Below are 144179 nucleotides of genomic sequence, written 5' to 3' on the forward strand. Positions count from 1 at the left end.
AATTCCCTTCTGCAGCTGAAATCATGATCTCAATCTTACAGGTTTTCTTTCTCCCACACAGCAGGTTTGGAAATGGAATTCAGAATGCCTTTCTATACCGGTCTGTCTCTTTCTGTTACAATGACATTAAAGGCTTGAGCCAGATAGATAGTACTTGAAAGTCCTTTTTCAAAAGAATTCACATTAAAGAGTGCCTGTAAAAAAGTTACATCTGCTTACTACCCCCTGTGTATTACAAGCCACTAAAACGAAAAATATCACAGTGCTGAGAGGATTATCTTACAAGCAAGATTTTCCCGTTCCTTTGACACAAATGAGTCAAATCTTTTGACTTCAGCGGCATCATAGTGGTTGGAAAGGTCCTGAAATATGCGTGCGCCAAAAACTTAATTAAGTGCAGGATGATACAGGAGAATAAAACCAAACAAAAGCAAGAGCTGTTGCTTTGCTGCTCCTCTCAAAGCTACTGATCTCTAAAACTTCCAAAATCTGCATGGTCTGTTCCACCAGTGAACGCTCAATTACAGATGTATGGTCTTGCTTTGGACATATACATCATAAAATGTGATAGCATGCCTTATTCCCTGAAAGACAGGCAAGAAATGCTGGGAAGTGCAGCAGTGCAGCCGTGTAACATGGCATTGCCACTGCTGTCAGCAGGCAACCTGCTTTGCAGTGAGTTTGCAGAGCAAAACTCTTTTTTTGGAAAAGGAAAGGAAAAGGGCTTGCTGGGCTTGTTTTGTCTGAACCTTTCTTGATCTGCCTGTTGCTTGGTTTTATTCCTTCCTTTGACAGCAATTCCCCTAACTGACCAGCTGCCTATAGTAATTTGTTTTAATTTTATCTTTGTATAATGCAGTTTTATATAGATGGCAGTAATAGGCAGTAATTTAATGCATAATGAGATGTTTATGACAATACAGGGTTGAGAAAGACCAGACTGGTACAATTGCAGAGGCCTTGAGAATTGGAGGCACAACATGCAGTACAGCAGAAAGCAGTACACCATAGAGCAGTACGGGCATGAAATTATAAAAGCTGGCTTGGCATTGGAAAACCCACAGCTCCTCATCAATGTTCAGTTAGAGAAATGCAGATCAGGAGCTGGACAAACGTGTGTTTAAGTGTAGCAAAAAGGACAAAAAAGTAGCTTTTAGCATACATGAAACACCCTACATACAGTAAATTCAGCTATTACATGGAGCTGCAGACGAGTAAAAAATAAGGTGTGAATTTAAGTAGGTACTAGAACATCAGGGTGATAATATCCCCAACAAAGGACACCAGAAGCTGAAGATTTATAACGTCAAATCATCCAGCAGGCTGAAGATGCTGATTTTAAGATCCAAAGGAACAACAGAAGGGAGAGTGTAATCCCAAGAAAATGGATAAAAACTAGAAGGGTGTTTTAATTTTAATTCCATTATTCATATTATTAATAACACTTTTCCCCTTATTGAAGCATTTTAATTACATTACTATTCCTTCTTTTTTTTTTTCTGCAACAATTAGATTTGGATTAGCTAGACTCTTCATATTTAAATAAAAATTCTTGGCTTTACTTGTATGTAAGGTGTTTCCTTTTTGCCCAAAAATAAGACCTCAGCATAACAGAAGGGCGGAAAGATAATCATGAGGGCCTCTTCAAACTCAGCCTAGCAAGGGGCCCAAAGGCACTCTGCAAGATCCCTCCTGTTCTTTCTGAGGTATGCCACACATATTGCCAGCTGCAAACTGTATTAACAGGAAGATTGACTGTTATGTTGTGCGTGGTTATTTTCACATCACAGAGTTGAGGTCTGTCCCAGCAGTCAGATAGCTTTGCCATTTCCAGGTATTTCCCTTAAAATGGGATAGTGTTATTTTCCTTATCTGGGAAGTCAGGCAGGTGATGTCTCTCTCCATACTGGCTGTAAAGTGGTGATGTCTGTGTACATCACTCACTTGACCCTTGATCCCTGTTGAGCATATAATGAAGAATGAATGTAAATAGCGGTGATAGCATGCTTTGCTTATGCCCAGCAGATTTGGCATTAGCTATTCAGATCATAAAGCAAAGATCCTCCTGACCAGCTTGCGAGGAAATATGCCCCAGCTGTGACATGTTCTTCCCTTTACAGCAGCAAGCTTTGTTCTCCTTCTGCCTGATCTCTCTTTTAACAACTTCTGGGAAACAAAAAGCCTCTGTTAACTCTCCCTACACTCGCGCAAGCTTTTTCTTCCATGACCTAGGTGCTCTTGTCTAGCTGCAGGTTAGGTGGGAGTGCTGCCTGGAGGAGCAGACCTTAGCTCCCAGGCTTGCGCACTGCAGCAGACATCTGTGAGGCTTGTGTGGGAAGGGACCAAGAATCATTGCATGGTGGCACAGTTCTTCAGCCGTGTGCTAGGAAGGACAGCCAGCGAAATGCAGAGAAGTAGGTACAGCAAATGCTGCAGAAACGGTACCATGATCAACAAAACCTTTCCAGCTTCACTGGCAAGTTACAGTGTATTACAAACCCTGCTTTGCTCTGAGACCTTCTCCACTAGTCAGGTTGTTGTTTCATTCCCTAGCAAAGTTATTGCCAATTTTAGAAGTGTGCATTTAATGTGCAGCTAGGCCTGAGGCAATAGAGATGAAATGCTTGGTATCCATGCTTCCCCTTGAAGTTATTCACCTGAGCCATGACCATTTACACCAGCTAATGTTCTCACTCTTGTGTTTCACCCTTGTGTCTCACCCTTGTGTCTCACCCTGTATCTGTTACGGGCATTGACATTCACAGGGACCATGCATAGTACATACCACTAGCAGCAACCGGGAAGCTGTAATTTTCATAGCATCAAGTCCAGGATACTGGCACAAGTCAGCATTCAAGTGTTTGTGAACCACTTCTGCCTGCAAGCTTCCTTTTTAAAAACCAAGTTAGTCTTACTGTCTCAAACAGATCTATGCTACTGAAAAATGTAGTTCAGTCACACAGACAAGCAACCAGACTGCAACTACTGCTGTGTTTCTGATACACTGTTCCTGCTTTTGAGGCCAGACAGTGCTAACAAGAATTTGTTTACATTATCTACCCAGAAATTGCATAATCTCGCATGTTTGTTATCTACAGGAGGAAGTCACTATCTTCTGATGGATGAACCCTCACAAGTTTTTGTACAAACCATGATCTTTAATATCAACCTTATGACCTGGATGTCACTGAAGATGTCTGTTTTGATGATGCCAAGCAAAAAAACCCAAAACAAACCAAAGCAAAACCAAAAAAAAAAAACCAGCTCACACAGTGTCAACGAAACTTAACACAACATTTATTAAAATAGAATATTACAGACTATTACTGCCTGATGAAGAGGACTCAGTGGATGAAGCGCTCTACAGACAGATAGGAACAGCCTCACGCTCACAGGCCCTTGTCCTCATAGGGAACTTCAACCACCCTGATATCTGTTAGAGGGACGGTATAGCCCGGCACAAACAATCCAGGAGGTTCCTCGATTGTGTGGAAGACAACTTCCTTCTGCAAGTAATAGAAGAGCCAACAAGGAGAGGTGCCATGCTTGACCTCGTGCTCACCAACAGGGAAGGGCTGGTGGGAAATGTGACGCTCCAGGGCAGCCTTGGATGCAGCCATCACGAGATGGTCAAGTTCGAGATCCTCAGGACAGTGAGAAGAGTGCAGCAAGCTCACTGGCCTGGACTCAAGAGAGCAGATTTTGGCCTCTTCAGGAACCTGCTTAGGAAGGTTCCATGGGATAAAGCCCTAGAGAGCAGGGGGGCACAAGACTGTTGTCTGATATTCAAGGATCACCTGCTACAAGCTCAGGAGTGTTGCGTCCCAACTAGAAGGAAGTGCAGCAGGAGGGCCAGGAGATGGATGGATAAGGAGCTGCTGAGGAAACTTCAAGGGAAAAAAGAGGCTTATAAAAGGTGGAAGCAAGGACAGGAGGCCTGGGAAGAATACAGGGATCCTGTCCGGGAAGCTAGGGACCAGGTGAGGAAGGCTAAGGCCCAGATAGAATTGAACTTGGCTAGGGATGTTAAGGATAACAGGAAGGGATCCTATAGGTACACTGTGAATAACAGACAGACTAGGGACAACGTGGACCCTCTCTGGAAGCTATCGGGAGAACTGGCTAACCTGGATTTGGAGAAGGCTGAGGTTCTTAATGACTTCCTTGCCTCGGTCTTCACTGGCAAATGCTCTGACCACACCACCCAGGTCTCGGAAGGCAGATGCAGGAACTGTGAGAATGAAGACCTTAGGCCCACTGTAGGAGAGGATCTGGTCCAAGACCATTTTAAAAACCTGAACATGCACAAGTCCATGGGACCTGATAAAATCCATCCACAGGTCCTGAAGGAGCTGGCAAATGAAGTTGCTAAGCCACTGGCCATCATATTTAAAAAATCATGGCAGTGAGGTGAAGTTCCTGACAACTGAAAAAAAGGGAAATGTAGCCCCCATTTTCAAGAAGGGGAAAATGGGTGACCCAGGGAACTACAGACCAGTCAGTCTCACCTCTGTGCCTGGCAAAATCTTGGAGCAGATTCTCCTGGAAGGCATGCTAAGGCACATGAAAAACAACAAGGTGCTTGGCGACAGCCAGCATGGCTTCACTAAGGGGAAATCCTGCCTGACCAATTTGGTGGCCTTCTATGATGGGGCTACAAAACTGATGGACAGGGGTAGAGCAGTTGACGTCATCTACCTGGACTTGTGCAAAGCGTTTGACACTGTCCCGCACGATATCCTTAACTCTAAATTGGAGAGACATCAATTTGATGGGTGGACCACTCGGTGGATAAAGAACTGGCTGGATGGCCGCACGCAAAGAGTTGTGAATGGCTCCATGTCCAGCTGGAGACCAGTAACGAGTGGTGTCCCTCAGGGATGGGTGTTGGGACCGCTCTTGTTCAACATCTTTGTCGGTGACATGGACAGTGGGATTGAGTGCGCCCTCAACAAGTTTGCCGATGACACCAAGCTGTGTGGTTCGGTTGATATGCTGGAGGGAAGGGATGCCATCCAGAGGGACCTTGACATGCTTGTAAGGTCGGCTGATGCCAACCTTATGAAGTTTAACCATGCCAAGTGCAAGGTCCTACACCTGGGTCAGAGCAATCCCAGGCACAGCTACAGGTTGGGCAGAGAAGAGATTCAGAGCAGCCCTGCAGAGAAGGACTTGGGGGTGTTGGTCAATGAGAAAATGAATATGAGCCAGCTTTAGTGTGCGCTCAGAGCCCAGAAAGCCAACTGTATCCTGGGCTGCATCAAGAGGAGCGTGACCAGCAGGTCAAAGGAGGTGATCCTGCCCCTCTACCCTGCTCTCGTGAGACCTCACTTGGAGTATTGTGTGCAGTTCTGGTGTCCTCAACATAAAAAGGACATGGAACTGTTGGAACAAGTCCAGAGGAGGCCACGAGGATGATCAGGGGAGTGGAGCACCTCCCGTATGAAGAGAGGCTGAGAAAGTTGGGGCTGTTCAGCCTGGGGAAGAGATATAGGGATGCTGGGGATGAACTCTTCATTAGGGACTGTAGTGACAGGACAAGGGGTAATGGGTTCAAACTTAAACAGGGGAAGTTTAGATTGGATATAAGGAAGAAATTCTTTACTGTAAGGGTAGTGAGGCACTGGAATGGGTTGCCCAGGGAAATTGTGAATGATCCATTCCTGGCAGTGTTCAAGGCCAGGTTGGACAGAGCCTTGGGTGACATGGTTTAGTGTGAGGTGTCCCTGCTCATGGCAGGGATGTTGGAACTAGATGATCCTAAGGTTCTTTCTAACCCTAACTATTCTATGGTTCTATGATACTAAACACTCCTCAGTGCACTATTACCCCAGTGCACAGTTGCCTATAACGTACCAGACCTCCTTTAGCCAAATAAAAACAGAGCACTGTATATCTGGAAAATCTGGGGCTCCAAGCTTATGCTGGAGAATTTATCATTACATGGCATAAATTGGTGCCTCTTCCTTAGTTAGGGACAAAGCGGGTAAATGAGGAGAATGAGGACACAGAGACCCCCGGCCAGGGCATCTTTCTGAGACATTTGGCGGCTGACATCTACCTGTTCTGTGACTGTTAGTGTCACAACTGGTATCCACATTGGAATAAACTGTGAACTCTTTTTCTCCTTTTGCCCCAGAGCTGTGAAAAAGCAACTTATTCCTTATTTTTTGAGAGAAGGTTGAGTGAAAGGCAGTATGTTAAAAATGTCACTGGAAAGATCACGTGGGTTAAGTAGGAGTAGTGCAACAACCACCAAGGTATGAGCCCCTACCAACACCCTGGTGGCCAGGACTGCACTGATGAGTATAAAAAAGGTGTTGCCAGCAACACTGACCAGTTTGCGGAGAGCAGGTATACAGTCTTGGTTAATTTCTGTGCACAGTTCTTTAAGCAGCTTGGTTTATTTGCAAAGCACATCAACATTCCTCACAGTCCCAGACAGTGGCTTCTTAAATACTAGGCTTTAAATAATGAAAGCTGCAAAAGCCATTCAGTGGAAGTTTCCTCTCCCTTCTCCATGCACATACAATTCTTTCTTTACCATGTTATTTCTAGGCAAAGCTAATGCTACAAGATAAAGCAGGCTGTAGATAAACACATTTATAGAATTGAGGCCTGCACTTTCAAGTCCAGAGATTTCCCTGGTGGATCCTGTGCTTTGAATAAAATACAAAGCATTTCTAGGTATGACAGTGTAGTTGTCTATTTATCACCAACACTGCAGTGTAAAGCTGTTATCCAAACTGAGGCATGTGGAAACAAAAGAAAGCACGAAACACAACACATTTCTTATTTAGGTGGTGTGACGTTTTTTCTTCAGGTTTTGGATTTTTGGTTAGGACATCTCTGGTCATCAGTGTCAGAAATCCTCTGTGGGTGGTGTGGGTAAGGTAACAGTCCTTAATGTTTAACTCAGAAATCAGGGAATGCACTGAAGGAACTCATTGGTGGTACAACATTTCCTCTGCAAAGTCTATTTACAAAGCATTTACATTTGCGAACTCTGTAGCCCAGGGACTTTCCCAGAAGAGAAATTTCCTGGAAAGAGACAATGTGTTGTGGCACAGATTCCTGATATCTGGTTCTTCTGGTGTCACAGCTCAGATCCAAAATACCTCAAGAGTGTAAGCACCCAAGGACACGACTGCGTGACTCCAACACCGGTATTGTTAGAACCGAAGACTCATTTCACCACAGACTGTCATATTTTATTGTTCTCTGCAAGTGCTAAAAGACTTCATAGTGAAAAATCAAAAGCTCAATTGGGTCAGCTACTCTCAACCTTGCTGCTGAACTTGCTCTTCTGGAGGAATTCTGGTTTGACCTATCTACCCCAGAGTAAATGGAATTGTCACCTTGCCCTGTGGTTGATGAGCTGAGATTACCACACTGTGAACATCACAACTTTGATCTCGCAGGAGGATCAATTAGCTATGGACTCCAATAGCTAGAATAAATAGCTAACCTAAAGTTCTTTATTCAAATATACTAGTGCATTCAGACAATCTCTGCAGCAGTTCCCAGAGAAGTAACTACGTAAGACATGGTCTCGTAACTTCTTGTAATAGCGGTCTTAATTTCAACAACAGTAGAATCAGCTTTTAATTCCTAAGGGCTGAGAGTAATTATTGTTCCTAGTAAATGGTGACTGAAATTTGGTTATGTTGCTGCAGCATTTCAAGAGATGTCTGCTTAATAAGAAAAAATCCATCTGATTTCTCAAAGTGTTTATTTATTTATAGCCCTAAATTTTTTCCAAATCATTCAGAACTAACAAGAGGGGGACAAGCACTGAAGTTCATTCTGTTGTCCGCTTTAGCAGGGGGCTCCTGCCTCTGTGCGTACTTGGAACAGGCTCTTCCTACCCACCTGCACCCCAGTCCTGTTGTTCTGCACCAGCTTGGCTACCACTTTACAACCCACCAGCATTCAAGCCTGCAGCTACAGTCTCTGCAATATTTATCAGAGAGCTGACACGTTTCTGGTGATTTGTAAAGATGTTTGGAGCTTTAGTCCAGAAAACCTGACTCCAGCTGTCAGTGTCTTCCCAACACACCACTGACCCATCTCTGAGAGACAATAACACAAGATAAGTAATTTATTTTGGGGCTCTGAATTATACCACACTTACCCATGCTCTCAGTCTTTCTCCCAGCTCCCTCTCTCCTTTTTCCTCTTCAGGGTACTCTTTAATTCAAACCATGAGTTGTGCTTGGGTTACATACATGAAATGAGAAGCAAAAGCTATAGGGTGTTTGCACAGTACTGAGCCAAACACAGGCTTTTATCGCTGCTCTGCAGTCAAAGCTAGGCATTCTTAGACTTCAGGGGCCAGGCATCAGCCTGTTGCTATCAGATTTCCTACAGAAAATCTGAGGTGAGGCTGTGATTAGCAATGGGTGTAAACTTAGGCCAGAAGCAGGCAGAGCCCACGCCTTCCCTGTCACCACCACTCAAACACTGTCCCACGCTTTGCCTCTCAACCCACTTCCTCTGTCCTACCCCATCTCTCTGCCCTGGGTTCACTTTGCTCGTTCCTTTCCACACGCTGTGTAACACACAAAAGCCACCACTGAAGGAGGTGTTACGCTGTGTCACTCTGGCTTCCACAAGTGCCAGCCTCTTCTGATAAACTTGCTAGTAAAGCCTGGTCTTCAAAGCTGTTGCTGGCTCACTGAAACATATCATACTAGCACACTGCTTTTGCATCTTCTTCTCGATTCCCAGAAATTTAAAACCAGCAGCATCTTCCAAAAAGCATGATGTTTTTACAGGAGTACTAGTACTTATGGCAGGAGACAAGTCTCTGGGGAACAAGAGGAACACAGAAAAAACAAAATTCCCACTAGCATCCGGCCTTTGTAAAGTTTACTTAGAATAGATGACCTTTCCTAAGCTTTGGAAATTATTTTGTTTGACAGTGGATTGTTTAGCTGTAAGTGTTCATTTGGATTTCAAAGGCTTAGCAGATTTCCACAGAGCACATCTAGGCACTGTCACAGCTGCACCTTTGCTTTGATGTTGACTGAGTGACTCAAAGCACACACCTTTAACCAGATAAGCTGTTTCTGTGGAAGGAACCTGAGACCTTTTCTTGTCTTTGTGCATAACCCACATTCCTAAACTACTCCAATACTTGACCTTATTTATAAGCTTAATCTCAGCTCAGATCATGTTCCCCAAGGAAGGAATTAAAAATAGTGTCTTCTGTCCAAGTTGAGCCCTGACGTTGGCTTTGGCTTCCTGAAAGAGCTCTCAAAAACAAAAAAAATCCTGAAGGCAATGGTGTGCGATGATGCAACACACAACAAGATGATGCAAAAGACTGGATGCTTATGAAGAGAAACTGTTAAGATCCTTATCATGGTATACAGAGCAGAGACTAGGATGAACAAGCAATATACTGGCAGGCACACCATGTCACTGTGCAGGTAGAGATGAAGTGAGAAGGGCAGAGGAAGGTTAATTCACAACCCTGGTAATTCAGTTTGTCAAATGCTATTTCAGAAGACTTAAAATTTACTGAGCAGGCAACGTAGATTCATTAGCAACATGACAACAGAATTTATACTGCTCTCTGAGCAAATAAAAATCTGACAATGAGTAATGGAAAGTCAGTATTTAATAAATGACAACTACCATCCTCTGAACTATATAGGCATACAGTAGCTACTTACCACAGTAAGTCTGGAGGAGTGTGGCTGGTTAGCTACACTGAGAGTGATTCACCTCAATACCAGTTAACTACACTGAGAGTGATTCAATTCAATGTCCAAATCACCTCTGGAGTAAAAATAAAAATGTGCCCAGATGATCATTCATAGAATCATAGAACTATAGAATGTTTTGGTTTGGAAGGGACCATTAAAGGTTATACAGTTCCAACCCCCCTGCCATGGGCAGGGACATCTTCCAACAGTCCTGGTTGATCAGAGCCTTGTCCAACCTGGTTTTGAACACTTCCAGGGATGAGGCATCTACCACCCCTCTGGGGAACCTGCTCCAGTGTTTCAGCTCCTTCAATGTAAAAACTGCTTTCCTTATATCTAGTCTAAATCTATCCTCTTTTAGTTTAAAACCACTTCCCTGTTCTGTTGTTGCAAGCCTTAGTAAAATGTCATTCTAATCTTTATTGCAGCCCCTGTTTAGGTACTGGAAGGCTGCTATAAGGTCTCCCCAGAACCTTCTTTTCTCCAGGATGAACAAGCATAACTCTCTCAGCCTGTCCTTATAGGAAAGGTGCTCCAGCCCTCTGATCATCTTCACGTTCCAACTGTCCAATATCCTCACTCCAACAGGTCCACATCCTTTGTATGCTGGGGACTCCAGTACTGCAGGTGGGATTTCATCAGAGCAGAGGAGGGAATCACCACTCTCGACTTGCTGATCATGGTGCTTTTGATGCAGCACAGGGTACAGTTGTCTTTCTGGGCTGCAAGCACATACTGCCAGGTCATGTTGAGCTTCTCTTCAACCAACACCTCCAAGCCCTTCTCTTCAGGGCTGCCCTCTGGCCTTCATACACATTCTGCTACTCCTATCTCTTCCCCCATCAACAGAAAATGCCATCCACCAGATTATGACCAATGGCTCAGTATGGTCCATTGAACATTCTGCTGCTGATCTTTAGCACCTGCATGCATCATTCATTTAGTAATTATTCTGAACTCACATATATTAGAAATGCCTAAGAAAAAGATGCAGAAAAAACACCCGGTATTCCAACAGAACAGATAGATATGACAGTCCCAGAAGGGGACTTTACTAGCTGTGCCAAGATGCTCCTCCTGCAGTGGTGGCACAGACTAGTATTGAGTGTGCAAAATGTTACCCTGCAACTCACTTAAAAGAGCAGTTGTAGATCAACCATAGGAGAGAATAATGAAATACAGGAATCACCCAGTAGTAGTTGTTATAAATATTTATTATGAGGTGCTAAAATGATTGTTTTTTGATTTATGATACCAGAATATACTTCTTTGTCATTCAAGAATTCCACTTTATGAAAAGAAAAATAAAAAACCCTGAAAACATACCTTGTCACTGTAGCTGAAAAGAGAAGTATTTCAACTAAAAAAAATTTCTCTCTTCTTCCTTAAGTTTGTTTTTCTTGTTGTTTTTTTGTTTGTTTGTTTGGTTGTTTTTTTTTTTGTTTTTTTTTTTTTTTTTTTAAGGTAGGTTGGAAAAAACTGATAAATATGCAAGCAGTGAAAGAAGTGAGTTAACTCCACCTTCACTGTGCCTCTCTCCTCACAGCTGTAGTGGAAAATCTCGTCTCTATCCTCACCAATGGCCAAGAACACCTAGAAGGAATTATGACCTGGTTTGACTGCTTATGGAAAAGAGGGAGAGGTGTAGGAGCCCTTACTTCCATCCCGCCTTATGCTTCAAGAAAATACCAAGTGCCCTGTCAGCCCCAGGAGCATACAAAGTCCTCGCATGCTTCCTTCAGGCACTGCAGGAAGCTTACATGTTCAACTAGCCTTTGCTGCACTTCTCTGTATCCCTGCATTTGCAGAAGCTCTTTGAGCTCTTTGAGCTTCTGCAGCTGGGGCAAGCTATCAGTAAAGATATCAGCCTAAAAAGCAGGTCCCATTCTCTTCCCCAGACTCCAACAATGACATGTCCTGGTATGCAAGCTTATTCTCGATTTCCCTTTTTAATCTGATGTAAAGACGATGCAAAAAGACGACTAAACCAAGGTTGGATAATCTTCTAAAGTAAACTTAACTAGCTGGAAAAAAGAAATGGGTCAAGTTTCTCTTTAACAGATCGCTATTAAAAACACTTCAGAGAAGTATGAATATCTAAAATACAACAGGGAAAATGTATTGCAGAAATTATTTATTGCATGCCAACTCTTTGACTAGATATTTTAACACACATTGCAAAAATGTACCCAGTACAACCATAATTTAGAAGACTACAGAGAAAAAATGTATAATTTGAATTTCAAAACAAGGTGTTATGCATACATACGTGTATCATAAGGCAAATGAAAATAGTCTATCCATAAGCTGCACTCCTACAGCCTATATTAATACACACTGGAGAATGAGTATCTTCTATCACTAAACCTATACTTACAAAGGAACTCCCTTATCTTCCAGACACCCCTACAGAAATATAAGGTATTTCTATAAACAATACTTAAGTTTCTACAGTGGTAAGTAAGCTGTCACTCTGAAACTTATAATTCACAGGAATATGTCAAATATAACATTATCCTTAAGAAATAACTGAAGTTCCATATTATTATTGCCTGCCAATTACAACTAAAACACACATACACAAAAGCAAGCTGAGGAAGACATTCCAGTGCATTTTAATAGAACAAAGAATAAACCTGATGGGCCTTACCATATGACTGAAAGGGAAGATGCCAAATATAATCAATATAGTCAGTTACAGCATTTAATGTATTAGAAAGGGATCTAGTTCAAGGTGCTTTTTTGCTAGCAATGCTGAGTTTCTGAAAATGTAATCAAATGGTGTAGGAGTGTCTCAGCTTCAGACTAGACTACTTAATTTGAGGCACAGCTAGTATTACAGAACTGCCATAAAGCAGTACATGTTCCTGCAGAGCCTATTAGGGAAGAGGAATGCAAAAGTTTCAGAAAGTTTACAAGACTCACAAATAAATTGCTCTGAAAGAAAATTTAATAATTTTCTGAATTTTAAAGAAAAATTACTGGAGACAATATATACCCTAAGTAGTATTTTTGTTAATAATTAAGATGCACATATTTGTCTGTAATGATAGGTCTGATTTCTTTAAGAAGCCCCATAGTAAGTTTTCCTTCATAAAGTGATCTCTATTTGTATTGTAAATGCCCCCCAGATTGCAAGTAATTACAGCAATAATGAAAATTTGAAGAAAATATTGTATTTTTCCTGTAACATTTAAAGTATTTGAAGATGAATTTAATAAAATATAAACCATGATAACTACAGAAAATTCGAGTAATCACTTTTTAAATACTTCATATATAAAAATTATTGTCATGGTTATGTTTTAAAATAGCAAGAATAAATACTGAAAATATAGCAGCTTTCTGCCACTTCCATTAATACTGTTAATGACTATTTTACAAGTGCTTGATTGCAAAATAAAGGCAGATTATATACCATGCTTTTTCCAGTAGTGTAAGTTACAGCAGGATAAAGTTTGTTGTTTCTTAGCATGCTATCATGCCTAAATAATAAAATATATTACAGTTTGCCCAAAGAGTCACTATTAGCACGGACTAGAATTTGCACATTCACTTTCCCTCACAAAAAGACTCACTCACTTCACAGTTAAGGGATGCACCTCTCTTAAGAAGAGTACACAGGACTCATTTCCCAATACAGATATTTGTATATTTAAATGCCTGAAAGAACTACAAATTCAGTAGAAGCAGTAGATTTGACTAGAGATTTTTGCTATCTATACTTTTTACGAAATCCAACACTGACCCAATATTAAAGTATCTACTGTTTTCATTCCTACTTTTCAAAGTTCATTACAACTCACATGGATTCTTTTCACTGGTTTAAATCTTTGACATGAAAATATTCAAACACTTGCACTTAACTTCAGTGGGCTTTTTGGTGTCTCATGTTGGTTTTGGTGTTCACAAACGAATTGTGATGAAATGTAACTACACCCTAACTGCTCAATAATTCAAAAAGAGAAATAATAAATACAGGACGTGCCATTCCTTAGCTGCAAATAAACACAACTATATACTGACATAATATATATGCCCACATGTTTAGTTCCCTAAAGTACAGTTTGCAAGGCAGTTACATTTTAAATCACCTAATCTGGAACATCAAATACAATGCAAGAGCACTATTAGCCTACAGTATATTCACTGCTTAAACATACCAAAGCTAGTTTTAATTTTTTTTAGTCATCATCCTGTGAGGATTAGAGCTATAGTAGCAAAGAATTTGTCAAGGAGTTGCCACAGTCTGGCTGGGAATCATCACAGAATCATAGAAGGGTTTGGGTCAGAAGGGACCTTTAAAGATTATCTAGTTCCAACCATGGGCAGGGACATTTTCAACAAGATCAGGTTGCTCAGAGACCCATCAAGTTGCACACAGACCCCAGGTTCTGCATTATTTGTAATAGCAGTAACCAGACTAGTTTAAAAGTAGCCCAAGCACACAGCAAATGCTGTGCAGGCATATCCCTTATTTCTACAGTGTTCTTTTATAGTTTCTCTATTTCTTTGCTGGAAGTCTTCCTAATTTAACTCATAGGAACTCATAATTAATTTTCTAAACACACTTCAGATTAATTTGCCTAAAAATGGCATATAATTAGGGCAAGAGTAACTGTTCGTCAGCAATTATCAACTCCTTACTAAAACACCCAGCATCCAGGGAGCACATTACACCAGAAATCTCCAAGCACAATCCAGAGAACTCTTGAGAGACTTTCAGAGCTCAAAGCAGCCGTTGGTAACTCCATTACTCCACTGCAACATCAAAAAAAGGTCACTGGATTTCCACCTCAATAAGCTCAGCCTTTCTGTTAGCAACTGAAATCCCACTGCCATTAACTTACACAGTCAACTCCTTAAATTACCATATCCCAATGAAAACTGCACAGAGGGCTTACACCAAGGACTAGTTAGCTTTCATGTATAAAATCTGTATGAAGTTTCCACCGAAAATTCTGTTTGTAGCCATTCCACTGATTTCTGAGAAGGGAAAAAAAAGCCCCAAACAAACCAGGCCCAAGAAAGCCTGATGCAATTCTCTGAAGTCAGCAGGGGCTAGGTAAGGATACTTCACAAGAACTCAGAATAACAAACATTCCTTCTATAATTTTTCAATTAGCACTTACTTAGATCCCTTTGTAGTGACATTTTCAAGAGTTAAACAAAGAACCTGAAACTTTTTTCATCCAAAGGTTTTTTTTACAAATAAACTTTTTGGCAATTAAATGAGACACAAGTTTTAAAAATAGGAATATCAAGTCTAAGAACATTCATGTGGATGAAAGTCCATGAATATATACAATCCCCTTCATATAAGGCTGAATTCAGAATAGATCTAAATTAAATTAAATTAAATAGGTGCTAACATAAAGCTGCTAAAGAACAATCTGAATAAAAAGTCTTGTTTTCTTAACTACAAGTCCCTGATACCACCGTAAGCTTTTGATCAAGCTTTTACAGTATAAAAAATACCAAAACTAAGAAAGTGTCCTCTTACAGGTAATCTGGAAATTGTATGCCCTTGAATACATGTGGACGTGGCTGTCGTTCAGTGTATTCACCTAAAAAAGGAACTGACAATTACTTCATGTCTGCTAATTTATTAATATAAGTATTTCTATACAAATAGAGTATTTTTTCTCCTTCATAATAACAAATCTTTTAAAACAGGCAGAACAATATATTACACATACCACTACTGTTAGAACACATGATCTACTAAATCACAAGAGGTAGTTAGATCCCCATTAACAATTACTTCAGAAACAAAGACTACTTTTAAAAATCAGTAGAACACCTCATTCATAAAAAATTTCTTTTCACAAGAACTCATTCCTAACTCTTCTAGAGGGATGTCTGTTTTTTAACCATGATAAAGAACTTATAATAAAAACATGTTCTCTTTCAGTTTTCAACATAAATTTGCAAGAAGAATATAAGAAAATCCCCAAGTGGAAAAGACTTAAGACAAACTGCAATAATACAACATTTTAAATAAAGCAAATTTCCAAAGATATAATGAATTTGATCACATCTTTTACCTTATGATTACAGTTGAGAATTCTTTCAACTAACTACACTTTAAAAATATATCTACACCAAGGAAATTCATGTGAAGTTTTTTTACACTGTTAGTAATTGGCATTTTTGAATGGCATTCAAATGAATAAGCATTGTCCTTTTTGCAACAAGTTACTGCAAAATACAGGCACCTTAAAAACAGATACATAATGCAACCAGGGTATTTGGGACATTAAAAGTGTTCACCATTATCCGGTCATGCTATGTATTTCCCTTCTTTTAAGGGGATACGCTACAATTTGAAGCCGTGCCCGAGTTGTGTGCAAATTATAAAGTTTCAGCATTTAAATCAATTTTCACATTGTATTTCTTTTACAGTTACAAAAATGCTAGTGTGCCAAGATTTTCAACCATTACAACTGCAAAAATCTTAAATCAGATTTTTATCTTTGATAATGTATTCCTGCTATTGCACATATGCTCATATGACAGTGAAACTATGGTCAGTCGATTTCAAATATTTACATATGCTAAAATTATTTATCTGCATATAATGTTGGAAAAGAAAAAATACAGCCTTTCTTGACCAATACAGCTTGCTTCAAAATTTATGCCACCAAATTTCATAGAATCATAAAATACCAGGTTGGAAGGGACTGCAAGCATCATCTGGTCCCACCTTTCCCGGCAAAAGCACAGTCTAGACAAGGTCCCAGCATCCTGTCTGGCTAAATCTTTAAGGTGCCCCATGCCACGGAATCCACCACTTCCCTGGGGAGGTTACTCCAATGATTGTTCTCACTGTGAAATTTTTTTTTCTCCCCAAGAGTAACCTGTGCCCACTAACCCTCATCTTTTCCATGTGACTCCATGTAGAAAGGGAATCTCCATCTTCTTTGCAGCCATCCTTTAAATACTGGAACATGTAGTTTATGACTTTGTGAAGACAGCCTGCCATTCAATCTTTCTGCTTCAATCTTTCTCTTCTGATTCAATCATCAACATGGTCTGATACATGACCTGGAGGTGCTGATTGATGGCCGGCTGAACATGAGCTAGCTTGTGCCCAGGCAGCCAAGAAGGTCAACATCATCCTGGTCTGTATCAGCAATAGTGTGGCCAGCAGGAACAGGGCAGCAATCATCTCCCTGATCCAGCACTGATGAGGCTGTACCTCAAATCCTGTGTTCAGTTTTGGGCCCCTCACTACAAGAGAGACATTGAAGTGGTGGAGCAGGTCCAGAGAACAGCAACAGGGCTGGTGAAGGGTCTAGAGCACAAGTCTAATGCGGAGCAGCTGAGGGAACTGCGGGGTTTAGTCAGGAGAAGGCTCAGCTTCTCTACAGCTACCTGAAAGGAGGTTGTAGTGAGGTGGGGGTCAGTCTCTTCTCCCAAGTAACAAGCGGCAGGACAAGAGGAAATGATCTCAAGCTGCACCAGGGGAGGTTTAGATTGGGTATTAGGAAAAAATTCTTCACAGTGAGGGTAATCAGCCATTGGAACAGGCTTCCCAGGAAAGCTGAAGTGTTCAAAAACCATGTAGATGAGGCCCTCAGTGACATAGTATAGTGTGAGGCCCTCAGTGACATAGTATAGTGGAGGTCTTGGCAGTCCTGGGTAATGGTTGGACTTGATGATCTTGAAAGGTCTTTTCCAACCTAGTTGATTCTATGATTCTATGATTCAAAGACCACTGAAACCAAAAGAAGACTTAATTTCATTCAGTAGATTTTGGACTAGGCATTAAGTTATAATAGAAAAAATATAGAAAGTGTTTTTTATAGTAATTGACAAAACTGCACTTTGGATGCATTAAAATGCTCTCACAGCATCTGTTAAAATACAAAAAGATTCCTTCCCAAAAATCCTTTTCCTAAAACGTAAAATGTTAAAGCAAGTTGAGCCCCAGGTATATTTATGAAGTCTACACTCTATTAACTTAATTAATATTTTTCCCCTTTTGGTCATGACACAAAAGCCCACACTGATGACAACAATATCTACAATAGAAGAAGCATATTCTTGTCATATACAGGTGCATTTCCAAAATAGCTGTTCCTTCATATTCATTTTTTAAAGAAATATTATCTTCTCTGGTTCAGTGATATATCACAAATACAGTACTTTCCAAGCAATGAGCAGGGAATAGATTTCCACTGAATTTTTTTTAGCTTTGAGGAGTTTAGACATCATCAAATATTTTGCTCCGAGACATCGACAGGTATCTTCCACCAGGCTGGTACCTGCAGGATCAATTTTAAATATTAAAATTATCAAGGGAAATAGAAAAATAAAGACCCAAGAAATCATGTAACTCTCACTGAACTCTTATTCCTTCACTCTCAATGAATTACATGATCTGAAGCTCTACTGAATTACTGTTTCCATGAGAATCTCATAAGCAGTCATTAAAGTACATCTCATGTGATCAAAAAAAGCAGTGATATGAATACTTGGAGTCTTAAAGAACTTTGTTTCTTGATACAAAGAAAAGAAGTTGAATGTTTTTGTTGAACAGAACTTTTTCCTAAAAAAACAAACCAAACCAACAAACCCCCAAAACAAACAAAAAAAATCCCCTAAACCCCAACAAAACCTACAAAAAAACCCAGAACACCCCTCCCCCCCCAAAATTACCAAAACCCAAACAAAAGAAAAACCCAACCAACAGTAAAACTCCAAACAAACAAAACAACCAAACAACAGCACCCAAAAGTAGTTTGGGCGATTAACAGTACATCTCAGTGGGTATTTCTAGGAGAAACAGAGTTTCAAAGATAATGAGAACAAATAGCTGCACTCTTAGTGGGAGAAAAGCCTCACAAACTGTTGGTCAAATCTATTTTAAAAGCATTTTAAAAGCACATACAAGTCTCAGTGAAAGCACAATGTACTTCCTCTCCGCAGTACTTCCCAAAACCTGAATAGACTTTGTGCCAGAACCTAGTGTTCCTAACGCTCTTACTGTCCTTACTACCACAGGAGTTATAGTTTGGAAAAAAAAAAAATCAATGTTACTATAATGAGCTATTTTTAAGTGAATTGAAATGTCATATACAATTATTCTTGATTTATTGCCTCTATGAAATAAATGCAGGTTACTAAAAAAGAACTCAACCAAGCTCTGTGGCTCCAGATTTTCTTAAGAAAAAAAAGTTCAGAATGTTCCACTCTGCAAAATCCATATAGGTGCCAGAAGACTTCAGATACTGTACCTGAAAAGTATCTGCTCCAAAAGAATTATATATGTATATTCCTATTTTTGTAGACTATTACCCCTTTCACACTGTACAGAAATCAACAACTGACAAAAATGCTAGGCTAGATCTTCTTTGAATTCTTGTGCTTAAAAAGAACCAGCTTTTGAAATGTGGTGACACTGGACTAGACAAGTTGGTGGTTGATGTAAACTAACACTGGTGACATGATCTGAAAAACTGGCATTGTCATTCAATAGCGTGATTTTGGCATTTATTTTTGGACATTATAAATATGAGTCAACTGAAACCATTCATGATTTTATTAATTGGACTGAGCATGCTAGTTTTAGCTAAAAAATAATGTAAACTATAACTTTTATATAGGAATTTAAAATTATTTATCATTAAATGATTCTACATCATAACTACCTAGATAAAAAAGCACCCATAAAATGTATTATTTGTTTCTTAAATATGAGCAAAGCTTAGCAGTCAGGAAAAATACTCTATGGCATGACTAAGGAAATTTGCTGTTGCAGCCACCACCACTGAATCACAGAATTGTCTATTACAGACAGAGCTACACTATTCAGCTGGGGACTTTCTGTTCAATAATTTCAGATTTAATTTACTCCAGTCATTCCAAGATCTGATCCCCAGGTGTGTTACTGAAACTACTGGTTTTGTAATATTCAGTTTTCTTTCTTGCAGCCCTTTATGATGGTTTTTATACATGGAAATCAAATGAACTCTCTAAAGTCTTCTAGGAAATTAGAGAAAACCTTATATTGTGCAGGTCATTCTTCAGGTTTCTGGTTTTATATGTAGTATATGAATATACGCAGTATTTTTCAGATTATGCCAACATATAAAATTATATTTAACTCAAATTCTACTGAAACACTTCTAAAAAAAATGAAAAACTTTCAGGTTTCAACTGGTTTTAAAACAATTACCATATCATGGGGGAGAAGGAAGAAAGGAAAAGAGCTAGCTAAAGTGGTAATTTTTGTTCACAAAACCTACTAGGAAATGATTTGATATAGGTGTCACAAGTCAGAATACATTGAAAATAAGACTGAAGATTCCTCACCTTCCAGATTCCGATTCAAGCGGGTCATCATTAATTGAGTCTGCATTAAAATCCAAAGGTTCTGCATCCTGAAGAAGTTCTATTCTATCTCTTTCAGTCCTACCATTTGATCGGGTATACTTTGATAGAGCTGAATAGGTAAAAGGAAGGAAAGACACTCATTTGCTCCATGAACACCTTGGAGAATGTGAAGTCATCAAACTTCAAATACCAGAATAATAAATTGCTACTAAGTCATCCAAAGATTAGCTATGATGATTTAGAGTAGATTAGATATTAAACTAACCGACTACATGCTCAAATTCATTGTATTCAAATTCATTTTTGTATGCCCATGGAAACTACAATTATCATTTTGCCCCTCAAGTAAGATGAGATCTACTTCACAAAGAATGGGCTGATGCCAACCTTATGAAGTTTAACCATGCCAAGTGCAAGGTCCTGCACCTGGGTTGGAGCAATCCCAGGCACAGCTACAGGCTGGGCAGAGAAGAGATGCAGAGCAGCCCTGCAGAGAAGGACTTAGGAGTGTTGGTCGATGAGAAACTTAACATGAGTCGGCTTCAGTGTGTGCTCACAGCCCAGAAAGCCAACCGTATCCTGGGCTGCATCAAAAGCAGCATGACCAGCAGGTCAAAGGAGGTGATCCTGCCCCTCTACTCTGCTCTCATGAGACCTCACTTGGAGTATTGCGTACGGTTCTGGTGTCCTCAACATAAAACGGACATGGAACTGTTGGAACAAGCCCAGAGGAGGGCCACGAGGATGATCAGGGGACTGGAGCACCTCCTGTATGAAGAGAGGCTGAGAAAGTTGGGGCTGTTCAGCCTGGAGAAGAGAAGGCTGAGTGGAGACTTCATAGCAGCCTTCCAGTATCTGAAGCAGCCTATAAGGATGCTGGGGAGGGACTCTGCATTAGGGACTGTAGTGACAGGACAAAGGGTAATGGGTTCAAACTTAAACAGGGGAAGTTTAGATTGGATATAAGGAAGAAGTTCTTTACTGTAAAGGTGGTGAGGCACTGGAATGGGTTGCCCAGGGAGGTTGTGAATGCTCCATTCCTGGCAGTGTTCAAGGCCAGGCTGGACAGAGCTTTGAGTGACATGATTTAGTGTAGGGTGTCCCTGCCCATGGCAGGGGGGTTGGAACTAGATGATCTTAAGGTCTTTTCCAACCTTAACTATTCTATGATTTTATAAGAATGAGAAAAAAAAAAAAAGTTACATGCAAACTTTACTTTTAAATCAAACAGCTGAACAATCAACCATTCATCTTCCCAACCTCCCATTTTAATTAAGATGGCTGTAGGGTTTTTGTTTGTTTGTTTGTTTTTGTTTGTTTTTAAAGAGGCAATCTTATGAACTAATGAAATACAGTGGTTTTGCAGTTCACTCTGCCACTTTCATTAGGCCCTTATCTACAGCTCGTTTCAGCACTGAAATGCTACATATTCCTTTAGTTACACTAAAGTATAGAATATACTAACAATTTGATATAATCTCACAGTTAGGCTACCTCGAAAATATGAGTTTCCAACTCTGTAAAGAGGAGAAATCTACCAGAGTTGTCTCAAAAGCATGTTCAGAGCTTGCCTTCTCCTCCACCTTTTCCCTTCTTCTTTTTAAATTTCATTTCTTATTTCTCATTAACTTACAAAAGCACATAAAATACATTAAAAAAAAATTAAGACTGTGAGAAATAAACTGTTTGGAAGTATTGAGCATCCACAAAAAAGTTTTGTGCTAACAGACATTATTAAATGAACATGTTTACACTCATGTGATATGTTATTGATTTTACATTCATTGGCCATCTATCAGATAATTTAATTATTCCCATCTGAAGAGTTAATTCGCAACTACAAGAGGTAAATTTAATATTTAAAATTGCAAACTTCCAGATATGGCCTAAATATAATCTCTTTGTTGACAACTGCTACTCTCATTGCAGCCATTATACGTCCCATAAGAAGACCAAGTTGTTGAAACTAGCCAGAATCTCCAAACTCAACTAGAGGGAGTACAGAAGATGGGACGAAACACAGTACTCTTTTCAGGTGGCTTTAATGGGCAAGATGGCACTGTGCCAAAGAAAGGAATATATTAGCACATCAACTAAGACAAAAAGGAATGTATCTGAAGCTACTCACACAGCCAGCGTGGTGCAGGCAAGACATTAGAATAATAAACCAAATCAAACTCCCCACAAACCCCCATAAAGCTTACGCCTATTGACATTGGCCTCTGAGAAACTGGATTCTTTTTGGTCTGTGTGGACAACTCTGTTTCTAGTGGAATCATCTCTATTTCCATATCGCTCTTTCCACTCCTGGAAAAAAAGATAAAATAAGGAAATGCAAGTGGTGAGGAAAAAGCAACACAACAAAAGCCTACGGAGGATCAAGAAATATTCCAGATCTGCAATGTAGTGCTAATTGGTCAATTACATCAGACTACGAAAGCAACACTTTAAAAGTGTTCCTGTTCAGTATCTTTATACAGGGATAATTTTGGTATGTATTTTAAACTTGCTATATCCCTTCACTAAACCAGTTACTGTAATAGTTCTTTAGAAAAAAGGCTTGCAGAAAACAAACTACATATTAAATCTGCATTTAAAAATTCACTACACTGCTCCAAATTATGGTGGGAAGGTTGCTTTTTTTAAGTTCTACTTCCATCTAGTGGTAGAATGGAAAAATAAACAGAAGCAGATAGCACAAAAATATTTGGACAAGCCGTGTTTACTACGCTTGTTGTTCTGTTGAGTTTCCATTCAATCATGTTTTAGTATGAAAACATTTTAGTATCAAGTGTAATGAAAGAGTACAGAGTTTTATTAGGAAACAACTTCATGTCTCAACAGAAACATTTCCTCCAAAGCAACTTTTCCAGGAAATTGCTCCAATAACTTTCAGACTTATATTTAGATCCCAGATTATGGGCTGGTAGGAACTCTATACTCGAAGTTACTTGTGCTAATTTATGCCATGTTAGTTCTAAGCTGCAGAAGGATCAAACATTTAATCACGATCCAGTAAAAGATAACAGTCTCAAAAGCCCGAAGAGTTTCAAGAATTAAAGCACTACAGTATTTAATGTAAACTCAAAAAAACAGGTAACATCTGAAACTGAGTTTGCTGTTGAACCAAAATTGTTTCTTAATGTCAGATCATTTCAGTGTATACTAAATGTAGCATGCATTTGCTACTATTTTATTTAACAGTAAGTTCAAGTTCAAAAATTATGAGACGGGAGGAGGATCAGAAGAAAGGTCTGTCTGTCCTGGTTGTACTGGCTGTCATCCAGAATTAAAATACTCCTGAACTTGAAAAGCCAAGAGGTTTTAGTCCCAGTATTATCCTACCTTTCTACAGATAACATTTTTTCCCTTCCTTCAGTCAGTTAATTTTTTTACATGCATCTTTTGATTTATCTCTTCATGACTTTCTATACTAAATTCCAAATGTTATAAATAAACGGAAAACTAAAGCCATAGTTAACTGTCACTCCTTAAAATGAAGCTGCCTGAATTATTTTTATCCAGATTGACTGCCTTCACAGATTTTTCAATTCAGTATGCACTGAAAGTCTGATTTGAATGAAACATTCTGTTTGTTATTCAGTGATAAAAGTATTAATTTTGTCTTAAATGTAATTCTCTCCTCTGAAAACAAGCAAGCAAACAAAAATCTGTGTCAATTACTTTCCAAAGGGCATACAAAGCAACAGGTACGTTTGGGAGGAGTATACAGTCCCTATTTCAGTGAACATGATGACACTGCAACTGCAGTTATTTCAAGCAGAGCAGTATCAACATAAGAGACTGATAATAAACCATTTCAGATTATTCTGCATCCTAGAAATCAGGATCGGTTTTTATGCTTATTATACCTATTGGCATATACTGCTCTCACAGCACAGTGAGTAACAAAAGTGTTCAAGTAGTGTGACCAGAGTCTCTCTCTTATCCTTTAAAATTAAAATGTAAATTATTCCCCCCCATTCCTAGCCAAGACTACTCTCCAAGATTAAACTGATTCCATCAGTTGTTGGGGACTTACTTTTTTGTGAAATAGAACATGCTGAATTAAATAGCAATGGCAAATCCTATCAGATATTGCAGTATATTAATATTATAATTAGCTAAAACAATCTCATACCCTTCTTCTGTTTTCACCTTCTTCCTGCCTTTGACGTTTTCTTTTCTCTATATAAGAAAAAAAAAGGAACAGCTGAGCTCCATGCAAGAAAAATCATTACCAATATTTTTTAATGAACAGTGAAAGCTCTAAGTTAACTTGCTAAGATTCTTACTTATATAGAAATAAGTAGCTCATACAATTAAATGAAAACAAAAGACAAAGCTGCTTGTCTATCATTATGGAGTTTCCCATTAGAATTAATTAATCGTGGTGGTATCTTGGGTCAACGCATGACATGTGGATACTAGCTAACAAAACAAAAAAGTAGTTGGAAAAAGTATGATGTTAAGAACAAACTTGAGCATTATCAAATCGAAATCTTGCTGAAGTTCTATGAGGCCCAAAGCAGGACCCAAATAGTTTGTGTCTGTATCTGCTATTAAGCTGTAAATGTAACATCCCAGCATCAAAGAATAGTAACCTCTTGTTTAAGGGAAGGAGAGACATGCATGTCTCAAAAAAACCCAAAAAACAAAACCAAAACCAAACCTAAATCCACAAAGAAACCTACTGTAAGAAAATCTAGGAGTTTTTTGTAAACTGTGAAAGAAGAATAAAAGTATTTCACAATATAAAATTGTATCCAAAGATTTTAATTTCTAAACATAGCTTTAAACAACTTTCACAAAACACTTTCAATAAGAATTACATTAAAAAATAAAAAGCTTTCCAAACCAGCAGATAATTATAGCTCTACAGAACAACATGTTTTCTGTGATAAAACAGTTAGGTGAAACAGCAAAAAATTGTAAAGGAGACGACAGAGTTTGGGCAGATCAATTAACATACTACACAAAGCAAGATTAAAATGAGTTTGTGCAACATTTCAGGTAAGTTTCATGCAACAACATAGTGTACTTTGTAGGAATACTAGGATAGAGGACATAACTTACCTCTTCTGATTAGTTCTTTCCCTTCATCAATCAAATCAGAGGTCATTTCGTTATCCCCCATGAACTGTTGAAATCCCAAAAGATTCAAACAACGAGTTCCTAAACTGGTAAAGCAGGAGAAGCAATTTTGTTTGTTAACTTACAATGAATAGAGATATTACAATGCAAAATGTAAAACAAATTGCTCAGAAATTTATGGCCAATTCAAATAATAAAGCAATATAGAAGAAAAGACATTATTATACTGAGAAATCAGAAAACTCACAACAGTGACATGTTACTATATCCAATTGAAAGTGATGGAATACTCCTATTCAAATTGAGGAATAACACTGTCTATAGTCTTGAGAGTAGTGATTTAAGGTAAGACAATTGCTTGAAATGTTCTCAGATATAACAAAATTTATACCCATGATATCTTACTGACTTCTTTGCCAGAAGACAATTACTACAAAAATTCTGCCTATTAATATTTCTGCGGTTTAGAAACAGTAGTAACAGGAAAGCCACCTTCATCTCAGGTTTCACTCGAGAGAAACATGGCATATTCTTACACTGCAGAGATGCTGGCTGAATACACATTAGGCAGCAGTCAGATAAAAAGCTTGTTCCATTTTTTTTAACCTAGTCCTTGAGTTAGACGGCATTAAACTACTTTCACGTTTTCAACTTCACACTTGAGAATACAACTCAAGTTGTTGGTTTTGTTGTTGTTTTTCTCCAAACTGGTGCATCAATATCGTGTTCAAAGTTGGTTTCATTGCATATTAATGCTGAAAAGCTTTTTTTCCTATACTATCTGAACTTCAAGGCTGCTGCACTAAACAGCTTTCTTTGATAGATTTTACTTAGTGTTTTGCATGCATCTGAATTATTAGAGGGCAGTAAAGTCCTCATAAAGCAAGCTCCTCTCCTCAGTTTCTTCTCTTCCTTTTCACTATGGCATTCAAGACCCAGGGTCACAGACAACAAGTTACACAAATTATTTTCTTGTTGGCTTCACTGTTTTTTGGGGGGCTTTTTTGCTTGTTGGGTTTTTTTTTTCCTCCACCACCATTTTTGTACCCTAACCTAAAAGTAAGCATCGAAAAATAAGGACAGGATCCTTGTTGTCTTATTATCTATGGATGCACATAGTTTTTTATGGACAGATCAAGACATTTTACTACAGTTTACATGAGTCATGAAAAATTAAGGAAGCAAACATAAACGTTAGCTGGGCAAACCTAAAGTATCTCAACCATTACAGAGCTCAAAAGCAAACATTTTGAAATGTAAGGATAAAGCAAACATATAATGGTATTTTCTGTAACTACTCTTACAGCTGTCACGAAATTGTGTCTTAGGGAAACAAGATCAAATGACTTAAACCACTATATTTTCAAACTGAAGTCTGGTATGGATAAGAAAATCGTTGTACCAATTAGAAAGTTTATTAACTACAGTTTCAGCTAATGCTTCTTAGTATATTAGAAAACCTTGCTGAAAACAGTTTCTTCATGGTAATTTTAATCTCAAAAGCAGAATCTAAATGTCTGCAGGCTCCAAAGTTCGAACAGATCTGACCTCAAAATCTAGGAATGAAGTGTAACAGGGAAAAAGCCCCCACAACTCAGTTATGAGTTAATATAATAAATATTCTTTAAATGTGTACATTTCACGTAAATAAATAGCTAGGTATTGGTTTAGGTTTTGTAATTTTGTTATTATTTCATAACTGCTGGAAAAGGAGAAGAGAATATCTTACTGATCATTGAAACTAACATTATTAATGTAAAGAAACACAGAGGATGTCTTGCCTGAAGTATCACTTACCTATATCACTTACCTGAAGTATGTGGCAATACAGAGAATGACAACAAGCATTGGGTAATATATATAAAATCCATCTGCAATGAAGGACAGCACTCTCATGGATCCCATTATCTGCAAAAAAAATTCCAAGAACAAGCTATAATCAAGTATTTTCTACATATATCCATAAAGATTGTCCCATCTCACTGTTTTCAGTCCACAAGACACAAGCACACAATCCTTTACACTTACTGAAAATCAGTCAATATCATCATCACAGATCTGCTTCAGACACTTGACCCAGAATATGCAGATATAAAGGCTGCCTCTAGCAGTGCATCCACTTTGAGGTTTCCAAGATGCTTGATCTTGTTGTCTCACCTAATCCAGAATCAGTTCGAATCTGGTGGATCTTTTTTCATCTGCTGTGAAAGGAATCTCTGGGCAACACTAAGAATCCACTCGCTAACAATAAAGACTTGAGATGTAACCTGTTGTCCTGCAGAAACTGTGGTTCAGTTATCCCAAACTCACTGTTTTTTAGTGGCAAGTTAGGTTCGCTCCTACTCTACAAAAATACCCCATACGCTAAAACCAGAGGAAGCTAAAGCTCTGAAGAAGTGAAGAACAGTCTGAACTCTTCACAATAACACTTCCCTTTCTTAGGATAAAGAGACCTAAACAGAAAAATTGAACTATTGATGACTCCTAGCAATCACTGAACTATAAGTAAGTATATCTACCTGTGTAATAGTAATGAAAATATTTTAATATCTGAATCTTAATATAAGAAATATTTTAAAATATTATGCCTATTTTCCAAATCCTACAGATGGCTCAAACCCACATTTTCTGTACTTACAGATGTATAAGCAGTTGGCTGAGTGTTTTTGTGAGAGATTGTTGCATCCATGTGGGTCAAGCCCAAAAAGTTCAAGCATAATGGTGGAGTAAGACGGCAAAATAACCTGCACAAATACCAAGAAGCAACAGCATTTAAAACAATTTATTGGACTAATGATATTCACAAATCATAACTGGATATTTCACAGAATAATGATGTATAGATCATTAGGATTTATACCTATAACATTATAAATGAAAGAATATAAATTAAACTTTCATGGATACCTTCAAATGAGTATCTGACAGAAAATCTGGAAAATATATGCCACATACTCACATGCCACTGAAAAGGAGACTGTACGCATCTGTCTGATGATGTGAAGCTAAGTAATAATAGTTAAATACACGGATCCTGAAGACAGTAGAGTAAACACAGATACTTAAGAAAAAGATGGTAAGAAAACAGGCCATCTGGGAAAAAAAATAAAAAAGTCACTTGACTGTAGAACTCTACTAAAGGTTTTAATGCATTCAGCACATAGTCTGTGCAGGCAATGAGCTGATTGCAGTCTAATTTTTTATTTTGAGATGGGATAATAACACCAGCTCTCACCTGCTCTAAGAAACTTCAGGAGTTTTTTTCACCAATTTAAATTAAGAATTATACTTGTAACATCCTGCATTTCATATAATGACAACTGACCCTAGGAACATTAATTCTACTTCTTGTTATGTAAACGAAATTGCTGTAATTACCTTGACAATTACTATGACTAATTTGGCATTTCTTCCCACAAAAAGGGATAAAAATGAGTGTTTTTAATTCAACCTATTTTGTTAGTATACTGGAATTTTTCAGCTCAGTTCCTTTACTGATAAATTTGTACATGTGTATGCTAGCTACACCTGAGGCTGTATTTCTGGTCAGCAGCAAATTCCTGTTTAGGAAAGACAGGTCACACATGGCTGATTAAACACAAAGCTTCAAGTTAAATTTTCACAGATTACTTCCACACATGACATTCAGGCCAACTAGGTCACACCCTCATTCTGCATTGGAGAATTTTAAGAAAGTGGCAAAAGGCTGACTCACTCCACAGAAACAATGTTTGGTGTTACATGTTTTAGAGACCGTCTGAGAGTTGACGGATTATTTAGAGGCTTATTTTTAAATAAATCTGGTCCAATGTTGTGGTAACAAATTGCCTGAAAGATTTTTATTGAGTGATTATTTCAAACTTACCTCTATGTATATATAATTATATGTCTTTTCTGCCAGCTGTATGAAAACTGCAAACAGTGATAAAACCGGTTTTGTGCTGAAAAAGGTGCACTCTGACCACACAACAATGACAGAGAATGTGGCCAGAACAACAGCAAGCACCCTGTAAAACCACGGTCGTAGAAGGCATTCCCAGTACCACTCTGGAAAAAAACAACACACATACAAACCGGAAAGGGTTAATAAAAATTACACAACCAGAAACTGAACTCCTTCATAAAAAATGTTACGAACTTCTTGGACACATGCCTTTAAAATGAAGACCACAATCTACGGGTCACATACTTAATTTTAGGGGTCTTCCAAAGCCTAGAGATCGGCTCAGCCCTAAATAATCATACACAAAACAGGAGAAAATAGCGTGGAATCTGGGAGGCAAATTTTGCAAATGGACTGGGGAGAGTGGGGTGTGCAGAACAGAACTCTTCACGTTTGGCACAGATACTACAAGTGATCACTTCTTGTTTGCTCATCTGTTACTCTTTTGGAAACAAAGCTTAGGCTTTAAAACGATACTGTCCTACCTGGCAAATAACCCATTGCTACTGTACAACAAATTAGAAGTTAAAACATGACTGGAAAAAGGCACTTTCTGAAAAGATGAACAAGCAGCTACATCTCCTTATGTTCGCTACATGACAGACAGAGAATCTTTTTCTCTTTGCTTTACTGGAAGACTGGTGCGATCTCAGTAATATTCCACAAATGCAGAAGGTATCTGTGATCCAGTAATTTCAGTTGCTAACTTAATAATTTGTTTTCTTTCTTCTAAGGCTTCAAAGTTTGCTATTACAACATGCAACTGCTTTTAAGTTTATATGTTTACATATATATATGTATGCATATATATATAAATAATAATATTTATGTTGCAGAGAGGCTGCCTGGTCTAGTAAGTCCCACTGAGTATTACCCACTTCTAGTAGTCCATGTGGCTGCTAGAGATACAGATAGCAGTAGTCTGGAGAACATCAAGGACTACAGAGCCCTGGGAGAGGTGGTTAGGGGCTCTGGAGCTCAGATAGTCTTTTCATCAATTCTCCAGGATAAAGGGGAGGTCCTTAAAAAGGCTAGGCGGATTTAGCAGGTTAATAAACAGTTGGAACAGTGGTGCCATAGTCAGGGGTTTGGGTATGTAGAATATGGGACTCAATTTGAGAAGCCAAGTCTACTGGAGGCTGGTGGAGCTGGTCTGATGAAGGGGAAGAGCTGTTTTCGTAGGAGGCTTGCCAGGCTGGTCAAGAAAGCTTTAAACTAGATATGTTGAGGGAGGGGGGCATCATTCCATCCCAACAAACCCAGTCAGTTGCCACCACGTATAATAAATGCCCAGAGCAATGCAGAGATACTTCAACCGCTCCAGCCAATGATCTGGCTTCATTCAGAGCTCAGCTCAGATGCCTCTATACAAACACCTGTAGTATGGTGAACAAACAAGAGGAATTAGAGATGTGTGCACATCAATGAAGATATGGTATCACTGGTATTACAGAAACATGGTGGGATGGCTCCTACGACTGCAATGTTGAAAAGAAGGTTACAGGATCTTTAGAAAAGACAGGCCCAGCAGACAGGAAGGGGGAGTTGCTGTTTATGTTAGGGATAGACTGGAGAGTATGAAACTCTGTCTGGAGACAGGTGATCAGTTAACAGAGAGTTTGTGTGTAAGCGTCAGAGGAAGAACAGCTATGGGGGACATTGGTGTGGGTATCCATTACAGACCGCCTGATCAAGAGGAATCTGTGGATAAAGTGCTCTATAGACGGAAAGGAACAGCCTCACGCTCACAGGCCCTTGTCCTCATGGGGGACTTCAACCACCCTGACATCTGCTGGACGGACGGTACGGCACGACACAAAAATCCAGGAGGTTCCTTGATTGTGTGGAAGACAACTTCCTTCTGCAAGTAATAGAAGAGCCAACAAAGAGAGGTGCCATACTTGACCTCGTGCCCACCAACACGGAAGGGCTGGTGGGAAATGTGACGCTCCAGGGCAGCCTTGGATGCAGCCATCACGAGATGGTCAAGTTCGAGATCCTCAGGACAGTGAGAAGAGTGCAGCAAGCTCACTGGCCTGGACTCAAGAGAGCAGATTTTGGCCTCTTCAGGAACCTGCTTAGGAAGGTTCCATGGGATAAAGCCCTAGAGAGCAGGGGGGCACAAGACTGTTGTCTGATATTCAAGGATCACCTGCTACAAGCTCAGGAGTGTTGCGTCCCAACTAGAAGGAAGTGCAGCAGGAGGGCCAGGAGATGGATGGATAAGGAGCTGCTGAGGAAACTTCAAGGGAAAAAAGAGGCTTATAAAAGGTGGAAGCAAGGACAGGTGGCCTGGGAAGAATACAGGAATGTTGTTCGGGAAGCTAGGGACCAGGTTAGAAAGCTAAGGCTCAGTTAGAATTAAACGCAGTTAGGGATGTGAAAGATAACAGGAAGGGGGCTGGAACTAGATGATCTCAAGGTCCTTTCCAACCCTAACTATTCTATGATTCTATAAGGGATTCTATAGGTACACTGTGAATAACAAACAGACTAGGGACAACGTGGACCCTCTCTGGAAGCTATCGGGAGAACTGGCTAACCTGGATTTGGAGAAGGCTGAGGTTCTTAATGACTTCCTTGCCTCGGTCTTCACTGGCAAATGCTCTGACCACACCACCCAAGTCTCGGAAGGCAGATGCAGGGACTGTGAGAATGAAGACCTTAGGCCCACTGTAGGAGAGGATCTGGTCCAAGACCGTCTTAAGAACCTGAACATGCACAAGTCCATGGGACCAGATGAAATCCATCCACAGGTCCTGAAGGAGCTGGCAAATGAAGTTGCTAAGCCACTGGCCATCATATTTAAAAAATCATGGCAGTCAGGTGAAGTTCCTGACAACTGAAAAAAAGGGGAATGTAGCCCCCATTTTCAAGAAGGGGAAAATGGGTGACCCAGGGAACTACAGACCAGTCAGTCTCACCTCTGTGCCTGGCAAACTCTTGGAGCAGATTCTCCTGAAAGGCATGCTAAGGCATATGAAAAACAACAAGGTGCTTGGTGACAGTCAGCATGGCCTCGCTAAGGGGAAATCCTGCCTGACCAATTTGGTGGCCTTCTGTGATGGGGCTATGGAACTGACGGACAGGGGTAGAGCAGTTGTTGTCATCTACCTGGACCTGTACAAAGAGTTTTACACTGTCCCGCATGATATCCTTAACTCTAAATTGGAGAGACATCAATTTGATAGATGGGCCACTCGGTGGATAATGAACTGGCTGGATGGCAGTACGCAAACAGTTGTGGTGAATGGCTCCATGTCCAGCTGGAGACCAGTAACGAGTGGTGTCCCTCAGGGATCGGTGTTGGGACCGCTCTTGTTCAACATCTTTGTCGGTGACATGGACAGTGGGATTGAGTGTGTCCTCAGCAAGTTTGCTGATGACACCAAGCTGTGTGGTGCGGTTTTTATGCTGGAGGGAAGGGATGCCATCCAGAGGGACCTTGACGTGCTTCTGAGGTGGGCTGATGCCAGCCTTATGAAGTTTAACCATGTCAAATGCAAGGTCCTACACCTGGGTCAGAGCAATCCCAAGCACAGCTATGGGCTGGGAGAAGAAGAGATTCAGAGCAGCCCTGTGGAGAAGGACTTGGGGGTGTTGGTCGATGAGAAAATGAACATGAGCTGGCTTTAGTGTGCGCTCAGAGCCCAGAAAGCCAACCGTATCCTGGGCTGCATCAAAAGCAGCATGACCAGCAGCTAGAAGGAGGTGATTCTGCCCCTCTACTCTGCTCTCATGAGACCTCACTTGGAGTATTGCATACGGTTCTGGTGTCCTCAACATAAAATGGACATGGAACTGTTGGAATAAGTCCAGAGGAGGGCCACGAGGATGATCAGGGGACTGGAGCACCTCCTGTATGAAGAGAGGCTGAGAAAGTTGGGGCTGTTCAGCCTAGAGAAGAGAAGGCTGCGTGGAGACTTTGTAGCAGCCTTCCAGTATCTGAAGCAACCTATAAGGATGCTGGGGAGGGACTGTTCATTAGGGACTGTAGTGATAGGTCAAGGGGTAACGGGTTAAAACTTAAACAGGGGAAGTTTAGATTGGATATAAGCAGGAAGTTCTTTACTGTGAGGGTGGTGAGGCACTGGAATGGGTTGCCCAAGGAAATTGTGAATGCTCCATCCCTGGCGGTGTTCAAGGCCAGGTTGGACAGAGCCTTGGGTGGCATGGTTTAGTGTGAGGTGTCCCTGCCTATGGCAGGGGCATTGGAACTTGATGATCTTAAGGTCCTTTCCAACCCTAACTATTCTATGATTCTATGATCAGTAACTGATGTCTATTCCATTAGAGAAACACATTAAGATGCACATTTGTCTCCCTCTACTGTAATTGAACCTTTTAAATAAAAAAGAAATAGATTCTTCTTATGGAACAGTACCAGTTACTCCTTTGTGTATTCAAAATCTGCATTACAGCACTTACCAACAGTTGGTGTGTAGAAATACTGAAGGATTTTATTCTCTGGTTCCTGGGAATGAAAGGTATGAACAAACTGCCGAGTTGCACTGGTTTCATTTTTTGCCACGTCTTCTAGGTAAAACGCTTGTTCTAAAAGAATTTGCCATTGGACCTGTGTACGACGATGTCTCTGTACTGAATAGATTACCTACAATAAATTCCAATAAATTATGGTTACAACATACTTGTTTCAAGAAATGCGAGAAAAGCCTTGCAAAATCCCTTACAGATGTCTGTTTTGCAGGATTGCAAAGATTACTTCTGTATATTAACAAAAGAAGTAATTAATTCTCTAAATACATAAATCATAAGAGGACTACCTACATGATTCCTGTGTTTTGAAGTTCTTTTGTAGGCTTAAACTAACAATACTGTGTGTGCATTTAACATAGCAGAACAGACCAAACTGTTCTAACTTACTAACATGGAGACAGAAAGGAATGACAGAAAGGAATGTTCGGCTGATGCGTGAAGGAACATCACAGGACTGATAACAACTAAGGAGACAGTAAATAAGACCAAGGATGCTAGCCTTCAAGATAGCAGAGTGGCGTCCAAAGTGGAGCAAGACTGAAACAAAACAGAAGCAAGGTCATACCAAGTGCTCTACTCAGCAGTAGGACCTTGTGAGTGTGCACAAGCACTGAGGTCATTCAATAAACACAGTGAGGAAGACTATCAGTGAACACCAGAGACCCCCACCAAACAACAAAGACCATGCTTAATTAGGATGCAAATACTATAATTATTTCCTGGAAACTCTGTAAATATGCATGAATATGCTAAATATATAGCTGCTACTGGCAAGTAACGGGTGCACTCACCTTTGCAAAATGATTTGCATGGGAGCCCAGCACTGCAATAAAGAATGCCTGCTTTCTTAAACTGCAAATTGAGTCTTAGAGAGTTCCTCTAACTGACTTTTATGGTAACAATTCCATCACAATCCACCTGTAGCAATGACAGTCTAGTTTTTCCAACATACCATTTTATTTTCTGCATCTTAGTGAATATCAATCTTTTACTACAATTTCCTTTTTAGAATGCACTGTCAATCAATCATTACAAGGCTTACCCACAGTTAAAACAATGTCAAGATATAACGGAGTGAGAACATTTTTCATACATGCAGAAATTTGATCTGGACATCACTAGGGATATTAAAACTTCTGTGCTTTCTTTCACTGAGAAAAGTTTTTGTTAAGCTCAAAATCTCCTGTACTCAGCAATTCAGGTAAAGTGCATTGAAAATTTTTGTTTGACTAGTATTTATTCTCATTATGATAGCATAAGTGAGGCATTCTCTCATTTATTAATATACCTGCTTGTGAAGTTTGACCAAACTTTTTTCAGTTGGATAACTGTTCTGTCTTTCATCAAAATCTTCATAGTCATCCATATTCCTACCCATTCTTTCCTGGTACTCAGTAGGACACTGGAAAGACAAGTGAAAATTAACTGGAAGATAAAGGAATAGCAAGTGCTCTTTGTTAATTATGAATAAATGTTTGGTGCATTTCATGCAACCGAAAGGCTCACTTTAAGTGTAGATTTTTCTGTTTCAATACTGCATATGTCAAAATACATCAAAATAAAGCATTTTACAAAGAATTTAAATTCAAATTCCAGTCAGAAACTCACAAGATGCCAATTACAGATTTTATGTTAGGGGAAAAGAAAATACTGAACAACTGTTCACCAGGTGCAGGAACATCCCCTCCCAATTGAACAATTATGACTGAAGATGAGAAATTTGTTACCTTTTTCAGTATTGTATCAACACATTTTCTCAAAGGGTGGTTATACTTGATACTCTCACTTACTTTACGAACTTCCTGTTGAAGAAAAAAAATACGGATTTGTTTCATTTTGCTAAATAGATTAAAACATTTTACAGGATTAGATAAGAGTTCCAGTGCTTCCAATGGAAAAGATAACCATCAGAGCTTAAAAATAATAGAGCTTCCTAAAAGCCACAGCTTTACTAGACATCTAATAAAGATAACTGAAGTATTTATAAAGAATATATATATATAAACCTATGCCAGTGTGCAAACGATACTCTGGGAATGTATGGAGGACTAGTTTCTACGCATGAATGCTAAAAATGGAAAATACTTTCTTGTTTTAGTTGTAGTTAAAGAGGAGGAGTTTGTCTTGCCTAGTGTAGTTTCACTTTTACTACATTAAGGAGCTTGATGAATATCAGTTTACACTTCTTCATTTTATATCTTCCTTATATTATCTCCACATAGCTTACTTCTACGACCATTTGGCATTTATTAGTAATAAAAAGATGCTACCTAACAGCTAGAAAAGTTGTGTCAGAACTGGCTCTGGTAGTTTATCAGGCTTAGTGAGAAACAGATTTTATTCTTCATCCTATTGGCAATCTAGAGATATTGTTTTGATGGTTTCTTGTTGTTACAAACGAGCCTTTAAAAACCAAACCAAACCAACAACAACAAAATTCTAGAGTCTAGAGGACAGAAATAATCTGAAAGGCTTAGAGGTATTGTCAAATAGGATGATTAGGCAGACAAAAGAACTGTATTTGTTTAGTGTGCCAAAGGAGGCTAAATGGATATAGATAGTCCTTCCACATATAAAAAGCTGTTCTAACAGATGCCTCTCAGTAAATCTGGATTCCCTCTGCATCTCACAAGAGATCTCATCAGTCTATGGCAAAAGATTTTTCATTATGTAGTGGGATTATAAAAAACAAGCAAAATCCCTCAAGAATGTCTGTAAGAGTTAATCCTAACATATTCAGCCCTATCAAGTAGAGCACTGGACTGGAAAAAGCATAAAAAAAAATAAATTTGAAATATCATCCAGTACTACAGTTTCTTGCATTTTCATAATCCCTGATAAAGCAAAAAAACAAAAGCCTGAATTAAACTGGGTGAGAGCTAAAATCTTGTGATTTATTTGATGTAGCAGCAGTTCATACTATTAACAATCAAGTTCTCAGAGTCATCACCAACATTCTTAAAAATTTTTACATATTTTCACATAGTTCAGTGTTCCTGTGAAGGTTGAAAATGAAATATTGGCCAGAATTTCTAAGGTACAGTGCAATCTATAGTGCAATTGTTTCTAGACGGAAAGAAAAAGAAGTTGGGGAAAAAAAAGTGCCAAACATTGAAACAAGGTTTTATCATATATTAACAATACAATGTATTTTATGTTGTATATGACATAACCTCAGCATTTGTCAGTTACCATACCTGACTTAAAGGACAATCTAGCACAAGACAGCAGTTTAGTAAACGACCCTCTTTTCAGGGAAGTTTGCTTTCTCTCTGAGCCCAAATCAGGGACATCACCACAAGACTGACAGGTACAACCTTCAGACTGCAATCCATTCCTGCTCTTTCATATGGGCACTAAGGATGTCACAACAAAAAGTCTGAGGTTGATTAAAAAAGATTTCACAGCCCTGGCAAGAATGCTAAAAAACTGAGGAGCACAGGTAGTCTTTCCCGCAATTCTCCCACTAATGCGGGGGGGCTTGGGAAAAAAGAGGTGAGCCAATAATGTCAATACCTGGCTCCAGAACTGGTGCCTCCATCAAAATGCTGGGGTTTTAAGCCACAGAAGAGCCCTCAAGGCACAGAGTATGTTGTGTTTAATGGAAAAGAACAGATCAGAACATTTTCAGTTGGAAGGGTCCTACAATCATGTAGTCTAACTGCTTGACCACTTCAGGGCTGCCCAAGAGCTAAGCCTGTTACTAAGAGCACTCTCCAAATGCTTTTTAAACACTGACAGGCTTGGAACATAAACCACCTCTCTAGGAAGCCTGTTCTAGGGTCTGACCACCCTCTCAGTAAAGAAATGCTTCCTACTGTCCAGTTTGAACCTCCCCAGACACAGCTTTGAACCATTCCAATGTGTCCTGTTAGTGAATACCCAGAAGCAGAGATCAGTACCTCCCTCTGCAGGTTTTGGATGATAATCTTAATAATTTGCTTTAACTTTTGTTCAGCCCAGAAGCAGTTAGGCAGTTGGACTAGATGATCACTGTAGGTCTCTTCCAAATGAAATATTCTATTCTGTTCCATTCTATTCAAAGTGCTATCCTTGTAAACCAAGTTTTTCTTGTTCATTTTCTAGTAAGCTTTGGAGTTATGTGCCACCCAGATGTTTATAGAGATTTCTTCTATTACTAAAGAACGAAGATTCTGCTATTATTTTATGTTGATATATCACAGTTACCACCCTACCCTAAAACTCTTCAGTAGTATTATTTCCAAGCCATGGTACCACAGCAGTAGAACAGAGAACAGCTACTCATATGGGTTGTATTTCCATTCTATTCTTGAATTGCATTATATCCTATAGCTCACTCACAAATAATAATAAACATAGTCTCAAAAGAAACTGATCGAAAAAAACCAACATTCTATATATTCTTTTCTCAAACACACATAGCATGGTCATGCAAACTGAATTTGGAAACTCTTCTCAAGATTCCAGAAATATACAAAGAGGAGAACATAAAAGCAGATATACACAATTTGCATGAACATTAGTGAAACATATGTATACCACATTTTCAAGTCCACACTGGAACATTGTGCTGCAAGTGCCCAATACCAGGAAATTCAGAGATGATTAACAGCAGCCTTCACTTATTTTATAGTGAAAACTAGTTACTTACCTCCATAATATCCTCTAAATTCTCCTCTGCATCTGCTTTTTCAGTCATCAGTTTAGCAGCTTTGAAATAGGTCTTCATGAGCAGATAACCTCTCTTGGCCCCATTCCAGTGAGAACGGGGAATTTCCACCAAACCGTAACCCAAAAGCAACACAAGAAGAAACAGACCCCATGTGTTTGCAGCAGCTATCCCAATAGTCTGAAGTTGGTTCCTAAGGAAAAAAAAAATAGCAAAAACAAAACAAAAAAAACCCCAACAAAACTCAAACAACACCCCAAAAAATCAAAAACCAAACACCCAAACAGACAACACCCTCCTACCCCATCCTCAAGAAAGCAACCCTGAAGTATCCATGCACCAACAGGGCTTTCAAGTTTAAGGAACAGGCTTAGTATCATCAGTAATTCTTGCCTAGGGCAAGTCTGCTACTTGATCGTATTTAAAGCTGCCACAATTTTTCTGTATCTCCCATGTTTCTGCCTCCTTTGGAGGGAAAAAAAAAAAAATGTTTGTTCTCAAGGAGTACGTTCCTTTAGGAAGCAACATGAAATTAGCAAACTTACTGAAAGCAAGGTTGAAACACTATAATGGCAGTCACTATAGGCAACAGTCTCAGAGCCTAAGATTTGTATTCAGAAGAGGAAGTTAAAAGCAATGAGGCATTTCATAATGGTGTCTAGTACGGAAGACCATTAGCACTGTTATAAATACCAAGTATTTTATCTCCTTTAAATACAATCCACAGTAGACAGAAGCGCTACACAGGAAGTACTGACACAGGATTTTTGAAAGATGTTATTCTGAAACCACTGATGAAGTTCCTGCACTAACTTTGCAAATGCATTTGTAGGGAGAAAAAAAATCCCATTGCTAATGCAAGGGGCTCCTTTGCCACACATGCCAAAATCAGAAAACCAAAACATAGGTTTCTATAAATAGGCAAAAAATCCCTTTTCACAAAAAAAGCCAATCAAAATTCCCAACTGCTTAGCAAAAATCAGATCAACTAAAACTGTTTATTATAAAAACATCCATTTCATATATGGAAGAAATTACCTATGACAATTTCGTAAGAACCCATGCCAGTCCTTACAACATTATTCTTACCATTGTAAATTGAAGTTTGGGTTTACAGCCACATATATTAAAAATGCTCCAAAAATCAGCAAGTAAGTGCCATAATAGATTGCATTCTCAATCAATGCAGTTTTAATCTTTCCAGTAATGGAGAACCCTCCTGATCTAGCATATGACTGCATGAAAGGTAGCAGAATCCTAGGAGGAAAGCAAACAAAACCAAATTACATCAGTCAACGAAAAAGAAAAAAATAAAAAGAAGGAAAAACTCAAACAGTAACAGTGGCTGGATGCTGAGATAGGGGTGTTTAAGCTAAAGACTAGTTCAATGTTTTGTTCTAGATATACTAGTCTGACAGCAAACCTTAAACAAGCTGCAGATAAAAACAATACCGTTAGCTTTACTTTGAAAAATCTGTTAATTGAAAACTCACTACCAACCCTGATATTCTTGACTGAGCTACAAAAATAATAATTTGATGGTAGGTTGATCTGAAACCACACATCAGTCTAACCCAAAGGCACAGACAACCTGTCTGATGCAGCTATATCTATAGCTGTATAGAGTATGTCCAGTAAAACAAAATTATTTGTTTTTACAATTAGTATTGTAAACTACTCAAAAATCAACCAACTTACGAATGAGTTATTTTGCTGTCTGGTTGCCTAAACCCCATTTTTTTATGACAATCTATCCATAAACACCTCAGTATAAATTGCTCAGTTTCAACTATAAGAAGTGAACCAAGAGTAAATCGCTCCCACCTGAAAAAGTACGCTCAATTTAATACAGTAATTATTAGGGAAATTTCACTGCTAGCAAATAATACATGACTAGACAGGTCTGTGGAATAGTGATACGTATTCTTAAAAAGTATATTATAACTGTTAAAAAGCTGCATTTCGAAACTATACATATACTGTAGTCTTTGTCATGTTGTTTTGCTTTACTTACCATGTTAAAAACTGTGATGTCCAATACACAACACGCCAGAAAACTGGCATAATTCCATTAGGAATGTAACTCCATGGTTTGAAACATTTTTGCTTGCTGCAACAGTGTATAGAAACTTCTTGTTAGTTTTAGGGCCAATAGTATAAAATATATTTTCTATAAATTCCTCTATCTAGAAATGTCTTTGAAAATAGCATAGAAGTAATACACAACTATTTGACTACATAGTCAACCAACAACCATCTCAGAAGAAAATAAACTGAATCACTACTTCAAAGTGTTTACTGCTCTCCTCATCACACATATGTGGACAAGGCAGCTTTCTTAGAGAAAAAGGCCAGTAGCTCACAGTCTACAGAGATAAACAATTGAGCAATATAAGCTTATAATTTTTTCTTTTTGGGCAGTAAATGCTTTCTTCATGCAAAGAAAAACCAACTCCTTAAACAGAAGACTACTCAACTTTAGTTAGTGCAGCAGGTTCTTATGAAGTATCTAGGGCCCCCATTACCTAGCCCTACTACCAAGAGCATTAGCAAAAAAAAAAAAAAAAACCCACTGTATTAGTTATTTCTTAATTGGGCTTATATCAAACGTGATTTGTTAAGCCAATACTTTTCTGACAGGTAGTGCTTGCTTCAGAAGACCAAAAAAGCCACAAGAGCCTTTTCAGTGAAAAAAAAATAAAAGAGCAAAACCCAAAGTGCACCTCTACTCTCTAAGGCACTTCATTTTTATTCCCACACCTGCCTGGGTAATAAAGCAATGGTGAGTCAAGGATCAACACAGTCAATTTAATAGGATTACCTATTAGGAAATAATTGATGTTTTCCAGGGTTGAACTAGTTGAGCTTGAGCTGTGGGTTTTTAAGTACACAGCCTAAATAGTTTCAAAACTATCAAATTAGCATAGAATGATAGTGTGACTACAGGTTTCACCTAAAGTTTTAAGATCTGACAAGCATAAACACAATATCTGCTCAATTATTACTTACACTGATATTGCTATTTGAAGTACTCAAGTCACATACTGTAATACAACATCCACCAGCATGTTCTGAAACTATAAGTGAATAGAAATGCTATTGCATAGTTTTCAAATTGTTTATTTACCTATGCTTAATTTTTGTAAACTGCATAGTCTTAAATAAAGGGTACAAAGTTGCATCACTAAGTCTGGCATTTTACTATTCTTCCATGAATATACAACAACCAGATAGCCTCTGCTGTGGTGCAACAGAACTGGCAATACTTTGCATGGATGGATCAACTGACATCTCAAATGCTCTAATTTTCTTACAGATAACTACACCGCATACATCTACATCTACAACATATGGAAAGAGCCAATGGCAGCTAAAGAATGAGCAGACATCGAAAGAGCCCACATTGGCCTACATTCATCATGTCTTAGGGATTACTTCCTTCCTGCCAGAAGACAGCAAGCAGACTATCATTACTTTGGTAGAATGCAGTAAACTTCAGATAATTCTAATTACTATGTGTGTGCATATATATATATATATACCCACACAATTGTAATAAGCAATTAGATATACTGCTTACATAAAAGACAAGTCTACCAATTTCATTCATAAGGTGTAAAATTTTCATGTCTAAACTATTTAAGACTCTGGAGGAAAGAGAAGCATTCACCAACGCGTGTCCTCACAGATAAACCAAGACTGCTTGAAAGCTTAGTTCTATTGCTTTAACAACAAGATAGAAGAAATCTAGCAAGATTAAAAAAAAAAAAAAAAAAAAAAAAAAAAAAGGAATATTTAGGTAATCAGTTAGAACAACTGCATAATTCCACCAAGAGATGCAGATGCATTTTGCTTCACCTGTTCCCTCACCTTCTTGTATGATTACAACCTTCAGGTGTCATATCGCACAGATAACCCTTATTAGATTTAAAATCACAGTACACTCCTATCATTTAAAAGAAGAAAATCATAAAACACTTCTTGAAAAATTATCTAATGAAGAAAACATATAGCTCATACCTTGGAGCAAGAGAAACATAAGAGCCATTACTTTCTGCAGGGCTGGAATTAACAGCAAGTTTGCACCGATTATAAATAGTCTAAAAGACAATTAATTCTACATCAGTGATCAGAAATTTATAACATTTACTTAAAAATAATAAGACCCACTTTCAAAGACATTTTCTGTACTACATTTGGGGAAAATATACTAATAAACCCTCAAAACAACATGCAATCTGCAGAACAAGTAAGTAAAAACACTGGAAGTGTTTTTATGTTACCTAAAGAGATAACTTATTTTTTTAATAAACAAATAATGAAATTTTAAAACATCTGAAATAGAGATGTTATCCGATGAAATCAACAAAAAGTAACATTAGTTGTAAGCACAGGTGCTGTCATGCAAAAAGGTAACAACTATTTATTCTAGTAAGATACTATCTGGAAAATTTATTTGCTGTTTAAGAAATTATTAGTTTTAAAAATATCATACACATTTTACACAACTAAGCAGGAAATCTCTTACCGTACTGACATCCAGAGGCAGTATAAATACAATAAGAAAGCAGAGATACCAAGCCAGTAACGTTGCTATGATCACCAGCCTATGCTGCTTCTTGAAGTCTCCATATCGATGAAGTAGGAATAAGGCCAGAAAAAAGACAAATACTATCTCAAGGCCCAACGCTGCACCACTCATTATTGAGTGTTCACCACAGCTGCACAGCGCAGCTCACTTAAAAAGGCAGACCAGAACTGTAAGACCAAAAGACATTTAATTATATTAAAATCTCTGGAAGAAATTTATGCATAAAAGAGTTGTTTAACAGACATTTGTTAACCCGTAACTAGGCTTTTCTTACTTCACATGACAAGTGCTCTGATCAGATGAAGAACAAGATTTTTAGCAAGGTGTTCTAAAGTTCTCTGCAGAAATCAAAATATCATGTCATTCCAATTTTGTCATTTCTAGCAACATATTCATCTCATCTCTCATTCATCTACCTGACATACAATAGATCCAGAAGTCAAATCTCTGTCCTTAAATAAGATCATAAGGCTTAAGTCCAGTAATAAATAAATAAATACATACATACATCTTTTCTGATCTTTCTTTCTTTTTTTTTTTTTTTTTTTTTAGAAGAGATCAACTAATTTGGACAAAGGGTTACACATTTAAATTAAATGTTTCTGCAAAGCTAATGAGCAACTTTATTAATGGACCGTTCCTTAACCATGCATTTAAATCCTGTACTCAGACTTAAGAGAGCATAAAAGTACAGTACAGGACATGTTGCGTCTACTTGCGATGTACCTCTTTTAGGTTTCAAATTTCACGTGGTAAAAGGTAACATGCTAGCTAATTCACCTGCCTACTGGTGTTCTTCATAGAAACAAAGGTTTCAATTAATTTGTTACTAATCTGGCCACGATACATTGTCGGCTTCCTTATACTTCTGGGTTTAGTTACTCTGTGTCACATTCAGGATGGCTAGAAGCATCTACAAACTCCGTACCAGTGCTATTATGCAAAGTGCCAGTAAGCTGCACAAATCTATTAGAGAAAACTTCACTGACTTGTTACATTGTCAATTAAACTGCTTTTGACCTTTTTAATAAGCATCTTTTTACCACAGCACTTCACACATTATAAATAAATAAAACAGAAGTTTATTACTCTGGTCAGGCTGACTTGTTCTCCACTAGGATTACCATCACAGCTGGTTTGATTTAATGGCAATAGGATATGTTTTGCTATGGCTTCCCCACTGCTATATTTTCAGTGCTTTCACTATTCATTGGAACTTGACAGATTTTTGTAAAAAATGCTACTGCTAAAAGATTTCCTCAGTTGACTTTTAAATCCCTTCAGAATTTGTTTAAATAAACTTATTCTTTTACTAATCTCTCAGTATACTGCTTAAGCAGATCTGCTATGGATGAGGGCACTCAGCAGGGAGATGTGTCTTACTTCCACTACAAAATTCCAAAGTTTGTGACGCTAGTACTTCTTTTAGGACACATAGGACAATTTTTTTTTTTTTTTTCTCTCAAATTTTGCTACTTTCACATTTAATTTCAGAATAGTAAGAGCAGCTTGTTTACTCCATATAGGCTGCTATACACAAAGCACCCTAAATTCCAAAAATAGCTTGAGTTACCTTCCTGTTTCTTATCAAAGATGCACATCCTTTTTATCTTCTGTCTTTTATCTAACATGTTTATCAAATAAGCAGCATTTCTGCTAGGTCAAAGTACCCCCATGCTATCTGCCTGTTCCAAATTTTGGCTAAATCATTTATAAATCCAGGATAGCTAACCTATTTCTCAATAACATGTTCTAAGCAATTCCTTGTCTATTCTGTTGTACCACTGTTGCCTTCTCAGAAAGCAGTCTCTTGTATTTATAGTATCATAGCAAATTCCAACAAAAATGAATGGAAAAGAAATATTACATATCAACTTTATGAAGGCAGTGCTATCTGACATATGCAGGTGTGCATTATAGCCACACCTTATACTATGTAAACAAAAAAAATATACAGCATTGTCCTGGGTTCAGCAGTAGCAGTCATTTTTCTCCTTCTCAGTATCTGGTGCAGTGCTGTGTTTTTGACTTTCAGCCTGCCAACAACACTGATAACACCAATGTTTTCAGTTGTTGGTAAGTAATGTTTACTCCAACCAAGGACTGAGTCTCATGCTCTGCCAGTGAGGAGGGGAAGCCAGGAGGAAGCAGAGACAGGCCTCCTGACCCAAACTAGCCAAAGGGGTACTCCATACCACAGCACATCATGCCCAGTATAGAAACTGTGGGGATTTACTCGGAAGGCCGAGATCACTGCTCGGGTTGGGCTGGGTATTGGTAGGCAGGTGGTGAGCGGTTGTATTCTCTTCCCTTGTTATTTCCTTTATCATTATTATTATTGGTGGTAGCAGTAGTGGTTTTGTGTTATACCTTAGTTACTGGACTGTTCTTATCTCAACCTATGGGAGTTACATTCTTTCAATTCTCCTTCCCATTGCTTCAGGAGCAGGGGGAGGAAGAAATGGGGAAGTGAGCGAGCGGCTGTATGGTTCTGAGTTACTGGCTGCGCTTAAACCCAGCAAGCATACTCTCCATTAGTGACACCTATACAATTTTTTACTATAGTCACTCCTAAAAAGCTGCTATCAAAACAGAAGGTGAAAAGTTTTTGTGCAATATGTTATACTGTTACTACCATGAGGTAACTTACAAAAGGATCATAAAAAGATAATGAATATGCTAAAAAATAGAGATGAGAATTGAGTTCCACCAAAACTTAGCTCACTTTCAAAGGCAAAAGCAACTTTGCACATGTAAATTACATTTTTCTGTTCTTGACCTGGTTCCTATTTCAATGCCAAAATACAAAATGAAAGGTCTAATTTTTTTCCAGACTGCAACTGATGACAAATAAGAGTTGTTTTGAAATAATAAATACACATTTTCAAAATTACGTTACAAGATTTTTAGATAGAAACCACTTAAAACTAGTTCTCCACACACACAGCTTACATGGAAAATAATCCACAAGGTGATATACAGAATGCTTGAGAGGAGCTCTTATTGTGAACTAAATCCTGCCTAATGGGACAGACATATCTGGGACCCATGCTACTAGAATTAGACTGTAATATACGTTACTGCAGGCTATAAAGCCATGCCTTCCTGTAGCAAGCAGTATTTGCCTCTGAACTTGGTTGGTACCTCAAAGAAAGGTAAGTTCCTCTCCCGTAATTCTCTTCCTTTGTTTTATTTAGGCAGGCTTCTCACTATTTGCGCACGGCATCCTAGTATCAGCTGGCTAAAATTCCTGATCCCCTAAAGAATGTTCTCTTGAGAGCAACGAAGTACTTGAGAAGAGGTCTCCCATACTGCACAACCTTCCACTGCTTAGAACATGCTCCTATCAAGCAATGGCAAAAAGTTACGAAATTCCTCATTCAGAGGGGAAGAATATCGGCACACTGTTTCTGAAGAATAAGCAGCTACAGATTAATATGAGACCAAAAGCTGAAACACTGGCACTGAAGTGCAACTTAACCAATAAAAGACAAAACTCTTTTGTAGGCTTAGGATTTTCTTGGTTTGTTTCAGACACATACAAAATCAGAAAGTTTTTAATTGTATTAATGGAAGTTTGATTACCCCAATATAGGACATACATTTCAAAATTCTGACATTAAATCCTCTGGAGTCCAAACCCTGTCAATAACTCTTTGCAAGCTCAGTTCACACCTAATTGCCTTGGAGACTCCAAACTATCAACAATATTGAATTACCATGCCAACGTCAAGACTAACCACTCTCATAACCATCTACATTACAAATGAGCTAACTAATCTGCCTGGTACAGAAATACTCAAGTTAATAAATGAAGCAGCAGGAAATGAAAAAGCCACAATTTCTTAGAGCTTTCATATAGAGCATGAAATTTAACAACAAAGACATTTCTATATTATATTCTTAAAGAACAGCTAAACAGAGTAGAGCATATCTGTGAAGAAAGGACCCTGGTCTCACTAAAGTGGTCTCCAATACCCTGTTATCAGAAATCTGAGATCAGACTGTACCACAGTTTTATTCTTTTCAAACTTTGCAGGAAAGCATTTTACCACCAGATTGTTCATTTTGCAGACTAATTAATTGGTGCTTCAACCCTTCCCAGTCAGTCTAATATCACACTTTCTGCAGATTTCTCGTTGCTGCTCTGGATACTCTCCTCAGTTCACCCACTCCTACAATGAGCTGGAACCCAGGCAGCATACCAGCTAGTGCCTGAGAAGGCCTGAACTGAGGGTAAACATTGCTTCACATGACTTACTGAAATGTATCAATAGAAGTATAACCTGAGTGATACTTCCTTCATGTACTCAGCTTATTATGCCCTCCAAATTATTTCCCTCTAAGAAACACCACACTGTTCTGTATTCGGTATTTCTGTAGTTAATCAGAAAGACTAACTTAAGAGCACGCACAAAACTGTACTGATTTGTATCCTTTCCTCTCTTGCAGGCTTCTGAATCTTCAAGGCATTTTGGTTTCCACTACCACACTCAAAAAGGTCTGAAATTCCTTCAAGCTTTATGCCTTTTTAAGTTATCACAATCACGTTATTTCATTATGGAAACTCTTTGCAAATATCATGTGCAGTGTGCGCTCGAAGCCCAGAAAGCCAACTGTACCGTGGGCTGTATCAAAAGGAGCGTGACCAGCAGGTCGAAGGAGGTGATCCTGCCCCTCTACTCTGCTCTCATGAGACCCCACTTGGAGTATTGTGTACAGTTCTGGTGTCCTCAACCTAAAAAGGACTTGGAACTGTTGGAACAAGTCCAGAGGAGGGCCACAAGGATGATCAGGGGACTGGAGCACCTCCTCTATGAAGATAGGCTGAGAAAGTTGGGGCTGTTCAGCCTGGAGAAGAGAAGGTTGCTTGGAGACCTCATAGCAGCCTTCCAGTATCTGCAGGGGGCCTACAAGGATGCTGGGGAGGGACTATTCATCAGGGACTGTAGTGACAGGACAAGGGGTAACGGGTTCAAACTTAGACAGGGGAAGTTTAGACTGGATATAAGGAAGAAATTCTTTACTGTTAGGGTGGTGAGGCACTGGAATGGGTTGCCCAGGGAGGTTGTGAATGCTCCATCCTTGGTGGTGTTCAAGGCCAGGTTGGATGAGGCCTTGGGTGACATGGTTTAGTGTGGGGTGTCCCTGCCCCTGGCAGGGGGGTTGGAACTAGATGATCTTAAGGTCCTTTCCAACCCTAACTATTCTATGATTCTATAAACAGCAGTTGACAAGAGGCTGACCTTACTTACAACAGTAGCTGTTTCCACCATTCTTCCCCAACAAAAATATCCTGAGAAACAGAATAAAATGTCCTATTACAGACCAAATGTAAGACATCAACTGACCCTCTTATCTACAGTAGGCCTATCAGTGAAATAAGTTAGACTACTTCAAGAATTTGTCCTTAACAAACTGACACTGTCCTTCACTCAACTACTATATTCTAGATGCTTACAAATAGGTTTTTTTCCAGATTTTTTCTTCAGGAATTCAAGAGGAAGCAGACTAGCCTGACATTGCTAATTCTCCCTGTCCTTCAAAATTAGTAATAAAGACAGCCACACTGCTTTTGGTTCTCCTATCTTTGGTACCTCAGCTATTTCTAGAATACTACAGCCTTTTTTCATTGTTCTTGAAGTATCCTCAGGTAAACATCAGATTCAGAAAAGTTAGATTTTTAGAAAACCTGGATGTTTCAGTTGAAACACTTGAAGAACAAAGCAGATAGAGATCTCCTTGCCTTGCTCTGTATTTTAAACACCATAATTACATCTGAGGAAAAAAAAATAAAATCAAACTGCCATCAAGAAAGTTACCAAACTATGAGACATCAAAGACAATAATGGACAACATAGAGCCACAGCATACCAAAAAAACATCTGTGTGACTGCATCTCCTACCTCGAGTTCACAACTCAACAGCAAGTACAAAGTTCAACAATGACCTTTTTCTTTTCTGTCAGGCAATAACCTGATAGTGCCTACTGAGTTTTTTCTAGCACATTCACTTGGCAAAAGAAAAATAAGGTGCCACAATTTGTGATAGATTCTGAAGGTTCAGGACCTGGACAGGGTACTGAAGCCTGCCCTACTTTGCAAAACTATGCTGTTAAGAATTCTAGAGTAACGCTTCACTTTACAGACCTGATTAAACCTTTTAGACTGATAGAACTGCCCCAGACTAAAGAGTTCTTGACACTTGCATCTTTAAACAACAAAATGGGCTAACAACACGTTTTAAAAATCTTAAAGAGAGAAGAACAAGAGGTCAAGCAACAATAAAAATAATCCCTTCAGCAATTTTCATATCCAAGTCTGCTTTGTGTGTTGTTGGGGTTTCTTTTTTTTTTTGCCTGGTTTCAGGTTTTGAGAGGGGTGGGGTTGGTTTGGGTTTTGTTTTTTTTTCTACTTCCTTATTATGCACTGACTCTTGTGGCTTGGGGAAATAGTAAGCATTTATAAGCAGATAACGGAAAAAGAGCTGCTTAACCTCAGCACATTAAGGAAACTACCTAAAGAAAGAAAATAGCCATAAGCTGCCTGAGAAAACTGGCAAGTTCGCCGATGGCACTATTTGGGAGAAATTAATCAAGAAAGCATAATTTGCATAGCTTTGCTATTCTATGAAGCAAAAGTCAGCCTATGTACTGATTGACATTTTATTAGTACCTGTAATTTCAACTATATTGCAATGAAGATAAGGTTTTAAATCGACTTAAATTTTAATTGTGTATCAATAGCTAGTGAAACAAGAAAAAAAAAATCATAACATGCTGCACTGACTCCACTCAAAATAGCAGTAATCTCCAATTCAGAGGGACACCAGCTTCTCCACAGAAGCTGTACATAAAAGGGAAATGCTCAAACAAGAACCGTGGAGATTTTTGCGTTCAAAAGCAATCAGGGACCATTGGTACAAAACCATGCAAAGATTCTTTGTGTTACATGGCGTTGCCATGTCCTCTAATAAAGAATATTAACTACCACAGAGGCTGATGTTTTCCTAGAGGTCAGAGGAGTATTCTGGAAATAACACACTGAAGAAACCAACTTGCTTGGAGGAACTCAAATAGAATCAGATACAAAAGCTGTACAGTTGCTGTAAGAATCTGAAAAAAATAACAGAAATTGCTACCTGGGCTGCCAGAGTAACACAGATCAGGTGTCAGTAATGTGGTCAACCACATGACTGCAATCCTAACATTGCACTGAGGCAAATTCAGACTATTTGGTAATTCAGAGCTTTTAAAAAATTAATAGGATTTTATTCTTTTCAGCAAATTCTTCTTTCATCTTCTGATGTATTAACAGAAAAAAGTGAAAAGATTAACAAGAAAAAAGGGGCTGGTGAACAGGGTAACACAATAATCTTTTTTTTTTAACTCAAAAAAACCCCCACTGCTCTTTCATTTGACTATCCACATATATAACCCTTAAACAATTGTTCCATTACTTCAGTTAACACTGGAAACACCACATACTCTTTCTTAAGATTATATGAATGCTAATTTGAGCCATACTACTATCAATATCTGATTTGATAGTTGCATACAATGTGCCATGTATTCCATTACCATCTTCAGTTTTACAGGCAGCTCTCTCCATCGTTACGCAGTAAACATAGGAGAGCATCTACCAGCAAGTGGCTGACTAAGCGAGGAGCTGTAGGTGTGTTCAGAATTAGTTTTCCAACCCCATCAATTTCAAAACAAGCAGTTTGGAGAGAAGGAATGAAGAGCTCCTTAAGAAACCCTGACGTGAATCTGAAACGTGGTGTGAAAAGACCAGAATAAACTGACAGTCCCTCGGTATCAGGCCTTCACAGTGAAGACCTTCCAGAAGCACATGAAAACCTTTCACAGTAAAATGTCACTGTCAGCGAGATTCCGGTCTTACAAACCAGAAACAGCCAGTGCACACTACAGCCATTAAAGCCGATCACTGTGTGCCCACTGGCGTGTTAGGCGCAGAGAACTAAAGCCGACAGACACTTAACAACCATCAACATTCACGCTGTAAACCTACCTGCTCGAGGTCCCTAAAGGACGGAAGGAAAAAAAAAAAAATCGGGGACTAAGAGCAGAAAGAACAACACGCCGGTTCCTCCCGTCCCCATCGCAGGCTCCCGCAGTGTCCCCTCCCCGCCGGTGTCAAAGACACCGTGGGCGAGCAAAGGGTCTCCCCGCCCCAGACCCGGGTCATGCTCCCAGCCGTGGGGGAGACACGGCTGCCCCTCATCCTCCCCACAACGCCGCGCTCGGCCCCACACAGGCCCTCACCCCGCCGTGACTCGGCGCTGCAGCACCCACGGCCGCGCCGCTCCCTCACCACAGCCTCCCTGATCAGCAGAGGGTGTCCCGCGGGGCACCGCCGTTCTCCATCGCGGTTGCCACCGGTCTCGACGCGCGGGCTCAGATACAGAAAGCGACGGCCGCGCCCGGCAATTTTCGTGTCAGAGCAACCACGGCCACCGCCGCCGCCGCCGCCACATTTGCCCCTCGACACCCGACCGCCGTCCCTCAGCGGCGCTGACGTCGACATTCCCCCCCGCCCCCACCGCCCCGGCGACGGGCGCAAGGCACTGTGGGAACGGCCGTCCGCTGTGGCAGGGTGTGCGTGGGCGGGGGTGGGGTGGGGTGTCCGGCGGTGAACTACAACTCCCGGCAGCCTTTGCGGCGGACGGCAACCGGCTTCCGGCCGGCCCCAGGAGGCCCGCCCAATCGCGCGCGCGCGGGGTTATAACGGCGCGGCACGGCGCGGCGGAGCCTGGCACAGTGTAGCGTGGCGCTTGCGTCCGATCGTCAGCTCACGCCAACATGTTCAGGTGCCCCGGGTGCGTGCGGCCTCGGGCGATGGGGAGGGGGCGCTGTGGGGGAGCGGGTCTCGCTCTGCCCCCTGGTGCACGGGATGTGAGGGCTCGGGGGAGCCCGGGTTCGGGAGCGTTCTCTGGTCGCGGGGCATCGCGTTTCTCCCGAGCGGTCGTGGCGGGAGCTAATGCGTGGGTCCTGCGGTGCCTGGGTGTGAGCCGTTCATGGGGCCGTGGTTGCGGGTCTCCAGGAATGCCTCCCTCCTGCTGCTCCCGCCTCCGTGCAGCCTGCGGGGGCGGTGGCACTCTTGTTGTCCGTGCAGCGCTGGCGGGGTGGAGCAGCGCGGAGTATTCCCCGCTCCCCCTCCACGGTCCCTTCGTCCTTCCTCGAGTCTCCCCGGCTGCGCAGCGTTTCCGCAGCACGGTTTGTGGGAGAAGTGGGCAGCCGGGGGGCCGAGCCGTAGCGCATCTCCTCTACCGGCTTCTTTCACCAGCCCCCTGCTAGCTCGCGGACCCGACCCGGGAACAGGGTTTGCTTCATCCCTGGCTGGTTGGCGTGAGTGTGCCTGATGAGCGCACGGCTCAGCGGACCCAGCACTCGTAGTATTGGGGATGTGGGTACGGTGTGACCGTAAAATGCTTCTGTGCATACGCGGTGCCTTTAGAGCCTGTGGGTTTTGCTGTCTCTGTAGAAAACTCCTCAAGGAGATCCCATCTGCCAGCAGCAATGTGTCCACCAGCTTCTTGTGGGGTTTGGACTGCAACGCCAGCAGGACCTCGGAACTTCTGTCTGGCATGGGAGTGTCTGTCCTTAAGAAGGACAAGCTGGACGATAAAAACACTCTACAAGATGTGCTGGGGGCATCGTCCCGTTCTCAAAAACGGCAGAAGGTGAAGGAGAGGGACTTTGTCATTGTACGCCGGCCTCGTCTACCCCGCGATTCAGGTACCATTACCCCGGTATGCCAGGGCATGCCTCGGTATTCTTTTGGAGCTGAGCTGTAAGCAATGCAAAAGACCCTGCCAGAGAGCTACAGGGAAGATACAGCAAAGGGTGTAGGAAAGGGACTGGAAGAGAACGAGCAGGGCTGTAAGCTGAAGACCTGGGGCACTAAAAGGGGTTATAGGATACTGGGCTCCTTTCCCTGGTATTGAAAGGTTTTCAGTCTGCAGCAACTGCAGAATGCAAAAGAAAAAAAAACAGCTCTCTCAAGACCTGGCTAGACCATGATATGAACCATGTCCTTGGTTTAGCTGTAACCATTATTTTTCTCCTTCTTAGTATCTGGTGCAGTGCTGTGTTTGGGCTTTCGTCTGAGAACAATGCTGATAACACACTGAGGGTTTAGTCCTTGCTCAGTAGCACTTAGCCTGATTAAGGACTTTTCAATCTCTTGTGCTCTGCCAGTGAGGAGGGGCACAAGAAGTTGAGACAGGACACCTGACCCAAACTGGCCAAAGGGGTATTCCATACAGCACATCATGCCCAGTGTGTAAACTGGGGGGAGTTACCTGGAAGGCCCAGATTGCTGGTTGAGTCAGGCTGGGCATCGGTCTGCAGACGGTGAGCAATTGTGTTGTGCATCACTTGTGTTTATTGGTTTTTTTTTCATCTTTTTAGTTTTATATTCTCTCCACTTGTTATTTCCCTATCGTTGTTACTATTAGTAGTAGTAGATTTATATTTTAGTTACTGGACTGTTCTTACCTCAACCTGTGGGGTTTACATTCTTTCAGTTCTCCTCCCCATCCCACCCAGAGGGGGAGAAAACCGGGGGGGGATGTATGAGCAAGCATCTGCGTGGTTCTGAGTTACTGGCTGGGTTTAAACCATGACAGAATGCTGTCTGATGACCCTGCTTTTAAACAAGACAGATTCTGGTTCGTAGGCAGCTGTTCTTGAACCCACCAGTCAAAATGTAAATGGCAACACCTTCTGGAGCCCTGTATCTACTCGTGAGAAGTTGAGATTGCACCACGTCTTTTCAGATAATTCAGGGGGTGGTTGTTAGTGTGCATGATTTAAGGAGCAGTTTGCAGTACCTGCTTTTCCCCAGGTACCATGCAAAAGCGTAGCTTGCTTTGGGCTCCCTTCTGGGAGCCTGACATGCATAGAAAGGATGGGCATTTCAGAAGAGAATGGGGGGAAGAAGGACCATACAAGCCATAGAATACATAAGAAGTAACTGAGATGTCCTTATTTCCAAAATGAGTATATGAACAAAGATTATTGTAATTTTTTCCATGGAATTTGTCTTTCCATACCTTTAGTATGTATAGTAGGTTGATGTTATGGAAAGCTTTGCATTTGCCACTCGTGCCTAGGCAAATATCTTCCTACAACAAAGACATGAAAGGGGGATGAGTAGTGGGCTGATGTCTAATGGCTTAGAGATGCAGGGGTGCTTTCTGACAGTCTGGTCAGCAGGCACAAAAGAATAAGTTTTAACTAGAACACCTTTGCTCTTTCCCTGAAGGTGCTTCTTGGGATACACTTCCAGATGAATTGCTTTTGGCCATTTTTGCATATTTGCCCCTAAGTGACTTGATAAGAGTTTCCGTTGTTTGCAAGAGGTGGCATCGTCTTTCGTAAGTATTACTTCTCATCTTGTAGTACTAAGAAAACCTTTGCTTCCAAAGACTGTTAAATGATCTGGTTCCTACCTTGTTTATTCGTGTATAATTCAGTTTATGCTATATATGGATTATATGTATTTATAATCAAAAGATGGCTTGCATATTTCAACATTAGCAAGTTCTGTTAAATAGCTTTCTCAGTCTTTTGTGACACTGAAAATTTTCAGTAGTTGTACTCATAGTTCTGACCCTTTCTACCTCACTAACAAGTAGTATTCTGTGCCTTAGGTTTGATGAGTCTCTCTGGCAGACTCTTGATCTGTCTGATAAAATTTTGCTGCCAGGAGTGGTTGGACAGTTGCTGCCTGCAGGTGTTACTGTATTCCGCTGCCCACGATCTTCTATTGGGAGCCCATTGTTCAAAACAAGCAAGTAAGGCTTTTTCTGCATGTTCTGGATCCTTAAACATTGTCTCTAATATTCACAATTTCTCTGTATTTTTGGTTTTAAGGTCTCCACCAGAAATTGCATTTGTGCTGTCTCTGGAGTGTGAAAGAGCTGATCAGTAGTTAGATGTGTTGAAGTAAGAGGATCTGCATTCACCTGTCAGTTGTTTAAAACTGAGTTACTGTGATTTGTTTGAAAGTATCAAGCAACCATTGTTCAATGTAGTTTGTATCTTGTAGAACCAAGAATTGTTAGCATGTCCAGCATTTTTATATGGAACACTCAAAAAAATTATTTAACTCCAGCAGGATAGACTTTCAGGTGTTATGATGAATCCTGTAAATGTCTTAAAGTTAAGAAGTCTCCAGTTTTGGGTGGTAGCTTGACAGTAGGCACAGTGAGCTTAGTGATATGTTCAGTGTGCAGCTGAATACAAAAGTATGATTATTTTCTGCAGGCTTTGCACAGCTTTATTGTAGGGGATATATTTATGGTCTGGGGGATTTGTGGAGCAGGTTTTAATGCAATTTTTGTAACCTGCCTTTCTCCTTTTTCTGTCTTCATATATATATATATATTTATTTTTTTTTTAGACCTCTCAAACTTCAATGTATGGATTTGTCGAATTGTACAATGTCTGTTGCAAGTCTCCAGAGTATTCTTAGTCTGTGTGAAAAGCTGCAGAACCTCAGCTTGGAGGGGCTAGTGCTTTCTGATGACATCATCAAGTGAGTGATAAGTTTGGGAATATTCAGTTAAATGCCTCCCTTTCAGTGCTATCATTTTGTGCAGGCTAGCAAAAGAATGCAGTTGAGAGTTGTTCGTTGTGGGAGCCTTTTTAAATTGCCATATTTAGATATCTGACAGGGCTAGCTGGCAGGCTAGATGAGTTGCCTCTTTCCTGTCTGTCATCCAAGAGATGAAGTGAGGAGCAAATACACCTCTGGAAGAGTGTTTCTTGGTGTTGGGCTTCTTTTTCATTCCCCAAAGCAGGAGAAGCCTGCTCATCTCTCTAGGGTTTACGTGTCCATTGGCTGTTCCACAGCCAAGCTGTACAGCAGAGCTACTATCATTTCCCCATTTGTGTGCTCCCAGGAGAACTTTGTGTTTGGCATGCAGGTTCTTTTCTATTTTAAGGGGTCTCAGCAGCTCTCCCACCAGGTGCTCATTGTACTTCTGCACTGGTTCTCACTTTTCCATTGAACTTCACTCATGACTGTCTGAAAAATGACAGATTCTGTCAAGGAGATGAACTGTCGCTTGGTTAAACTGGAATGACACTAATGGGCATGCAGTTAACCTCCTGTTCAATCACAGCAGGTGATTCTGGAGGTGCCAGGGACCATAGCTCAGATGGTGGAGACTCTGGGTGTCCAGTTTTCTACTCTTGAGCTTTCTGAGGCCTTTCTTGCTCCAGAGAAGAAAACAAAAAGCAAACCCACAAAACATACCAACCAAACAGGCAAAAAACCCAAACATACAAAACCCAAACAGAACAAATTCCCAGAGCACAAATAAACCAATATAGTTTGGCTTTTGATGCCAGATAAAAAGTGCCCGAAAATGGGTACTAATTAGGGTTGGAATTTTATTGCCTTATCACCCAAGGCTCTGTCCAATCTGACCTTGAACACTGACAGGGATATGATCTAATGTGAGGTGATCCTGACCATGGCAGGGGATTGGAGCTAGATGATCTAAAGGTCCTTTCTAACCCAAACCATTCTATGATTCTGTGAAATCTAGGTACTGGATGTAAGGGATTTTCCAGGTTTTGCCAATTGCATGTCTGTTGTAACCTTGCAGACAAATGCATTCAGGGGGATGCTGTTTGGACATGTGTTTTGTTCTCAAATAATCTTCATCTTGCAAAGGGGTGGCTTCAGAATTGGATGATTACTTTGTCTTTTGTAGAGGTATAGTCATCTGTAATAAGCCATGGTGTGTGTTTAATGGCGTGCAATAGGAGACGGTGACAAGAAACTGTTTCCTTTCAAACTTAGCAGTTATAAATATGCAGACCTGTCAGGAATGTAAGGTAAATAGGCAAGTATCCCTCTCGAAGTTGTGCTGTGATGCAGCAACTAGAGTTGAGATCTTTAGTGACTCTCAGGTTGGTCAGGTTACTAAAGATGCAGTGCTGCATATTTAATGAATAATTCTGTGTCTGGGATTTTAGCCCTTAAAAATAATCACACTTCCTAACAGTGCAAGCAGTGTTCCAATATTAAAATTCTGTCACCTTTTTTCTTACCTACAGAAATATTGCCCAGAATCCCAGTTTGGTGCGACTAAATCTCTCTGGGTGCTCAGGGTTTGCTGCAGAACCCTTGGAGCTGATGTTGAGCAGCTGTTCTATGTAAGACAAAAATAGTTTTTGCTATTCCTGTTTACTGCTCTTCCTGAGAAAAAGGATTCTTTTTAATTCTTTCCATATGCATCCCAATTATACTTATCTTTAAGATCTTTTTCTTTTCTTTTTTTTTTTTTTTTCTATGAACTGGCTTCTCTTCCTAAATGCCTAGCAGTTGATTATTAGCTGAATAATCAGATAGCTTGTTTCCATCAAGCAATTTATTCTTTAATAGCACAGATGTACTTCAGCAGTTTTTCATTAATTTCTTTAATCGTACTTAAAGGAAGTGTAGTTGGTGGGTAAACCCCATTTATGTTCCTTTGATATCATGTAAATTCAATTTTCTTGACAAAAGCAGTACATGATCCTCACAAAGTGAAAGTGTGTTTTGAAGTTGAAAAGTGGAGTTGCAGAGCTCCCTTTGCAATCAGGATGCAGTGTGAATGGCAGAAAACATTGTGCTTTTCCATTCCTGCTCCTTCGGTAACCTTTCACTTTATGAAGCACTGTGCTCAGATTGACAGTGCCAGTGATTAAACCATCCACTGGCAGGAAATCGCCAAGCTAAGCCCCAGTCTGTCTGGGATTTATACCCTGATCTTTCTGCTGACTTCCTGTGAGATGCTGGACAATCTACTTAATTTTTGCTTCTGCAGAAGCACATTTTTAATCAAAGTCCAAGTGAGCGGGCAGACAAAACCTTAATCGTTCCCTGCCTCTCATGGGTAGATAATGCTTTCTATTGCTTGGATCATGAGCTCTTTAGAGAATAGCAGTCCATGCAGTGCACAGTGGATAGCAGATGGCAAACCTGATCTGAGAAATGCTAGTGGCAGTTTAACTGTTTCTTGGTTTTTTTCATTTACATAGAGACTGCAGCTACATATGCTGCTTCTGCTGTCCATGGTGTCTTTGTCCTCTGGTTACATCTACACCACCAGTACACAAAACAAATACTTTGTCTCAGCCCAAATGGTGACAGGCTATATAGGTAATCAAGCATGTAAAGAGAGTTAAGGTCACAATGTGGCTAATGCTTATATAAAAATGTGAAGTATTTTATGCTAATGAGGATTAACTGGTCATCTGACCAATGCTACTAATGGATAGCCTTCTTACCTCTCAATGTGAACATCTGTTCAGTAGTAACAGATTCAGGTGGCAAACTGAGAAGCAAGTTGAAAAGACAGTGTCTCCCCATGGTGGTCCCTGGAAAGAACCATTTTCTTGCTAAGATATTACTGAGTCATTCCAGCTGGAAGTAGCCTTGGGAAGTGATTTTAACCCCTTGCCCACAGCAGGGTCTAAATCCAGCACTGGCCAAGACTTTCTCTGGCTGGATCTTGAAAACCTCCAAAGACAGATTCCACAGCCTTGCTGGGCAACCTGCTGCAGTGCTTAATTATTATCATAGTAAAAGTTGTAGTCACAGGTACAGTGCAGTTGGTAGTAGGTGTGTTACGAGTTTTTGCCTTAAAAGTAACAACTGTAATAGTATCAGAACTCAGACATTGTGTCAGTCTATCTTCCAAATGACTCTTGTTCGTTTGTGTGTAGGTTGGATGAGCTGAACTTGTCCTGGTGTAACTTCACAGGCGCCCATGTCAAAGCAGCAGTCAATCATGTTACTTCAAAAGTAACCCAATTAAACTTGAGTGGATACAGACAGAATCTACAAATGCAAGGTAAATAGCAGCATGACAAACTCTTGTACCATTTTATAATATAAAGCAGAAGGCTTTATGTTTTCTTCTGGATGGCATCCTCCGTGAATACAGAAAAATCACGCACTAACACTGACTTTGTGCTCTGTGTAGCTTGAGGTACTTCCTGTCAGAGAATCTTACTCATGTCTCTGGCTTAGCTATGAGGGGTGGGATGATGTATCTTCTGAGTTTAAAAACAGTCAGATGAAAACTCGTTTTATCTTCAAGTGAAAGGTATAGCCGTTAATTCTGAAGTAAGGCGTGGAATCAGGATACACTGGATCCCATCTTCCACTGTGAATTAGCTTTCCAGATAATGTACTTGGAGTCTTAAAAATTCTGCTATTGTGGCTGCTGAAGACATCTTCCAAAAGGGAGCAGTCATAGTTACTACTGATATGATGGCCTAGCAGCTAATTTAGAAGGCAAATAATCTCAGGAATCAATATTAACTATTTACTTGATAGTAGTTCTAGGAGGAAAAGTTGGGTAAATTTGCAGGGTTGTATAAAATACAGAGAAATCTAGATCTTGGGAGAGAGCGCAACAAAATGGACAAAAGTATAGGTAAAAGGTGAAATGGATTAGGTGATAAAAAGAAATTAACTTTCTCAATGCACAAATATGGCAATAGGATGTTGGCTGACACGCAGGTAGGTAAACACAGGCAGGAATTTTTTTCTATATGCAAGAATTTCAGGTATCTCACCATTCCGATGTCTTAGTAGATTTCTAGAGCAATATCATTTGAATTATTCTCTTGCTAAGTTGCTGGCACAAGTGGCTTTTAGGACTTTTCTTCTGACTCAATGGGTCAGTTTTGGGACGATTTAAAAAAAGATGCCTGTACGGTATCTTGATAGGCGGACTGGATGCTGTAAGTCTTAACTGCATCTTTGTAACAAAAAGTTGTGTTTCAGCTGTGGGGCTCCAGTAAGAGAAGGTATAAATGAACATTTGTGGAAGTGAGTAGGCTGTATGAAGCATGTTCATCTTGTTAGTGAAAGATGGACTGACTCTGAGTGTCCCGTTTTCAGATGTTCAGACATTGGTGGAAAGATGTCCTTTACTTGCCCATTTAGATCTAAGGTAAGAAGGCCTTTGCAGCTTGTCCTTAAATCGTATGGTTCAGGGAATTGCCGATTCTATTGTAGTGCAGTAATTATATAGCAATAATGCATGATTGTCTAGGATTGCACAACCAGTAAATACTTTCTATGCTAAGCCTACAAAAGATTTATCTGACATGGCCTAATCTGAAGCAGGTAACTCACTTGAGCATTTCTTTCTTACCTCAGCATAAATGCTATGTACAGGATTTGTAAACTAATAAGTCATTGTAGCCAATAAGTAGAGTGGAAGAAAGCATTTAGGTGCATGTAGTTTATGAGTCTAGCATCCTAGAGAAGGTTTAGTTCAGCTGTAATATAAATTTGTTACTTGGCCATAGAACTGGGGGGGGGGGGGAAGGTGTATTTTGGTTTTGACCTAGTCAGTTAAAATATCTTGAAATCTTTTGTGCCTTTTTGTGCCTTTTTATGGCATGAGTTCTGCTGCAGAATATCTGCCTGCAGAGAAACTTCTGCTTCAGTGAAGATTGAATCACTCCCCCACAACACACACACTAGGTATGGGTTATTCATATTAAACAAAAAAAATACTTCAGTGGTAGAAAAAGAAGTTTATAGTCATAAAGTTTCTTAGCCTGAATTTTTGAAATGGCAGATTTACTGCTCCTTTATACTTAAACTTTCATGTGCTCTTGTTTACAGTGACAGCGTGATGTTAAACCCTGAGTGTTTCCAGTATTTCCATAAACTCAGCTGTCTACAACATCTGTGTCTTAGCCGATGTTACCAGATAACCCCTGCTGACTTAGTGTAAGTTATCTCTAAATGGCTTTGATTTACTACTCAGAGGATAAGTTAACTTAAACTTGCTTTATTTTAGGCTTAGAATTGCAAGCACTGTTTTGAAAAACTTACTGGTGTGAGGAATTGGGAATAAGGAACTGAGATAAAATAACCCAACTGCTACAGCACATACTTTTGAGAGTCCAGACTAGAACCAAAAGCATCTGCAATAGTCTTTCTGTGATGTGTACTCACCAAACTTGCTGTTCAGTGCATGCATCATGTCTTCCCTTAATGGCATTGTACTACTGGTACTCATTACTATGAGGTACAGCTACAGGTACCAGTCCTGCCAATGATCAGTATTGGTGTCAGTATTAGGCTTTCAGGTGCGCAGCAAGGAGAGTATAGCTCTTTGGAAAAGTTGTTGACAGTACTTGCTGACCAGACAAGCTGTTTACATTCCTTTGGTGGTTTCTGTGCCTGTGTCAGTTATTGGCTGCAACTGAAACACAGCTTAAATTTACTTGCTTGTGGGATTTAGGTTTTTTTTTTTGCCTTTTATTAGTATAGCAGCTGTCTATGTTAATCCTTTCAGGAAGGATGTCAATACTAAGGAAATGATCAACGCCAAGAAAAAGGTTGTGAGAGGAACAGGACTATCAAAAAGGGAAGCTGAAGAACCTTTTCTGTAGCAATGTGTGCTGTCATGGTGATAGCTTGTGTGTCTCTGTCTTTCGGTTTTGTCCAGTACTTGCTTATAGATACACATTTCATGTGATGATTGGGCAATCAAGAAGCCAGGGCTGGCTATTCACCAGAACACGATAAGAGACTGGAGACTGATAGTACGTAAGGGCTTGTGTCCTCTGAGCCACATTGTGAAATTTCATCTGGGGCAATTCCTTACACTTGTTCTAAAGTTCAGGGAAGTCAAAAGAGAGGAAACAGTTTGCTTTCAGTGTATGTGAGAGAGAGAGAGAGCAGCAAGAAGCAATTTATTCAGCCCATTTCCAGAATTACCCATGCAGAGAGGTAGTTTCAATTAAACATGTGCTTTTAAAAGTAGGAGAAGGAATTTAACTGAAGTAGTTACCAAATTCTGCAAAATTTGTAGAAGTACAGTTACCTAGTTTGGGTACAAACTGAAAAAAAAAAAAATCAGGTTCATTATTAATTTTTTTTTTTTTTTTTTTTTTTCCTTCTTTTCTAGGGAGCTTGGTGAAATTCCAACGTTAAAGACTCTTCAGGTATTTGGAATCGTGACTGATGGCTCCCTAGAGGTCCTCAAGGAATCTCTTCCTGACATAGAGATCAATTGTTCATACTTTACAAGTATTGCAAGGCCAACTGTTGATAGGAAAAGGAGCCATGAGATTTGGGGCATCAAATGCAAATTGGCACTGAAAAATTTTAGTAGCTTATGATCATGTACAATGCACTGGATGCAGTGAACATACTGTGTGTAGTGAAGCTCCTTAAGAACCAGAATGCTGGAGCACTTTCAGTGATAGTATTGTTATTGTAAAATGCATTCTGACTTGGTCTTGTGCCTTAATGTAGTTTCATAAATATTCTCACAGTATTTTTTTACTTAAAGCCTTTAGAAACCTGATAATGTGGGAGTGATTGTGGACTTCTTTTTTTTTTTTTTCTGTAACTGGGGATATTTTTTCAAAAGTACTGTGAAACAACTATTGTAATCAAACAGTGCCAGCCTATAGCGACTGTTGCATGTTCTGATGCAGCTTTTGGTGCTTTGAGGTGTTCTAAAGGTGCTTCTGGTTAACTCTACCAGTTCTACAGCTCATGAAATGGCTTGTAGGGGTGCTAGATGTTTTAATAAGGCTTATTAAGGAATTGTCTTCATCTGAGTTTGCAGACCTCAAAGTGAATTATGGTGTTAAACCTATTTAAATGCTTGGTTGAACAATATATGGAGAAAGATGAGAAGCTACCCACCGTTTGTGAGAGACAGTACTGAATTTGAATTTACCAAACTTGAAAACAGAAAATAGGAGAAAGGATGTTCACAGAAAAGCAGCTAAATAATGCAGAAGTGAAAAAGTAGCATAAAGGGGCCAATGAAGTTTTTCTTGAGCAGAGCATAAAGATAACACCTGTTATAATATTCTTGTTAGGAAAATACACTTCGAAAAACCCTTCAGAACAAGGATCTGTAAATGTAGATGCTGGTTATCAGGTCTTTCATTTGTTTTGTTTTCTGATACAGTAAGGTTCTGGAATATTGAAGCTTCTGTGACCTTGATCAAAATTCTATGAGCTTGATAAAGACTTGTAAAAAATATTCTCTTACTTCCCTTAAAGAATAAGATCTTTCAACTGCAACTTATAAACTGTCAGAAATCTTGCAGGAGGAGTACTCAAATGATTATAGATCTTGGACCAAAACCTCAGACTGCATTGAGTGCTGAAAGGGGTAGATGCTTTGGTGATATTAAGAAACATCAATTTATTATTTTTGTTTTTGGTAATAGCTTATGTTTGTAGTATCACTTCTTTTGTATCTGTAACACTAATTGGTACTGGCTAGTGTTGGGTTTTTTTCTAAAGTCCTATGAAAAGATGATTAATTGTCCAAAACCAAACTAAGAATATGGTCATGAACTTCTGTCTATGTCTATTATGATGGTCCTTGTGTATAAGCATGGAATGTTCCAGCAAATGTAAGTGTTAGTTGAGAAGTCCTGGGGTAAAACTTGCACCGTTTGTAAGACATGAAGATGCTGCTGTTGTTTCCATGAATGCAGCAATCAAGCAGATGGTATTTATTCATGGATATTTAAAGTGAGCCTGCAGCATTACTGTGGGGTTGTTGCATAGTTTATAGTGTTTCCCATCTCAATCTGAAGAATAAATACCTGGTAGTACAGAACAGATTCATTAGTGTGGGAAGATTGTATGAGTACTAGAATTTAATTTTCTATAGTACAGCAAATACACAATTATCTTTTTAATCTGCTCTGGTTTGGTTTTAACTAAGTTTTAACAGTTTCAGTGACACTTAGAATCACAGAATGGTTAGATCTGTAAGGCACCTTAAAATCATGTAGATCCAACACTCCTGCCATGAGCTTTACACTAGACCATGTTGTTGCTTAACTCACTACTGGGCTTGTGTCTGTCACAAAGCAGTTAATGGGCAATACCCTTGTGAAAACTGGAGAAGCAATGGGAGGTTGGATATTGGATACTGTGTTGCTTCACAGTTTGCAGCCTTAAGTTTATGCCTTAATTACTGCAAAAGTAAATCTCTGCAGCTCAGCACTAGTGTTAAGTTCTTCTTCCCATGTATCATGTAACTCCATGCAACTTGTTTTGCATTTAATAAAGATCTGCAGAATTGATACATTGTACAAAGTGACTGAAGGAAAATGTTCTTCCATCCATAACTTGCCACCAACTTTGTCATGGGTTAAAAATAGGGAAATTTGTTCAAAGAATGCCTGAACAATCATGGTTTAGAGGACAGGGCATTATCACCAGTATATTTTGAATTTAATAGGCTGTGCTTTAAAACCCTGTACAAAGCTGGGACGGTAGTATGGCCTTTATCTAGAAGGAACAGTCCTGAACTTGCTGGTTATTTTGAGTATGAGGTTCAGTGTTGCAAGCGGACAAAACATTTCTCTTGCAGGGCTATGGGTTATGATGGCAGCTGTAGCAAACACACAATGGAAGCTCTCTGGGTAAGGTACACCACAGCCCTTTTCCTAAGTGAAAAAAGTTATGCAGTAGCTGTAAGCAATGCTTACCAAAAGCTGCTACAGTGGTTCAGTTTGTGTTTTACTAAAGCATAAAGGCTTAGAAACCGTTATTTACAACTGCACAAGGAATGAGAAGAAGCTTAACACTTAAACACTTCTGAAAGTTGAAATAAGACACAGGACAACTTCATGCATCTATGATGTTTTATTTTTTATTACATAATGCATAAACACAACTTTTTTTAAAAAAAGCAAAGAATGACAGGTCTAGTTTAGCAGAACACATCGTGGACTGGCACTAAATGAAAAGACCATGTATCTGATTCTGCAGGTAGAGAAGGTGTAGAATTCACTGCCAGTCCAGGCAGATTAAATCAGTGTTAAACCAATACTCAGTCCTGTCACAGAATACTGTCTACCAGGTAAGGTTTCTGTACTGCAAATCCTTTGTAATAAAGGATCCTTAAAAAGGACTCTACAATTCTTTAATAAAAAAGGTAGCTGCTTACTATTTATCTATTATAGATCTCTGAATCATCATGGTTACTTAAATCAAGCATTCCACCAGTAAATGCTTCAACAGAAGTGCAATTAAACATAGCCAAAACCAGTAGAGGCCACTCATGAGTAGGTCAGGTTTGCATTTTGCTACGTAAATTAGGAGTCTGACTCTGGAATCTGTTACTAAGCCCTAAACAGATCATACTTTGAGTCTGCAGGGTCTGAAAACATTGTCTTTTAGTCTCAGCATTCATAACAAGGAATGACAGGCATCAGTAAGTCTGAACATATACACCTAGATCAGACAAATCAGTCTCCATTAATACATTAAAGCACACAAATGTCTCTAAACAAGGTCTCTGCCATGAATTTGTCTATGCAGGTATTTCAGTACACTTTCAATACCTAAACCTCTGATCTAACACACTGGTAAAAGTCCTAGAAAGTCATAAATTGGTCATAAAAGTCATTCATTTATGACTTTCAACACAATGGCATTGGAGGGGGGTGTTGAATCTTAACAGTATATTGACTAGTGTACTAGACAGAGGCACATAAACCATCCTTAAATGGTTACAGATGGATTAGGAATAACTGAAACACCCTAGTCTCTGTGTAGACAACTTTCTAAAAGATTACTCTTTTGCATCTTTACATTTAGACCAGTTTTGCAAATAATTTTAGGCATTAAGAGCTTTATTCTGATAGTTCCTGAACTTAAAAAGTTATGAAAGAGTTATTTGGCTACTTTGATTTTCCCCTTCTGGTCTGCAATTGTGATAATTCAAGCAGATAGTGTAAATAACTCAATCTGTAGCACACTTAAAAGGTGAAGTGTACACAAACAGTGATAGCTTACTCAAAAAGCTCCATCAATATCACATTTTCCTAAAATTGAATGTTCTGATCAAATCAATTTTCTTTAAATTCTGATTTAGAGTGAATACAAATGCTTAAAATAGTAGAAGGAAAAAAACAGTCTGTCCAATTTCGTTACCTATAGAGATCAGTTTACATTTTGTTCAGCAATAAATACTGGCCCCACTGGAGAACATTTCCATTAGCCCTGAGAACATCTGTTACAGAAGTCTCTTCATTCAAAAGTAGTTAGAAAACTCACTTTTGGAACTAGATTGGTAGTAGACAGGACAAATAGATTTGTTTCAAGTCATGTAGCAGAAGAGTTCCTGTGTAGGAATCTTCATTTTGTCAAATTCTGCCTCCCTTATCTATGCAATTATCAGCACAGACTTTCAAAGGCAGTCACAGTTCACAGTTTCTCTAAAACATTACCTAAAGTCACTTGTTCTTCTATTTGAGCTTTTTCACTATTGCCAACCTGCTTACCTATCTCATGATCAGAGGCATATAAAATTGAAATTAACTTGTTGCCAATTAAGTATCAGTAAAATTCTGCATAGGACTGGAAATTTAAAACTTTCTGGGGAACTTAAAAACACATACCTGGAAAACCAGGTACATACAGGTATGAGCTTGTGCTCCAACTACTAGCACCCAGCACATCTCATTCTTCTTCAATTATAAGGAAACTCGGAACTTAAAATTCCAAACCATTCAACTTAATAAGGCCAAATATCTTTTTTAATTATAGCCACCTACATACACTACTGAACACACTGTGACTGAATACCCACTGGCCAGCTAATCCATTCAGTGAAGGAGTATATCCTACTTCAAGATGTTTCTTATAGATTATGTATTTTTATGAAATGGCTTAATAAAGCCCTCAGGTTTTAGTTCCCTCTCTAGCCAAAAAGAGCTACCTTATTCAAGATGTGATTAAATCAGATTTTTACTTCTGATGTGAATCTATAAAGTAGAAAAAATATTGGAAGAGAAAAAAAAATAAATGTCACAAGTCGTAAGAAACTACAAAGTTGTAAAATTTTTGAAAAGTATACAAAAAGTCTGTACTTCCATTTCTATTACGTCAACATCAGGATTTACCAAAATCTATATATCCTTGCATCAAATTGCTAGATTGACAGTCAACTTTTCTATAAAAGCGTATGTATGAAGGTGTTTAGTTTCATCAGTCCCAGACTGTTACTAAAAAAATGTACATCTGGATACTTAATGCTACTGACTTAATACTTGAACCCATCTAACTGTGTTTAAAAGTATATTCTTTCATGTTTGCCTTACAAGTGACAAGGTCAGTTTTCACTGAGGTTAGTGGTGTGACTTCAGACACATTTCTTTCACACCAGATGCAAAAAGAGTTAAAAATCAGGCTAATGTTTCCCCAACCCAAAGGAATGAAAAGCATCTCAAACTTCCTCCAAATACTCTTGCATCCAGAAAGGCCAACTTCCAACATAATGCAGCATTATAATGTGCTGTCTATCCCCAGGAGTTCCCTCTCTGGATGCAAAGTTGTTTCAGCAGAAGACACTAGTGTCCTTCATTCTTCCAGCAGAACAGTGCACAGTGCATCCTCTGTATCAATCACTATTGAAGCTATCGCCCCATCATTGAACTCAAAAGATGTTCCTCCATCTATAACCATACATGCATCCCAACAGCGGGAACGGACACAGACCCTGCAAAAACACAAAAAATAAGTTTTCACGAAATATCTTAAAAAAATAGAATTAAGTATTTCACAGAAGCACTTATCTGAACAGTAAGACTGGTTCTTGGACACTCATGGGTCAGTAAATGCTTAACCATATGGGAATATACTTAAGAATTTATGATAGTATTAGCACCACAATCCCCGAACCTATCAATACTTTGTACAGACTTAGCAAAGAGTCCAGAGAGACTGCAGGACTTGTTCAAATGGAGACTATTGCTCCAAGAGGCTCAGGACAGCCTGTAACATAACACTTGATATTGTGAAAGCTGCAGTTTAGGTGTACATTTTAAATAAAGCTACTGATGATGCCATTTAATAGTTGTTTACTTAATCTTCTACCGGAAAGTTTCAACATTAGAATCATAAATTAATTGAAGTGGAACATGCAGTTTCAATGCTTAACATTCAAATAATTTTGGATATTAATATTGTCTATTTTTGTTACATGAATCATTCTCAAAGAGAAGGGAAAGTAATTTCAAACACAAATTGAAAGTCAGAATGCTTGGCAGGCAACACTATATATAGGCAACATCATAAACAGCATTTTACCATCAATATTAAAGAGTTTGACTACTATATCTTCAAGCTAATCGATCATAAGACAGCTCTTTCAGAGTTGGACAAGACAGAATAAAGCTACTCAGCATCTTCCTCTTATGTTTAAAAGGAAAATTAACCATTGCAATTTCTCCTTTTATATATGTAGAAAGCAAGTAAAGTAAAAAGTTCTCCAAGTTTGCTAGATAGGAACCAATAGTTATTATGCCAGAGCAGCTGCAAGAGTGCAATCTTATTATGTGGATGTGCTTGACTGTTTTTGACTTGGGCCTTGGTCTAGACAATGTTGTGATCTCCCAAATTTAATCAACAATTAGCCGGTAACTTACATTTTCAGGAAGACACCTCTTTCACAAATATGAAAAACTTGGAAGCACAGCCACAGTGTCAAAGCTTAATTGGCCTGTGCATCACTAAAACATAGCCTAGTCTGGGCACTGCAGAAGAACTTGGAGGCATGTTGTACTCCTCCATTTCACTCTGGGCAGCTACTATGTCAAAAAAGATAAAGAACAGCAATGGGGAGATGTGTAGTATCAAGAGCTGATGATCAACTATAACAGGCAGCAAATTCTATTTAAAAAATGAAAAATGGGAAGATATGCCTCACAGGTATTCAGACATAAGTTAAAATGACTAAATTACCAAATAATTTCATTTGGAAGGGCATACAGTCCATCGTTCCACTCAAAGCAGCCCTTACTTCAAAGACAGACTAGATGGCTTACGGCCTTGCCAAATCAAGTTTTGAGTATCTCCAAGGATGGTGATAGCACAATCTTTGGGCAACCTGTTCCACTGCTTGACAATTCTCACTCTGAAATATTTTTCCTTTTTTCTAAATCAGAATATTTCATCCTGTGAAATCATGGCTGTTGCTCCTATTTTGCTCTGAAAACAGTTTAACTCGGTCTCCTCTGTAACCATCAACTGGTAGCTGAAGTCAGCAACTGGATCCATTCCGCTTAGTCTGGTCTCTTCCAGGCCTCTCCTTTATAGATCATGTGTTTTGGCCCTTCATCATTTCACTGGCCCTTTCCTGAATTCACTGCAGCTTGTCAATGCCTGCATGTCATACTGAGGGAAGTGGGACTCTCCCAAAAGCGGGCACAGTGAGATTCTTTTATTCTGTAAGATTGTGCATGGATCGAGCATTAAAAAGGCATAACACAACCTGCCAACATTGTCTTCCTGTTGTTTTAAGAACAATACTCAAGCCCCTCAAAACACAACACAAATTGGATGTTGAAACACTTCAAGGGAAACTCCCAGGTTACTCCTACTTTGACAAATACACAGAATGAAGCCTTTTCAGTGATTGCTACAGCCAACACTTACTTTGAAGAGAAGCCGCGCTGCCGGCTACTTGAGAAAACTCTGTTTACAATGGGTTCTCGAATACTGAAAAACATCTTTGGTTCTTCTGGACTGTAGACCAGGGACTCATTGTAATCATTTGTTACTGTAAATAGAGAAATCATGCATTAGTTTTTCCTGAAAATATCAGTTATTCTCAGAGACGCACAATCCTCCAGGAAAGAGCAGCTTCCCTTACAAGACAGAATACTGAGTCCCAACAGATATTTAATAGCCTTCACCTGCAAATAAAATACTAATTTTGCAGAAAATTCTTTTTAATTCTATTTTATGACACTCAACAGCTCTCTTCAGGTGATTAAATATTACATATCTCTAATCTTAGAAGAGAAATTTTCCTGAAGATCAATATATATGAAAGTCTAAGTAAGTGCTTTCATATTGAGTCAGACATTTTCACCAGAGTTGCCTAAATAATGTTTGCAAGAAAAACTAAGATTGCAAGAGTACTAAATACCGAAAGCAGTATTAAGAGTACAAACAAAATTGACTAGTCAAAGTTAAAATACCTTAAAAAAATCTTGCCTTTTTCACTAACCTTTCTGTACTAGTTCTGTGTTCAATGGCATATTCAAACTTCCTTGCTCTTTTGCTGTTAAGCCAAAAGAAAGAGACCCAATTAGATATGCGTTTATCTTTATATAAATTTGGCGAGTAATGCCATACTGTTCACTCACCGATATTAAGGATCTCTTCAACAGCTTGTTGTGCTATCTTGTTAATATTATAGGACCTAGACAGAGAATCACAGGTCTTGTTTACTAAACAGTACAACTGGGGAGAAAAACAAAACAAAAAATCTTGCATAAAGAACTATATTCAACATCGGGAAGAAATAAAATAAATAAATAATAAAAAAAGCTTTAAATTGACTCTTGGCTTTAAATCTACCTGTAGCTTTGTAAACCTTAATAAACCGTTAAGTAACTCTTCAGGAAAGAGCAGCATGACACACATGATGTAGTAGTATTCTTACCAATAATCCTCCTGCCTTAAAACCCAAATAATTGCTGATTTAAGTCTGCATAAAAAAAAAACCACTGCATGACAGTTTTACAGACTTTGTGTGTTCTTATCCCTTCTATCCACCTTTTGCTAATTAATACCTTCTGTTAGTTCTTATTTATGGAACCCAACACTTCTTCACAAATATTATGCCTCTTTTTCTATATCCTAAGGCGTGGCCTTTAATCTCACAAGAATTTGTGTATAGAGAAAGGAACTGTCAGATCAAGCATTTTTGCATTTGCCACATTTGGATGCAAAGCAAGTCAGCATAAAACCTCAGTCTGGACTAAGTCTGAACTCCAACAAAAGTCTCCCTCCTGTGCCCAAACTCAACTGGGATTAGGTAATCACAGCCTCTGTATAGCATTACTGTGCACATCTCAGGTGCCCAGGTCTCAATACAGGTTAAAAATACTTCTGTCATGGCACTAAACCACTTCAGACTGCAACAGACAACCACTGTACATCTAATAGACTATAGAACTGCTGAGGGTGGTTGTCCAAGACTCTTTCTCTTACACTTACTGCTCACCTGCAAGCCTGAGCAGATGCTAGCAAGGAACTGAGATGCACAGTTTGACACTGTTCTCTCTCTCAACTAGATATCCTCTTATGCAAGTTTTGGCAGCTGAAGGAAGCACTTGGATATTTAGATGCATTTTAGCCTGAAGCCTAAAATCCCAGGAGACCCCTTAAAACGCTGGCTAAGGAAGATCACTCCACTGAGGCTTGGCCGCAGTTTAGAGACATCCAGCAGTATACACTGATTACAGTAGCGGAGACGGGCAACCCTGGAGTTTGGTCCCTGGTTCTGGCATTGCTCAGTAGGGAGTGTATGACCAAATGAAATGCAGAGCAGCATTGAACTAAGACCATACAGTCCCAAGGTACTGAACACTAGGAAAGTTACTCTAGCAGTCTGCCAATTTCATCCTTGGCAGCCTCCAGGACTATGTTATGTTGACTGAATACAAAATTCTGAATTACAATGAAGAGTAAAACCCAGTAACCATGGTTACAACATGACTATTCATTTTTGAATTTCATTAAAAGCTTCAGTTTTAGTTCATCTTAGCCTGCCACATAAATCCAAGATTTGTTGTACAACTTTAAACTCTAAGCACAGTCAGACTTCCAAATGAAAGAGGCTCTCACTGTACAGGTCTCTGACATCTCAAAACTAAATTGATTTAGACTTATAAGCAGTACCATAGCTTGTTTAATTTAGCCCTCTGATTAAGCTAGCACAGATCTGCTTAGATATGCTGTCTTTGTTTAAGGGGAAAACTTTGGCAAAGAGACTGTGCCATTTTAATTAAATTTCAAACAGGCAAGAGGCTTGGAAGGAGAATGGACAGCAGATGTGCCAAAGAACACTTAAATCTGTTTCCAACTACACTTTTTCCCATTCTTGTTAGAGGTTAGGTTTTTATAAGTTTTCCATGCTACTTCATCAAAGCATTTTAATTTTAGCCAACAAGAGCAGTCCAGAGATCCCCCCAATATGCTCTGTGAGCAAGAGCAGAATCTCTTTCCCTTGCCACCCCAGCCATTCATCTCAGAGGCATGCAACCTCTTCCACCAAAATTACACCTAAGGTAAACTTCTATCTCAATGCCTCAGCTGCTCACCCTTTCAACTCTTTCCATACGCACAAGTAAGGGCTGCTCTGCTCTTTTCATACGCCAGAAACAGCTTTGGACCATACCAGCAGTGAGAATATCTGGATATTGAATATAAGCACTGACTTAGTCATAGCTCAGGAGTCTCAGGATGGACAAAATGCTTAAACAAAATAGGTCCATCTAGCTTATCTGAAGTCATGTTTTATATCAAAGCAGCAACATGCACTTACCATGCTTTCGATCCTGTTCCAGTACACACATTAAGCCCCGAACTCTTCTGTTTTTCCCAAGGACCATCATCAACTGATATCTCATAATAGGACGCCCTATGAAGCGAGAATTTAAAACTGGGTTTGCAGGATTTAAAGTTCTCCCTGAATAAGACAGAACACACAGCCTTATCAGGGACATAAAAATTTAGAGCAGCTAGTTTCAAGTCTGGACAATTTCACAGTCTTTGCAGTGTTTCCCATTTGGCAGCCACTTTTGATTCACTGTTTTACAGCATTTTTTATAACAGACAAAAGTGATTTTCAGCATGAACAGTGGCAGTTTTTCTACAGCCAGTTTTCCTATTGAATTATATACCAAAACCTCTGTGGTTCGTCCGGGAATAGCTTCATATACAAGCAGGGTTTGCTAGACTTACAAATGAAACTACAAATACATTACCTTCCTCACGTAATTGTTGAACTACTGAAAACCTGTGTTTATGCTGTGATTTGGTCTCATAAAATTATACCAGGGAAAACTAAGAAGTAAGGTATTCCATCATCAGCAAGTAATAACATGGCTTCAAGCTGAATTCTTGATCACTTTAGTAATTAAAAATCCACTGTGATTCTTCACGAACAGTTTTAGTTGTACAACAGTCAGAAGGCTTACATTTCTCTCCAGGGCAAATTCTTCATAAAACTCAGATGTAGTAAGTCTTGGGGCATAATCATAATTCTGCAAGGTATTACTTATATTATCAGCAGATTTCTAATGTAAAGAGACCAGTCTCTCTGAACGCTTCAGAACATCCAGGACTATATCTATGAACTAAAGCTGTTGATGTTCGTAAGTGCCTAATTCAAACAGTATGATAGAGTCTTCAGATTAAGATACCATCTTAGAAAAACACTACATTCCCTGTGTTCAGCATGTCTGAGTTCCACCTTTCTTAGTAGAAGAGGGTAACTGAGCTGTTTTATATGGTGAATATTTAAGTCTGGATCAACTAGGAAATACACCTCCTGAATATTTGGTGTCACAGTTTAGATTCTTAGTAACCAAAGAGATTTTGTGTACTTGCTGTTGAGAACATGGGAAGATGAAAGAACTGGAAGCAAATTAAGAATGCAGGTGCACAGCTTAATTCAGTTTAAGATAATTTTTGCAAGCTGGGTATGAAACTTGTTTGTTTTTTTCCCCCTCCATTTCCTTCAGTTTCCTTGTTTTCTTAACTAACACGCAGAATAAGACCTTGGAAGAAGCACCTACAGTTATTTTGTCTTAATATATAGCAGACTCATGCCTTACAGAAAAGTTATCTGAGTGACATCATTATTTAGTCTTCAAGTGCAAGGTCCTCTTACTGAGGTTTGTTCTTACACACACTGTGTTCCTAAATGCTTCTTAAATATACTGGAACCAAAGAACACAATGTATCTGTGACACTCAGAAGAGGGTTATTACAAAGTGTTGGAAAGCAGCTTCATGTTCCTCTTTTACTGTGTGTTAAACTTTTAAAAACCTTGATAAAATGAGGTTTAACTTAGTAGAGCGCAAAGTTTCTATCTCTGAGACTAATTCCTTCTGCTTCTCTGAGGCTGCAGTCTAGATGGAAGATAAAGCACTCATGGAACATTTATATTGTTTCCAGCAGAAATCACAGTGTCCCACGCACTGCACAAACAAGATGATGTTACTCTAAACAACTTAAGTTGTTTTGGTTTTTAAAGATGCAGAATAAAGGGGAAAGAGGTAGAAGATACAAGTAAGTTTGGCCAAATCCTTACCAAGGATCATGTTTTAACTCCTTTCCTACAGAGCCATATTGTCCACAGCTTTCTTGTTACTGAGAGAAATGCACTGACCTTCAGGACAGAAAGGACAGCCAAAGGTATCCTGGATAATGCAGTACCAGGATTTGATACAAACTAATTTCTTAAAACAATGAAATAAGTGTTTTCCTACAATAACAGAGCTTCTCACAAAAGCAGGCTGATGCCTTTGGTCTAATGACAGAGAGGCAGGGAAAGGAGTACCTGGTCATATTAAAAACTATTTCTGCTTGGTCATGCTAAAAGCTTATGAAAAGATACTTAACAAGAGATGCATTAGGCAGTTTAAGGACAGATAATTGTATCTCCAATCCACTGTAAAGATAGTAAGTGAAAGCATTTGGTTTCCTAAGAACAAAGCAGGAAAGGAGTAAACCAATGAAGCAAATAGAATAAGGAAAGACGAAAGAATGGCCAGACAGCAAGGTAGAAAACCACAAATTAACCTCACCGCACTTACATCTCTGAAAATACACTTTGTAATCACCAACAATACATTTATGGACTAGAACTGAAATTTGACAGCAAAGACATCATTGGTTGTTCATTGCTATGTCATAAAAATAAATTAAGTCAACTGTGCCTTGCTGCAACAACAAATAATTAAACATACCTGGATGAAAGAGATTCTCCAATGAAGACTTCATTGAGGGCTCTCACTGGTAAAAGATGTGGACCAGAAATGTCAGATCCTGCAGATATAAAATGTAACAGTTTTGAATCATGGCTCTAAAATCCAAATATTCAAAACCAATTCACAACTCACTGAAGGACACATTCTGCTGTCTGTGCTTGTACTCTAGACATAGTGTTCCATCTTCTTCAAGGACTCAATTTTTCACCGATTTAGTCTGCAGCCCGTCCTTGTCCTTTACTGGAGACTACACATATTCAAAGCAAGGTCAACAAGGTGACAACACTTACATTTTGACATTACTTTCCTTGAAAACTCAGGGTAACCAGACAGACTGAAGTCTTCTGCCAGTGACTCAGCCTTGTTAAATTCGCTGACAATGACTCAACAGACATTTCTGATAAAGTTCAAGGATTGAGACTTTATACCACAGGGTAATTAAGGGGGATTAACAAATTGTTCATGTTGACAAAGGACATCTCAGTGAGAAAGTGCTAGACACAGGTTAAGGATAGAATCATGCATCTTCAATCCATAACAAAGAAAACTGTCAAAGGTGTCTGATGACTAAAGATTTACCCAGAGAGAAATTCTCACTTCTAATTATGACTTCTAATTTCTCATTTGCTTTCTGACAGTCTGTGACCAGCTTTTTCAATTGCAAGGTAACCTATCAAATGTAGCACGAGTTAGAATCATAGAAAGGGTTGGAAAGGACCTTAAGATCATCTAGTTCCAACCCCCCTGCCATAAGCAGGGACACCTCACACTAAACCATGCCACCCAAGGCCCCTCATCCAACCTGGGCTTGAACACCGCCAAGGATGGAGCATTCACAACCTCCCTGGGCAACCCATTCCAGTGCCTCACCACCCTCACAGTAAAGAATTTCTTCCTTATATCCAATCTAAACTTCCCCTGTTTAAGTTTTAACCCGTTACCCCTTGTCCTGTCACTACAGTCCCTGATGTCCATCCCCAGCATCCTTGTAGGCCCCCTTCAGATACTTGAAGGCTGCTATGAGGTCTCCACACAGTCAAGAGCATGTGTGCAGGTACACCGACACACTTTAAGTGTGGAGCAGCTAAATCCATGGTAAAATGTTCATGTGGTGTCTATAGTAACCCTAAGAGACAGCATTTAAAAAAAAAACCCTCAGGCATTCTTCCAGCAGATAATATTACATAAAAACATCTCTAAATTAACTATTAAGACTGAAAACTGGTTCTAAAAGTTTAGTCCAGAATAAGCTTATAGAAACAAAAATACTCCCTTCTAAAAATCCTTAAGCTGGATTTTCAGCTAATGAGAGCTGTCTCTGTCTCTCAAATAGAGCAATGAGACTTCAAATATTTCAACTCTTACAAATATTTATCTCCCATTCCAAGTTATCATAGCAAAATGATTATATCCTTGTCAGACTTTAACCTACTTTGATCCTGGAATCTTTCATTTATGTGAGCTCTGCTGTGTTGCTCTTGGCTTAGCTGTTGTTCATGTAAATCTACAGGGACTGGGTTAATACCAGTTCCTTCAAGATACAGTCGGATTCTTTGCCGCCATTGCCACCTTAGAGAGGAGAAGAAGTTGGTGTCAGTAGATGAAATAATTGTTACAACACTAGGATCAGAGTCCTCACTCTCAGAGCAGAGCACCTTAAAGTTAAATATACTCAAAGTCATATTCCAAGTTCTACAGCTTCCGCTACAATTTCTAGATTCAGGAAATTAATCATACTAAAATGCAAATATGCTACACTTACTAATTTGCTAGCTCGTGTTTTCGTATGTGTAAAATAAGAAGACACTGGCTAAAAGTAGTCTACAAACATTATACATAAGAACTCATCTTTTTAGACATGTGATCCTACTTTATGAGTTCACGACTGATGCAGTGATTTTGAGAACAACAAACTCTCAGAAATTTATGCAGCAATAAATGGTGTATTTTTACCATCTTCTGTTTGTTTTTGTAGATATCCAGAAAAGCAACTCTATCCACCCCTTCATACATAAGGGCCACAAGTATCCTCATATTTTAAGAATCTCTCCTAGCCTTGGAACTTCAGAGGAATTCAAATTAAGAAAGAGAATGATATAAAAGATACTCCTCCTTAACATACAACAACTCAGATTTTCTATTTCTTCTAGAGGAGGGCTCAATTTTTTCCTCTGACAATTTAGAGATTATATAAAACAAAATAGAACACTAGTTTTGATTAAGAAAGCAAATCACAAGGAAGTGTTATGAGCACATCTTTTCCCAGTTCACATGTTGACAGCTGGATGATCGTATACAGGTTTCCTGAAATTACAACAATGAAGACTTGTGCTTTATATGACTACTTATTTTTCTTCATTGCCATCCTGGTATTGCCTTATTCAACACATCCTTAGTATAACTACCCATCTGCCCTTAGATTCAAAGTATGGTTTTAGAAATTCAGGCAGACAGCTTGTGATGAGCATTATTATGCTAGCCTCCTTACAATACTCATACTAGAACATGACAAAACCCTTATAAAATTAGAAAATAGAACTACACTCCTATAATACCCATACTCTTGAGATCCTGTTACACAACTGACCATCAAAACAAAAAAAACATAGCTTGTCCTTCATAAATCTGTAACTCAGTAATGTTGGCGGTTTTATGTGACTACAAGGTAACTGCTTATACATATTGCTGCACTGACACCTCAAGGATAAGATGAAAGGACAATTCCCTTTTCCAATCTCTGCCATCTCACTGCCCTGACATAACTCTGAGCCATCAGAAGCTCTTCCAGACGGGCTAATCCTGTTACCCACGTATGTTGACGTTTCCTTAGGGCCAAATAAATCTGAGAACTGCCAAGTGAAACAGTCAGGTCCCTGCTCACAAACATCAGTTCCTGTTATTCTGGAAAAATAACCAGGGAGATCCTTTATGTTTCATTCTGGTGAGGTTTCAGCTCCATTATGAGTAACAACAGGAGTGTCAGTAACAAAAACATAAAATGGTATCCAACAAAACATTGGAAGTGCCTAGATTATCAAGGGAGGTTACCTGCATTACCAGGACCAGCTTCACCTATGCAGCTTAGCATGACAGAGTGTTAAAAGCCTCTGTTTTCTAAGTCTCTGAATATGCAAGTTGAAAGTACCTTTTCATTTAACAACACATACTGCAACTCCTTCAGTTATTTAAAATTGATCCTGATTACTGTATTCACCTAATTTCAGAATTTAGCTATGGCATAAATACAGTTACACTTCAAGATACAAATTAAATATGCTAGAAGTATAAACAAAACCCAACTGCAACACATTCCACATGAATTACTTACTTCTGTTTGATGGTTTGCAGTCATAAAAGTATTCTGGAATGTTAATATAACACAGAACAATGTCTCTTTAAATAGTTAATAAAAAATCTCTTCCTTAGTCTGTCCTTTAAAATTCAGGTTGTTTCTTAATTCAAGTGAGATTCTTCTAAGAATATCTTGTACTGAAAACATCAAGCTATCTTCAGCATAAAAAAAACCTTTGCCTTACACTTGATCTGTCAACAAAATTTAAGCCACTCTACCTTAATTACCAAAAACCCAAATACAACACTGCCCATTTCCCAAATATACAGGCTTCATTAGCTTCTATTAGTATGGCCCATCACTATATTACATATGCTTTCGAATCTTCAAGTGTGTAAACCAATATACCATTTACAAGAATGCAGTTCCTCATGTATGAATTTGCTAAGTCAGAAAAGAAAATCAATTACTGAAGGTCATGACAAAAGTCTTTGCTGTAATATCCAGTCAATTTTATCCTTTGTATTCCAATCTCACTCAAACACACACCCTCTTTTCAGCACAGTAAACATCTACACAAAATTTACAATTTGAGGCATAAAGATTTTACTAAGCATTATCTGCTCCTTAGGAATTCATAATCATTAAGTATTTTCCAATCATAATGTGTTTTGGAAAACCAAAGATCAGTGAATCCTACCTGAACTCACCACGATAAAGCTTCTGTAGTGCTTCAGGAAATGAGTGTGTGTATCTCACAGGCAAGCATAGGTGACCTTCCGATCTGGCAGCAAAAAAGGACAATGAAAATGATAGGGTATCTATTAAGGTTTGGTTCCTTTAAAAAACAAAATAGACATCTCTTTCTCTAACATAAAGCAAAGTTACACTTTGACCTTTTCAACCTATACTATTCTCACATAAATAGCACAGCAGCTTTCAGTCTCTTTCAGCTCCCAGGGTCTATGTGTGTGACACAGCATTATTCTCCCACATTTCCCCTGAAAAATAGCTGTTCAACTAGTAATCCTGCAGAAATAGGTAGGTACTAATATAGTTCCTATCATCATAGTTCTGGCAATGAATTCAAGCTTAATAAACCTTGCAAGTTAGGAAGAAACTTTCCTCCATTTACACACAAGTTAGTGACACAAGACAAGTAAGCAACATTCCTAAGATCAAAAAAATCTCACATCAAAGCCAGAAGACAAAATACTACTCCCCTTTCATGAGTGACACTTGATAACTTGCAGGCGCTTGTTATTTGAAACCTGCTATTCAGGCTTGACACTGTAAAAATATGTATCCACTGCATTTGAAAAGTTTTGGAAGAGGAAAAGAGTATGGAAGGAATGAAAATTTTTGTCCACCACTCTTATCTACTAAGGTTAAATTAATCAGCAACATCAAAAGCAGAAACCTAAATCTGAAAATTTCAGCAGACAGAAATTCAGTAAATTCCGAGTTTTACTTGTGTCCATTTGAAGATTATACCAACCAGGCAGTACTAATACACTGCATCCACCTGCCCAAATCAATCTTAATGGCTAGGTGGATGCAACTTGTGTGGAGTTTATAATAGGACAACTAAATGCCATTAACTGGCTGAAGAGACTGCATTCTTTGAGGTATGACATTGTTTACAAGAAGAAACCGAAACTAACTTTTTCATCTGAGGCCCTACTGGATTTCCAATAGAATCCACCTTCTCCATAAAGAAGTCAAGTTTCCCTGTGTTCAGGAACCACATTTGGTTTGTTTTGTTACATCCCTTTTCCTCTCTCTTTTCTATACTGCCACACCTAGCCTCAAATATCTGGTTAGTAATACAAGTTAACTAGGTGCAAGTGTTGTTACACTGCTGTGGGGAAACAAGTGTGGCAGTTTAACACAGTCATGCTTATTCAGTACTCCTTAATTTCCTCTCAGATGAGATGGAATAACTCATTGTGGAAACTTTTCTATTAAAACAGGTTCACTTGATATCTGCAATTCACTAGAACAGCTAATTATGCTGCCAAGTGCTACAAGCATGTCTCCATGCATCATAAAACAGATGCATGTTGTGCCTGATATTAAACAAAGCATCTTTTTCCCAAATGTGCTTTTACCTTTCAGGATCAGTATTTACTCCAATAACAGGTTTGGATTTATCAAAGACCTTACTTGCAGCCAACAACATTGTACCATCACCTACAGATAAAGCAAAACTAAAGTTAGTTTCACTTCACATTCTAGGATCACAAACAAAATAGTCTCGGGTGTACTGCAGTATTACCACTGTGTGCCTTTATCTCCACAATTGATCAGGTAAGCTGCACAAAAATAAAACAGAACACAAAACTACTGGTACTTTTTAAAGTAGAACAGTGACAACTGAATTCAAGATGGCAAATGCGACTGGAAAATGTACAACTTATTTAACAACTATACATGCCCATGCAGCTGAATCTGGGAGAAGCAAGTTTGAAAAGAGATCTATGGAAACTTTTGCATGTTTATCGGCTGGTAAGAGATTTAATAAATTTAGAAAGTATTGGTAATCAAAGACATGGAACACAGGAAACAATACCAAATTTTACTGTGAATCACATAAAACCAAGGACTTAGTTCTATCTCAGTTGTTCTTCTAGAAAGCACAATTTAAAGGTCTTATTTTAACCCAAACAGGCATCCTTGGAAAAGAAGTCTTGGATAAAACTGTGAAGTAGAAATCTTTAAGTGTTACTAGCTTCTGCAGATACTGCTATTCTTTCCTGTCTATAAACACAAGGACAACTAACCTGAATTAGTTTTTGCACCAAGATGCAAGCTCTGAAGACTGCTTGTTTCACAACCATGACAAATGTTGCCACAGTCACATTGGCACTTTAATCTCCATCTTAGAAGAGTTCTTTGAAATATACAGGAGTGTATTAGGATGCTTCAGGAATGCACACATACCCTTTTCTACCTGTTCTGCATGGTAACCAGTAGCTAAGGGCAAAGTGGATCCAGTGGGGAGGAGAAAAAGGCAGAGCAGTGATCAACTCTAACTGCCACAAAAGATTGAACATTATGTCAGAGCCCAGCAACACACTGGGCATTTTTTCCAGTAATTCGCAAAAATAACACTGAATGAACTACTGCAAAACAACATTAAAAATAAACAGGTTAGTAGCTCTGTTGGTTCACTGAAAAAGCTCTAATCAGGCTGCTCAGTCGTTGCATACCTCTACCACCCAACTAGATACTCCAGCCACTGGAATTAAGTGTGAAAGCAAGAAAGACAGTTTGAGCCAAGAGAAGGAAAAGGTAGTATGTCAGTCTCCACAAACCAAAGAGTAGGGTTATAATCAGATGACAGCAAGTATTTTAACCTCTTTGGTTGAAAACTATAGTAAATCACACAAGTTTATATCGTTATACACAAAACAAACATTTCCAAAGTGGTGATGTGCTGGGATTCACTTCCTAGTGCTACAATTTTACACCCTACAGTTAGAGAGGATGGTCACAACCATCAATTTTGTCACATTTCCTGACAATTAGATAAGCAATTAGATTTCAAAATGTGCATATCTCAGATGCTTCACACACTGCAAAATGTTTTTGGAAAATGTATCTGTGAAAAGAGATTACATATGTTATGTATACTGAAATGAATGCTTTCCTTTCATAAAGTCATACCTCCTGCTGATATAACCGCATCTGCCCACCGAACTGTCTCTTCATTATATTCTCGACGTTTAACAAGGCGAACTTCTATCCTCTCGTTCCTGCAAAGTGCAGAAAAAGTCTGAGTCCTTCCTTTTGTTATTTTACACAATCCATGGATAGCTGCAACATGTCTGAAATTCTCACTCTTACCGTAAACTGTTTACAAGATGCTCCACATTTTTTGTATGAATGCGATGCCGCTCCAGCAGACCAGCATAGTTAGAACCCTTCAAGGCAAGCTGTAAGACACAAATTGGTTTTGTAGACCTTAATCACTACAGTAAGTGCTCTTGAGTAGAAGCAATAAAAAGCATGTATTTCATCTCAGCAGAGACGTGTTTTGTAAGCATTCTATTAATTACATTTCTACATACATACCAGCCAGCTTACATTGATTAGTTCATTAAATGAGTTACATGGCCACAGCAGCCAAGAATCACAGACCTTGTATAACTGTGTAGAGCTATTAAAAACAAGTATGCTATTACACCACTTCAGACACTTTGCTTTCCCTGAATCTGGTAAGTAAAATCTATGATAGGTAAATGTACATAAATAGTTATACTAACTATACTCCTGTCATGTGCTAAAAGCATGCAGATAGTTACCTAATTATTTTAAGAATTACAAATATCTTGCTACTGAGGAAGAGAACAACAGAAAAAGCAACAGGAATGATAATTATGAAAACAAGAATCTTTGACATAGAGCATTAGCCTTCAAATTGTATTTGAGCTAAAACAGAAGACTGCCAAGGGCTGACAAAGGTGACATTTCCCCTGTGTCAAAAAAGCTTAAGGACAATCTAGAAAACTATATTTGACACTGTCCCTTGGATGACAGACTAGTTTTTTTAAGCAAACTCTCATCAGTAACAAGACAAACTGTATTTAGCAGTTGCTTTCTAGCCTTGTTCTTCTTGGAATCCAGATAATTTAAATATTTAATCCTGACACACTTGTTAGACCATGGAAATATTTTGCAGTTAGCGTACACAGACTCTTCTGAGCAGGCAGAGGAGACTGCTGGGTGAAGATTAGATTTTTTTCCAGCAGGTGTTTGTGCAAGTAATTTGGCCACCATCTATATGCATTCATTCTTTACCTCAGCATGCTCATCTGTGGCTGGGACTGTCAAATATGCACTTGCATGGAGATCAAGCAAGAAGAAAGAGAGTGAAAAGGATGTGAAGCAAAAGGAGTTTAACATATATTCATAACAAAAGCGATCCTGCTTTAAGCAGCAGGCTAGATTAGATGACCTCCTAAGGCTCCTTCTAGCCTGAATTTTCTACAATCATTGCCTCCTTTTCTCCAACCCGTTAAAACCAATTTACCATCACAGAAACTAAACTTCTCCTAGTGTTTGTGTAGAGAAATCCATCTGTGCCAGAAACTCTGAATAGGCACTTCCAGCAATTTTTTCAAGTGTCTTTACTCCAAGTTGCATACCCTTCCAAAAGAAAGTGGTGCCACACAGCCTCATCTAACCCTATTTCCATAGACACGCAACACAGAACTCCACAGCAAAGGGTAGAAGACTGGCAGGATACGACGATTACAGTTAACTGCAACCCAACAAATGCGATCTTTCTTTATCTGACACCCTTTGATGTCAAGAAATCCAACCATGAGCTAAACACAAAGACACACTCAGTGCTGAAGAAATTGCAGCAAAGAATGGAATTGGCTGTTCTCAAGTTGTATTGCCGTTCTGCCCAGCAGAATCCGCAAGATTAACTTGCAGAACAAAATCTTCAGGTGGTATCACAGCTGAGACCAAGAAACTACCTCCAACAGAAGGGCTCACAGACTTTGCCTGGATGCCACCAACGGCACTACAGGCAGGCAGTGGGAGCAGCTGTCAGCTGTCCTTGGTCACACAGACAAACATGCGGGTGATGCAAAAACATCCAGACAAAGCTTTCAGGTCATCTCTACTAAGCTTTTTAATACTGGTTTACTAGGGTAGGGGGTATTATGTCCCATTAACTGCCTCACACACTTAAACTCTTTGTTTCTACTCCCCAGCTACAATGTTTGCACATGTCCATACACCTCTTGCTCTGTCACAGCCCATAGTGTTGCACTGGGAACTTGAACGGTGCCGCTGTGCTGCTGGGGGGAGGGAAAGAGACCACAAGGCTATGACCAGTTACAGCACTACCTGTTGCTGGGTCTGCTGTCAGCCTCTCATGATCCATCTGGGGCAGAAAGGAAGAAGTGGAGAGGAGAAAACAAGGTATTCACATCCCACAGGCAACATCTGCTGCTGAGCACCACAGATTTAATTTGCTAGAAGTATTTTCATTTGCACATTCAAAGCACAAATTGACCTTGCTTTACCACCAGAAAGAACAAGAAACCCACAGCAAATAATCTCAAAAAAATCAACCATGTTACTAAAATCAGGGTTCCCATTCAAGGTTTCTCTAGAACTATCTGCTGTGAATGAAACATAAGCACCTGACACGCAAACTGCTGCTGCAGCATACGTTTGTCAAGTTGCTACTTCCACAGGCTATATCACACACAACGAAAACTGCAAAACCCATCTTGCAATTTTATGTAGCTCATTTACTTGGCTAATTTGTCAGCATGCTATCTTTCAACTTGGTCAAAGAGATCTTTTATCTCACAGCAAAGGCAGTGTAATGAATCTCTCACAGGCTTTTGAGCCTTTTCTTCCAGAAGTTGCCAGACTGCAGACTGACTTTCTAGACGAGGGCTAGAAAATAAAAATTATATTCCTACAGGGCTCTGAATCTTCAAACTGGAGTATGCCTGGCATTTCTCAGTGTTGAAGCTGAAAAAGCCTACGTGAAGGCCCATACATAGGTCTGGAGCCCTGCACTGCAGGTTATGTGACTTCTTCTTGACTAGAAAGGAAACTGAAAGTAATGATGAATAGAAGTTACTGGCTATGTGTCTATAAACACACAGGAAACACAGCATTAGCTATGGAGTCCCATTTGCTGAGGCTCCTAGAACAGGAAAAACTAGGAATAAAACGTACAGGAAATGTCACATGACAGCACAAGGGTAGCCAGCTACGGCTGGCATTAGCACAAGCAAACAAAAGCAGAAGTATTTCTGGAGACTGAGAAGAAACAAGTACAACCTTAGGCCTATTAATCTGACCTCAATAGCATGCAAGATTGTAAAATCAAATGCATGAATATATAGCCTTAGTCGACAAGGAATGGGTTAGGGACCAGTTGAGCAATCTGGACATCCATAAATCCATGGGTCCAGATGGGATGCACCCGCGGGTGCTGAGGGAACTGGCAGAAGTCATTGCTAGACCACTCGCCATCATCTTTACCAAGTCTTGGGAAACGGGAGAGGTGCCTGAGGACTGGAGGAAAGCAAATGTCACTCCAGTCTTCAAAAAGGGCAAGAAGGAGGACCCGGGTAACTATAGACCGGTCAGCCTCACCTCCATCCCTGGGAAAGTGATGGAACACCTTATCCTTGGTGCCATCTTAAGGCATGTCAAGGATAAGAGGGTTATGAGGGGCAGTCAACATGGCTTTACCAAGGGGAAGTCATGCTTGACCAACCTCATAGCCTTTTATGAGGAAATAACATTGTGGATGGATGATGGCAGAGCGGTGGATGTGGTCTACCTTGACTTCAGCAAAGCATTTGACACAGTCTCCCACAGCATCCTCATAGCTAAACGGAGGAAGTGTGGTCTGGATGATCAGGTAGTGAGGTGGACTGCAAACTGGCTGAAGGAGAGAAGCCAGAGAGTTGTAGTCTTTGGGGCGGAGTCTAGTTGGAGGCCTTTATCTAGTGGAGTGCCTCAAGGGTCAGTATTGGGACCAGTGTTATTTAATATATTCATCAATGATTTAGATGAGGGAATTGAGTGTACTATCAGCAAGTTTGCTGATGACACTAAGCTGGGAGGAGTGGCTGACACGCCAGAAGGCTGTGCTGCCATCCAGCGAGACCTGGACAGGCTGGAGAGTTGGGCAGGGAGAAACTTGATGAAATATAACAAGGGAAAGTGTAGAGTCCTGCATCTGGGCAGGAACAACCCCAGGTTCCAATATAGGTTGGGGAACGACCTGTTAGAGAGTAGTGTAGGGGAGAGGGACCTGGGGGTCCTAGTGGATGGCAGGATGACCATGAGCCAACACTGTGCCCTTGTGGCCAAGAAGGCCAATGGCATCCTGCGGTGTATTAAAAGGGGGGTGGTCAGTAGGTCGAGAGAAGTCCTCCTTCCCCTCTACTCTGCCCTGGTGAGACCGCATCTGGAATATTGTGTCCAGTTCTGGGCCCCTCAGTTCAAGAAGGACAGGGACCTGCTGGAGAGAGTCCAGCGCAGGGCAACTAAGATGATTAAGGGAGTGGAGCATCTCCCTTATGAGGAAAGGCTGAGGGAGCTGGGTCTCTATAGTTTGGAGGAGACTGAGGGGTGACCTTATTAGTGTATATAAATATATACAGGGGGAGTGTCACGAGGATGGAGCCAGGCTCTTCTCAGTGGCAAACAATGATAGGACAAGGGGTAATGGGTATAAACTGGAACACAAGAGGTTCCACTTAAACTTGAGAAGAAACTTCTTCTCAGTGAGGGTGACAGAACACTGGAACAGGCTGCCCAGGGGGGTTGTGGAGTCTCCTTCTCTGGAGACATTCAAAACCCGCCTGGACACATTCCTATGTAACCTTATCTAGGTGTTCCTGCTCTGGCAGGGGGATTGGACTAGATGATCTTTTGAGGTCCCTTCCAATCTCTAACATACTGTGATACTGTGATACACAACAGCTATTCTAGCTAAAAGCGCATTAGCATATGAAAACAGGGACAAACTGGCCAAAAATACATTCAGGCATAGCTTTAGTAGCATTCTTAAACCTCACATCTGAGATGAAACACAAAGCAGGCTGCCAGAATTTGCATTGGAAAACACACTCAGGTGAGCAGAACATGTTCTATGATCTGAGTTATTTTTCCTTAGGAGCCTGAAGGAGAAAAGATCTAGACTGAATGCCCAAAACAATCTCTTGTATCTTCTCGCCTGAATCCTTTTTTAGTGAAAGAGTTGTTTCTCACAGAGCTCCTTTAACAGTCATTTAGGCAAAACACATTGACTTGACTGCCCTCCTCTGGAATCTCAGCTCTCACCTCTGGCAAGTCTCACCCCACTGGGTTTGAACTCTCGAGTCTGCTGCCCTCAAGTAATGCTGGCCCTCCAGGAACAATGCTGTGCAATGAGGACATGGCATCTAACCACAAATATAGAAGCAACTTGAAGCCAAGCAATATCCGAACACCCGCTGTTGTCCACATATGTGGATTATGTTCCTTCATTTAGAGGACAGAGAAAAGAAAAGTCACAGCCAAGTCTCACTGACATTGCTAACCCAAGCATTAGGATAAAATAGTATGCTCTCTCAAAACAGCAACGTGGATGCTGTTCAGAGTGAAATAAAAAGCACTGATCTAGAAATGATTACTTTCACAAATTTCCACAATGAACTTGCCCACACATGCAGGAAAACAAGAACACATCACTGCTTTCCCATCTATCCAATTTCTACAGAAGGAACCACCAAACAAATGGATTTAGAGAGCAACAGCTAAACACAGAAGTTTGAATTTTAAACTAGCAATGGAAAATACTACGACAGCTACAAGTATAACCATCTAAGCATTTCTAAGCAGCGTACAGCACTATTAAAAATCCTGTCTTTTCAAAACCTGTCATTCTATATTAACCACATACCCCAAGTACAGACAAGTTAGTGCTCTCAGTTTTAAAAGAAACAAACATTTATTTTAGCAAGAATATGGATTTTTTTTTTTTCCAAAAGTTTAAATTTTGAACTAGAAACAGCTTTGCTGGAGCACCTCTCCTATGAAGACAGGCTGAAACAGCTGGGCTTGCTCAACCTGCAGAAGAGAAGGCTCTGGGGAGACCTTGTAAAAGCCCTCCAGTACCTAAAGGCAGCCTACAAGAAAGATGGGGAGGAACTGTAGGACAGGGGGTAATGGATTTAAAATGAGAATAGATTTATTAGGTTATTAAGTTCTTCACCATGAGAGTGCTGAGACACTGGCACAGGTTGCCCAGAGAAGCTGTGGCTGCCCCATCCCTGGCAGTATTCAAGGACAGGTTGGATGGGGCTTTGAACAACCTGGTCTAGTGGATGGTGTCCCTGTCCATGACAGGGAGCTGGAACTAGATGATCTTTCAGATTCCTTCTAACCCAAACCATTCTATGCTTTCACAGAAGTGGCTTGATTTAAACTTCTCAAACTTCTTAAAACAGGAAGTGTGTTCTATCTGCCTTTGCACTAGAAACATTAAATGCATCCAGTCGTACCACACAGGCCATTAACTGCTTGCTTATAAAAAAATGAGGTAGGTTAACCAATGCAGTACGTCTACCTACTGTAAAACCAAGATAAGAAGGCTGGTGTTACCTGACTAACACTTTGCCTCTTTACTGTTGACTGATGTACTAAGCAGGAGGTCTCAGTTGCTCAGAATTGTTCCCATTACTGCTCCTTTCCATCTGCTAGGCTTCTACCAGTTTGCTATATCACCCCTTGTTCTGTAGGGGCCCAGTGGGATGCTTTAACTAGAAAAATCTTTTTTCCTTATACTTTCCTCATAATTTTCTTCAGCAACTTAGACCCTTCATTTTCATTAGAGCAGCCTTTCAAATACTGCCTTAATATCTGCTATTGAGTAATGATTATTAAGAGTTTTGCATATTGGAGCATTTTGTACGCCACTACTTCTGTAGTAGCCAACTTCAATAATTTGTTCACTTGGTAAATGAAATTGGCAATATTATGTTCCTGAAGCTTTACAGAAATGCTGCTTGAGGGCAAGAGCTTTATCTATAAATGAACAAAAGTAAAAATGTCATAAACTGTTTTCTCATTCTTCATCTACCACATTAAAGTATTATTGCCATTTTAACCACAAGGTTGTAATTCAAAGGCAAATGCAGAGAAAATTGCTGTGTTAACTATAAACAGAGCAGTAACTCTGCTCTAGCAGGTTTCTAAAACACAGTGCAACCCTCAGTTCTCATTAATTCAGCAGGGCACCAACATGATGTCATAAATCACAACCAGTTAAGTACATAAACCCAATACTGAAGTCACTTCCAAAAAGCAGCCTTTTTCAGCTGCATAAAGTACGAGATGCTTGATGAGATAATCTATGAAGTTTAATTCATGTACACTGAAATGCCCTAGTTTTGCATCTCTTTGCTACGTATAGCTGAGTATACTGGAATGGTGTGCTAGAAAAAAAAAAATGTCATGGAAAAAGGAATTACGACAACCCATTTATTTGTTTCCATCGTTTTCCAGACTCCTCTTACAACAGAAAAACAACATAGAAGGAACAAGCTCCACAGTTCTTTGGTCTTATTTTGGTATACAAGGACATGCCAGCTTCAACTGAAGCTCTCCAACTTGATGAGAGGCAATCCTTCCTGACCAGCCACGCTCGGTATGTTGTTGGTGCCCTATATTAAAGATGAGTTCATGCTGGACCTTTTTCAGAGGAGGCAAGATCCTGCTAACAAGTTACCTTTTCTCCATTCAGATACCAGTTTTCAAGAAAGCTATACGAATTCACATTTCTAAGATAACCAACCCTGCCAATTTGTTGCAGTGGTCCAAAAGAACCAAAATTTGTTCCAAACCTTCAATTCCTTGCTCTCCTTCCCCACTCCAAATAGACACACAAACCAGCCACAACAGAGTATCAGCTGTGGTCCAAACTGAATCTTTTTCCTTCAATTGAGACCAAAAAAACACGTAACTTTTCATCTGACATGACATTTTCAAACGCAATTAAAACTGTATCTAAAGTATGTTTGGATAGCTAAATTGTTAATCTTCCCTAAATACCTAACCAAACTGAGTTAGCTAACAGCAAGGTGAGCCAAGCCTTTCCTGTGCACTTGGCTTTCATTCTTTGTCACTATCCCAACAGCACGCTTTCACATGAGCCTTGACTTCCACCCTGCCCTCTCTGCAGCCATTCGGGTGACGGAGCCCAAATGCCAAGACTCATAACCGCTTTAATTCACAAATCTTCAGGGTAAACTGGGCATTGTCCAGGGTAGCAGCAACAGGGACTTGCTGCACGTCCAAGGGCAGCATCTGATCTCATTTCTTAGAGGCCAGCAGCCTTGGGACCAGCTTCTTAAGTCTCTCCAGGAGAAGCAGGGACACAGGGAGCACAGAGTGCAGCTAACCTCAGGAGGTAAAATGCATCACTGTCCTTGCCATGTTCTCAAGCTGCCTGCAAAGGACTGGCACAGAGGGGAAAAGACACTTTTCAGCAATCACTCTGCTAGGGAGTGATCTCTGTCCACAACAGAGAGGGTAAGAGTCTCCTGAACCTTCACCTAATAATTACTGAGGCTGCCATCAGCACAGAAAGCCTGAGGGGGAAAAAAAACCTGAGATGGAGTCCCAGCAGAATGTAAACACAGACATTGTTACAGGTCAGCTAAAAAAGAAACAGGCAGTAAGGAGGATACCTTCACTCTCTTGTTTCCTATTTCAAGAAAATACAATTCTGGAAGAGCTATACAGTGTGTTCTTGCACAAATCTTTGTATTCCCACCCACATGGCAGAAGCCTAACTTAATATTGCTAGACACGTACCTAGGCAAGTTAGGCTTTGTCTACCTGGCATTGCTATGAGTTTTATTGCTGCAATTCTTCATACTGAGGTATTTTCAGGGGAAAACTAGATTTAAAGAAGCACCAGTCCTAGAATAAATATTCTAGAATTCTTCCAATTATGGAGAGTTATACCTGCAAGTCTCTCCTAATGGACAAACTCTATACAGTGTTTCTGCAACTACTACAATTAGACACTGTGCATTCAGTTACTTTAAATGCATCTTCAGACTTGTAGATGTTGCCAATAATGCAAAATGTGCATTCTTGTGAGAAGAGAAACAGCAGCTATCACTGAATTCAGTTGAAAGCACCTTTAGGGACATACAGCACTAACGACACAGCTCACTGATTCAACTGTCCCAGACCTGCCTGTACACAAGCAGTTAGGGAAAGGTGACCAAATGTCACTTCATTTTTCTTGGTTTTCTCTGTGCACTGAGAACTGATTCACTGTATTTAAGAGAAAGAAATGCTTCCTCAAGCTTAAATGAGGACATAAAAGCAGGCTCAGAGAGATGAACTGTGAGAGGGTTATTGCTACTCCACAGCCACCATATGAACGGAAGCACGGGGACACATCAGCAACAGGAACCTGTATGAAGATAAGAATAAGAATACAGCCTGATGTTTCCACATTAAACTTGGTGCCCACAGGGAATTTGACTAAAGAGCTTTCCGAATCATGTAAAAATATTTGGACAGGAATTCCATAGAACGTGTATGATCAACTTAAGTATGCAGGAAAATGTGAGAACTACCTTGCTTTAGATACTGTATTTTTTATTCTAGTGCTTTACAAATCAAAGCTACACAATAAAAGCTGTTGTCTCTGCTACACAGGTTACAAACATTTGAAAGCTTGATCCTAACATTGCAAATGAAAAAGGTCTAAAACATTTACAGTTGTAAGAGATCGCAGACTAGACAGACCCAAATTAATGGGCTTACTCAGAATAAAGACAATAGTAAGAGCTCATGACCTGCCTGCAGAGACTGCTGGCAACCAAAGTCAAGCAGGTACCAGTGGCAGATGAGCACTGGAAGTACACAGTCACATGGTATATGAAGGATGGTATCACTGAGCTTGGTGGAGATGAAGCTATGAAAACTGTGTGTGCTTACCAACTCTTTCCTTTGTATACCTTCATTAATGGAACAGTCACTTGGTTTTGTACTGAATGCTTCCTAACTACCAAAGAAAAAGGCGTTTCTAAAAACTGCAGAAAGACAAGATGGATGTGAATGAGAGATCTGGTTGTTTAACTAGAAAAGTTATTAAACAAATATCTTAGGGATGAAGTGAGGAAGCGACGCAAGGATGGGGTGCAAAGGAGCAGAAGGAAATGATTCCAAGTCTCAGAGTGGATTTTCACAACATGGTGCATTCCTCAGAGTACACGCCTCTAAAATACTAGAAAGAAAAGCCTGGAGCCTTCTGAAGGCTGCTGGAATCACTCCGAGGATAAAACCCAAACACATTTACTACACAAATCCCCCGGTAGCTTGCAACAGATGAACCAAGGACAGTTAAGCGGCGCTGCTTGCACAGCTCTCCTCGCCAGCTCAGGTCGGGCTCTGGGGCCTGGGGAGGAGGCAGAACCAGCACCGCTGCCCTGCCGCGCCCCATCTCATCAGCCCTGGCCCCCAACCAAGGCCGGGGAAGGCCCCAGTCCCCCAAGGGACATCCCGGCGCAGCGGCGGGCCGCTCCGTAGCGGGGGCGCCGCCGGCGGCAGTGCCAGGGCAGACCGGGACCGCCGCCCCCTTCCGCCGCTCACCAGCTGCTTGAGGTCCTCCTCGGAGAGCCCAGCGTAGCGGTACCGCTGCTGCTCGAACTCGTATCGCGTCGTTTTCACCACCACCGCCACCCGCGACGGACGGAACCCGCCGCCCGCCGCCACCCCCTGCCCTGCCGCCGCGGAGCCGCTGGCGGGACTCAGCCCGCGGAGGGCGAGGAGGCGGCGGCGAGTGCCGCCGAGCAGAGGCAGCCCCGGCAGGGCGGAGGACAGCCCCACCGCCCGCTGGCAGAACAGCAGGGACCGGCGAGCGGCCGCGCGGTTGGCGAGGCAGAAATAGCCACAGAAGAAGCGCCGCGCAGAGGACATGGTCCCGGCTCACCGCCCGCCCGAGAGGGCGCAGCGCAGCCCGGCGCCGGCTGCCCCGCTCTGAGGCGGCTTCCCCGCCCGAGCAGCGCTCAGCACACATGGCACGGCCGCACCGCGCGACCCCACCCCCCAGTGCGCAGGCGCCGTCTCCACCAATAAGGAAGAGCGCCGCCAGAACATCCGCCCCCTCCCCGCCGGGGCGGGGCTGAGAGCGGCGGGGCGCCGCGAGCTCATGCGCGCTTCAACACGAACCGCGCCGGCCGGAGGCAGGGGGGCGGGCACAGCGCGTGACTGGGCTCCCCCACTCTTCCCGCCGTCTCCCGGCACTCAGCACTGCGCATGCGCCGGACGCGCTGCTGGTACCCCCCTCCCCCCCCTAAACCCAACCCCCTCCCGCCGCTGCCCCTCCTTCTCTTTCTCAGTGACCGGCGGGAGGGACGGGGCTGTGGACACGTAGGCGGGTGCGGGGTTCTCACGCCTCGTGCCACCGGACCTACTGAGGGGTCGGGTTCCCTCAGACGGTGCCTCTGATCCACCGACACAGGGGGTGCCGCCTGCGCCCCTCCGCCGTGCGCTCGGCTTTCTGGTACGCTGGCAGTGTGCATGTTGAAGGCAGATGCTGTTCTGTGTTCTAGCTGATGGGAACAGCGGGAATACTGAGGTGGGCCTCGATGTGGTGTCTCACTGGGAAGCTGGCTTAAACTGGTCTGAATCACAGAACTTGTCTCAATCACAGATTGGAAAAGGCCTTTAAGATCAAGTGCAACCTTTGCCCCAGCCAGCACTGCCAAGTCCACCACTAAACCATGTCACTGAGGGCCTCCTCTACATGGTTTTTGAATACTTCAGGGATGGCGATTCCACCACTGCTTTGGGAAGCCTGTTCCAATGCCTGAGCACCTTCTCTGTGAAATTTTTTCTAATATCCAATCTAAACCTCCCCTGGCACAGCTTGAGGCCATTACCTCTTGTCCTATCACGTTACTTGGGAGAAGAGACTGACCCCCACCTCGCTACCACCTCCTTTCAGGTGGTTGTAGAGAGCAATAGTCTGAGGAAAAGGCCTTTGAAAGTTAGAAAAACACAACAGGTTTTGTGTTTTAAAATTACTAAGAGAAGCATGTAGTTTGAGAAGCCTATCTCTTATTCGTGACTTCTCTGGCCTTACTGTATTTATGGCAATGTCTGAGGAAGCACAGTAAAAGGCAATGTTATGAAAGCAGTTCTCCTGGGAGAGACCTGTGCAGCAGCACTTTGAGGACATGTGTGTTTGGCAAGCCCAGGTAAAAAAACCCACCAAATAAATAATCGATCTAGATTACTTTTAATGTGGTTTTTTTACATCATTAATAATAACTGCCTTCTCAGGCACTGGCTTCCACACACAGTACTGCTGCACTGAAAGCATGCTTACACATGTTTGTCTCATTACTCACCCTGTGCCTGTGCTTTCCCTGTGGGAAGTCACGGCTTGTCTCTGTGGGGAGGGATTGAAGCAGCAGCTTTTACCTGTCAGTGCAGCACCCTTCTACAATGCTTTGCTAAGAGAGTCTTAGGAAATGAGAGTAGCTAAAGCCTTACAGCCTTTCCCTACTCCTGTATAATGTAAGAATTTCATCTGGTCTTCACTGACGGGTAGGGGGATTTTCTATCTACTGATTAGCTTAGCCTTGAAGGAAACCACCATAAACCAGATTACCAGAGGAGTAATTAAACACAACTAATTCCCTTGCTAATCAGAAAATGCCTCATTCTGTATAACAATTAACTTTTGGATTGCACAAAGCAGTAGGTAATACAAGTTTCTGGAGACGAAAAGATACAAGAGGTTTTGAAAATTTACAGCTCTGTTATGAATGTTTTATAGCTTATTTGACCTTATATCTGCTCCTCTAGTATTCTGTGCTTCATGTGTTACCTCTTTGAACTGGTTTGATCTTTCTTTGAAAAACAAATCAGCGTCAACCACTAAGGCAAGCCTGAATATGGAGCAGTATTCTACTCTGAGGCTATGCATGGTCTTTTGAATTAATGACCACAGTAAGCATTATAAGAATAACATATTAAATATATATTCTAAAATGTGAATTCAAAACAGTAAATGACATTCTAATGTGCTGGAAGCAGACCTGAGGCATTGAGTGTGAAGTGATTCATCTGGGGTTCTCAGAAAGAAGTCTTACTTTGGAAATGAATATACTTACAAAATGTTTGATAGATACTACTTAACTTCTCCCTTACTATATCTTTTGATTTGAACATACACTTGTACACAGGAACAGGACACATGTTACTTGTCAGATGACACTCGACTTATTTTGAGACATGTTCACAGTTTGTGACATATGACATGCTTCATGCCCCATCTTCAGTGAGTTCAGAGCAACATACACAAGTGCATTAAGGGGCAGATTTGTTAATAAGCACAGGCATTTTACTCTGGTACTCTTCTATGGAGCAGGGTGAATTCCCACTGTAATAACTATTTAAACCCTTGGCTGACAACAGCCAACTTTATTTTGGGCCTGGAATACTTCAAAATTCCTCCTGGAAACAGACACCTCAGTACTGCCTGAGGTAAGGAAAATGCCCATTTTAGACACCAAGGAGTTAGAATACATGAGCTAAATTTCAACACACAAATCCATAGAAAAATGGGCATCCTTAGCTCTACATTCTTCAAGTTATATAGTGGACTTAAAAAAAACCCCAAAAAACTATGAAGTAAATGTAAAATAATCTATTCTGTGTTACAAAACAATGTAACTGCAAAAATTTCTGTGTTATGCTAAATTATTCCTAAGTCATTATGCTAGCTGCAGAACTGGCAATGCATGACTGTACCAAATGTAGCCCTCTTTCATCTCAAAGAATGTATATATTGCTCCCAGTGCACTTACAATCTAAGACAAGTGTTCTACTCCTTATTGAAGTCTGTCAGTAATGCCTTTCTGTGATCATTTAATTAATAACCAGTTAATATAATTAACTAGTCCAACCATTGGCATTCCCTAAACTTCCTTTATATGCCCCTAAGTACTACTGGTACCTGAAAATGGTGGTTCTGTCTTTGTGTTGAAAATCATAATGCTGCCAGTGTTAGCTGCGTTCACAGAGGAGGTAAACAGACCATCACTGTAACCTTTCACAGCACTGAGTCCTCAGATTTTGAGTCCAGCTGAACATCTGTTAATTTTGACTATCCATAAGAGAACTCCAGACTAAAGCTTAGAGAACACGTCACTTGTGTGACACGTCAGACTCTTACAGGTGGATTAACACATTAGCTGATGTATTCTGACTGATTTTCTGATCCCAGAGTTTGTCCATATGTGCTTGCATTTTGCTTGCAACTTACGTCCCTCATCAGTGATTATACAGTTAGGTCATTTGCTTCATAAATTCTGAAATAGAGGAATTTAAGCATGAAGAGAATGCTTCAGAAAAAAAAAGGAAAATAAAAATGCACTTATGAATGTAAATTATTGAGGGTTTTTTTTTCAGACAGAACCAATGAGAAGGGCAAGCTTTCTTGTCCACACTTTCATTAAAACACATTTTAATTACAGGAATTTACTTTTCTTCTTTTCTTTCCACTCCTTGCTAATGCAAAGCAAATTACACCATCCCTGAAGCAGACTTACATGACTGACTTCACCATTTCAGAACCAATTTGAATATGCTCAAACAGCTGCAGAAACATCATTTTGTAAGAAGTGTTTGTGAAAGACAGGTCAGGAATCTGAACTCCACTTTTTAGACAACTGCTCTGCAAAAGGCTATGTGTGGTTCTTCTGGATTTTCCTGCAAGCATGCCCCAGCAGTTGGTCCTCTAAACCCAGCTAGGGACAAGAGGATGCTCTTTCCCTCCCTGTCCATGTTGCACAGGCTGTCAGGAGCCCTGAAAGCTGTATCACATGTGCTGAAGGTTTTTTGTGCACTAATTCATTCACTAGAGACATTACTAAACTCTCAACTTTACACAGTTTGCAAAAACTAATTCAGAGGTCACTAAAGATCATGACATAAAAACCTAAGTGACAAGATTTAGAAAGAGATACAATTACCTCCATGATGAAAATAAACCATTTAAGCTATCCTATCCATGTAGATTTTGATAGAAACTCACAATCTTAGTGTCAAATATGTGCAAATGTATCCTTATATTGGGAATTGTTAGTTTTCCCTGCTTTTGGAAGTTATTACTGCACTAATAACAGAAGAGCTTTCAGTCTATTATGAATATAATTTGATCACTGGGATTTGTTAGAAGTAACAATAAATAAATAAAAAACATTCATTTGAAAAGAACATAGAAGAACATGTTGCTCTTCAAGCAGCAAAATGTGTGACGTCTAGTTTCATATGGATTTGGGTCACATCCATACAACCCTCTACAGGCCACAGCAATAGTAATCTCAGTTGTACATCCCTCTATGGTTTCTTTCTCCTCCCTCCCAGAAAATGCTGCAGCTTGTTCAGAAACAGGTATGAGCCAGTCAGCCCCACAAGCCTCACAGGAAATACCAAGCTCACACCAAGCTTCCCCTGAAGCTTTTTTCTCAAAGGATACCTTCCTCTGAATTCTGTCACTCAGTAACTGCCATTTTCCTTGAAGAACTTCAGTTGCATCTGAGCTTTCTACCTCCCATCTGATTTTTCCGAAACTGAACAGTGGGCTGGAAGCGGGTCTGACACACTGGTGGATGAGGTACACAATGGTTTAAATCTCATTTCCTTAGGAAAGCGGGCTTGAAATTCTGCAGCATGGAAGTAACTGTCTGTAGAAAGCTCTAACAGAGACACAAAATAACACAACTAGCTGTAAGAAAATTGTTTATTCTTCAGGGATAGAAATTGTTGCTCCAGCTGTCCTAAAATGACAAACTTTACATTTTCAAAACTGAGTTAATATATCACATATATTCTGCCTTGAGAAACAATGAATTTTAGTGCAAGGAGACTAAACAGAATAAATAATTAGGCTCTCAAGAGTAAAGAAACACGTGTGTTTGTATGTTTATATGTCCTCTATTACCACAGTATCCAAACTCTTTAGTTAAATATCTCTTTTTCTCCTCAGCTTTAGGAGACATAGCTTCATGTTACAGAATGTGTGTGTCCCCATGAGTGTGTGTGTTTGTATACTTGTGCATATGTAACAACATTGGGAAGAGGCAGATCAGAACAGTTTATTGTGAACAATCATAAGCTTTGTTCCTTATGCTGTGAGTGCAAGTGACAAAGTTTTTAAGTACTGTGTCTGCAAAAGTTCTGTTGTGCCTGCCCTGGAACACTCTGTTTGTCAAAGATTTTACAGCTGTAGTAGAATTTAGAGGAGTATCATGACACTCAGGTGCTTAAATCTTGTTTCACGGAAGGCTTTGATTATCAGAACAGACTTTGAAATCAAAGTCTGCATTCCGTGCATAGCCAGCTGAACTCTAGGGCAAAGTTATCACATGACCTGTTGCTAAATACATATAGCTGCTGTGCTTTTACAACTGCTGAAATTTTTATCACATGGAGCTTTCTTCCTGAGTTGCAGCAATGAAACATGAAGATCAGCAATGCAAATACTGTTGTGGTCATGAGTGTGGCTGACAGAAGAGACAAACTGTACAGCTAGTTATGGAAGGAACATTTTTGTTATCGGCAAACTGAATAGTCAAAGGGAATCCCAGTGCTTTGCTGTCTGACACAGATGCTCTGTTGTGAAGCACTCCTCTTTTCCTAAAGGCAAAATTCCAGTCCCACTTCACCTTACTGTCATCCAGATGCTAAATCAGTGTCAGACAAGTGCTAGTTTCAGCAGGCTGTTTAGGATTCAGTGCAATTTAGATGCTAGTTCAGCTTCATGTGGACACTCATCTTGACAGGGCATGGAGAAATTGTGAAGAAGCTGTTAGTCTCCCAACTTCATACATATGTTCAGATGAGAGAACTACATTGTAATTTGACTCTTCAGGTGTGATGCAGCTTTTAAGAATGAGAAATTGTTACAATTACCTTAATTAATAGGCCTTCAGATATTTCAGAACATTGTCTGAGCTCTGAGGATGACAAATAATATTTGGTAACCAACAGCACACAAGACAGCAGAGAATGGCAGCAGAATTATTACAGACGTGTTTTCTTTATCTTTTGACAGAATGAATAGACAACACAGCATAAATGGTGTGTGCATCTGTACTGTGCACAGGCTTATGAATGATCTGGAAAGTCTTAATTCACAGGTGGCATTAGAGAGAATTAATTTTCCTAATTCCTCATGAGAATGGTTAGGCAGTAATTTGTGCAATCCCTTTTACAGAGTGAGCAGGTCTTTGGCACTGTTTGGATTATTGCACACATCAGGATGTAAAACATTCATGTATTTCAAGGAATGACACTGTTTAGGGATAGCTAGTGCTAAGGCAGAAGTAATCTCAGGTAGTCTGACATGTTTAGGAAAAATTTTTATGGAGATATCCAGCTATCCTGTGCATGCATTTATTTGTGTGTATCAAATGGACAATTAACAGTGCAACTGCTTTTCAGTGCAACTGAAAAGGTGTTCATGAGCACACGCAGATACACTTTTATAGTTTTTAAAGCTCATACACCCCCCTAGACATGGCTTACAGTTCTTTGTGGTGAATTCTCTTGGTGTTTACTGCTGTAAAGGCAGACCGTGGTTCTCTGCCCGGTAAGAAAATCTGACAACCAGTATACAACTCCAGATACTTTCAAAACAAACTGAAAAAAATCCCTAGTTTTATGAAAGCTGATTTCTATAGACCTTGGCCATGCTAAACTGCCACTCACAGTTCTGCTTCATATACTACAGGCAGGATGCTGAACATTACCACTCAGTTTTTAATAAATGTCTGCAGAGAAGCCCAGTTTAAAGCTCTTAAACTGTATCTCTTAAATAAAGATGAAAATCTCTTCACATGTATTATTAGTTTATGGTTATATGGTTTTATCCATCAATATGATGAATAAATCTTTTATTCTCTATTTAATTCCTTAGTTTAATAATGCATCTAAATATACTTAATTCTAAAATCTGAAGCCTTTGTAACACTTTTTCAATACTGGAAGCCATTCTGTCATTCCCATCTCAGTGCAAAGCCAATTGATTAGTATCCCCAAAAGTGCATCTCAAATTCTGTCTCAATGTATTAAACTTAAGCTGTCCCTAAAATTAATCTCTGATTAAAAGTCATAAGCAAAATGCATCTGATTTCATTCCTCCAGGACCTGATTCCGTCCTCAGTGATTCAGTTTAGACATTTTGGGAAGATGAGTTGTCAGCTATACTGTTGTAAATTCTGGTAGGTGTCATGAGCAGGCTACTGATTGCCTGTGGTTCCATCTAGTATTATCTGAAAAAGAGTTTTAAACAATATTGCTTATTTGAGCCTACTCATTTTGAAACAATCTGGAATTTCATAATGTTGAAGCAGAAGGTTAAAGTTTGGATATGATCAGTTCCTGGTTTAGGTAAATATCTAACTAGATAACACAGGATTATTCACAAATATTTGAGCATGCAAATAGTGAAAGAAGCCTGTGACCCCCCATGTCAATAAAGACAAGCACATAAAGACTAAGGATTCAGATGTCTAGGTCAGACAATGTGTCTGGGATGCAAACAGTCTCACTTTATAAGGGGAACACTGTCTGAACACTTGGTAATAGATGCTCAGTAAACTGTGAGAAATACTACCTATCTTCAAACAACTCATTGGTCATGATAAATTATGCAGGGGTGGCTTTGTGCATAATCTCTACGATTTGACTCATCTGCAGAAAGTAGATATAGCTGACTAATACCTGATACAAAATAGATTAACACAATATCTGTTTAAAAATTGCTGCTACCTTCTGGCCACCACTAAATACTTACTAAAGGTTTTAAGCCTCTAGCAGGTGAAATGAAAGACCTTGCAGTTGTCAGAATATTAGATTTGATTTCCCTGTCTTTTCAGATATGGCAGCATTTAAAGCCAGTCAAAGAGTTCTTCTCTGCTGTAGAAGTTACTGGTATCTGGTAGAAAGAATACAGAAACTTGGACTCCAACAAAGAATTAAATTCTTAAGTTTTCCTCAGTTTTAATCCCTATCAGGTATGTGTTAGAATTATGAAGTGGAATCCTTAATGGTTGAGAAGAATTTAATTAACACTGGAACTAGATGATCCTAAGGTCCTTTCCAACCCTAACTATTCTATGATTCTGTAAAAAGAAACATAAAAAAAAAAAAAAAAAAATAAAAATAAAAAAAGCAGCTTTTCAGGAGTTCCTGTGGTGTTGCTGAACAGTAGGTCCTGTAAGACCTTTTAAAGTTTTTTACTTAAAAAAAGCTCTTGTAACATGTTAAATCTTGGTATACACCAACAGATGAGAGTCCTAATAAGGCCAACGCAGGAGGTACATGTACAGTGGACTAGAAGAGGTCTCTCAATGAAACAAAAGTTGCACTTCGGTGATACACTGTCTGGTTCTCAACACCTGTAGTCTCCAAAATTCATGCAATTCTTGGTGGCCCCATATGGGACACACCATATGTCTTGGCACAGTTTGGTCTTCTCTGTAGGTCTATGGCTACGTATGGAGACACCTCTTGGGACCTAACAAATTCTAGACTGCAGCATCTTTGAATTCACCCTAATAGCTCCTAAAAGAAAATTCCGTGCCAGGAAACAGAGGATGTCACAATCAAACGAGAAGATCCCTCAATCAGATTGAAGTTAGGAGAGGATTTAAGAGAGTCATTGATGAGGTACAGTTTAAGGAATAATGCATAAAACATTTCTTTGCCTGGTGACACTGTCATCCTTGTCCCTCACACGTACTTTTCCAGCTTCTGTTTCCTCTCAGGAATAAAAATGAACAAATTTCTACAAAATCAGGAAAGGGAACCATACTACTTACAGCCCCATGCTATTCTACTATGACTGGCATTTCGTACTCCCCTGTGACAGAGATGCCTTGTGTCTTTCAGGGAGCAACAGTTCTTTCTAAATGCTAACAGGGTTACAGCACTTCAAAGACTTTCTACTATTTCTGATCACCATGGTGGACTTATCTCTAAATGTAAATAAAATGCATTCCTTTGGAGCAAGGACAGAATCTCCTTATGGCTATGAACAAAACACAGAAGATCTCTCAGAAGTGTCAGAAGCAAGGAGTAACATTTTCAGAGACATCTTAGTCACTTATGGGTCTAAGTAGTGACTTCTGATCAGCTGCTACCAATGGCAAGCTTAGGTGTTAGGGCTCTAGATACATGTTCTGTCAGGATGATTTTTTGAGGCTGACATAGGTACTTTATTTGTGGTGCCAGTGGAAAGAGATGGGCACCCTACACAGCGTTCGCATTAAAGAACTTCATACCCAATAACTGTATGTGGAACTTACGCTTGTTAGCACTGCAACTCAGTACTCCCACGTGCTGAATTTGTAACTGCTTGTAGTCAAGGTGCTTAAAAAAACAGGAGTCAGAACTTGCGTCTGCACAGACACCTGGCACAGGCCTGCCAACATATAGGAAAGCCCAAATCAGTGGTTCAGATCTATTAGCAAAGCAGGAGGAGGTAGTGGCAGTAGTCTGACATGTTAGTCATTGCAGAACATGCCCAGACACAGACCCATAGGGTGCTAAGTCCTCTTCATACACAGGGGTCGGGTACAGCTCACTGCCTACCAGAAGACCATGCTTCTTTACTTGGCTATTCTATAAGCCTGGCTAAGTATAATTCGTTGTTCTGTATGTTGAAGCAGGTCTACCACACAGCAAAGAATGTAAAGTCTGCAAGTCCAGGGAAAGAAAAATGAAAGGGGAGAGTCATGCAGCTGAGGCCAGTGGCATTTCCTTCAGAAAGGAGCACTCTTGGTCCCATCATTGACAAGCTGTCATATCAGCATTTTTCATTGGGTTTTTTTGTTAAAGTATTTAGTGAGAAAAATTTTCATATGCATAATAAAGAATTCTGCTGATCTGTCTTCAGCTAGACACTACAAAGATAACTGGAGGCAAATATAGTTACAATAGGGAAACGAATTAGCAATGAAAAGATGAAGAAGAGATTTGTTTGACTTTGGTCATCGTAGAAGTTTGCTGTCAAGTCTAGATTAATCTCCTTAGCTCACTTTGTAGTCAGTGGGAAAACATAAATATGTCCTCCTACTAACAAGGAGAAAAATAACTGTTACATCTGAACCCAGGACAAATTCACAGAGAGTTATGCATTCCACCCACTCTCAAAATCTCTTTGAAGATGAACTGTTCTATTGCTCTCCACTCAGATTTACAGAGCCATTTGTGGGTGAAAATACCCAAGCTGTAACTGGTGAAATATGATCTGATAAAAATACCAGGTACAGCAACTTATTCTCTAGGGATTTTGTGAAATTAATAATCTACTTCAAAATAAAGCAATTCAATTAAAAATTTAAGGGAATAAATATCTATACCGAATTTGTTAAATGGCAGAACTATCTTTACCTGATATGTTTATATTTATATTACTGTCTGTATACAGGACTAATATCCTGTGGACACTGTAGCGAAGAATTCTGTGTAAAGAAACTTACAAAAATGTCTTGCAAACATATAGAATCTCTTTAATGTCTGTAGTGCTTCACTTATTATGTCTACCATATTTGCTTTTTTCTTCAGCCTCTAGCACTAAAGCCAATTCTTACCTAATTTTTCATGTCTGTTACACTGCTATGAAATGCACAGCATAATCTAAGGAACTCGATTTGAGAGGCCAGGTCTATTGGAGGCTGGTGGAGCTGGGCTGACAACGAAGGGGAACAGCGGTTTTGGTAGGAGGCTTGCCAGGCTGGTCAAGAAAGCTTTAAACTAGATGTGTTGGGGGAAGGGGGCATCATTCCATCCCAACACACCCAGTCAGTTGCCACCACCTATAATAAATGCTTGGAGCAATGCAGAGATATTCCAGCCGCTCCAGCCAATGATCTGGCTTCACTTGGAGATCGGCTCAGATGCCTCTATACAAATGCCTGTGGTATGGGGAACAAACGAGGAATTAGAGATGCGTGCACATCTATGGGGATATGATATAATAGGCATCACAGAAACATGGTGGGATGGCTCCTATGACTGGAGTGTTGGAATGGAAGGTTACAGGCTCTTTAGAAAAGACAAGCCAAGCAGACAGGGAGGGCCAGTTGCTATTTAAGTTAGGGATAGGCTGGAGAGTACAGAACTCTGTCTGGGGACAGGTGAGCAGTCAACAGAGAGTTTGTGGGTCAGGGTCAGAGGAAGAACAACTACAGGGGACATTACTGTGGGGATCTGTTACAGACCGCCTGATCAAGAGGAATCTGTGGATGAAGCTCTCTATAGACAGATAGGAACAGCCTCACGCTCACAGGCCCTTGTCCTCATGGGGATTTCAACCACCCTGACATCTGTTGGAGAAACGGTACAGCCTGGCACAAGCAATCCAGGAGGTTCCTCGATTGTGTGGAAGACAACTTCCTTCTGCAAGTAATAGAGGAGCCAACAAGGAGAGGTGCCATGCTTGAAGTCGTGCTGACCAACAGGGAAGGGCTGGTCAATCGGAAACGTGATGCTTCAGGGCAGCCTTGGCTGTAGCGATCATGAGATGGTCGAGTTTGAGATCCTCAGGACAGTGAGAAGAGCGTGCAGCAAGCTCACTGCCCTGGACTTCAAGAGAGCAGATTTGGCCTCTTCAGGAACCTGCTTAGGAAGGTTCCATGGGATATAGCCCATGGCGGCCCAAAACTGTTGACTGGTATTCAAGGATCACCTGCTACAAGCTCAGGAGTGTTGCATCCTGACTAGAAGAAAGTGCAGCAAGAGGGCCAGGAGACGTCCTTGAACGGATAAGGAGCTGCTCAGGAAAATTTAAAGCAAAAAAGAGGCTTATAAAGGGTGGAAGCAAGGAGAGGTGGCCTGGGAAGAATACAGGGATGTTATCCAGGAATCTAGGGACCAGGTAAGGAAAGATAAGGCCCAGTTAGAATTAAACTTGGCTAGGGATGTGAAAGATAACAGGAAGGGATTCTATAGGTACATTGCGAATAAAAGACAGACTAGGGACAACATGGGCCCTCTCTGGAAGCTATCGGGAGAACTGGCTACCCTGGATTTGGAGAAGGCTGGGGTTCTTAATGTCTTCTTTGCCTCAGTCTTCACTGGCAAATTCTCTGACTACAACACTCAGGTCTTGGAAGGCAGATGCAGGGACTGTGAGAATGAAGACCTTAGGCCCACTGTAGGAGAGGACCTAGTTCGAGACCATCTTAAGAACCTGAACGTTCCATGGGACCTGATGAAATCCATCTGCGGGTTGTGAAGGAGCTGGCAAATGAAGTTGCTAAGCCACTGTCCATCATATTTAAAAAATCATGGCAGTCAAGGTGAAGTTCCCGACAACTGGAAAAAGGGGAATATAACCCCCATTTTCAAGAAGGGGAAAATGGATGACCCAGGGAACTACAGACCAGTCAGTCTCACCTCTGCACTTCGCAAAATCTTGGAGCAGATTCTCCTGGAAGGCATGCTAAGGCACATGAAAAACAACAAGGTGCTTGGTGACAGCCAGCATGGCTTCACTAAGGGGAAATCCTGCCTGACCAATTTGGTGGCCTTCTATGATGGGGCTACGGAACTGATGGACGGGGCAGAGCAGCTGATGTCATCTACCTGGAGTTGTGCAAAGCGTCTAACACTGTCCCACATGACATCCTTGTCTCTAAATTGGAGAGACATCAATTTGATGGGTGGACCACTCTGTGGATAAAGAACTGGCTGGATGGCCGCATGCAAAGAGTTGTGGTGAATGGCTCCATGTCCAGCTGGAAACCAGTAACGAGTGGTGTCCCTCAGGGATCGGTGTTGGGACCGGTCTTGTTCAACATCTTTGTCGGTGACATGGACAGTGGGATTGAGTGTGCCCTCAGCAAATTTGCCGATGACACCAAGCTGTGTGGTTCAGTTGATACGCTGGAGGGAATGAATGCCATCCAGAGGGACCTTGACATGCTTGTATGGTGGACTGATGCCAACCTTATGAAGTTTAACCATGCCAAGTGCAAGGCAGGAGCAATCCCAGGCACAGCTACAGGTTGGGCAGAGAAGAGATTCAGAGCAGCCCTGCAGAGAAGGACTTGGGGAGATGATGATGAGAAATTGAAGTTGATGAGAAAATGAACATGAGCCGGCAGTGTGCGCTCACAGCCCAGAAAGGCAGCTATACCTGGACTGCATTAAAAGGAGCGTGACCAGCAGGTCGAAGGAGGTGATCCTGCCTCTCTACTCTCCTCTTGTGAGACCTCACTTGGGAGTATTGTGTACAGTTCTGGTGTCCTCAACACCAATAAAAAGGACATGGAACTGTTGGAACAAGTCCAGAGGAGGGCCGCAAGGATTATCAGGGGATGGAGCACCTCCTGTATGAAGATAGGCTGAGAAAGTTGGGGCTGTTCAGCCTGGAGAAGAGAAGGCTGCGTGGAGACCTCAGAGCAGTCTTCCAGTATCTGAAGGGGGGCTATAGGGATGCTGGGGATAGACTCTTCATTAGGGACTGTAGTGACAGGACAAGGGGTAATGGGTTAAAACTTAAACAGGGGAAGTTTAGATTGGATATAAGGAAGAAATTCTTTACTGAGAGGGTGGTGAGGCACTGGAATGGGTTGCCCAGGGAGGTTGTGAGTGCTCCATCCTTGGCAGTGTTCAAGGCCAGGCTGGATGAGGCCTTGGGTGGCATGGTTTAGTGTGAGGTGTCCCTGCCCATAGCAGGGGGGTTGGAACTAGATGATCTCAAGGTCCTTTCCAACCCTAACTATTCTTTGATTCTACGATTCTATGACTGTGTTATTTCTGTTTAACAAGAAGGAAATTGCTGATATTAACAAAAGAAAGAGAGGTTTTGTTTGTTGGGGTTTTTTTTTAAGACAAAACAGAATGGAATAAAAGAAAATGCAGACATACTATCTTGTATTTCTTGTAATGAAACAAGTGTAAGCCACGGAGAATTTACACTTCTTAGCATTTATGTAGTCTTAAGAAGAGGTAATCTCTGATACTGAGTTACATTGATAAAAAGAAGAGGACTTATTCACACACATCCTTCAATGAAAATGGAAGCATGAAAATGAAACACTATTTGATCTCTTGCATCCAAGTGGATGTTTCTGTGCTGGTATTTAAAATTGACCTCACCCTGTTCAAAACCTGTGTAAATAAACCTTGCATTTTATTTTCCTTTCTGTTTTGGAAATTGGAGTTCCAGGGACAAGCATGTGTAAGATGTTAATGTCTGCGGGTGAGAGTTGGATATGAGTAACTGAAATGTATGTAAACTTACAACCTTCTGGCTCTGAGAATTACCAACAAGATTAAGATAAGCAGGAAATGTTAGAAGTCATCGAAAACACACTTGAAAGAGATTGTTACAACTGCTGTCAGTAATGGACATAAATGAAGGACAGATGCTCAAACTAAAAGGTCAAGATCAAACAGCACCTGACACTCCTATCTCAGAATCTGTTTGCTCGCTGCCATCTGAATATTTGTATCAGAGTCTCTGCAAACCAAAATAAATATTTTAACTTGCAAATATGTGCTCCTACACTGCTTTGAAATCACCTTTCCCCCCTTTTTTTTTCGCCTCCCTAAAATAACCAAGAAGTTTTTATCATCACTAGTTCTGGAAAGGTATCAAGCTCTACTCAGTTTTGAAGTTACCAGAAGCTCTTTGTAAAGTCAACAGACACTATTTAGGAATTACAAAGGTAATGTTTGATTTTCTGGGAGCAATCCAGTGAGTTCTCAGCACTAGCAATTTTCTCATTTCCTAAACAGGAAAAAGGTATTTGTGAGAAAATGTTGTATAAGACCATTGTGCTTTGTTTAGAGCAGTGGATGCTACTGAAATGGAGCTAAACAACAACTAATAATGAGAACAAGCACTGTAAACTGCAACTTACTTGCCTATGGAGGAAAAAGAAATCACTTGTTTACTTAAGGAAACAGTTACTTGTAGCTATTACTTGTACATGACTTGATTCTCATTGAATAGTTGTTAAAAGGAAGGATTTATGATACTAGGACAGTATGTTTCTCAGTTGCACAGGGAAACTAATGCTATGAGCAACAACTCAAACATGCCTGCTGTAGTCCTTCTATTACAAAATCAAGTATAATAGGCAGCTCCTGTATTCACTGTGGCAGTTTGGCACAAGCAAGTCAATCTGCCCCAGAAATGTCCTTTGTTAAGATAGAAGAGCTTTTAAGTCTGACAGCTGTTTCTGCCTTGCTTTCTGCAAATGTGCCCCATGCCTTGTTGTGAGCTGTATTAACAGCTTCTAGAGAAGGATGAAGTCAGCAGCTTGCCCCTTATATCTTGTTTTAGTTGCAATTTTCTACTTGAGGAGCCTACATTTTTATTATGTTGAAGAAAGCTGACAAAACTGGTGTGTAAAATCTTGACCTGCAAATTTCCTAGTGAGGTAGTTGTTCCAGCTGATTAAGAATCTGTGTTTTAAATGAAGTTAACTGTTGCATAACAGAATCATAGAATCATAGAATAGTTAGGGTTGGAAAGGACCTTAATAATAAATACTTTAGTAAACTTGTTATGCTTCAAGCCATTAGTAACAACCTAAGTGATGTTGTGAAGGGTCTCAACTTTCACTTACTCAAGGAACAACTAGTATCTCAATACCTCTAGTAATTTCTACTGAAATGTATTGAAGAATCCTCTAGGATACTTTAATTAAAGCTTGACAATATTGAAATTTCTTAACCCTCATCCTTTTCTCAAGAGTATTGCACTGCTGTAAAGATGTGTGGATAACTGATCTGGCAAAGCCTTGCATTTTAACAGTAGTAGGTCAAAATACTAAAAGGAATTACCCTCCTCTACCTGAAAATGGATATCTGTAACAGATGAAAGTTACATTCAGCATGAAAAAAACCCAAACCAAACCAATTTTCATTGCTCACAAGAAAATATCCTGAAAGGATTACAGTGTTCCTGGGAAAAGTTCTGCTTACCAGATCCACTGCTGCTCACTTGAGTTATTTTTTCATCATCTTCATCATCACTGCTAAATGGCTGAAAGGCAGTTTCTGACTCTGTGTCTATCTGATAAGCATCTGGCTCTTGCTCAGCAAAGCTTCGCAGTGCCACAAGGCGGTGATGAATTGCTGCATACAGGTATCCAATGTCTTTTGAGCTTGCCTACAGAACACAAAATGCACACAGTCCAAGCCAATAAGAAAAATCTCATTTTTTCACAGAGAAGCTGACTGAGAAATTTTCTAAAGTAATGAAAGACCTGTATTTTGTCTTTTTAAATCAAAACAATCCATTTAAGATTCACACTTAAGAAAATAAAATGAAATACAAATAATGTCAACTTTAAGTGGTTGTGGTTTACAATATATAGCTGTTGATTATTTTTTCTATAGTTACAAGAAGCAAGCTCGGAAATTATGTCCCCTGAAGAATGGCTCCATTTCTTGAGTATGTTTCTAGAAGTAAGAATAAACTTGCACTTTGTTTTACAGAATAAATAAGAATTTTAAAACCTAACTGCAAAGAAAAATATTTGTGATTATAAAATTTAAAGATATCATGAATTCTGCTGCTATTGTTGAGCAGATGAGCATCATCAAGTCAGGTATTGAGAACTCGGTGCTGCATATGCCTGGGATGATATCCATTCCATTAGTGGTATGTGAACCACAGTCTGGAAATGTCTGTCCTAAAGCCATATCCCATCTTCACACCTTCTATTTTTTTTTAAATACCAAGGGATAGGTCATTTCATAATAAAAGCTATGTAACAGCTAAGCTAAGCACAGTACAACAGAGCACAGAAGGCCATTTGCTAAAACCAAAGCCTCAGATAAGTCTTCAGAATTCTAGAAGAAATGTGAATTTGTGTGGCATTTTTATCTCTTGCTTACCTGAATTAGAAATACTTGAATAGAATGGTCCTCTTGGGCTGTTGCAGTGAAGCACAGGCTCTTTCTGTTTGCTCTTTTTATAACCATTTGTTCCCAGAGTCGGGTGTTGAGAATAAGTTTCAAATTGCCTTGATTTCGCATAACTAAAATAAAAAGGTTTATACGATAAGTCATTGGAGCCATCTCCATTTTTACTGCAGCAGTTTTCTCTAGCACTTGTATACAACTAGTATTTTCATAAATAAGTATTTTTAATTTGGTCTAAAACCTGACATGGTGATTTTTTTTTTTAATTATTTTTAAATACCCAAAGACATTAGCTTCTTTCAATTCATACAAAGCAAATAATCTGCTGAAACTGTGCAATAAAGTACAAAAAAATGACAGCACAGTAAAAACAACATTCCAGAAGTGATTTGAAACAGTGCTCCTGCAAAAGCAGAATCAACAAAGAGCAAACTGTCAGGCTGGTGACTGAGCTAATGATACACTGCAGTAAAAATACATAGAAGCTAACAACATATGTAAGCATGAGTGTATAAACTGAGTGAAAAATCCCCAGTGCCTCAGTCCGTAACACAGCTAACTTCTATCAGGCAATGTTAAAAAGATTCTCAGCAGCTTGACTTAAATAAAGCTAGCTACCCAGTGTTAATATTCTGAAATAAACTTATTCTGGCCAGCAACAGTACAAGTTATTTAGTATTTTGTGTGTATGTGTAATTTTGGTATTTAATTCTTACTTAGCCTTGACTGCAGCATTCCATGTTTATTGCTAGAAGTGTCATTAAGCCTCAGGGAGCCTCTGCCTCTTTCAGTCCAAGTTAAAGAAAGCTTATTAAATTTAAAAAGCTTGCAGTTGATCTGAAAAAGAAATACATGATGAAAATTGCCAGCCAATGTTAATTTTATTGGTTCTAAAACTTTATGTTTTTAAACCTTTTGATACAGCTTTTGACACGTTCATATGCATGTATACAAAGACAGAAATATAGACAGATCACCACGATTACTTAAAATGAAATGGCTCCCAGATCTGTGCTAAACATTCTGCTAGTCATGGAAAACATTCAGCATGAATCCCACTTTACTTTTTCAATTATTTCATCTATCTTAACTCTTCGTCTGTGATACCCACTAACACAGCTGAATTTGTTGCAACTGTTCTACAATCTTATTCCCCCACCTATTAGAAACATTATACAGACCAGGATACCAGTACCACTACTAAGAGAGTACTATTAGAAAGAGACTAAAACTTCGATGTTCTGACAAGACAGAAGATTTAATCAATGATAAAATTTCCCTGCCCATGGCAGGGGAGTTGGAACGAGATGATCTTAAGGTCCCTCCCAACCCAAACCATTCTATGATTCTATGATAAAATAATGTAATGTTCAATGTTAAGATTTTTAAAATCATGTCACTGCTATTTCCTAAGAACATTACATTTTTAAGGTGAAGAGTAGTAAGGTGTGTCTTGCTGGGCCAGAAGAATAACTTAATATTTTAGATGAACTATAAAACTAATTACTTTGTGTCATGCTTTAACCAGGATACTCTGACAGAACATTGCTTGTCATAAAAAAGTCTTTAGCCAAATTATTTTCAATTTTGTTGGTTTAGTTACTGCTGTATAGTTGCTTATAAAATGCAAGTGCAGAATGAAATCCTGAAGCAGTCACTTATTGAAAAGGACTACAAAATGAACAGATATGATAAAGAAAATATCAACTTACAGAATAACTGGTTAGCAGAAGCATATCTTAAAAAAGTGAAAATTCAAAATATAAACTGAAGTTATTTTCAGCTTACTGCAATCTGTAATGGATCTCAATGTTCTTTTCAACAACAGAACTGCTCACCGTTTAGTCTTTATGAAATACACACCTGTAATACATTGTGTTCTGCTTCTTCTCCAGTTATAACTTCAACTTTACCTAACAGAATTTTCCCCACTGGCTTGGAAATACAAGCAGCTGCTGATTCAATTAGCGTTGCATTCTTCAACAGAGATGTTTCTGTAGGGAAATAAAAGGGAAATCCACGACAATAAGGCTAGCACATGGGATGGCCTGTGACTTCAGTCATGTCGAAGTAATTTATCTACCTGAGCAGTCACAAAATACAAGCGGCTTAAAATCGTAGTTAAAAATGCTGTCCGAAAGGCATTCACAAAGTTCACTGCATTTTCAAATAATAAACAATAACAATCTGTAATAAATAGTATAACAATCTGTAAAACCCTAACCTTTCCTGAGTAACTTAGATGATTCATTCTGAAGTTAGTCCAGTTCAAATGTCATAAACCAAACTGTAGCTGCTTTCTGAACACAGGTTTTGGCACAAACTGCAAGCGTGCTATTGACCTGGCAACTTGAGAGTAGATTAAAATTATTTACCAGTACTAATTTTATATCCTCTAAAATGCAGTGAAACATAATAATAAAGCTAACTGTACTTGTTTGCTTACTTGTTTGTGGACTGATGTGACAAGGTTCTATGTGCGTGGATGTTATTTCCCCTTTGTATGAACTGGCTTTGTTATACACCTTGGGATGCTTCTCAGGACTCTAAAAAAACCCAGGGGAAATAAGAATTCCCATTTAAATAAAATGGCAATGTTACTTCATATCAAACAGAACACTGAATCATTCAGCAATTGTAGTATCTTCAGAGTAAAAACTGACCCAGATAATACAATTTCAGTCTCCACTGAGAGTAATTTTATTATCATGAGTATGTAATTTTTCCACTAAGAAGAATGGCCTCTTTGTACGGATCCTGGATTAGGATTTAAATCCACTGAAGGATTTAGATGTTTATGTACCAGATAATTTCTGGTTTAACCACTTAAGCCCTAAAAGAATAGTTTAAACATACAAACTTAAAAGCAGGGGAATTAAAAATTTCTATGACCTTCAGTTTTTGCACATAAAATTTCTTAGGCATGTCTAAATAAGTGCTTCTGGTTCCCTACAATGCTCAGTGGCTCAACACCTACCTTGTAGCTAAATCCTGGTCACAAATCATAACCCAGACCTGTGGTGGCCAAGCTTTTCCACTGGCAGATATGCATACTGTTTTCATTCTACTTCTGCTAGAAAATGAATTTCAGATCCATTTTGAGTGGTGCAGTCCACCTCAGCTTGTCAACCACCTTTTTGTCCAAGTTCTTCAGGACTTGATCCGTTAAGCTGTCTCACAGCATGCACAATTCAGTTCAACATGGACACTATCCAGCATACTTATTTCTCCCATCTCTTAATGGTTATGATGAAAACCATTAGAGTGATGGGGACCACATTCTTGTATCTTGCAGCTGTCTCACTTTACGTGGAATACAAAAAAAAACCTTTTTCAGACCAAGAAATGAGCAAAAGAGAAAAAGCGCATACTGGTATGAGTTAGAAATTAGAGTACTTATCTTGGATGGGGAAGATATGGACGCCTAACCCTCCTACAGCAAATATTTGGAGATTTTCTCCTCAACAGTAATTTGACTCATAATTACTCACACCTCTAGAAGAACATAAGGAGCTAAAAAGAATCACTATCTGAAAATAATTATAAATACATTAACCTTCTAAGATAAGACATCTGCCAGCAATTACAGATCTTACCAAAACTCTCTCAACCATGTTTTCTCCAAACACAAAATCAGAATTGCTGATGTTTTGTACATTTCTGTCTTCAAACAACTGACTTCTGTGGAAAAAAGTAACATAAGAATGTGATATAGAAGTGTTTAAAAATTTGTAAAATGTATAAATAAATTCATGCATTTGCCTTAGCAGACCTTGCATTAAAGACAAACAAAAAATGATGACTTAAATAATTAGAAACTTAATTCTTCAAGAAATTCTTCAGACCAGTCAGTCTCACCTCTGCGGCTGGCAAAATCTTGGAGCAGATTCTCCTGGAAGGCATGCTAAGGCACATGAAAAACAACAAGGTGCTTGGTGACAGCCAGCATGGCTTCACTAAGGGGAAATACTGCCTGACCAATTTGGCAGCTTTCTATGATGGGGCTACGGAACTGACAGACGGGGGTAGAGCAGTTGACATCATCTACCTGGACTTGTGTAAAGCGTTCGACACTGTCCCACACGACATCCTTGTCTCTAAATAGGAGAGACATCAATTTGATGGGTGGACCACTCCGTGGATACAGAACTGGCTGGATGGCCGCATGCAAAGAGTTGTGGTCAACGGCTCGATGTCCAGCTGGAAACAGTAACGAGTGGTGTCCCTCAGGGATCGGTGTTGGGACCGGTCTTGTTCAACATCTTTGTCGGTGACATGGACAGTGGGATTGAGTGCGCCCTCAGCAAGTTTGCCGATGACACCAAGCTGTGTGGTTCAGCTGATAGGCTGGAGGGAAGGAATGCCATCCAGAGGGACCTTGACATGCTTGTGAGGTGGGCTGATGCCAACCTTATGAATTTTAACCATGACAAGTGCAAGGTCTATACCTGGGTCAGAGCAATCCCAGGCACAGCTACAGGTTGGGCAGAGAAGAGATTCAGAGCAGCCCTGCGGAGAAGGACTTGGGGGTGTTGGTCAATGAGAAAATTAACATGAGCCAGCTTCAGTGTGCACGTGCAGCCCAGAAAGCCAACCGTATCCTGGGCTGCATCAAGAGGAGCGTGACCAGCAGGTCAAAGGAGGTGATCCTGCCCCTCTACTCTGCTCTTGTGAGACCTCACTTGGAGTATTGTGTGCAGTTCTGGTGTCCTCAACATAAAAAGGACATGGAACTGTTGGAACAAGTCCAGGGATGATCGGAGGACTGGAGCACCTCCTGTATGAAGATAGGCTGAGAAAGTTGGGGCTTTTCAGCCTGGAGAAGGGAAGACTGCGTGGAGACCTCAGAGCAGCCTTCCAGTATCTGAAGGGGGCCTACAAGGATGCTGGAGAGGGACTCGTCACTAGGGATTGTAGTGATAGGACAAGGGGTAACAGGTTAAAACTTCACCAGGGGAAGTTTAGATTGGATATAAGAAAGAAGTTCTTTACTGTTAGGGTGGTGAGGCATCCTGGGTTCAAGGCCAGGTTGGACAGAGCCTTGAGTGGCACAGTTTAGTGGGAGGTGTCCCTGGCCATGGCAGGGGGGTTGGAACTAGATGATCTTAAGGTTCTTTCCAACCCTAACTACTCTATGATTCTATGATTCTAAAATCTGAGAATATTCTCCATATAACATTTCAGAAAAAGGAACATAGAGTATCACACTGTATTTCATGAAGATTATTGAGGATGTTCCTTAAAAGCAAAGAAAAAGAAGCAAACAACATGACACCTCTTCCTCCTCCTCAGGGAAGTGTCTTACTCCAGAAATTTTAATGAGTTATTAATAGTTATCCCTTTATGTTGATGCAGCTCTGGTACCCTTCAGAGGACTGTACTTCCCAGAGCTACAGGTCATCCTTGGTCATCCACCTAACATCTTGGAAAGGCAGCCAGGCAGTGTATTCTAATGCACACAATTTCAATTCACTTAACTACTGCAAAAATGTGAAGGCATGATAGCAGATGATTTATGATGAAGTATAACTGAAACAGAAAAGAAACACCTTCCTTCCACTTTTCAATCACCTGTTCCATAGATACCCTTAAACTGAGAAGTGAAGAAAACTAAATACTTGCAATCCTTTGGTACTGGCCAACAAAGTTTTGGGATATGGTTTGGGGAGAAAATTCCACACACTAGATAAATCACTTCACATTTAGGATCTGGAGTGTGACTGGTTTTGGCAAAACCTACATTAAAACAACACTTGTCCTGCTTCACTTCTGTCCTGGATAAAAAGCATTAAGTATTTTTTTGCATTGCCACCCTGAGTTTAATTACTCTCAGTTAGCCTCTTACTTCTCAGGAGATTTTAAGAGAAGGTGAATGAGTTTTTAAATAGTGGCAGTCACAACTAGTAAAAAGTGTATTAATTGTGGGTTATATTCAAGAATGTTCTAAGTACAGTTGTGATCTGACCTGCTAATTACACAGCCACTTAAATTAACAGGACTCATTTTTCATAAAAATCACTAGAATGTAAACTTCTCTGTCTGCAAGTTGTTCCTGCTGCTGGTTTGGTTTTTTCTTTAACAAAAGGCTTAGAGGTTTTTCATACTTTCTGTAGGGCTTAATTAAAGCATCTCTTGCTGTCAAAGGCAAAACCACCCAAGTTCTTGTCTATTTTTGTTTCCAGAAGGATGACTTGGCAAGAAGATGATCCGATGTTTTGTCACAAACTGGATAATTCAGCACCACTTATCTGCTCTTCCAGATCATTTATCACCCTTTGGACGGCTTACCGGCATGTATGTCATGCAGAGGATACTCCTAGTAATAAGCTGGGTTTGTGGCCAGAACTTTGATGATTGCCTCTAAAACTTAGTTTCTGTGTTCACAGCTACACCTCTTCATATAGGATGAAGGATTTTCCAAGTATAAGCTATCTCCATTTTACATGTAAGGAAATTCCTTAACATTCTCATGCTTGATGTGTTGCTAAAACTAAGAGCAAATAAGAAAGAGAAATCAGAGAACCCATCTCTTTGAAGACTTCCATACATGTCTGGGGCTATGGACAGGGAATGTGTGTTTAAACTAATAAGTTTCTTATTCCTTAAGAAAACTCTCCACTAAAATTCACAGAATTGTGATTGTTTTCCATCCTAAAATTTCATCTGCTACATCTAGGCCACTCCAGTAGCAACTCAGTAAGGACAGCACTCCAGAAGAGATAAAAAACAGGAGCTAGAGCCTTGTTTGAAATGAATAATGTGGGAAACGGATTTACTATTTTCAGAAATGTAAGAAAAAAGTAATCAGTGCAGGATCTTTCTTTTAAGAGAGCTAACTGGAAGTGCCAGCCTTAGAATGTTATTGAAACCTCAATACCCTTGTGTTGCTGCAGGGTAAGAACAAAATGTGCGAGGGATGACATTGCCATGGAGATGAAAAACAGAGGCACTGAATTCAAGGAATGACCACTAACAAGGAAGAACGGGAGTAGGAGAAATGTGTGTAAGATACTGGAAAGGTTCTAAGGAAAGGGAGCCAGGTACTGTCCTTCTCAGTGTCCAGAAGGGTCTGAGTAGCTCCTAGGCCCTATGCTGGCCTTGAACCCTTGCAGTTTTCCAAGCAAATCCTTGTGCAAAGCTGAATACATGACCAGAAGCCTACATTTTCACAGTATTACATTTCTGTCACAACACAAACTCCTTGCTTTTAATCAGACTCAAGAAGAGCAAATTTCTCATTTTCAGTTTACTACAGTCTGTTCAGGAAATGGAACTACTGGTGGTTTCCTGGGACAAAAACAGCTGCAGCAACTGCAGACGGGTAACAAACCACTTCCATTCATCTCTCTATAGAACTGTATCTCATAGAGAAGAAGAGGTGGAAGAGGAAGGAAAGTAAGAGAGACTTTTGCATGCAGCAGTAAATCTTGCTGTTGAGTCTCTCTGCATTTTATTTTGTAAATAAACATCAATAGTTACACCTTGATTAATAATTAAAAACACACCGAAAAGTTCTTTTCTTAGCAATAAGCAGGTCTGGCTGCAATGTTCAATACTACTTAGCATGTACATGGAGTTTAGTAAAGTTGTGTGTATGAATACTTGCTGTCAGGTTATCTGTAAGAAAACATCTATGCCAAAAAGATTTTACTGAAGTATTTTAAAGCCTCAGGCACGTAGTACAGATCAGAAGAATCTGATCTGTAGAAGAAGACCCCCCTACAATCCCAACAGAGCCATAAGCACCTGGTTGTATTTAAATTAGATTTCAGCCTCTCAAATAAAGCCACATTTACCACAATTCCAGATTAGCAATTTCTTTTTTAAAGAACAAATACCATAAGCACTTTTAAGTCTTGTAACTTGACACCAGAACACCGAATTGCACTTCTCTGTCCATCTACTCCACAGGAAAAAGCCTCTCAGCTATTTTTTCTTAGATATTATACAGGTGAGAGAAGGTAAATAGACTTGGAGTGTTGATACCAATTGATTTTGAGGTCAGTACTATCTTCCCTCACCTTTTCAATGTGCATTGCCATCATTCTGAATCAGCTAAAAATTCAGCATGTTTGTGGCTCCATATTATTCTCACAAGGCATCATTGCAGCATTAGTTGTGATAGAAAAGGACAGGCTGGCTCTTCTGAAATCACAGTGAGCAGCTGCCCTCTAATATTCTGAAGAATCCAAATTGTGAATGTAAAAATCCCTTACCTCCTCAGAACCCCAGCACTGTGAATCCCAAATGGTGGGTGCAGAAGGTGGGCCATAGATGAAGAAGGCTGAAGTAGACTCCTCTGCAGTTAATGCGTTCTCTTGGGAGAATGGCAACTGTGTGGCCCTAGCAATTATACGTGGCCCTAGCAATTTTGAATGTCATTCCCTTATCACAACTGATGTATGAGGTGTATTCCTGACGCTCACAATTTCCAGGCAAATAACCCTCGTCAACTATCAGCAAGCAGTATTAATACCCACATAATAACCTGCCGACACTAAGCTGGCTAACCACAGACCTAACATTCTCCTAAGCAGGTCTCCAGAGAGAGGTAATAGCCCACTTTTGCACTAGTATGAGCTCTTTCAGTCATATACAGAGGCAAGTCCAAGGAAGTCAGCTTCCTCATGCAGAAATTCTGAAGTCCATGCTGGTGAACCCATGTCTGCACAAAGACTGCACCCTACCACAATCACTCTAGCTAAACTGTTCATGCCAGTCTGGTGTGGGCACAAGCAGAGCATCAGGTGTAGCATTCACCTTGTCTTCCAAATCAGTCCTATGTGATTTTCTTCACGTCTCCTATGTCCTAATCTCCTATCTCCTAATATGTCCAATATATTGTGCTAATTCCTGAGTCTCTCTGCATCTGTTTATGAGATGCAGTAGCTATGCAGTCAGAAGGGAGTTCTCCAAAAGGACACAAAGATGACTGTAACATTCAAAACCGTAACAAATTTTGAACTGCCAAAGCTGCATGAGATGGCAAACCAAAATAGTTTCTGGCCTCGGGGTTGCTAGTGAGGAACAAAATACCCGACAGAGATTAACTCCTGGCAGAGTCCATTTCTTAACGGCATATGGAGCTCATGTCAGCACCTACAAATCCTGGCACCACACGCAAGCACCAGTGAGCACTGTGTGGGTGTAGATAGCATGGGCTTAGTACCATGTTGGACAGAAAGGCATGCCATAGACCAAGTGACGAAATGGTGTAGAAATATAATAAATGGAAGCTTACGGTGTTGTTGTAGAGCTAGAAAGGTTCACAGTAATAGATGATCCTGCTGCTATTTTGGAACTTACTGAATTCTCAGCTGAAGAGTAAGAGCTGTCTTCAGATACCTAGGAATAATAAAACTACATGAATTAATTAGACCAAGTTTATTTTCTGCTATAAACGTATCTGCTAGAAGTCCAGAGTTACTGAAGTATATGTGATGTTTGTATGTATATATATGTGGTAGTTGGCAGAGCTGCCTCCAGCTGTGTACTAAGCCAGTACCCTTAATCAAAATGCTAAAATACTATGTTCTAAATAAACAAAATCCAAAAGAACCTCAAAGCTGACTGGCCAAAACAGAACGCTGATATCTGAAAGCTGAGACAGCCCACAGAGAAGAGAAATTTTTCAAACACAGTGAGAATGAGTTTAACACTTCACACTATGTCAGTGATCCAGTAATTCCACTGCAATTGATACAGGAACTTTCTTGAAAATCATGCAGTGGAATAATTACTTTTCCTTTTTACCTGAACAAGTGCTTCTTTCTCAGTCACAAGAGATACTGCCGGACTTCCAGGACAGGTCAGGGCTTGTGGGGGTTGTAAAATGGCAGGTTTAACGACATTCCGCAACTGACTTTGTGACAAGGATCCTTGCAAAACACAAAGACAAAATATTTAAACAAAGAGGTTTTATCACACTTACTTCATACCTATGTGTTTTGCCTCTTTAACTAAAAGAATCAAAGCATATTTAAACATTTATTGTTGTCTACTTGCTACACATTCTGAAAAATTGTAAAATTGTAATCCCATCTAAAATATGCAACTCTGAAGTGGCAGCAACCCCTTTATCCTATCAGAATAAAAGGTATTTTGTTATATACATAAATATACTTACTTATAAGTTGTACTTTATTTATTTAAATATTTCTTTACATTTATATTTACTGCTCTGTGTTAGATCTGTCTTCTGATATTTCAAATTTAGCCCTGCACCTGCAGATGCCAAGAGGGTTCTTTATTGCCTTCTCCTGGAGTGCAGTTACTCAGCTAGAAATCCGGAATTTCATTATTCAAAGTTATGATCAGTCTACTCAGGAATTAACTAGTCAGAGGAGAAGCTCATAACAGAGCTTACAGGGTATCTATGTTGTCAAACAAATAACTTGTGAACCCCATAGAGAGAAACGGTGTCATTTTTATGTTTTTTTATATCATCTGTTAAGAATGTCTTTGTGGAACTACAGTGAAAAAATACTGCAATGATGGTTACCTTGTTTTGTACTGCTCATCAGATCAGTATTTCTTTGAAGAAGAGCGGAGGTCATGAATATGTTATTCTTCTTTACTACGGAACAAGGAATTTAAACTTTAATAAAAAGTAACAATAAACTTCTATAAATACTTCATGTTTCTGTAAAACCCCTCCCTATTTTGGTAGTACCTGAGCAATATTCCATCCATCTAAACACAATGTCTGAGATAACTGTTACTGTCTTCATTTTACAGGTGGGTAGACTTCAGCACCAAAAGTACCATGGATTTTTCTGGCTATGTCAGAGACAGAAATCTTTTGGATACTAATGGATGTTTTAAACTCATAAAATCCTTCTTCAGCTTTGAAAACCAGATGTTGCTGGTTTGCAAACTCCATTGAAATGGCAATCCTATCTGGACCAATCTTAGCCGTTTTTTAGGTGTGTAAATGAGGCTTAAGAACATGGGAATAAATATGTGCACACCCCTGTTCTGGTAAAAAGGCTTTCATAATTTCCTATAATGATGGCAATGCACTACTGGTGCTTTCACTGTTTTAATACAGATACCAAACACCAGCCAGAAAGTGATGGTAATCATGTACCATGTCCTGTAAAACAACAGAACTAATACTCCACACACAATTACTACTTTTTCATTGCAGAAAGATTATGGTTTGTTCCTGTAACAATGTTGTGTCCCCTTAAGATTATTTAGAAATCCTTTATGTCAGTGCCCGTCAAGCACCTGTCTCTGGGAAGAGACAAGTATTCAAGAGCACTTCATTGTTCCTGTTCATGTTAAGTGGGAGAATACTCCCAGGGTTACTGGCTAGGTAGAAGACAGGCTCCTAGGACAGAAAATTATATTCCTATAGGAACCGTCACTATTAAATTGCAAGCAAACTAACTCACGTAATTACTTCAACTCCATCCTGGTTTTTTCAAGTATAATTTGTACTTGAATTTGTATACTCTATAAATGCATATTTGCAAATTATTCAAAGATTCCTCCCTAACACTGCAAGATTCCTTAACATCAAATGCAAAAAACATTTCTTCTATTGAACTGCCAGTCCCTTTTGTGACACTTGCATTTCTTTCTCCTGTCAAAATACCAGCCTAGTAAAATCACAGAATCACAGAATCCCAAGGGTTGGAAGGGATCTCAAAAGATCATCTAGTCCAACCCCCCTGCAAGAGCAGGGTAACCTAGAGTACATCACACAGGAACTTGTCCAGCCAGGCCTTGAATATCTCCAACGTAGGAGACCCCACAACCCCCCTGGGCAACCTGTTCCAGTGCTCTGTCACTCTCACAGTAAAGAAGTTTTTCCTGATGTTCACAGGAAACCTCTTATGCTCCAGTTTACACCCATTACCCCTTGTCCTATCACTGGACATCACTGAAATTGCAGCTCTGTCCTGCAGAAAAAGCATTTCTGTACAGCTCATTATTTTACCTGTTTTATTTAGTTAGTTAGTTAGGTTTTTTATTTTCTTACTTTTTTTTATTTTTAATTACCTGGCTGGGAGGGAGGGAAGGTAGGAACTATGGTGAAGGAACACGATCTCCCTCTTTTCTGAGTGCAAGTTGGATCTGAAAGGGTGAGAGACAGAAATTATCATTTGTTTGGAGAAAAAAATACATTAATTGTAAGGTTAGCCAATTTGATGTTATGCTATCATTGGCAGTAGAATAAATAATTACTGCTAGCTACCAGCTTTCTGAAGTAGACTGTTAGGTTATGTGCATACTGCTGAATTGGAGAGGTCCCTGAGGCCAAGCGGCACAGCCTGGCCCAGGCACTGTGCTCATGGCTAGTCCACCCTCTAACAGTTGGAGACCACCAGTTGGAGAGGCTGGAAACAGAACCAGGAAGTGAGCTATCAGTTAAGCAGTGTGGACAACCAAGAGGTCAAACACTCGTACTTCCTCCTGCACACTGTTTTATTTTCTGGTATAGGCATACCCTAAAATTTCTACCATATCTGCTATATTTTATTTATGATCTTGGTATAATTTTCAGAGTAAATCAAACTTAGCTTATCTTAAATTTTTGTACCTACAATCAGATGCGTCCCAGGACTAGATAAAACAAAACACAGTGTACACATATTAATGCTTAAATCCAGAAGTAACTTTCTGGTTCCATCCATATGTTAAATAAACACTGTAAATAAAAAATGAGTCCTTCTGCTCAGTAGCCTCAATGACTTGTGTGCATTTCACATGGAAGTAATACACAGTTCTTAAAAGGCCTTCCAGGTCAGCTGTTGGCTGGATGGAAGGAGGGGCCCTTCTGGAAACTGCTTCACATTTTCAGGGGTTGCCTAGGGAACACTGATCTCTCCCACAAACCAGGAAATCTCATTTCTTCCAGCCCTTCTCCTCCCTTGACTGTGTTAGCAATCCAAGGAAACAATATAAAATATACAGTTTTTTTCAATACTTTATGTAATACTATGCAAGCATAGAAAATTAATATATTTTCATTTAAAAGGGAATTTATTTGAAATTACCAGGAAATTAGTATCGGTGTTTTAAGTTTCCATGACTTGTGGTATTCCTATAGTGCAGAAATGTTTCTTAGACAGGAAAATTACTTATCTTCTTTACCAGACGAGAACACAAACTATAATAATTAGAACATGACTGAAGCTAAACATCATACCTATGTTAAACTGAGCGTCAGACTTCTGGTGAGTAAAAGATGATGATCTTGCGCGTTTTCTGGAACAACTAATGAAATCTAGAGAAAAGTAAATATAATGTTCTGCAGGGACAGATTGGCAGGAGATTTCAGAATAATGTTATGATATGGAATTAAAACCTGAACACACTAAATTCTAGGAATGACTTATAGGAACAGCTTTAAGGCAGTATCTAAGAGCAAGAAGGCTTTGGAATCTGTCAACACCAGGTACAAAGCCCCAGGGGCTTGTCTGTTTTCCTAAGTTCAGGGAACCTAAATCAAGCACTGAGAATCAGTTCGTAGCCCATAGGCTCAGAAGACATAAGAATGAGAAGTTACATTATAATGTAGCCTAAGCAAATAGAAAAGGGCAGCTAGAAGCTCATACAGCTGATTAATATACCTGGCCACTTTTCAGGGCTTCTGGAGTTTGGCTTTCTTATAATTATAAAGGTTAAAATGGAAGAATTCTTGAGGTAAGACAGGGACGTAGAACCACAGAATCATAGAATAGTTAGGGTTGGAAAGATCATCTAATTCCAGCCCCCCCGCCATGGGCACGGACACCACATGCTAAACCATGTCACTCAAGACTCTGTCCAAGCTGGCCTGGAACATTGCCAGGGATGAAGCATTCACAACTTCCTTAGACAACCCATTCCAGTGCCTCATCACCCTCACAGTAAAGAACTTCCTCCTTATATCTAACCATGTATATTGGGACATAGTAGATGGCTCTAGAACCCACATAGTCTTCATCTACTAACAGGCATTTGTCCTTGCTCATACAAAGCAAAGGTCCAAACACTTATGTCACCAGCAACAGTCAGACCTATGAATAACCCAGTATACTATACTGTTTCAATAAGGTGGTTATTACCATTTTCAGCTTTGCAAACTGGGTCTTCTGCAGGCCGCTGGAAAAAACAAAAATAAGTGTGGAAAGGTCAAGGAGAACAGAACAGCCATTTTCTAGAACAGGACACAAAGTATATCAATCCAGTGTATATGCATTAAAAGCAGTCTTGTTTCTAATTTCGACTCCTCCTTACTCCATTCTGAAACCATTTATTACAAGTCCTAACCTAGGCTAAAATCTTTTATTACTGCTAGGATCATTGTCTATAGAATACTCATTTCTCAGCATTTTTTATCAATTATGAAAAAAAAAGGTTTTTTACCTTCAAAGGACGGTCCTTCCTTTCAAAAACAAATGTTGGCTGGGCAAGCACCAATCTCTCTGGAAAAGAGATCATTCTTGTTAGCAATTCTGTAATAGCATTTCTCAACCACAGTTCTCTAAGTGCTGAGCAATAACAAACAGGACTTTATCCTCTTGTTACAAAGGATGAAAATATAAACTTGCAGCGATGTACAGCACAGTCCATAAATACAAGAAAAGCTGCAGCCTTCAAATCCCAGTGTGATTTTTGCCTAACTAGATGCCACAGGATCTGGCCTCATTTTTTTTACACTACTTTAAGTTAAAAAGAAAAAAAAAATACTTTTAACCTTTACAAACAATGTCTGCTATCTTCTAAGAATAGGGGTGACCTGCAGCTTTAGTTCTTAGAAAAGTGCAAGGATATGAAATGCAATATTATCCCAAAAGGAAAGCAAGGAAATGTGTTCCACTCAGCCTCTAAGATGCGTTCATACTTCCCATTCTTTAGGCTTCAGGTAGGTGAATGCGTCATGTCAGTTAAAATGTGTTAGTATGATATATTAACATATCAAGTTCTACAGAACAAATTCTGTCTTCAGGAATACTTTTGCATTTCTTAGCTATGACTAAAACCAACTTTGGATCCATGTTTTGTTTGTGGGTTTTTTTATGAAACATATTTCAGCACACAGTTCCCTGACATCAGATTTTATGCTGATTTAGGGTTCACTACTTCTACATCTTACACTGCTTCTTTGGAAAACTTACTTTGCTAAGAATGAGACCTTCACAAGCCTGTACAACTATAATGGACAACTTTGGTTGTCAGTGTAAAAGAAGTTGTTTTCACCAATACCAGCAATTAATGACACATTCATTACACCAATAAATGACACAATTAAAAAGCAAAGAAGCAGATACAAATAGATTTTTTTAGACTACTACACACAGGATTCACCTCATGCAAGCTTGATCACCCTAAAGACAGACTAGGGCGACTACTGAGCTATATGATTGGCTTTTGGCCAGAGAAATCCCACATTTGATATCTTGTTAATTGACATTTGACAGAGCATTTATCATGTGCACATCATCTTTATAATGCTGGCTTCCCGTTACCAGCTCAGGTAACAAACCATCTAAGTGAAAATATATGGATCGACATTTTTATCTTGGTTTGCATAGCTATTTATGACCAAACCACTTTAGCAGTGGTATCAATTACATAAAGGCTTGATAAAAAAAACATAAACCTACCACAGAGGAGTTAAAATTACTAAATAAACATATATGAAACAATCAAGAAAAAGGCAAATATTGTTAAAATAAATGCTGTACTTATGTAAACAGGGGCAGGAAGCATTGCTTAATCACAGTGATATACAGACACAGCAGTAAGAACTAATATAGTTTTGCTGTTGTTGAAGTAATTGTGTATTTACTTGGGTATTATGTGTGGCAAAGGACTCAATTTAGCAAACCTGGCATGCTTTGCAATGAAGGTCTGGTTTGTCCTCAATAGAAAAAGCAGAAAAAAGTTCACATTGTTTAACTGCAAAGAAAGATACTTCTCTGTCACTTAAAATTGAAGGAAGTTTCCATAATCCGGTGGAATTCATGGCATGGCATGAGATGGAGCAATTCCACTTCTATTCACTAGGGGGGAGTGGCACACATAAACAATAGCATTTCACCGCAGTGTGATTTATTCAATATAATGGGTTTCTTTTTCCTGTCTCCTCAAAAAAAAAAAAAAAAAAAAAAAAAACCAAAAAAAAAACCACAAAAAACCACAACACCACCGACTTGTATTCTTATTGAACGAAGGAAAAATACAAGAATTAAAGCATGACTACAGAAAGCTTCATGGTCTCCACAGTACCTCTCCAAACTCAGAAGCTAGAAATATTTTTAAAGATACATTTACTTCTCCAAAGCAGGAATTAGCAATGACTGAATTGCTGTGAAAAAGTAACTGACTTTCTATCTCATAGTTAACTTTTGCTGGAGCTAAAAGGCTGTAGGGAATTTGAAGGAATTAGGAAAGTTTGCTACAATTTAAACAACAAAATTCCAACAATAGTTTAAACCCCAAAAGTTCCTGAAAAAAAAAAAAATGCATAACTGGCTGATTACCAACAGAAAGATGTAAAGCTAGGGCAAAACGGTACCTTTAAAAGATAAATATGAGTATTTTGATATTGCAGTAAATATAAAAGATATATCACATCAACTGCTTTTGAGCCAAAGCTGTCTCTAGGTTACGTCAAGAGGTCGCTGATGGTGCCACAGTTATTTATAACTTTTATGTTCTCTATTGCTTCTACCCAAATCAAGAAACCCTTTCTGTAACTCCTGAAAAGTATTCCATGCAGCTCCTTAGCAAGACCTTCGCTCATCAATCAGCCCATTCATAACAGTTTTACAAATATATTTGTGTTAACTAATATATTATGTTTCCTGTACGTCAATTTCCAATTACATTTTAAACTCCTCAGCTATTCATGCACAAAAAATCTGCAGCTGATCCCCACAGAAAAAGCAATGCTGAATTACTTGTGAGCGCAATAGGGCCATCAAGGAGTTACCACAATCATGTTTATGTGCTGATTTTAACACTGATGAGCAGCTTTGCATTTCTCTCCTTTGGTTTCTGCAGTAAGGCTGCGGCTGCCAGGGTGGATGGTTGTGCACAGGGAAAAGCAGGGGGCACCCAGGCAGAGCCTGACTGTCCCAGGGAAGGGGGCAGCAGCAGCCAAGGCTGGGTGCTGAGGCCACCCCTCCTGCTCACTGCCAACAGGACACAGACAGGCCCAGGCTGCCTAGTTCCTGGTTAGGACTGGGCTGCTCCAGCCCTCAGCAGCTTGGTACTTGTGGATGAAAGAGGCTGTTGGAAAAGTTACCAGAAAAACCTGCCAAATGGGCTGTGTCGGGCTGCAGGGACTGGAATAATCCATCAGCCTCAGCCAAGACTCCAGGCTCAGAACCTGCCTGCCTGACCATGAATCATCACCACAGACTGGGCTTTCTTTTCCGCGCTACGGTTCCCCTGAAGCTGCTGAGTTAGAAAGGTCTTCGCCTAAAGTCTGCTGCATTCGGAGTTCGAAATAAGCCCTTGCCCAGAAGACACATGAGAAAGGTTCAGTTCCCTTGTTTGAGACCTTATCTGCACAGCCTCCTGTCCTGTGCAGAAGTGCTACCAAACCACAACAGGGAAGGCACCCAGGTCTCAGGCCTGCTGCCTTCTCTGCTCACCCGGAGCAGGCGTCCCTGCCCCACAGCTCTGCCTAGCACTGTATATGCAGGCTACTGGCAAGCTACAGTTGTTCGTACACCAGATGGAAACTGCATTTACAAAGCTCTTTTTGAAAGAAAATAAGAGATGAGTTTTGGGAAAAGTAATTGCTGGCTGCTGCCTAAGCCTAGAAGCACTAGTCTGAATGACATGACAGAATGAATGTAAAATGTTTTTTACCAGCTCTCTTTGTGTCCCAAAAGCCAGCATTGCCCGTGAGGTGCATGGGTCCTTTAGCCTTTGCTGTGATATTCCACTCTTCATGGCTATCGCTTTTTCTAAAGTTGTACAAGCTTCACAAACATTAAAAAATAAGCGGGACACTGGTGGTTTTGAAAATTTTAGGGTTCCTATTAGTATTATTGCTCCATCTTGCCCAGAGGAAATGTAAATGATCTTTAAACTTTGAGGGCTAAGGACACAGTAGAGAGAGTATAAGCCCAAATTTCTCTCCAAATTTTCAGGCAGTCTTATGCCTGAAGTCCTATGCCAAATGTGGCTGACAGTGCTGTGGCTCTATTCCTCACAAAGCGAAGCAAAACCCGCTCAGATCTTTAAGAAGTTAATATAGGAATCTGTGATCTCAACAATTTTTTTTAATTATGAATTTTACACAGTTAATTTTTGCATTTTCAGATTCAAAAGAAAATAAATTCCATTGCATCTTCACTATTACCAAACTTGCCAGAAGTCTGAAAACATTTTAATTCCTATTCATGTCAAATACTTTCACGTTTTTGTACCTAAAGTTAGGAATCTACATCTGTAGAAAATAACAGTAGCTGGGTTTGTATCACTCAGGGTGACTGGCTCCAGTGAAAGTTCTGAATCTAAAAATGAATCTTTCACTGGCTCCAGTGAAAGTTTCTGAATCTAAAAATCAAACTGACTTTATATATGCATTAAAGTGCTAAAATGCAGGCACCAGAATTTGACAGCAATTACAGTTCATTTACATGAATCATATTTTTCTCCTCCAGTCTTAGCAATGTGTTCCATCATAGAAAGGAATTACAGAAACAGATTTTCTCATTCAAATCTCTGTCCTGTTCAGATCACTTTCATTGGTTAGTGATCCCCTTTAGCCAACCACAAAACTGAGTGGATGTTTACGGAATTAGGCTCTCTGTGGTGTCAGAGGTAAGCAGCATCACCCAGATCTTCTAATTCCGGCTCAGTGACTAGACAATACCTTCCTCAGGGACTAGCCAGTCAGTGTTGAGGAAAGCTGTAAATACTTTTCCACTAAATTAACCTAATACCTTATAAAAATTATAAGTTAAAAAAGTTATAAGTTAAACATGTTACATGGTGTTCTCCTTTTGGCTTTGTATTAGATTTTAAAATTAGGCTTAACTGAAAGCCATATGAAAAACTGTTTTCAAATATTTCACCACAGAGTTGACAATAGGTGTGTTTTATTCTATTTTTCAATTGAGTGCAATTGAACAGTGAGGTGGCAGCACTCTCATGCGATTCCACAATTGCATACTGAGAGTTTCTTTGGAGGCCTAATGCCAACCCACTGGATTTTGCCTGAGCTTCTACTATTCCAACAAATTTATGTATTATTTGTATAGCTCTTTACAAGTAACTACCAATCGTGCAATCAGGTATTTCAAATTGGCTTACCTACAAAACTGGACCCTTCACACAAAACCCGGACAAAAAAACCCCACCCAGTAGTGCATAAGTGCAAAGAAAGATGTAACCCTGATAACAAAACCTGTTGTAAAAACCACTTTTTTCCCAGAATTCCTTAAATTAAAATATCAACTTGTACATTTTGGGGTTTTGTAGCAATCCCATTTGCACCTCATCAGAAAACTTTTAATTCTAACACAGAAACAACAATTTTTATTTTCCACAGTTGTATCGGCTTTGCATGGCAAGCTTCTGGTAGTGTGGGGCTAGAGGTGTTGCTTCTGTGAGAAGGTGCCAGAAGCTTCCCCTATGTCCAACAGAGCCAGCACCAGCCAGCTCCAAGATGGACATGCCACTGGCCAAGACTGAGCCCATGAGTGACAGTGGTGGCACCTCTGGGAGAACATGTCTAAAATGGCGGGGGGGATGACACCAAAAAAACCCTAAAAACAGCAATTGCAGCTGGAGAGAGGAGTGGGAGTATGTGATAGAAACAGCTCTGCAGTCACCAAGGTCAGAGCAGAAGGAGGGCAAGAGGCGCTCCAGGCACCAGAGCAGAGACTCCCCTGCAGCCCATAGTGTAGACCACGGTAAGGCAGGCTGTGCCCGTGCAGCCCATAGAGGTCCATGGTGAAGCAGTTCTCCACCTGCAGCCCACGGAGCTCCATGGTGGAGCAGGGGGATGCCCGAAGGAGGCTGTGACCCTCTGGGCAGCCTGTGCTGGAGCAGGCTGCTGGCAGGACCTGTGATCCCATGGAGAGAGGAGCCCACATTGGAGCAGGTTGGGTGTAGAACCTGTGACCTCACGGAGGGGCCACGCTGGAGCAGCCTGTTCCTGAAGGATGCACCCCACAGAAGGGACCCACACTGGAGCAGTTTATGGGAAGGACTCACACTGGAGAAGTCCATGGAATACTGTCTCCTGAGGGAGGGACCCCACACTGCAGCAGTGGAAGAGTGTGAGTTGTCCTCCCCTGAGGAAGAAGAAGCGGCAGAGACGATGTGTGATGAACTGACCACAACCCCTATTCTGGGTCCCTTTGATGTGCTATAGCATGAATTTCACTAGCTTTATATATTACTGCTACAATTTGCAAAAATAAAAGCAGAAACACTTCTGCATTTTGATATTACAACTTAAGATTGCTGTTTCCCAAGTCATAGAACTCAAACCAAATAAAGTTAAGCAATACCAACAAACTTTTGCACATAACAAACATTGCCATTTTGTTTATTTCACTTGCAAATTAGCTTAATGGGAACATGTAACTGGGGAAGATGTTGAGAAGTAGATTTACTCTGACTTTAGTTGCTACATCCCCACAGCTAGTTTTGCATTACTGAAATACTGAGAAAAAAAAGGGAGAGCTTTGCCTCTGCAATATATATGTTGTTTACAGCTATTACTTGAAAAAAAAACCCCACACTAAGACAAAATATTGTGCCTGGCATTTTGTGGCAGTGTACATGAAGAAAAAGAAAGCACCAATGAACTACCACATAAGTGGAAGGCATGGATCCAGAAATTTGTATAGTTCCATTAAAATAAAAAGGAATAATTCTGAATACGCTAACTGAAGATCTGTCATTAACATGTTACCTCAAAGAGCATCAGAGTTAAATTATGTAGGAATAAAACCAATTTTTGCTATGCTGCAAAGACATAGAAAACTACTTACATTTCAGATAATAAAACTGCAGTAACAGGAAGAAGAGAAATAGAAATAGTGAAAAAACGCAGTAAATTAACAAAAATACTTTGCTATACAAGCTCGGCCTCATGTTTAAGTATTTCTGGCTTTTGATACAAAAATACAGCTGTCAGTATTTCCAGAGATGGACCATTTTCATCTATAAGGAAAAAACAGTAAAACCCTCCTGGCTTAGAACAGGATTTGCTAAACCTCCAGTACAACCACGGTTTCTGTTTTATAAATACTCACTGACCTTTCCGACATGAAATAGAGTCTGTTCACAGTTAAGCAAGAGAGCAGTGAGGCTGCCAGCCAATATCTCAGGTCCCCAGTGACCTCATGACATAAGCCAGGCTTTCTTCTGCCAAAACTTAAGTAAGATGACACAAGCAAAATGGGGATGTCCCAGAACAGTAGTTTAGGCACACAACTGAATAAAATTGACCAACTTTAAGATGTACAGAAAAAGCTTTTAATATTTTGTGCTGCTGATCCTCAGTAAGAAGTCTGTAGAAATGTTGAGCAGCTGAGCACCTGGGTTAAGACTCCTATCTTGCACATTCTTTGTTTTATATATAGTTCATAACCCACATAAATAATTTCACTGTCATCAGTAAGACCAGTTATGACAGCAAGGATTCTTCATCCAGGCACAGTTGTGCAGAATATGGCCCTAACTTTTTTAAAGCATCAATTACTCTTCTTAGTGCTACAGATTCCAAATACAGTTTTCTTACCAGTGTGGAAAGGATTTTTTACCCAAGCAATTCCATCCACACAGCTCCCACTGTGGGGTTATAGCATGCCATATGAGATCTATAAATTCATACACTTTTTTTTCAGATATGGAGACTCAGCTGACAGCCTGCAAAAGCGTTTATAAATACAGCATATGTCACACCCATTCATCTCTGCAGAGCACAGCCCTTGTCTTTATATGGGAAACACATAAACAAGCACTGAAACAACAACAACAAAAAAAAACTATCCCAGCATTTCTAGTAGAAATGAAACCCACTTGGCTTTATTTCAAACATGAGAGTGAAGGAAATATTTTTGGGAGTCTCATCACTACAATGTAATTCTAGCAGTGAAGCAATGCCAGAAGTAACTGTGTCACTAGACCAATGGGACTGTGCCAAAGTATGTAACCAAAAATTGTTTTATAAACACTGAAACTTCCAACACTGCAGTGCTCACCATTTTTAATCTATTGTAAAAGCCTGTAATACCCAAAACCCAGTGCAAGGGCAATACAACTCATGGGCATATAAAGCTTTTCCCTTTCAGGGCACTGTACCAGTATTAAATTTAATAAATCCCTACAAAGCAGCATAGAAGTAACACTCAGGATTTTTGTGCAGAAATAGAACTGTGATCCAACAATACTCCCACATCCTTAAATTTTAGGCATGTAAATAAATGGGATTATGTGTGCTCAACACTAAGCACAAACTGAAAGGCTGGTTAACTGATAAATTAGCCTAAGCTAATTAAGCTGTATCAGTCACAGCATCAGGTTTAGACCTTGAAAGCGCATACATCCTCTGCTGTTTTGGGTTCATTCATCAACCTGTGTGGTAGAAAATGGCATCATCTGCAAAATGTCTTTAAAATTAGCACTTGTTTCTTTTTATATCCCCTTTAAAAATGTTGCTATTACAAATTCATGTAAGTCACTCTCAATTCCTGTTCCTCCTCACTACCAAGATGATGAAGGATCTTGCTGTCCCCCTCTTTCATCAGGCACCTCTCTGAGCAGCCAGACTGCTCTCAGTGCTCAGGTGCACAGAGCAGGAATGGCCAGGAAAGTGACTGCTGTTCCCACCCCTTGCCAGCGTTTTGGAAAGCTGCAGAAAGTTTGAAGGGCAGAGGAGTCAACACCCTTTGAAACACAGACAGACCACCTTGGGATGCTCTGCAAGTAAAACCCCAAACATACACTATCTGGTAGTGTCTTTTCCTCAACTAAAATACAAACTGGATATTCCTGATAGATTACCACTAAAAACTTGCAATAAAGAAACAGCAGCCAGCCAAGCTCTCTTTTTGCATCACCCACAATGCTGTTACCAACCGGGCACATTCTTTGTGTCTATCCCATTCCCCAGAAACCTCTCGCAAAGACGCAGGACACATGGAGAAGATACCCACAAAACCTACCTGTACAGCACTCCTGTTTGGGCTCTAACTCGCCGGGGCAGAGCCTGGGGCCGGGCTGTCCTTGCAGGCGAGCAGCTTGGTGCAAAGGCCCAGGGTTACTAGGCAGGTCTCTTCTTTTGGAGAGGTCAGGGTTTGCCTTCGCACCGTGCCTGGATCCGACTGGGAAGTCACAGCCGGCACAGGCGTGCCGTAGATCTGTGTGTACAAAATTCCCTTCACAGGCGGGAATTGGCTGATTTCTCATTGTGGGATCGATCCTTAGAAGCACCTTTATCTATATAGATACGTAATCATATATGGAGATATAAAAGCCGTAGCTGGGGCGAGAACTGGATTTAGTCTTACTTGCTGCTCCCTCGGCCACCGCGCTCAATCCCGGGCCCCGCGTCGACCGGCCCCTCGCAGCCGCCGCCGCAGGGTGACTGAGGCCGGGCCGTCCAGCCGGAGCTGAGCTGACAGCGCGGGGCGAGCCCTTGGCGGGGCGGCCGCGGGGAGGGGACATGCAGAGCCCGCGGATTGACATCAGGGGGCGGGCGCGGTGTTACCGCCTGAGGGAGCGCGGGGGTGGCCGCTCCCGGGCGGCGAGGACGGAAGGGCCACGCCGCAGGCCCCGGCACCGGGGGCCGTGGCCTCTGAGGGGCGGTCATGGAGCGACAGCCCCTTAACCCCACTGTGCTGCTCCCTGACCGGGGTTTCTCCATGAAGAGCCTATGCTTTCCCTTCTAAGGGAAGTGTACATTTCGCTTGGCAGATGTCTCCTTTGATACTGTGCTCAGTGTTGATTTTTCGGGCTTTTTGTTTTCGCAAAGCAGACCAAACAGACAAAAGGGAGGCAGGCAAACGCTAAGATCATTCCCGTGCTGACATGAAACAAATGCAGTGTCAGCAAAAAAAAAAAAAAAAAAAGTGTTAACATCCCCTCCTTCCAGATGGACTGAGCAGCGAGTTTATACAGCCCAGCCCGTGCCTCCTGCTGCTCACTTAAATGATAACAGTCCCAGATTCCTCAGTTCAAGTGGGAGCAATGTCAGGCCATTACATTGCAGGCCTGGCTCTAAACTGCCTCTAACCCTAATAGTTCGTGACAAAAGGGTGGGATTTTATTAAAATCTTATCAGAACCATATGTCTAGTCTAATCTAGTTTCTTTGCACAGCCAGTATCAGATGTTTAACAGAAAAAAAGATGCAAGAAGTCCAAGAGCAGGCAGCAATTTTCACTCATTAGAGCCCCAGTCAGTGTCAGCATAAACCCTGAAGCGTGCTGTTTTACCCCTGCTACAGAAGGACCATAGAATCATTTTGGTTGGAAAAGACCCTTAAGATCATTGAGTCCAGCTGTTAACCCAACACTGCCAAGTCCACCATGTCCCTAAGTGCCACATCTACACATCTTTAAACACCTCCAGGGATGGCGACTCCACCATTGCCCTGGGCAGCCTGTTCCAGTGCTTGAGAACCTTTTCTGTGGATAATTTTTTCGTAATATCCAATCTAAACCTCCTATAGTGTAGCTTGAGGCCATTAACTCTTGTCCTATCACTTGTTACTGGAAAGAAGAACCTCCTTTCAGGTAGCTGTAGAGAGCAATAAGGTCTCCCCTCAGCCTCCTTATCTTCAGGCTAAACAACCCCAGTTCCCTCAGCCATTCCTCATAAAGCTTGCTCTCTAGACCAGCTTTGTTGCCCTTCTCTGGACATGCTACAACATCTCAATGTCTTTCTTGTGCCCTCAAAACTGAACATGGTATTCAGCCTTATATACAGCCTTAACTGTTAGTACCAGGTATTTTTGTGAACTCCAATTAAATGTCCAGCCTCTGTCTAAACCCTTCCAAACCCTTGACTTCATGGGTACATTATGTCAGCAAGTTCCACGGTCACTATTACCTGAAGAACTCTTTGCCATTTGTGATTTTGCAAATTTTCTGTTAAAGTTGAATAATGTCTTGTTACTGGTACGGGCAGCAGTCCTATTCAGACTGCTGAACACCCTTTCATTGTTTTATCACATATTCTGTTGATCTTCTGAGGCAAACTGTTCAAAACTTTTCATTCATTATTCCCCTGAGAATTGCTCCTGCTTTGTTACAGCTCTTGAGCCTCAAATTCCAGAACACCCTTCTTTGGACTGAAGATGCCCACAGTCAAGATTGTGGAAAATGCAGTGGCCCAGAGCTATGCCTGATTTCTTCAGAATTAGTTTTCATTCTCTTCCGCGTATTTCCTAAAACCTCAGTCATTTTCAGTCATATTGCCCATTGAACAGAGCTGTTATCACACTGGTTGGGGTAATGCCCAATTCCATTTTTGAGATTACCAGAAAGTTAATTTACACTCCCATAGCATGTATTTATAAAGGATTTTTTTCCTTTTTTTCTGCAAGATGTAATTTGTCATTAGTATTATGTCATTAGTTATAGTATTTGCCGTTTTAGTGACTATTCATTTAGTAGGGTATAAGACTTCTCAACTTCTTTCATGCCTTCTCTCAACTGAATGACTTAATTAATTTGCAAATGCTGCTGCTGGATTGTTGGCCCCTCTCCAATTCATCTACGCTGGAGGCCTTAATATGAAGTTTGTTTTTCATCTCTGCTCAATAAAACTAATGATTTCTTTCTACTTCCTTTCCATGTTTCTTAGGTAACTTTTGAGTCATGTTAATATTTGGTCTGATCCCAATAATATCTAGATGTGGGCTAACTTTAGACTTGAAAAAATCTGTTTGGTGACAGCAATCATGGATTCACTAAGAGAAAATCATGCCTGACAAATTTAGTGGCCTTCTAAGGAAGGGTTGCAGCACCAGTGGGTAAGGGAAGATCAACTGATGCTGTCTGCCTGGACTTGTGCAGTTTTGACACTGTCCCACATGACATCCTTGTTTCTAAACTGCAAATGCATAGATGGATCGCTTGCTGGATATGGAACGGGATGGATGGTCACTCCTGAAGAGTTGTGGTCAAAGGCTTAATGTCCAACTGGAGATCGGTGACAACTGGTGTTTCTCAGGGGTCGGTATTGGGATCTGCATGATTCAAGAACTTTGTCAGCGACATGGACAGTGGGGTTGATGCACCCTCAGCAAGTTTGCTGAAGACACTAAGCTGTGTGGTGTGGTTGACACACTGGAGAGAAGGGAGGCTACCCAGAGGGACCTTGACACACTTGAGAGATGGGCCAGTGAGGACCTCATGACATTTCACAAGGCTAAGTGCAAGGTCCTACACCTGGGTCAGGGCGATCCCAAGCACAATTACAGGCTGGGTGGAGACTGGAGGAGAAGGACTTGGGGATGTTGATTGACAAGAAGCTCAGCATGAGCCAGCTTCAGTGTGCACCCATAGCCCAGAAACCAACCATGTGCTGGGCTGCCTCAAAAGAAGTGTAACCAGCAGATCGAGGGAGGTGATTCTGCCCCACTGCTCTGCTTTTGTGAGACTCCACCTGCAGTACTGCATCCAGCTCTGGGGCCGCAACATAAGAAGGGGGCCCATGAAGTGAGTCTTAGAGGAACGCCACAAAGATGATCAGAGAGCATGAGCTCTCTGATCATCATGACAGAGTTGGGCTTGTTCAGCCTGGAGAAGCCTCCTCTCTGTAGGGAGACCTTATAACAGCCTTCCAATACCTAAAGCAGGGCTACAGGACATCAAGAGAGGGACATTTTATAAGGGCCTGTAGGGATAGGACAAGGGGGAATGGTTTTCAGCTGAAAGAGGGAAGATTTAGGTTAGACATTAGGAAGAAATCCTGTACTGTGAGGGTGGTGAGACATGCACAGGTTGCCCAGAGAAGCTGTGGCTGCTCCATCCCTGGCAGTGTTCAAGGCCAGGTTCAATGGGGCTTTGAACAACCTGGTCTAGTGGAATGTGTCCCTGCCCACAGCAGGTGATTGGAACTGAATGAGCTTTAAGGACCTTTCCAACCAAAACCATTCTATAAGTCTGATAATACATTTTCTTTTGTGTATTCATACATAGTGATCTACAGACTTCTAGGTACTTAGAGGTTTTAGTTGTGTTTTGCGTATATGCATATTGTACTACATAAACTTACTGTGTACTCTGTCTACTACCGGATGAAGATTCTTATGCTTTTGGTGAAAAATCTGAATAATATGGTGAATAAAGACATAAATCAACAGCCCATTTGCAAGTCAGAAGATGCTGAGCGCTTTCTGTTCTTGTCTGATGTGGCTAACACCGCTTAAAAAGAAAGGTGTTACATGTTGTGTGAGGATGGAAGGCACGGACCCAGAGGTAGAGTACAAGCTGGATCACTTATTGCAAAGGTTACATGATACAGATATGCTTCCAAGCAATTAGCCAAGCACATCTGTGTTTGCCTTGCGGTTACATCAGGTGAAGAGTCTGTCTGATTTTCTTATAGACATCCTCTTTCCAGTTCCAACGTCCTTGTTCCTTGCCAGTTCCAACATCTTCCAAGTACCAGTCAGGGACGGGTCACTCCTAATTGCTTGCTGTAGTTCTTCCTTCCCATGGTCTCTGACAGTTTCGATGCATTCTAATCCCCACAGTTCCCCCTTCTTGTTTTATCAATGCAGTATAGACATGTCTCTCAAAAGCTTGGGATAACATTCACTGTATATGTTATAACAAACAAGGTACAAAACATACGATAGCGAAGACAGCAAGCAAGAAGATCAGTCATCCTTTACCAAATAGCCACCCAGTTATACCCCCTGCATCATCTTCCCTTAACTTCATCATACTGTCTTTCAACTTGCACATACTTTCATGTATGGATTCTGAATGGTCTGATAAATTCATGCAACACATTCCTTCCAAAATTTCACACCCATGTCCATGCACTAAGAGGAGAAAATCGATTGCTGCCCTATTTTGTAAAGTTGCATGCCTAATAGAGTCAACATCAGTGAGCAAAGCAGGGAGAGCAGATGCTGTAGCATTAGTTTGTTTAGCAAGCCAACATCCTAATTTATTCAATGTTGTTAAAGCTTGAGCGCTAGCTACTTCGGAAGGTAAAAATGAGGCAGCTATTATTTCACCCAGGTTCCAAGAATTTACTTTGTTATCACAGCTCGGTTGAAAGGCATGCGTTGACCTTCGAGAACGCAATCCTCGTTTATTCATTATCATAGTGTTATTAGGGATAAACATGCCTAAGGTCCCTCCTGCACACGGGCCGCCCTTTATATGGGACAGCACCCCTTGCCAGGCCCGATCTTGTGGCAACTGAGGCACGGACTCCATTTCTGGCTACAAACAAAATCCCTTATTCAGTGAGCTTAGAGGCTTTTATAATGTTCTGCCTAGTGGTTAGTAGGGCTTAGTTCCTTTGTTACTTTTCCATCACAGAACAGTCTTACTGATCAGGCAGTCTTTCAGCCAATCACATTACTGTCCACGTGCCTTTGCTTGGGTAATTATTTCTAAACATAGTTCTTTGCTATCACTACTCGTTACATCGTCACTTACACTTCCCCTTGACTACACATTCTTTATCTTGTCTTAAGCATCTTCCTTCTTCCAAATTTACAGTCCTCAGAAATTATCTTGATGCTTTCTTCGGTTCCACCCGATGTTCTTTCTCCGGTTCTTCCTGACTTGTCCCGTTCACTTCTTCCAAGGTTTGTGGCTGATAAGAGTCCGTATGTCTGGGCTCTCATCCAGGTCTACTGGTGTAGCTTCTTGTGCAGCATTCCCCACATCTCCCCCTTCTTTATAAACTAACAAAACATTGTTAATAGACTTAGCGATCAAACGATTTATACAAGCAATTAAACAAGGAATTGTGATTAAAATAGTAAAAAGAGTTTTACACAGGCTACTGCAATTTTAATAATGTCTTTCAACCATGCACTAACGCCACATCCTGACAGCAAACTTTCTAGCCAGTTCCAGCTACTGTCCACTCACAACTTCTGAACTCCGTCCTTTAGGTTTTGAATTGCATCATGGCCAGACTCAGAATGATCAGAGAGGTTCATGCAACACATCAAAGTCTTCACAACCATGTCCTTGAGCTAATAGCAAAAAATCTATGGCAGCTCTATTTTGAAGGGTACCATGTTTGACTGAATCGTTATCTGTTAACAGACCATTGCTGTGGGCGAAAAACCTTCGGGACAGAGTCTGGGTTTCTTCCTGCCTCTCACCGGGAGGAGTGGACCCCCCGCAGCGTGCATCTTGGCAGGCACAGCGCCAACCCGTGCCTGCCGGAGCACACAACGGCGAGTGGCGAGCGAGTATCATAGCCCTCTGTCCGCGGGCAGGCAATGGGGGGAGCTTGCCGGAGCCTGCTGCGGCCGCCGCCGTGCGAGTGAGGTTGCGCCAACGAGAGGTGGAGGCGGCGCGCCCGTGTTCTGCCACCCACCGCTGCCACCAGGTGCAGCCTCTTGGCCGGAGGGGAGCCGCCGCTGCAATCTCCACCCGGCTCCTGCGGAAGCGCCGTTTTCCTCCCCGCCGTCCAGCCCGCGGTTCGGCTTATAACGGACGGGATGTGTAGCATTCAGTTTTGGGGGCAGGTTTACATCACCTTGATTTTTCACTTCTTTTTTAATGTTTTTCCACATATCATGTGGGTCGGGGGGCAGAGGTCGGATTCTCTCAGGGTCGATTGGTCCGTGATCAAAAGGGTCATCTTTGTCTGGCTCATCTGTTTGTCGCAGCCTGCCGGCGGTTATCTTCCCACCAATCGATATGCGCGGGAGGGTGCATGAGCACCGGCAAAGCTTGTGTCTCACAACAGCCAATGCCAGGATCAGGCGGGAATAGATCTGGCTCAGTTTCTGGGTCTACTGGCTCTGGGTCGAGAGGGTCTGGAGTGCTGTTTGTTGGGACAGGAGGGGCTGATGGTGCTGATGCCTCCTGTGCTGCCCTGTCAAGTGCCTCATAGACTGAGCACCATGCGGCCCACAATTTGGGGGCCGCTGCATCATGCCTTGTGGCTGCATCCCAGAGGCAGACCCCAATCTTGTCCCATATTACCTTCTGATAAATATTAGTTGATGTCGCCTCAGGGGCATGGGTCGAGGCTCATATTAACAAGTCTTTCAGTCTGTCTTCATTTACAGTAACCCCCTTCTTAGCTAGGAATTTTACTAGCATTCTGAACACTGATTTGTGCTCTGGGGATACTGAGTTTCCCATGTTTTCCATTCCCAGCCGCTTATTTCAGTCAGAGGTATTGAGGTATGCAGCCTTTCAGAGTTCGGCTGGGCGTCCTCACCGGTAGCCGAGTCACGGCTCTGTGTCATGTCCCTGTTTGGGCGCCGTTTGTGAGGATGGAAGGCAAGGACCCAGAGGTAGAGTACAAGTTGGGTCGTTTATTGCAAAGGTTACACGATATTTATTTGCTTCCAAGCAATTAGCCAAGCACATCTGTGTTTGCCTTGCAGTTACATCAGGTGAAAGGTCTATCTGATTTTCTTATCGACATCCTCTTTCCAGTTCCAACGTCCTTGTTCCTTGCCAGTTCCAACATCTTCCAAGTACCAGTCAGGGATGGGTCACTCCTAATTGCTTGCTGTAGTTCCTCCTTTCCATGGTCTCTGACAGTTTCGATGCATTCTAACCCCCACAATTTTGAATTGCTAACTTGGTGGATTTGAAAATCTTAATCCTACGGGCCAATTGTAGAAGGTCAATTCTGGTAAAGACTGGTAAGCTAATTTACCTTCAGTGCAGTTATTTTAAGGGCATCTTTCCTAGTTTTGATCAAGCTTGTGAATTCAGCTTGAGTTGCAGTTGTTTACAATTAGGACCTTGTAATTTGACATAAAAATTATTGTCTTTTAAAAAACTAGTGTAGAAAAATATTTTTACTCTTAAAATAGGGGGCTGATACCCCTTCACATTCAAAGATCTATCAGGGTCATGAGAGGACAGCAACAACTTGCAGGACTGTTAATGAGACTAACTGAATAGTTCTGAACATTCTGTTCCTCTTAGGCTTGTTTTGGGTTCTCTTGTGATCAGCATGCAATCAACCTTCCCCACTGCAACTTATTATTGTAAACCCCATGTAAAATACTGTAAAAGTGTATTTAAACAGTGACTGTGCCAAGTAAAATGGAAGTCTGAGTTTAGACATGTATGACATTAAATGTGATTGTTTATATCAAACACGAGCTTGATCTGTCATCCAAAGCCCTAGTACACGAGAACATTTGGAAAACTTGGATGAGGTGGATCATGGTCTCAGATTCCCATTCCAAGTTGAGAGAAGGTTTTCTTCATATATGATATATGTTGGATCACATTAAATTTTTATATTTAGTTCTGAAAAAGCTGAACAATTTTGTTGCTGAATTTACAGACATTTTTCTAACTTCCATTTCACCAGCTTAATTTAGAAATTATTCATTGCTGCAGCTTGGCTGAACTTTTGGCCCTCACTTGTTCAAAACAGTTACAAATATTAGAATGCATTAGTTGAACTTAGGTGAGTTTGAAATGTTGTAAAACTGCACAAGACGCAAGATTTACATAGCATTACATTTCATTGTCAGCATTTTGGTTTATATATCTCCAGGTAGCGATCCCCAAAAGCCCAGCATATTTCAAAATGTAAAATATCACAAACTCTGTAGTAGTTTAAAAAAATGCCCAACAAATTTAATGGTTTAAGTGTCTTCCTTAGACTCACAAAAATGACAAACATGCAACCATAAAATTACAAGAACAAACGTGATGAGAAATATTCCAGTTCCTCCCAAAACAAGCTAAACAAGCTCTGAGTATTTCAATTTCGTGTTGGTTTGATTTGTGAATTGTTTCCATTGGTTTGATGTGAATTATGCTTTGATGCTTTTCACAATGTGAAGAGTTGTAACTTAATTTTCCCTCATACCGTAGCTTTTCTTCTTTACTCAGCAATGCTCGATTTGGCCAAGTCTTTCAAACACCTACATTTTGTTTGCAAGTGCAGCCATTATCTACCTCCATGTTTCACACTCTGATTCTGAATGTCTCATTTCACCATAGCGGATGAATGCTTTATTTCTTCTACTTACTTTTGTCGGAAAAAAAATTGCTAAGAGCCAGGGTCGTTCCTCCTGCTAAATGTCATAGCAGGGGTAGAGAAAGGAGGCAGAGTGTCACTGCTACACCTTCCCTGGCATTGCTCGTTGAACTGACCTGGAACCTGCAGCCAATTTTGTGTCAGTGGTGGAAGTCGCTCCAAAATCAGTGGGTTTGGAAGGTCACAAAGAACACATGATTCTTAATCTGTGTTATGAATTATTAATCTCTAGGGATGTCTTTGAAATAAAACTTACATGTTTTATGGCTCAGCCTCAGCCGTGTGACTGTTGAGCACACTGAGGTCAGCCTGCAGAAAGCACCAGCCTTGACAGCAACAGAAAGTCTGTAGTGAAACCATCTGCACTGGCTGACAGTCAACAGATATAGATGTTTGAAATTAATCCCTATGACTCCCTATGACAGATTTAATAGAAATCTTTGGGATCATTAAATGTCCCTAAATACAACTGCTGATGAAGCAGGGAGTATTATGGGGAAGCATCATATCAGCTTGTCCTGTTCTCAGCTTCAGCATCCATTCATGGCCACTGCTGAAGACAGGCTGCTGTGGTCTAACCTAGCATCTCCCTTCTCATATCATTGTGTTAATACTGTATTCATTTTTCTTATAGAACTCCTTCAAATAATAAAATCTTTAATACACCATGAGTGCAGATCATCTGAAACTGTGAACTAAAAGCAAATAAAAGGCAAAATAATCTGTTTGTAAATTGTAAAGTGCACATATCCTGCTCTTTTGACAATTCGTCTATGAAAACTTAAATTAACCAACAGTTGGCTCTCCAGAAGTAGTTTTTCATCACATCATGATGAAATTCAGTTTGGATTAAGAGAGGTAAAGTGAAAAGCAGAGAAGTGAGCTGTGTTACAGTCATAGCTAGGTCACAAGATAAATTCCTCATTTCTTCAAGCCTCCAAATGATGCAAAGCCCTTTTATAGACAAAGTAACTATGTATTGTAGACCAAAGACATTATAATCTAATTATATGACTCAATTTTTTTTGAACACTCAGTTGTAACAAACAAAACCAAGTGTTTGCAATTAGCGTTCAGTCAAAGTCCTGAAAATGCCTGCATGTGTCCTGCTGTCATTGGCAAGTCTGGCACTCTCCCCTGCAGAGCTGTTTCTCTCATTAAACAGAACGGCCAAGGATAGCACAGAATTTGTGAATTTCGGCATGGTACCCTCACATGACTCCTATTTCTCCAAAGATAAGCTCTGAGAGTTCCTTATTTAACATGAATAAAGCAAGCATAATACATTCATTTTAATTTTCAGATATATTAATCACTTGACCAAAAGGCACCTACCCCATGCTCTGAGCAGTCTCCACTTACTACAGTTTTAGGAGGGGGTATCATTCTTATCGCACTATCTGTTGCCTTGCCCCCACCCTGAACAGATACTGTCTATAATGGCACCTGCAGCTGTGACATTTCTGTTCCCTACAGCTAGCAACAAAAGAATGGATATGAGATTTTCATAACAGCTGACATCTAGTTTCAAGGAATAAATGATTTTAAAGCAGTTTTCTTAGTACTTTACTCATTGTCCTTTACTAATTTCTCCTAACAGAGAATTTACAGTCTCAGTGTGGCCTAGTGCAGCAGTGCATTTTATTGATTTTTAACCCCTTCTTTTCTCAGACCGGTTCCAATGCTGTAGTTGAGAGTGGCCTGTGTGCCAGAATTTCTGGCCTGTCTGTTCAGTAAAGCAGCTGAACAAAGGGGAGCTCAGTAAGGTAACTGAGTACATGCCTGTTACACTGAGAGTACTCAGCATGTTATTCTTTCAACTGCTCCGAAGGCAAAGACAGCTAGAGCTAGGGAATGGGAATGGGAAGGAGACATGAAAATGGTGATGGAGCTCATGTGCCTGCCACCTCTAGTTACTGCTTACTCACATGGAGAGAGGTACTGGCTGGATGTTTATAGCAGCCTCAGGGCTGGTAAGTGAGATCTAGCTCCTAACTTGGGCAGAATCACACAGAAGGAAAAGTGAAAAAGGAAAAGGCACTGAGCCCTGCTGCATTCAGCACAGCTGCCTGACAAGGGATTAGGAGGAGGTACAAAGCTTGGTGAAGACTGTTGAAAAGAGAAAGGGATGTATTTGGCAGTAAATTGCTACTTAAATTTCTCTATAGTATTCCAGAACAAACATGCAGTGCAAAACAAGGGTATTTTTAACAGTCTGGGGCCATGTGGTGTTCTACCAACCAACAGCTCAGGAAAATGAACTGACTTCCCAGGCATGCTGCTCATTCAGGACATATACATTCATTTTTTATCCCCAGAGCTGCCAAATCAAACTCCTTAAAGACTGAAAGACACCAGCCAGTTCAGAATTAACTCTATTTGTTATAGTATCCCCCAAATACTTTGAAGTCTACAAATGGAAGACATTATAAAAATAAAATATATTATTACTACTAGTACTAGGTAAGATTTGGGGAAAGCACTTTATTAAAAGAGTATATTTTCAACAGATGTACATCTGTGTGAATATGCATGTGCAGTGCTTCCTGTGTACTTATTTGTGAAAGCAATAGAGGCAGTACTGACTCTATTTATAGAACGTATTT

General features: G+C 40.2%; 4 protein-coding genes across 9 annotated transcripts; 1 reads left to right on the forward strand and 3 right to left on the reverse strand.

The window, feature by feature from the left end:
* Positions 1-11103: 11103 nt before the first annotated feature.
* On the reverse strand, positions 11104-51347 carry LMBRD2 (LMBR1 domain containing 2). 6 transcript variants are annotated; one of them, XR_013958799.1, is made up of 20 exons: positions 51115-51347; positions 42768-42997; positions 42260-42339; positions 40254-40349; positions 39329-39496; positions 38222-38432; positions 35316-35390; positions 34877-34990; positions 33520-33703; positions 29014-29195; positions 28108-28241; positions 27787-27892; positions 26959-27056; positions 25131-25234; positions 24196-24242; positions 22259-22361; positions 20034-20163; positions 16588-17983; positions 15217-15280; positions 11104-14474 (listed from the first exon to the last, which is right to left on the reverse strand). XR_013958799.1 is itself a non-coding variant. In XM_080638100.1 (18 exons), exons 2-18 carry the CDS (start codon positions 42939-42941, stop codon positions 17923-17925), a joined length of 2067 nt encoding a protein of 688 aa, XP_080494226.1. In that variant the 5' UTR covers positions 42942-42997; positions 51164-51347; the 3' UTR covers positions 11104-17922. The 6 variants fall into 6 exon arrangements, 4 of the variants coding, with proteins under 4 accessions (XP_080494226.1, XP_080494225.1, XP_080494227.1 ...); XR_013958800.1 differs by having other exon boundaries at positions 15217-17983; XM_080638100.1 differs by having other exon boundaries at positions 11104-17983; positions 51164-51347.
* Positions 51348-51651: 304 nt separating this feature from the next.
* Positions 51652-63025, forward strand: SKP2 (S-phase kinase associated protein 2; the record flags this gene model as incomplete). Its single annotated transcript, XM_080637106.1, has 10 exons — positions 51652-51668; positions 52334-52587; positions 54119-54230; positions 54507-54650; positions 55259-55393; positions 56926-57024; positions 58579-58706; positions 59765-59816; positions 60500-60607; positions 61794-63025. 10 exons carry the CDS (start codon positions 51652-51654, stop codon positions 62005-62007), a joined length of 1263 nt encoding a protein of 420 aa, XP_080493232.1. The 3' UTR covers positions 62008-63025.
* Positions 63026-67234: 4209 nt separating this feature from the next.
* Positions 67235-81651, reverse strand: NADK2 (NAD kinase 2, mitochondrial; the record flags this gene model as incomplete). The annotated part of the gene is made up of 10 exons (XM_080637105.1): positions 81626-81651; positions 80068-80149; positions 78657-78740; positions 76097-76233; positions 74644-74722; positions 72213-72308; positions 70027-70082; positions 69888-69941; positions 69311-69434; positions 67235-67373 (listed from the first exon to the last, which is right to left on the reverse strand). The coding sequence occupies exons 2-10, from the start codon at positions 80136-80138 to the stop codon at positions 67235-67237; spliced, it is 840 nt and encodes a 279-aa protein (XP_080493231.1). The 5' UTR covers positions 80139-80149; positions 81626-81651.
* A 16987-nt stretch (positions 81652-98638) lies between these two features.
* RANBP3L (RAN binding protein 3 like) lies at positions 98639-123859 on the reverse strand (the record flags this gene model as incomplete). The annotated part of the gene is given in 17 exon segments (XM_080638264.1): positions 98639-98659; positions 98663-98680; positions 98682-98719; positions 98722-98766; positions 108479-108665; positions 109397-109539; positions 110140-110260; positions 111287-111417; positions 111870-111969; positions 113020-113104; positions 118665-118768; positions 119177-119301; positions 119925-119999; positions 121433-121507; positions 122583-122660; positions 123484-123520; positions 123785-123859. Coding segments are annotated over 17 exon segments (1458 nt in total).
* Between the last annotated feature and the right edge of the window lie 20320 nt (positions 123860-144179).

Source organism: Psittacula echo (assembly GCF_963264785.1).
Source record: "Psittacula echo genome assembly, chromosome: Z".
In the NCBI taxonomy this organism is placed as follows: Eukaryota; Metazoa; Chordata; class Aves; order Psittaciformes; family Psittacidae; genus Psittacula; species Psittacula echo.

Coding starts and splice junctions, on each gene's coding strand:
- LMBRD2 (XM_080638100.1), bottom strand. CDS start 42,941: ATGAGTGGTGCAGCGTTGGGCCTTGAGATAGTATTTGTCTTTTTTCTG. Junction 29,196..33,519: donor TTTCTACACACCAACTGTTG/GTAAGTGCTGTA, acceptor GTTTTTTTCCAG/AGTGGTACTGGGAATGCCTT. Junction 20,164..22,258: donor AGAGGCCAATGTCAATAGGC/GTAAGCTTTATG, acceptor TTACCTATTCAG/CTCTATCAAAGTATACCCGA.